This window comes from Microcaecilia unicolor, chromosome 7 (genome assembly GCF_901765095.1).
Source record: "Microcaecilia unicolor chromosome 7, aMicUni1.1, whole genome shotgun sequence".
Classification (NCBI taxonomy): Eukaryota; Metazoa; Chordata; class Amphibia; order Gymnophiona; family Siphonopidae; genus Microcaecilia; species Microcaecilia unicolor.
Window position 1 is genome coordinate 113971646 of NC_044037.1, and position 136242 is coordinate 114107887.

Below are 136242 nucleotides of genomic sequence, written 5' to 3' on the forward strand. Positions count from 1 at the left end.
CAATAAAGAGATTTAAAAAGTCTAAAGTTGGGGAGTATGTATATAGTACCTCCTTTCTTCCCTGCCCCTTTCTCTTGAGGAAAAATATATTGACTGCATAATATGTTACAGTTTACAACAGATGGCATTGTATATTCACCTTAATCAATTTACTACTTTAAAATTACCTCAGAAGTAAATGTCCCTATTGGGTGATGCCTGTCCACTTACCTCACATTTACTGATGTCACTTGCTTTAAACAAACAACAACAAAACCCTTCACTGTACAGGCTTTATTTACTGCAGAATGGCAAGGGAATACAGAGTTCAGGATGCGCTAATGTCAGGAACTGTAAGAATAAATAGCTATGTAAAGTAAGTGAAGACAAATTGGCTTATATTATTGCACTTAAAAAGAAAAGAAAAAATGTAAATACACAAAAAAACAGGGCTGCAGTATGGCCACCAGATGGTGCCAACCATCTACAGAATAAATTCCTGTTATTAATGTTTGCCATTGAAAAGTCAATAAGGTGGGTTTCATTTGTGCTTTTTGACATCAAGAGACAACACACCCCATGTTTTACATGTCATTATCTATATACAGCTGCATGCAACATAAAAATTATAATATGCAAAAACAAGATTTTTGGTTTTGCAGGATAAAATCTTGCATGAAATGGCTGGATTTGCAGAATTTTTTCTTTGTAGACATTAACAGGAAAATTGTGTGCAAAGCACAATGTTAAAAACTAAAACAAATAAAACACAAAACTTACTGAATTATTTCCTGTGGGACTGATGAAATCTGCCAACTCCTGCTCTGAGAAATTATCCCATCAATATCTACAGAACACATTTTTGCAAATACTCTCAGCACAATACTCGTGGAGAGCTGTAAAGAAAACCCCAGTTTGCAGTGACAAGCTTTGTCTCCCTTGCAAAGCTCCATCTAATTCTTGTCTCTTTCTGATATGAGTTAACTGTCTGTCCCCAGTGCTTTAGGCTGCAGGACGGATCTTCATCTCGCTACGACGCAGGGAGTAGTAGAAACCTTTCCATTGTGCCCAGTTGATACCATTGGCATAGGTGAGGTGAGAGCCCTGCAGGTAGAGCCCATTAAGGTTGGCAAGGTGGCAGGTCTTAAACCAGAAGGCACCGGAGGAAAGTGCAGCACAGTTCTGCACATACTGGTCTTGATCACGGTCGAAGGTGGAAAATTTCATACCACTGTGATAGGAGAGTGAATCCCCTGCATGGTGAGGAGAGGCAGAAACAAGTTATATCGGCACAAGCATGAATTTGGCCTCAACACAAATATGGGGGGCGATAATCAGCTGGCAACAATGAGCATTTTTTTTGCCACTGGTGGCATTTTTCCTGGATATTCAATACCTGGCCATGTCTAAGCACTGTTATTGAATATCCAAGTTTATGCGGCCAGCTATCTCATAAGCTGAATATTGCACTTAACTGCATAAAGCTGCATAAGCAACACTGCACAAAGATAGGACTGATTTTATGTGGTCCAATTTAACTGCTAAGCTTTATTTATTTTAATTATTTTATTTACAAATTTATATATATTAAATATATATTACATATACTAAGCTTAGGTGGTTTAGAGGTCATTTTACAAAGGCACACTAGCATTTTTAGCATATGCTAAAAATAATTGCACTCTAACACTAGACACCCATATATTTCTATGGGTGCCTCTAGTGTTTAGTGCGTTTTAATCAGCATGCGCTAACAACACTAGCATCTTTGTAAAAGACCCCCTAAGTGCGGAATATCGGCACTTAAAATACATAAGTGCCAATTCTGCCCCCAGACTGCCCACAATACGGCCGGCTTTGAATTTAGTGGTCTGTAGTGATATTCAGTGGCACTAACCACTAACCAGTTAAGTGCCGCTGACTATCAGCAGATAGCCCTGAACAAGTGATTTAACCGGTCAGGAGCCATTTCTGGCCAGTTACACCACTTTGAATATTGATCTCATGGGGTTTAAGTTTCCACTGACTTGGGAACAAAAGAGAATTTCTCTTAATTTTGCAGTGCTTAACCTGTATAGGTTATCCACATTTTGATGGTACTTTAAAAATATATATATTTTTCTGAGTTTTCAAGATTTTTCTTTGGAATTTTTCATATATGAATTTTATTTTTTCCCAATTGTTCACTACTTGATTATTTGAAATTGTCTTGATTTACATATGATTTTTCATAATTTTGGGCCCTGTTTACTAAGCCGCGCTGTAGGCGCACTAACTTTTTAGTATGCGCTAATGCTAGAGACACCCATATGGGCGTCTTTAGCATTAGCACACGCTAATTTTTGGTGCATGCTAAAAAGTTAGTGTGCCTACAGAGTGGCTTAGTAAACAGGGCCCTTTATTTTATTTGTTTATATTTTTCATTTTATTCCAGCCATTTTCAAAATTTGTTAGGAGTTTACTCAATTTTCAAAATTTTGATGCAAAGTTTTCTTTCATTTATTGAAATAAGTTTTGGTGATATTTGCATACTATTTTGTGATTGTCACTCTCCTCTAGGTTTTTCCTGTAATTGTTCTTTCCATTTTTCATGATTTATTTATAACTAGTAAAAAAGGCCCGTTTCTGACAGAGATGAAACGGGCGCTAGCAAGGTTTTCCTCGGAGTGTGTATGTTTGACAGAGTGTGTTTGACGGTGACTGTGTGAGAGAGAGAGAGAGAGAGAGAGAGAGAGAGTGGATGAGCGAGTGTGTGTGTGTGACAGAGAGAGAGTGAGACTGTCTCCTGTGTCCCCTGCCCCCCCTCCAGCCACTCAGCGATTCTTCTCTTTCCCCTGCTCCCCCTCCAGGCACCCAGTGAGTCTCCTGTCCCCTGCCCCCCCTGTAGCCACCCAGCGATTCTCCTCTCTCCCCTGCCCCCCTCCAGCCACCCACCGATTCTCTCCTCTCCCCTGCCCCCCTCTGCAGCAACCCACTGATTCTCCTCTCTCCCCTGCCCCCCTCCAGCCACCCACCGATTCTCCTCTCTCCCCTGCCCCCCCTCTGCAGCCACGCACTGATTCTCCTCTCTCCCCTGCCCCCCCTCTGCAGCCACCCAGCGAGTCTCCTCTCTCCCCTGCCCCCCCTCTCCAGCCACCCAGCGAGTCTCCTCTGTCCCCTGCCCCCCTCCAGTCACTCAGCGATTGTTCTCTCTCCCCTGCACCCCCTCCAGGCACCCAGCGATTCTCCTCTCTCCCCTGCCCCCCTCCAGCCACCTACCGATTCTCCTCTTTCCCCTGCTCCGCTCTGCAGCCACCCAGCGAGTGTCCTCTCTCCCCTGCTCCCCCTCCTGCCACTTTGCGATTGTCCTCTCTCCCCTGCCCCCCTCTCCAGCCACCCAGCGATTCTCCTATCTCCCCTGCCCCCCCTCCAGCCACCGAACATTCTTCTCTGTCCCCTGCCCCCCCTTGTAGCCACCCTGCGATTCTCCCCTGCCCCCCCTCCAGGCACCCACCGATTCTGATTGTCCTGTCTCCCCTGCCTCCCCTCCAGCCACCCAGCGATCCTTCTATCTCCCCTGCCCCCCCTCTAGGCATCCAGCAATTCTTCTCTGTCCCCTGCCCTCCCCCCTGTAGCCACCCTGTGATTCTCCTATCTCCCCTGCCCCCCCTCCAGACACCCACCGATTCTCCGTTGCTCCTTTGAAAGCCCTGCCCGTCTGTAGCCTTCCCTTCCAGTTCGTTCCCTGTGAGTCCAGCCTTCTGGCATCATTTTATCTTTCCGTGAGGGCAGGACTCTGAGGGAATGAATGAACTGGAAGGGAAGACTACAGACAGGCAGGGCTTTCAAAGGAGTGACGGAGAATTGGTGGGTGCCTGGAGGGGGGGCAGGGGAGAGAGTAGAATCGGTGGGTGGCTACAGGGGGGAGGGCAGGGGACAGAGAAGAATTGCTGGGTGCCTGGAGGGGGGCAGGGGAGATAGGAGAATCGCAGGGTGGCTACAGGGGCGAGGGCAGGGGACAGAGAAGAATCGCTGGGTGGCTACAGAGGGGGGGCAGAGGACAGAGGAGAATTGTGTGGCAATGACAGTCCGGACAGGCGGGTTGGGCTTTTTTTTTTTCAGACCGTTCATTGGCTCCTCTGTCTTGTGACGTTGCGGGACAGTGAGAGTCAATGAAATGGTGAACTACAGACTTACGAACCCTACATTGCCACAGTGCCAGGGAGTCAGCTTCAGAAAGTTGGAGGTACTTTTTATTGTATAGGAAGGGCCTCTTTTTATCAAACCACGCTAGTGGTTCAGGGTGCGGCAATGCCAACACCTATTCACTTTGGGCTTTGTCGGCATTTCCGTGCAGGAACTGCTTGTGCAGTCTGATAAGACCCCCAAAATGTATTGTCACATTTTTCATCTTTTTTCCATGATTTTTAAAATGTGGGATACAAATGCAATAACATTTTAATTGTGTATCACAATTGTACTGTGAATTTTCTTTTCTTTTTTTTTTGTGTACCTGCAGTTTTGAAAGAATGATTTCATATTATCTTTCTCATGAATTCTACTGCTATGTGTAACATTTATGCTACTGGGAAACTTTATATACCCATTTTAGGGGTAATTTTGTAACTGCACACATAGGTAAGTACACACATACGTCCTCTGGGCAGACTTTGCTAGATTTTTAAAGCAAAAGTACAAATGTACTTCCATTTTGAAAATAAGACAATGACAACTGTGCACTTACATGCGTACCTGCTGTTTGGGATGCACACATTTTATAAGTTAATATTTTTAAATCTATGCATGTGCATACAAATCTTCCCCAACCCTGCTCTTGGAAATGCCTCGTTAAACTGCAGATATACTTAAGCATGTAAGTTTACCCACATATAAGGCAGACTGTTTTGTAGCAAACAAGTTCTGTGAATAAAGCACTGCTTTCCCCAGAGGAATCACTTTAAAATTGAAAATTTTGTCTATTTTGCCTTTCTCAGACACTTATGTTTTGTAAATAATTTATCTGTATAGAGTTACATGGATAAAGATTTAGAGGCTGATATTCAGCATACGGGAGGCAGCCCACCTAAGTGCCGTATGCCCCCGCCAATCAAAGCCAGGCCGTTTCCGGTGACCAGCATTGAATATCCCAGTTATTTTTGGCTGGCACAAACTTAACTGGCTATGTCAATATTCACCACTGTCCAGTTAAGTTTATACAACACCAAGGGCTTCTTTTACAAAGTCACGCTACGTGAGAGGAAGCCCATAGGAATTGAATGGGCGTCCTCTCATTTGCCACACCAAGAATCAGCAGCACAGCTTTGTAAAAGAGACCCCAAAAGAGGCTATTCAAGTCCACAGAAGGCAACAAGCTGAACAAACCAGAGTAGACCAGGAGTCCAAAACAAGCTTAGAACAGACCCGATGTGGCCATGTTTCATCAAATAGGCTGCATCTGGGGTTTATGAAACACTCTGTAATATACGTACAAAAATATAAATAAAAAATAGTTAATACAATGTAAGGTATTGCACATGAACATGTATAAACAATTACAAATAAAAACATATAAAAATAAAGCATACTCAAAAGATAAAAATCTGAAAAAAATCAAAAAGTGGTATACTTTAAAAAAAGAAAAAAAGAGGGTTTTCCACCAACAGATGTCATACTTACAAATTTCAACCAAGTGAACCTCAATAGTGTGACACATCAAATCATGTCAACCATATACAACTGGATAAAAGTGAAAAGTGTCAAGACTAACATTGGAGCATAAAGATGAAAATCCATGGATTCAAGCAGAGTACTGACCATAAAGGACAAGAGCCTCCCCTAGCTAGTAATTGCACATCCAAGACTACCTGAAAAAAAAAAAAATAAATAAAAGGGCCGGAACTAAGAGCCAAAAGAATGACATTCTAAAAGAAAGACAATGTGCTTAAAAAGGAAGCAATAAAATAGTACTTACAAATAGCAGCTCCTGAAAGGCAACAAAAGTAGGGACAGAACCACTGCCACAATTGAAAAGTACAGTCAGCCATTTTGAAAACTAGGACTACTTTTTATGCTAACAAAGGGGTCCTTTTACCAAGCTGCGGGAAAAAGAGCCCTGCGGTAGTGGCAGGGGCCATTTTTCCTGCGCACCAGTGCCCTTTTTACAGCATAGGATAAAAAGCCCCAAAAACAAAATGACCATGTGGTAAGAAAACTCTTACAATGTGGCCATGCAGTGAGGAGCCCTTACTGGCACCCACTGAGGTGATGGTAAGGGCTCCTGCAGTAACCCAGCTGTAAACTGGCAGAGCATGACAATGCCTGATTACTGCTGGGTTACCACTGTGATAACCATTTTGGAGGGGTTCCCCCTGGAAATGGTACACACTCAACCTGGAACTACCGCCAGCGGCCGTGTTGGGCCAGCGTTAGTCCCAGAATAGAGAGCGGTAAGCCCGCGTTGGGCTTACCGCTGCTTTGTAAAACGGCCCCAAAAAAAGGTCAAAGGTGACTTGAAAATAAATATATGTAAAAACAGCTCTTAAAACATTACCTGAAGAAACTGTTGTCATAAAAAACTACATAAAAAGCTAAATTAAAGCCACTTAGACCCATTCTTAAAAGCGGAAATGCATAAAAAATAAGTGTTGAACTCAAAATTCAAGAATTGAAAAAGAAGGTGGATGTAGCAACCTTACAGTATGCTGTGCTCTTCCCAGTATGCTAAGTTTTAAGAAAAAAATGCTGCTAAAATTACTAGAAAAAGTCATGCATTGTAAAAAAAAAAAATGCTATGCATTCCAGCAGCCATCTTGAATGCATTTCAATAGTGTCATTGACATCACTAGAACATGAAGGGTCCAAAACAGAGCATGCTCTGAACAATACATACTTAAAACTCATAAATACATCCTAAAAGTGCAATATAAACCCAAAAATAAATCACAAGGACTGACACATAAATCAGTACTGTGTACAGTAACATTTTTTGTATGATCTTAGTTCATGGTATGATCACTGCACATGTTTTTTTCAGTACCATAAAGGACATGTTTCCATTTTAATTTGATCTATTTATTTTCCATGTAGCTATAGGATCCAGCACAGCATTAATTTGGCAGTTTTGCACTTATTTGCATTTATTTTGATTCTTATATTTATGTATAGATTTTTATATAATTTTATTATATCAGTTTAGCAATACTAAAATGTATAACTGTTTGTAATTGTACTGATTTATTTTACTGCATGAGCAGCATATGAGCCCTTACTGCTAGGTCATGGGTGGTAGTAAGGGCTCAGGCCGTAAATAGGTGCATGCTAGTTTTAATATTAGCCCAGATCCGGTGGAGATCACGTGATGACTTGAGGGAAGAAGACGCAAGGAAGCTCTCCTACGGGTAAATCTCCCCCGCTTAGCCCGAACAAAGTCCAAAATCGCCGTAATCGGTGAAGAAACTTGAACAGCAAGGCAGGCACTGCATGGATGACTTTGTAGTGAGAGGCGCAGTGGGGATGCCAGCAAAAGCAGCAAAAAAAGAACAAGACAAAACGTGAGGGAATGCGGAGCCTAAGATGGCTGCGAGCCTGACCACGGCCGCACCTCCGATGTTGTTTTCCGCGCCCCAGATGAAGCAACTGACCGAGGCTGTAAAAATAGCAATAGAGCCGCAGCTCAAACAATTAACTGATCAGATAGCAAGCCTGGAAGGTCTGATGGAGGATACCGTGAGGAGAACAGGAGACCTAGAGCACTGGCTGTCGGAAGTTGCAGACAGGGGAAAAGAAATGGCGGATCAGATAGCCAAATTGCAACAGCAGGTGAAGGAACAAGAACACCTCCTAGACGACCTGGAGAACAGATCCAGAAGATTGAACCTAAGATTAGTGGGCATACCCGAGAAAATACCAGACTCTGCACTGGCGGCACTGCTGGAAAAGTGGCTCAAAGAAGAATTTGTGCTGTCTGACAACTCTGGGCCTTTCTGCTTAGAGCGAGCTCACAGAATAGGGAGAAAGCAGGAAGGTGGGGCAAGGCCACGAGTGGTGATGGTAAAAGTGCACAATTACATCCATAAATCATAAATCTTTTAGCGGAGCTCGAGCAAAATGGAACAGTTTATTATATGATTTTCCAGTTTATTTTATGATTTCCAGTAAAGATTTTCCAGGACTATTCACTGCAGCTACAAGAAAGGCGCAAGTTGTTTGGCCCGGTCTGCAAGCGGTTGACAGAGACACAGAGCAAGTTCCGTCTCTTATACCCAGCGATTCTGAAAATCCAGCATGAGGGAACTTGGAAGATTTTTAAAACACCAGGAGAGGCACAATCTTAGTTGAGAGAACATAGACTAGTTCCGGAAGGCCCACTATGAGAGACTTGGATGCAAGCCTGCAGGAGCGGGACCCGCCTCAAGAAACTTTCAGAAGAGACGCTCAGAGCCTGATGGTAACAATGAACAGATTAAGATGGACACACAGACTGCTAAGCACAAGCAGTTGCCTATACCAGAGGGTGAAGTAACAAAAGGTACAGGGGAAGGAGAGAATGGGGGGCAAGTGGGTATGAATGGGACTGTTTGGATAAGGGACCATGGGAAAAGTGGAAGTGGAAGTGGGGGGTATGGAAGCGAACATTAGTAAGATAGGGTAGGGCGGGGGAGGAACCTGTAATCACATGATCTCTGAATACCTACTAAGGGTAGTAGGAACACCAGGGGAGAATAAATAGGGAGGGGAAGAAGAGGGACAGGCGGGTAAGGGGGGGGGGGAGAAGACAGGGGAGGAGAGGGAGGGAGTGAAGGGAGGGGCAGAAAGGGATAGGGGAGGTTTTCAAAGAGGGATTCATGGTGGACAAGGAGACTGGTATTGGAAAAAGGCCAAAAAGGGAATTAAGAAACAGGTGCATATGTATAGATATAAAAGAGCACATGGGGGACCAGGCGGAGCTGGGCGCCTGGGACCCAATCAGAGTAAACTAAGGAATGGGATTGTAAATGCCTGGAAGACAAGGGAATGGCCAAGGTAACTAGAGTTGTGTCCTGGAATGTGGGGGACATTGCCACACCAATAAAATGAGCAAAAATATTGAAAGTGCTGCAGAGACATAAAGCGGATGTGGCCTGCTTACAAGAGACTAGACTGACAGAGGGAAAGCACTTAAAACTAAAAAGAACATGGGTCAGGGAAGTGTTCTCGGCGTCCGCAGAGGGCAGGAAACGGGGAGTAGCAATATTAATTAGAAAAGGCCTAGCAGCGAAGGCAGAGATGATTACTAAAGATCCTGAGGGAAGATTTGTGCTGATACATTTATGGTTACAAAATAGAGAATTCTTAGTGGTGTCTCTTTATGGACCAAATACTTACACACCAACCTTCTTCCAATCAATTATAGAACACTGCGCACCATATCAGTCACTCAAGTTAATAGTGGTGGGGGACTTCAACCTAATAGCAGATCCAGACGCAGATACAACCAACCCAAGGATAGCACCATAGGGAGGGACTAGGAAGAGGGCGCTACCCACGTTTATGCGGGCAATGAACTTGATATATCCATGGAGGGCTCTAAACTCAGAAGAGTGGGACTACACGCACCTATCCAGAGCACACAGGACATTGTCTCGAATCGATTACATGCTAGTGAGCAGAGAGATGTTCCCATGGATACGGGATGCTGGGATAGGGCCTACAGAAGTTTCGGACCATGCGATGATCTGGGTAGAGGTTGAAGAGCCGAAATACTATCAAGCCAGGGGGGGATGGAGATATCCAGGATATCTACACGGAGATAAGGAATTCACAGTATACTTAGCTAACAGATGGGCAGAATATGAGAGGTTTAACGAGCAGCATGTGAGCAACCCCAAGCTTTACTGGATGGCAGCGAAGGCAGTACTGAGTGGAGACATAATAGCATTCGTACAAACCTGTAAGAAAAAGCAAGCTAAAGCTATCTTGCACTTGGAGACATGATTGAAAAAGGCTAAGAAGTATATTGTGTCTCCGAGCGCAATGAACAAAGAACAGTATCAGGTGCTGCAAGTGACCCTAAACATACTAATTCACAAGCAAACCATGCATTCCTCGATATTTTACAAATACAAACTACAGAGATATGGAAACAGAGTAGGGACGATATTAGCTAGATTGGTGAAAACAGGGAGAGCAAGTAGAGTGATAACGACACTAAAAGATCAAACGGGAACCCTAAAATACAAAAGCGAAGAGATAGCGCGGGTGTTCCATGCTTACTTTAGCTCACTATATGAATGTAGAGCAGAGGAGGTCTCGGGGGACTTAGAGACATACCTCCGGGAAATGGGATTCCCCCGGTTACAAAAGCAAGATATAGAACATCTAAACCAAGCTATAACGAGCATGGAAATACAAGATGCAATAGGGACATTGGCTCTAAACTCAGCACCGGGCCCTGATGGATATACGTGGGAATATTATAAGGCATTGCCTAAGGTGGGAGCAGGGGCGTTGGGTAAATATCTGGACCAGGTGATAGAAGACAGTAAATTCCCCCCGCATGCAAATGAGGCCTTGATCACCTTAATACACAAACCAGGAAAGCCAGACACACAACCAGAATCATATAGACCCATCTCATTGATTAACGTAGATGTAAAACTTGTATTACTACTACTACTACTACTTATCATTTCTATAGCGTTACTAGACGTATGCAGCGCTGTACACTTGAACATGAAGAGACAGAGCTTACAATCTAATTAGGACAGACAAACAGGACAAACAAGAGATAAGGGAATATTAAGGTGAGGATGATAAAATAAGGGTTCTGAACAAGTGAATAAGGGTTAGGAGTTAAAAGCAGTATCAAAAAGGTGGGCTTTTAGCTTAGATTTGAAGACTGCCAGAGATGGAGCTTGATGTACTGGTTCAGGAAGTCTATTCCAGGCATATGGTGCAGCAAGATAAAAGGAACGGAGTCTGGAGTATCATGGCTAAAAGGTTGGGGGAGATCCTGCCAAAACTTATAGGAGAGGAACAAGTGGGGTTTGTGCGGAACAGGCAAGCGGGGAGCAATGTTAGACGACTACTGCTAGCAATGGCAAAATGTAGGCAAGAACAGATATCAGCGCTGATCCTGAGCCTGGACGCCGAAAAGGTGTTTGACAAAGTGAATTGGAGATACCTGTTTGGTGTACTTAGGTACATGGGGTTCCAGGGATGGTTCTTTGAGGCACTAAAAGCCCTATATAACAAGCCAGAAGCATCCATATTGATTAATGGGGTATGAGGGGTCAATTCCAGATTCAGAGTGGGACCTGACAGGGGTGCCCACTGTCACCGCTCTTATTCGTACTGTCAATGGAGCCCCTACTGCGAGCGCTAAAGCGAGAAGAAGGTGTAAAAGGAATAGAATTGGAAGGAGGCATAGTCAAAGCGTTGGCATTTGCAGACAATTTACTAGTAATAGTGAAAGAGCCTGGCCAGTCGCTCCCCAAAATTATGGAGATGGTATAGGAATATAGCGGCTACTCGGGATACACTTTGAATATTCAGAAATCAAGAGCGATGCAGGTTTTAAAGGAAGATAATGTACAACACAGTTTACCAATGAATATAGGGTGGGAACCTGACGTTCTTAAGTATTTGGGAGTTAGAATACCCCATGAGTTAACAGACCTGTATGCATGGAATGTAAAGAAGTTGTTGAATGAGACTAGAATAAGATTGCAAATGTGGCAGGGCTTTCCTTTAACACTCCTGGGAAGAATAGCCTTGTATAATATGATGATAGTGCCTAAGTGGCTATATGTGTTCCAGACACTGCCCCTGTACCTGACCAAATATGATGAGCAGAAATTGAAAAAGATCCTTCAAAAATTTCTGTGGCAAGGGAAGAAACCTAGAATTCCAATGGCCCTGCTACAGGTGTTTGTGGAATATGGAGGCTTGGGACTTTTGAATATGAGACACATGACGATTGCAAGTGGGATGAGACATTTGAATGATTGGCTCCGATCGACCCAGTATTTTATGCCTACTGACCTCGAAATGAGAGAGCTAAAAGACAATCATATAAGCTATCTGCTACATAAACGAACAGGAGAGGAGAACGGCCTGCTGAATATAACTCAGATTTTGCCGACTGCCAGAGCAATGTGGTGCTGGTTGTGCAGATACCATAGATTCTCGACACAAACAACCCCATATCTGCCCATTTGTGGAAACCAGGACTTCCCTCCGGGAAAGATATGCAAAGCATTTTAACGGTGGAGCAGAGGGGGACTGGTGTACATTATGCACGTGTTGGATACAGATGGAAAGATCAAGTCGTGGGAGGAGCTACAGGCCCAGTTTTCTCTACGACCAACTGACTGGTTCTATAACTATCAATTAAAACACTATATAAGTAACTTACCACCGGGCTCACTAACGGAAGATGTCCAGGAGGAGTTGGGCTCTGCTCTATCCTTGGGAGTGCAACAAAAGGTCCCGTTAACCACAGGCATCTCAGAGATATGGCAGAAGAGCCGAACTTTGCTGCACTGGTGAATGCGTTGCGCGCAGAGTTAAGGACTACAATTGCAGCGGCAGTAGTGAAAGAGCAGCTCCTTGGATCTAGAAAGACTACAGGCTTAAAATCCTATTGGGAAGAACAGTACAAGTTCATTATGACAGCGCACATCCCCCCCAGGAGGGCGTTCCATACGGGACTCTCCCCGGATGGTGCATGTCTGAAATTTAAAGAGGAGGGTGCAACGTTAGGCCACATATTCTGGATCTGCCCCCAGGTCACTGCTTTTTGGAAAAAACTGATCAAGCAGGTCTCAGGCCTCTGGACTATAAGTTGGCGATATGAAGTGCGACTCCTGTTTGGGCGCCCAGACCTGGTCCAGCCGCTCCCCAAGGGATGCAGAGCATTCGTGCAGCGCGTAATTATGGTAGCGATAAAGACTATCTTGACAGCCTGGCTCTCCAGTGAAGGTCCTTCCACACAGCACTGGAGAGGACAGATGATACGTCTGATGAGAACTTAAAGAATGGACCAAAGCTTCCAAAAGCCGACAAAAGCAAGAGCCTTTCAGAATTGTTGGAGCCCGTTTTGGCTAACCCTAACACCTGCAGCTAGAGGCCATTTAATGAACATTTAAAAAGAGGACAAAAGTAGGAGACTGTAGGCAGCATGAATCCCAGGGGGAGGGAAGAGGGGTGGGAGGGGGTTGAAAATGTAAAATGTTCATGAAGAGAAAATGTTGTTCTTTAAAGGTTGCAGTTCAAAAAGATTAGATTGTAAAGCAGAAGTTATATCTTCAATAAAAAAATATTTAAACATATTAGCCCAGACCCATTCCCGGTCCATTAAAAATGGCCCAGTATGCGCCTAAAAGATGCACCCACACTACTGCAGGCCACGTTTTACAGTGGCTTTGTAAAAGGACCTCAATGTTTTAAGAGTTGTTTTTACATATTTATTATCAAGTCACCTTTGACCTTTGTTAGGATAAAAAGTAGTTCTGGTTTTCAAAATGGCTGATTGCACAGTTCAATTGTGGAAGTAAGGTGAGGAGCAGTGGCTCTGTCCCTACATTTGTTGTACTATTTTATTGCTTCCTTTTTAAGCAAATTGTCTTTCTTTTAGAATGTCATTCTTTTGGCTTTTAGTTCCAGCCCTTTTTTTTTTTTTCAGGTAGTTTGGGATGTGCAATTACTAGCTAGTGGAGACTTTGTTTTACCACTTTTTAGGTATGTGTCCTTTATGGTCAGTGCTGTGCTTGAATCCACGGATTTTCATCTTTATGCTCCAATGTTAGTCTTCTCACAAATGGTGTTTCCCAGACCTTGTTTGGGAAACACCATTTGTGAGAGGAATTTTTTGGATCCACTGGTTGTACATTTGACTTTCCGTTCTCCTGTGGAGAGATCACCTTCTGTGGGTGTTGGCCAATGTTAGTCTTGACACTTCTCATTTTTATCTAGTGTATGGTTGACATGATTTGATGTGTCACTATTGACTTCTGTCTTTCTTTTTTAAAAGTATGTCACTATTTGACTTTTCAGATTTTTGTCTTTTGAGTATGTTTTATTTTCCCATGTTTTTATTTTTAATTATTTATGCATGTTCATGTGCAATAGGTTAGATTGTCTTTTAACTATTTTTTATTTATGGCCACGTCGGGTCTATTCTAATAAAGATTCTTTTGGACTCCTGGATTACTCTAGTTTGTTCAGTTAAGTTTATAGCTGCCAAAGATAGGACTGCCCTTTAGGGGGTCTGATTTGGCTGCTAAGCTGGTCAGGGCTGAATATTGCCGGTTTTTGAGTGATATAACTGGTTGTCTTTTCGGTGCTAGCTGGTAATATTCAGTGGAGATGACCAGTTATCTCATGCTGAATAATAGTAGTTAGGTGCCAAAATGCTATTTAACTGGTCAGCGGCCATTTCTAGATGGTTAACTAGCATTCAATATCTGGGGGAAAGTCAGATAACAGGCATATATACCAGCTCTATGACTGGCATAGCTACTCAACCTTAACAAATATGCACATGTATATCCGGATATGCTAATATTCTATAAGAGAAAGTAGGCATCTATAGGCACACTGTTATAGAACTGACCCTATAGTGTCTCAGTAGTTAGAGTGATTTTTGTTGGCACTCTCTATATAGTGCCTTTGAAAATCAGCAGCTTGAGAAGTTATACATATACCAGCCACCAGTAAACATATACCAGTCAATATTCAGCTGACGTTGGTCAATGTTTTTTTAAGACTGACCGTGATCAGCTAAATTAGCCACGGATATTCAATGTCAGGCCATGACCAGGCACTGGCATTGAATATCTGGGTCTGACTGGACATATGCTAGCCTGTGGGTCTTGGCTGATATTCAGTCAGAAACTGAATAAGACATTAATGTGAGTCCCAGCTGAATATCCACCACAACCAATATAAGGGGATATCAAGTCATGCCCCAATACAACCTTATCTCTCCTCCCTCCCCCCGAGCCACACAAACTCTCCCCCAACAGCATCTGACCCACCACGTGTCCCTCCTCCCATGTCCTGATGAGCTGACCCTAGTGGTAGTACTGCGAGACTACTACTAGAGATTGCGGCAGACAGTTTGCTGCTGGAGCCACAAGGGGCAGAAGCAAAGGGTGTTCATTTCTGTCTCAATATCTACTGGACCACCAGGTGTGGACAGGGTAGGCCTACTGAGATGTAGGATAGGGCGACTCAGGTTGGGGAGGTGATGGATGTATCACTGAGGAGGGGGATTAGGAGATGAGATAGGATGATTTTTGGGGGGTGTGGGCTTATCTGGTTGGAAGGGTCTGGGAGGGGTATTATTTTTATTTTATTTTTGTTACATTTGTACCCCACACTTTCCCACTCATGGCAGGCTCAATGCGGCTTACATGGGGCAATGGAGGGTTAAGTGACTTGCCCAGAGTCACAAGGAGCTGCCTGTGCCTGAAGTGGGAATCGAACTCAGTTCCTCAGTTCTCCAGGACCAGGTCCTATGGGAGGGTCAGGAGGGAGTAATGGGGAAAACAATGAAAGGTAGAGGTTGGTATCCAGAAGCTATTTGGGTGCTGGCCAATATTCAATGCTGGCACCTGCATAGCTAAGCGGGCATAATTAGGACTGCACAAAAAGCAGTCTTATCTGCACGCTTAACTGTGTGGGCACCAGCACTGAATAATGCTGGCACCCACATAACTGCCAGCCTCTCCCCAACTCTGTCCCCATAACACCCCTCTCCTACCTGGTTTTAAGATGGCCAGTTAGTGCCAATATTCAGTTGCGCTGCCTGGTTAAGTGCCACTGAATATTGGTGGATGGCCCACTGAGCATAATTTAAGTGGGCAGAAGCTTCTCCTGCCCACTTTAATTGCTTTTGATATCAGCCCCATAACTTCTTTTGAAAATTGACCCATACGTAAATACATATATATTAATAACAAAATAAATATAATAGATATGATGCTTGTTTAATGTGGTAATATGTTGTAGTGTGTTTTTATGATGTGTGCCTAGTATTGTATTTTATGTATTGTGCCACTTTCTATTTTTATGTGGTTGTGATCCATTGTGTTATGCTGTGTTTTACTGTATATAATGTTATATCCTTTAATAATAATAAATATAAATGTACTGCTCTTAAAAGCCTCTCACCGGCGCTTCCATTACTGTACTCATTCACATGTAGGGTATACCCATCCTCCTCAGCATTGATGGCGTTGGGAGAGATTGAGAACTCGCCATATTTTGCAAAGGCTGTGCCATTCTCAAAGTCCTCAAGATCCACACGCAGCTCATATTGTTTCTTCAGAGTCAGGAGATGGATATGCTGCAGGCCTGAAAGAGAGAAATGGGGGCATGCTGCTACCATGGAACACTGTACAACTGGAATCCTATGGGAGATGCAGCTCACAGAGACACAACAAGAAACCAGAAAGGTGGCACCTACCAAGCCAGTACTCGCCATCGGCCCGCCCAAACCCCAACTTGTAGTCACTCCAGCCTCGGAAAAAGTTTACTGAGCCATTAAATCTTTTCTGGATCACCTGCATGAGACAGCAAGCATGGGGTACATGTAAGACACAGTAAAAATGGCATGATGATCTGAGGAGCACAAACCCAGAAAGAGAGTGAACAGAGAGGTATTGAAGCAGATAGAGATGGGAAGAAAAATAGCATAGTTTCAAAGATATTTTCATGGAATTCAATGAATAATCATTTGAACAGACAGATTTGGGGATGATTTTAGAAGGGTTGGACACCAATTATATGTGCAAAGAGATGATTTAAACTTGTGCTCTGGATTGGCCACCATTGGAAACAGGATGCAGGACTTGATGGACTTTGGGTCTGTCCCAGGATGGCAGGTCATATGCTCTTATGTTTAGAAGATCAACATAAACAGGAGAGAGGGAATCCAAAGCAGGGGAAACCAAGCAATGTAACAAGAGCATAATGGACCTCCAAGAATGGGTTGGTATCCAAAGATTATTGAAAGACCCAACACGGGCTCTGTTTTGACATAGCACCTGAATCAAGGGTCATCAATATCGGTAATACAATCAGGATAACATACTTTGTTCTTTCAAATATCAGTGAGCAATGTTAACACATATAAAGATAACAACAACATAGGCAATTCACACAACTTAAGGAAAAAGCTCTGCCAGTGCTAAAGCACAAAATGAATAGTCTGTCTCACTAGGCAGGGAAAAACTATTCTGTAAATATCTACTTTACTTACATAGTGCATATTTGCAAGGGGGGAGGTGTACACATGGCAAGAGCATAGGCAGGGCTCCCACTTACATGAGTAACTAACAGGCCTTTGATATTCAGCCTGAAAATAATGTGAGCCCTAAGATGCCTTGTTCAGTGTCTGAATTTGAGTACATGATTTATAACTGTTGTTTCATTCTAGTGTGACAGTTTTCCTCCTCTATAATCTCTCTTTCCTATCAAATGACATACCTTTCATTTTTAATATTTAGAGTCCGATATTCAGCCCACAGCAGTATATGGCTTGTAAGCTGCTCACAGCTATGTGAGCTGAATTAACCCCACATAATCAAAGCCAGGCCTCGTTTAGCCTCTAGTAATGAACATGCAGGTTAGTGTGGTAACTCAGAAGATAACCAGGCACCGGCCAATATTCACACCAGTGCCCAGATAACTCGGTAGATAAAGTGTCAGGCTCATGAGTCTTTATACCGAGTAGCACCTGGAGAAATCTTGGTCCTGACTCGGCGGTCGGGCAACCCTGAAACTTCACCTGCGATGACTGCCGTTCCCCAGAGGTTGAGCCCCTAGGTGCGGGAGGCTGACAGGACTTCAGAGAACAGGGGCTGAGAGGCAGAGAAGGACTGGGGTATGGATCTGTCAGGCGCCCAGAGGGCAAGCAGCAGGCACAGAGAGTAGTCAGGAACACGCTGGGTCAAAAGGCAGGCAGCAGGCACAGAGAGTAGTCAGGAACATGCTGGGTCAAAAGGAAGGCACATGGGACCAGAACACACAGTGGAGTAAGCAAAACCTACCAGAGTAGAAGCCGAAGCATGGAGTCCAGGAAGAGCTCAGCTGATAAAGTGCTGGCGTCTGACATCAGCAGGAACCAGCAGGGAGAAGGGGCACAGCCATAGGATAAAGAGTAGGAGGAGGAGGAGGAAAACGGGAGACCAATAGGAGAGAAGCAAGGGAAGACAAAGGGAAAAACAAACAAAGAATGTTCCTACCAGAACTCAGCCAGCACACACAGCTGACAGGGAAAAGGAAGCCAGGCAGAGAGACTGAGAGCAAACACAGGTGCACGGAAACAAAGCAATCAATGACAGAAGATTGCAACCACCGTCTGTCTGAACAAACCCAGAGAAGAACTACACACAAACAGAGCTCAGGGCTATGCTGGTCAAGTGTGTGTGTCGAAGGGATCACGCGCAGCCTGAGCATGCCGCTTGCATTGAGGTAGGGGCCATGACATAAAATTAGGACAGCCGTTTTGCTGTCCTAACATCCGCACACTTAGCAAGTCAAGGGATTAAATACCAACACTAACCAATGGCTGTATTTTGAAAAGCTCTGAAAACTTATTTGTATGCTAGGCATCATGGGTTATGAATTTTATTCAGTTATGCTTTTTTCATTCTATATGTAATTCCTCATAATCTGTATAAGCTTCTTATATAGTACTAGGAAAAAAGGCCCGTTTCTGACACAAATGAAATGGGCGCTAGCAAGGTTTTCCTCGGAGTATGTGTGTTTTACAGAGTGTGTGTGAGAGTGAGTGTGTGATAGAGAGAGAGTGAATGTGTGAGTGTGTGTGACAGAGAGAGAGAGTGAATGTGTGTGTGTGACAGAGAGAGTGAGACTGTGTGTGAGAGCGTGTGTATGTGTGAGAATGAGAGTGTGTGCCAGGGGCCCCCTCCCTCCCAGTTTCAGGGTCCGCCTGCCCCCCCTCCAAGTTCCAGGGTCATTGCCCCCCCCTCCCTCTCCCTCCCAGTTTCAGTGTCCGCCTGGCCCCCCTCCAAGTTCCAGGGTCTGTCCTCCCTCTCACCCATCAAGTTCCAGGGTCATTGCCCCCCTCTCTCCCTCCCTCCCAGTTCCAGAGTTTAAACTTTAATTATGTGTTGGAAAAAATATTTTCTCTGATTCGTTTTAAATTTACTACATTGTAGCTTCATCGCATGCCCCCTAGTTCTAGTATTTTTGGAAAGCGTAAACAGACGAGCATCAGCTCCCTGGACCATTCAACCTTTTGACCTTATTTTTCCCTCCATGTCAAAGAGGGTGCTGAGAGGCTTTTTAAAAAAATGTATTCTGTGCAATAGGACTATCTCAGTAACAGACCCCCCCCCCCCCCCTCCATAACTGGTGTGTTTTCTGCTTGGGTCTGGAGCACCAGGACATAACAGTGTAATCTCTGCCTTCGCATGCAAGTGAGGACACTTAAAGCCCACAGAGTCCAACATGGAAAACATTTTGGTTCTACATCAAGCATGGCAGGGGGATTTGGCACTAGACCCAGAACCTGCATCGACGTCGACATCAACACTGGGTGCACTGATGCTATATCGGGAATGCTCAGCATCGGACTCGGTACCGTGGCCACTTCAGGACTCCATGTTCTCATCATCACATGCATCAAGGAACCTGTACCATAAAATATCTAAGAAGCATCACCATTGTTCTCCCTCCAGGCATGGTGCCGAGACCTCCCCTGCATCGACATCTTTAAAGCATGGGAAACGTTCATGCCGCAGTGACCACTCTTCTTCTGTTCGACTGGGGTCCTTCTCTTCAGGGTCCTCAAAGTCTCCCATGCCTAGACAGACTACAGCTTGGGTTGCCTCCACACCCCTTTCCAAGCCGGTACCGACACCTTCTCTGCAGGAAGAAATCCGGACTATATTCAAGGAAGAGCTTTCATGGCTACTGCTTACACAGTCTATTCAGGTTTACAGGGTCATTGCGCCAGCTTGCTTATTTATTTATTTATTTATTCATTTGTTGCATTTGTATCCCACATTTTCCCACCTTTTTGCAGGCTTAATGTGGCTTACATTATGTCGTAATGGCGATCGGCATTTCCGGAATGAGAAATACAAAGTAGTGTTACAATAAAGTTCATAAATGTTAAAGTACAATATAAAGTAAGTTAGATAAACAGTTCCAGCTGAGCCCATGGATACATCAGAGAAGCAGTCATGAGAGAGGTCATGCATACCGGCTCGATGTTGACTGTTGAGGACAGCACAAACCCCACCAACGCATATGTCAATATTGGCAGAGTAACTCTTATCTGCTTCAGAGACACACCTGCTTTGATGTTATTCCACACAGAGTCGACGCTCTAGTTGACACACTCTTCCATGTACTTCCCAAGATGAGTGCTTTGAAGAGTCAGATTCAGACCTCTCTTGGGAGTCAGAACAAGAGCCACATAACTCTCAGCTGAAGAGTTCTATGGCATTCTATCTGAACCTTATCTGCCACCTGAAAGGCGTAAGTCTCCTCCAGAAAGTATATCTTTTCCTGATTTTGTCCATGAAATGGCCCAGGCCATATCTTTCAAATTAGAGACTGAAGAGGAACCTCATTCAGAGCTCCTTGAGGTTCTAGATGGATGAGGTGAGGGTAGGGGAGAGAGGAGAATTGCATTGCACATGGATGGAGGGGAGAGGAGAATTGCTGGACATGGATGGATGGAGAAGAGAGCAGGGGAGAGAGAAGAATCGTGCAGGACATGGATGGAGGGAAGAGAGGAGAATTCCTGGACATAGATGGATGGAGGGGCGAGCAGGGGAGAGAGGAGAATTGCGCAGGACATGGATGGAGGGGAGAGAGGAGAATTTCTGGACATGGATGGATGGAGGGGAGGGAAGGGGAGAGAGGAGAATTACTGGACATGAATGGATGGAGGGGAGGGCAGGGGAGAGAGGAGAATTGCTGGACATGGATGGATGGAGAGGAGGGAAGGGGAGAGAGGAGAATTACTGGACATGGATGGATGGAGGGGAGGGCAGGGGAGAGAGGAGAATTGCTGGACATGGATGGATGCAGGGGAAAGAAGAGAATTGCTGGACATGGATGAATGGAGGGGAGGACAGGGGTGAGAGGAGACTCGCTGGACATGGATGGAGGGGAAGGCAGGGGACAGAGGAGAATTGCTAGATACTGAGCATATTTAAACTACATTTACGTATTTAGAGGTTTATTTAATATTTATTTAGGTTTAGTTTTATTTATTATTTTTGATTTATATAAATTCAATCTCTTCATTTCTTAATATCAGTATTGTTAATTAGAAGAAACAATATTATTATCATTCCTCATGTAACGTATAATTTTGGACATTGGAAATTAGAGCATATGGGAAACCAACTGAGGAGAAATAACCATAGGTTTTCAAATTTTTCAAAGTTCTCGCAGGTTTCTCCTTTGGACATTGTCCAGAAATTTTTTTAAAGCTGTATTGGGGATGGCTGAAGAAAGAATATCACCTATTGTGAGAGTACAATACTTGTCCTTATCTAGAAAATTAGTGTACACCATCCAGGGGAAGAAAAAGCTCATTGGAGTTAACTAACTTTTTAGATTTGTATTAGTTTTTGAATTTTATTTCTTTTGTTTTAATTAACTATAATTTTATTTTACTGGATATGGTATTATAAGCCACTTTGACTTTTTATTTTGAAGAGTGGTATATCAAGCAATATAAATAAATAAATAAAGAGATCTCCACTTTCTTACCTTTCTTCCAAAATATACATATTTAGGGGCCCTTTTACTAAGGTGCACTGAGTCCTAATAATGGGCTTAGCACATTAAAAATATTTGTCCTGTGATAATTTACCTGCTTGCGCACAGTAATCACACTCTATTTTTAGAAGGAAGCATGGCATGGATGAGGAATCAGTGGAGAGTGGGCATGGAAGCATTATCCATCTAGTGCATTTATATTACCATGCACTAAATGGTTAATTCAGACAACGTGGGAGCACAAGGAGGCAGTAAGTGTTCTAGTGTTAATTGTTTTAAATAGCCATGTGCTAATGCTAACATTAGTGCATGGCTACAAATGCAACAAATGGAAAAAAAAGTCCTTTATGGTGGTCGTGCTGTAAATGGGTTTAGTCTGTTCTCATATGCTTTATGATGACGACTACTGACCATTTTAATAGCCACCCTGTCAACCAACTTAATCCCATTTATATCCTTTTGAAGCTGTGATCTCTACAATTCTGCACCATAATCTAAATGAGGTTGTTCCAAAGGCACTATCATCTCCTTTTTCCTCCTGGCCATTCCTCTCCCTAAACGCTCAATCATTCTTCTAACTTTGCATTACCTTTCCTAATTGTTGGCCACCATAAGAATTTTAGATACAATCTCCCACAGATCTTGCTCTTCTTTCATGCACCAAAGTATTTTACCCTACTACCTTGGGGTTTTACAGCCCAAATGCATGATACTGCATTTTTAAACATTTAATCTTAACTACCACACTACAGACCAAACTTCACTATATTCTTCTTCATGTTATCCACCCCTTCCAGGGTGTCCACTCTGTTGCTAATATTGATATCATCCACAAAGAGGAAAACCTTTCCTGATAGCTCTTCTGCAATATTTACAAAATACCATTATCTTCAGAGTGAACTCCATTTACCACTTAACTTTTGTTGCCTTCTGCTCATCAGTCAGTCATGTTAGGGTCCATGGTTAGGGCACTCAGTTTGTTTATGAGTATTTTGCGTGGAACTGTATTAAAACCTTGCTGACATCTAAGTACACCATCCTGCTTATAATCGAACGAGAATAACGCCCAAGTTCCGACCTAAATCGGGAGATGGGCGTTCTTCTCACAAAAACAAATAAAGCGGCATAATCGAAAGCCGAACTTTGGACGCTTTCAACTGCACTCCGTCGCGGATGCGGACAAAGTTGACGGGGGAGTGTCGGAGGCGTGGTGAAGGCGGAACTGGGGCGTGGTTATCACCCGAACAGAGATGGGCGCCCTTCGCCGATAATGGATGCGTTTGTAGCTAGAATTTAGGGCACTTTCCTGGACCTGTTTTTTGACGAATAAGGCCCCAAAAGTGCCCCTAAATGACCCAGATGACCCCCAGAGGAGTCGGGGATGACCTCCCCTGACTCCCCCAGTGGTCACTAACCCCCTCCCACCACAACAAATGATGTTTCACAACTTTTTACTTTCACCCTCAAATGTCATACCCTCCTCCCAAGCAGCAGTATGCAAGGTCCCTGGAACAGTTGTTAGGGGGTGCAGTGGACGTCAGGCAGGTGGACCCAGGCCCATCCCCCCCCCTACCTGTTACAATTGTGCTGCTTAATGCTACTAGTCGTCCAACCCCCCCCAAACCCCCTGTACCCACATGTAGGTGCCCCCCTTCACCGCTTAGGGCTATAGTACTGGTGTAGACTTGTGGGCAGTGGGTTTTGAGGGGGATTTGGGGGGCTCAACACCCAAGGGAAGGGTGCTATGCACCTGGGAGCTCTTTTACCTTTTTTTTTGTTTTTGTAAAAGTGCCCCCTAGGGTGCCCGGTTGGTGTCCTGGCATGTGAGGGGGACCAGTGCACTATGAATCCTGGCCCCTCCCACGAACAAATGCCTTGCATTTATTCGTTTTTGAGCTGGGCGATTTCATTTTCCATTATCGGTGAAAAGCAAAAAACGCCCAGCTCACACCTTGGCGAATAAAGCATGGGCGTCTATTTTTTTTTAAAAATACGGTTCACTCCGCCCCTTCACGGACCCGTTCTCGGAGATTAACGCCCATGGAGATAGGCGTTTCTGGTCGATTATGCCCCTCCATATCTAGCGTTCTCCTTCATACTACTCTCTGGTCACCTAGTCAAAGAAATAGAGCAGACTTGTTTGACAAAGACCTACCTCTATTAAAGCCACGCTGCCTTAGATTCCATAATCCATTGGGTTCTAGAAACTGCACTATCTTCCAGTTTTTAGAAGTGTTTCCATATGTATGCTACCATAGAAAGCAGACTAATTGGCCTTAGTCCCAACCTCCTTATTTTCACTTTTGTTGAGAGGAACTACATCTGCTCCTCTCCAATCCTCTGGGACCACTCTTGATGCTAAAGAACTATTGAAAATGTCATACAGTGGAACTGCTAGAACTAATTTCCTTCAATATCCATCTAGCCTCATAGCTATGTCTAAACCTAGTTTACCTAGCTCCTCATTAACACAGTCTTCTGAAGATCATTTAAGGTCTGCCCCACTTCCATTTCTATTTGTGTGTGTTCTCTGTGGTCCTACTCCTCGTCAGAGGCGTAGCTAGGTGGGTCGCCAAGGAAGACTTTTGACGGCACCAGCGCCTATTTTTCACATGATCTGTTGTGTTTAAAATATGCACTGGCAACATCAGCAGTCTGCTCTCCACTCCCCCTGCGACCTCAACCTGGCTACGCTTCTGCTTCTGGTCTTTGATTTGTGAGTGCAGAACAGAAATTTTTTCTAAATAATTTTGCTTTATCCTTCATCTGTCTCTATTGCTTCCCTTCACTCTTGAGAATCACAATGCCATTTTTGCACTGCCTCCTGTCACTAATATATTTTTAAAAAGCCTTATCCTCCTCCCAGTTTTACTGTATAGGCTTTTTTTCCCAATTGCATCTTTGCTTTCCTGACTACTTTCCCAACTTTTCTTAGCTTTTCCACATATCGTTGCTTAGTTTCTTCTTTCTGTGATTTCTTATAGTTATGAAGGCTAACCTCATTTCCCTTATCTATTCAGCTACTTCTTTTGAACACTATAGAGGCTTCCTTTTCCTCTTACTTTTATTTCCTTTCTAATCCTTTATGACTTAAGAGCTAGTTATACCCCAGATTTCATATACAAAGCAATCAGTTACATTCAGTATGGCATTTTTTATTGCCGACCCTTTATTATGGAATTCTCTTCTGGATGCCTTAAAGATAGAAAGTAATTATTTAACCTTTAGGAAACAGCTGAAGGCTGCCTCTTTTTGCATAAGTATATGATCGAATGGGTTTGTTGTTGTTGGGTATCATATGTTCCATGTAGATCAGCATAACAATTTTACTATCTTTAAAGGGTAATTTTGTAAAGCAATTTTTGTTTGTAAAGAACTTTTCAATCACAATAAAGAACTTTTATAAAATAGCCGAATTTATTATGCAGTTATGAGAGTTTCCAAGAAGGCATGCACTTATGCTTGATCTGATTGTGGGTATGTTCAGAAGTAGAGTTTGGGCAGATCTCAGAGTCACAATTTATATGCATTATGGCAAGGTGGAAGGAGATAAAAGAAATGGAAAAACTGGGAGCTAAACTGAAAGTGGCACTAAAAAGGACAACAGATTAGTATGTAAGAAAAGTTTAAAAAAGCAGGAGGAAAAGACAACCAATACTATTCTTCAAAGAAATGGCTGCAAAATTAAAGGCAAAAAAATAAGGTAGCACTCACAAAAATAAAAAAGCAAAACAGAGAAGAATACCAGGTAAAGCTGAAAGAGATAGAGAGAAATAGGAATGGCAAAAGCAAACACAAAAGAATATGTAAAGTGAGGGATGAAACTTTCATCAATTATTCTGGAGAGAGAAGAAAGTCCAGAGCTGAAATTTCAATCCTCAAATATAATGAGGACCAATGTGTGGAATACAGAATTTCTGTTTTTCCTTCTCAAACAAATACTTCTATGTTCACAGAAGAAAATTCTGGAGAAGGACCACAGATGATTGACAAAGGTGCCTATGGAAATGGAGTAGATGCCACACCGTTCACAGAAGAAAGTGTTTATGAACAATTTGCAAAAGTAAAAGTGGACAAAGCCATGGAGCCAAATGAGACACATTCTAGGATGCAGAGAGAGCTCTGAGATGTTCTGGTGGGTCCTCTAAAGGATGTATTTAATAGATCCTTGGAGTTGAAAGAGGTTCCATGGGATTAGAGAAGAGCTGATGTGATCCTTCTTCACAAAAGTGGTAACAGAGAAGAGGTGGGAAACCACAAGCCAGGAAAGTAATTTAGATGTTGATGAAGGAAAGGATACTGAACTTTCTAGAATCCAATGAATTGTATGATACAAGTCAACATGGTTTTACAAAGGGGATATAGTGCCAAACTAATCTGATTGATTTTGTCAACTGGGTGACCAGAGAGCTAGATCAAGGATATGCTGGATATGGTCTACTTGGATTTCAGCAAATTCTTTGATACTGTTCCTCATAGAAGGCTTATTTTTCCAAGTTTCCACCTTTATTTAGGATTTGATATATCACCCAATTAACAATCTAGGCAGTTTACAACAATAACAAATGTACAGAAATGAAAGAAACAACAATCATAATGAACAGGAAAGTAGAAAAAGAAAAGAAAAGGGAAACCATTCATTAGTGTATAGCAAGGGAAAAAAAGGGGTGGGTGGGTCCACAGATTCTAGGAGGTCAACACCAAAGCCCATGTGGGCTCAGCAGAGCACGGGGCGCAGGGAAGATGCCAAAGGCAGCCGTAAATAAAAATGCTTTCAATGCTTCTTATAGAGTAGTAGAGATGACTACAACTGAACAGTTAGAGACAGTCAAGCTTATTTTCGAAAGAGATGGGCGCCCATCTTCCGACACAAATTGGGAGATGGGTGTCCTCCTCTCAGGGTCGCCCAAATCGGCATAATCGAAAGCCAATTTTGGGCGTCCTCAACTGCTTCCCTTAGCGGGGACAACCAAAGTTCATGGGGGCGTGTCGGCACCATAGCGAAGGCAGGGCTGGGGCATGATTAAGAGATGGGCTTTCTCTGTCGATAATGGAAAAAAGAAGGGCGTCCCTGACGAGCACTTGGCCGACTTTACTTGGTCCATTTTTTCTTGCGACCAAGCCATGAAAAGGTGCCCGAACTGACCAGATGACCACCGGAGGGAATTGGAGATGACCTCCCCTTACTCCCCCAGTGGTCACCAACCCCCTCCCACCCTAAAAAAAACTTAAATTTTTTTTGCCAGCCTCAAATGTCATACCCAGCTCCCTGACAGCAGTATGCAGGTCCCTGGAGCAGTTTTAGTGGGTGCAGTGCACTTCAGCCAGGCGGACCCAGGCCCACCCCCCCATACACCTGTTACACTTGTGGTGGTAAATGTGAGCCCTCCAAAACCCACCCAAAACCCACTGTACACACATGTAGGTGCCCCCCTTCACCCCTTAGGGCTATGGTAGTGGTGTACAGTTGTGGGGAGTGGGTTTCGGGGGGGGGGTTGTGGGGCTTAGCACCCAAGGTAAGGGAGCTATGCACCTGGGAGCAATTTGTGAAGTCCACTGCAGTGCCCCCTAGGGTGCCCGATAGGTGTCCTGGCATGTCAGGGGGACCAGTGCACTACGAATTCTGGATCCTCCCACGACCAAAGGGTTTGGATTTGGTCGTTTTTGAGATGGGTGTCCTCGATTTCCATTATGGCCGAAAACTGGGGACGACCATCTCAGACAGCCCAGAACACAGCAGCCAGACTAATATTCGGCACATCAAAATACGAAAGCGCAAAACCCCTACGAGAAAAACTACACTGGCTCCCACTAAAAGAATGCATCACGTTCAAACTTTGCACCCTAGTCCATAAAATCATCCATGATAACGCCCCAGCCTACATGTCAGACCTAATAGATCTACCACCCAGGAACGCAAAAAAATCTTCTCGCACATTCCTTAATCTTCATCCTCCCAAGTGTAATGGTCTGAAATACAAATTAATGCACGCATCTACCTTTTCCTATACGAGCACGCAACTCTGGAACGCGTTGCCACGTAACCTGAAAACGGTCTATGAACTGACCAATTTCCGCAAACAACTGAAAACCTATCTCTTCGACAAGATATATCACAAAGATCAACATGTGTAACTGTATAATCTTTATAACTTCTAGAATTGTCTTATAATGTCTTTTGTTTTAACACTATCATGTATTTCACCACCATATAACAAATAACCCTCTGTAAAACCAAATGTATATTCTCTTCTATTTCCAGTACCCATGTTGAATTGTAAGCCACATTGAGCCTGCAAAGAGGTGGGATAATGTGGGATACAAATGCAATAAATAAATAAATAAATAAACATTTAGGTCGACCATCTCTAAGGTCGACCTAAATGTTGAGATTTGGGCGTCCCCAACCGTATTATCAAAACGAAAGATAGACGCCCATCTTATTTCGATAATACGGGGTTCCATGTCCCTTCGCGGGGACGCCCTCATGAAAACTTGGGTGCCCCATTCGATTATACCCCTCTGCGTATTCCACAAATTGGGACCAGATACTGTAAACAACCTAGCACCTAGTGAACGGCGTGCAGTCACCTGAAATGAAGGAACCACAAGCTGATTCTGTGAGGACAAACTAAGTGTTCTTGATGGGGCATAAGGGACTAAGAGATTCGAGAGATAACACAGAATGCCAGAAGTTAGTGTCTTATAGATAAAATTAAAGGATCATCAGGAAGTCAATGTTCTTCAAATAGCAGAGGTGAAACATGATCAAATTTTCTAGAATTAGCAGTTTAATGGTTTTGGACTATCTGAAAATGTCTAATATCAGATTGATGCAAGCTGTGGTATAGAGCATTGTCATAATCCAGTTGACTAATCACAAATGAATGAGTCAGGATGCGAAGAGCTGAGACACAGAAGATACCACAAATGGAGTAGACCACCTTGTTTATAAAAACCTCACTTATGAATAAACTGAGCAGCTTGGGGATGGATCCCAAGGTGGTAAACTGGGTCAGAAATTGGTTGATTGACAGATGACAGAAGGTGGTGGTAAATGGCATTCATTTGGAAGAAAACAAGGTGAGTGGTGAAGATCCTCAGGGGTTGGTCCTTGGACCAGTTTTGTTCAGTATCTTTGTGACCAATATTGCCAAACAGTTAGAAGGAAAGGTTTACCTTTTTTTTTTTGGGGGGGGGGGCACAAAGATTTTCAACAGAGTCGACATCCTAGAGGGAAGAGACAACATGAGAAGTAATCTACAAACATTAGAATCATGGGCTAATGCTTGACAGTTATGTTTTACTGTGAAAAAATGCAGTGATGAATTTTGGGTGCAGAAATCCAAAGGAGCTATAGATAGGAGGAGATAGGATGATGCGCACAGACCAGGAGAGGAACTTCAGGATGATAGTGTCAGAGGATCTTAAGGTTGTGATACAATGTGAAAAAATGGTGGCCAAAACTAGAAGGATGCTAGGCTGCACAGAGAGATACATAAACAGCAGAAGGGAGGAGGTGATAATACCCCTGTACAAGTCATTGGTGAGGCTCCATTTAGAGTACAGTGTTCAGTTCTGGAGTCCATATCTTAGTACGGATATAAAAAGACTTGAAGTGGTTCAGAGGAAGGACTAAAATTGCATGAGATCTGTGCCAGAAGACATATGAGAAGAGAATTGAAGACTTGAATATGTATACTTTAGAGGGGAGGAGGGGCAAAGGAGATATGCTTTAGATATTTAAATACTTGAAAGGTATTGATAAAACAATTGTTTTACAAACATAGGAAGCTATAAAACTAGAGGACATGCAATGAAACTGCAACAAAGTAAACTTAAAAGTAACATTAGAAAATACTTTTTCAGAGAAAGGGTGGTAGATGCCGGGAATGCTGTCCTGGTGGATGTGGTGGGGACAAAAACTATGGCAGAATATAGCAAGATATAGCATATAGGATACAGCAAGAGGATGGAGCAAAGGCGATAGTGGCTGCATATTATCTCAAGAACTGGAAGCTCCACATTCACTGGATCTAAACCTCTTGGACTACCATGTCTAGGGAGCAATGTTGGAGGCCTATCACAAGCTCCATCCAAAACCGCAAACAATCGCCAAACGCAAGGGAGCACTTCAGATGATCTGGGACAGCCTGCCACAGGGACCGACTGACAAGGCTGTTAAGAACTTCCCAAAAGCAACTGGAGGCCTGCGTTAGAGCTGAGGGTAGACACTTTGAGCATTCACAGTGACTGCAAAACTCTGACAGTTATTTATATCATTTGAATGACATTATTTTACTGGTTTTAACTTGAACATTTTTAACACATAAAAATCACTAGGTAGTAACACAAAAATGTCAGTAATATCAACATAGCTTCTTATATATTACTATTAAACAACATTTAATTATGTCAAATTTCTCACTGAAATTCAAAGCCTGTTTTTGAGAAAACTGCAAAACAAAATGTAGGGGGTTACTTTTTTATGCCTCACCCTGTTTATGCGTATACATGCACATCACAACTCCACCTCTGCTCCACCCAAACTACCCCCAGGAATGCCTATGTTTAGATTGCATAACAGTAGGTGAACCCTTTCCATGTGTGTACTTTGTATGCATGTGTGTGGTTGTGCAATTATATAAAATTCCTTTCCATGTGTAAAACAGAATCAACACATAGAAAAAGCTTTACAAAATTTTCTTCATTGTGTCCTGTTCACCCACCAAAAGGTCTTGAAGACAATCTCTTTCTCCTGCCCTCCCCTCAGTTGTGAAAGAACCTCTGTGGCCATCTCATGCTTCAGAGTAAACCAGGTTTATACATAATAACTATTCTTCAGTTTCTTCTGCTTTCACGCCACCTCAGGTGCTCCATGGACCTCTTGTGCCTCTCTGCTCCAGGAGTCACATTTAAGAGTGATAACATTTATTTGATATCACAACTGGTGGACCAATCAGATCTCAGCTAATATTTGAGGATATATGCAAACTTCCTGACCACTTCTAAGGGTTCAGGGAGAAGTTCAGCGAGCAAGGAGAAGCTTAAAGAGCATAGTGGAAAAATCCCTGGAATTAAAAAAAAATGTATTTCACACTGTCACAAGCACTCACCGTCCACTTTCCACCATCTGTGGTCATGTCACAGTAAACAGGGATAGGATTGTGAGGCCCTCCAGGGTAGATCAGGTAAACACCATTTGACTCCGCCCCCTGCTTGTATATCTCATCGCAGTCCAGAGGGGGAGGGGAAATTCCCTCTCCTAGCCCTGTAAGAAGCACAGTATGAGTGGGGGTGGATAGCTCTGGCACCAGAACAGTGGGACTCTGGTGTAAGTACTATGAAGTAACCCCCATGCTCTTGGCTTTACATTTACAAGAAGACTACTGTAAATATATTGATTATTGTACATCATTTACATTAATGCAGTACAGTCAAAGTACCCAAATCAGTCATCTTTGTTTTAGCTTGGGCAGACTGGATGGACCATGCAGGTCTTTTTCTGCTGTCATCTACTATGTTACTATCCAGCTTATAATCGAAAGTGATTGCCGGCCATTTCTCGACACAAATCGGGAGATGGCCGGCGATCTCGGAAAAGCAGCGAAATCGGTATAATCAAAAGCTGCGTTTTTGACAGCATCACCGCTTTCCCGCCGCCTCGCCGGCGAAAATTCAAAGGGGCGTGATGCCGGATGGCCGGCTTTTGCCGATAATGGGAAAAAAAACCCGGCGATAAGCAGTATTTCGCCGGGTTTACTTGGTCCTTTTATTTTCACGAACAAGCCTCAAAAAGGTGCCCAAACTGACCAGATGACCACCGGAGGGAATGGGGGATGACCTCCCCATACTCCCCCAGTGGTCACCAACCCCCCTCCCACACTAAAAAAATAAAATTAAAAACCTTTTTTGCCAGCCTCTATGCCAGCCTCAAATGCTGTACCCACCTCCATCACAGCAGAATGTGTTCTATCCTCCAACAGCCTTTCCCTGGTTGTGATGTGGCTCTTGGGTGAGTGTGACACCTTTTCTGTTAGGTTCACTGCAGAGTCACATCAGCAATGCATTGTGGTGGGTGTAGGGTACTGGGCTGTACTCCCATGGTGCTTTTCTCCCTGCTAACTGGGTCAGAGTGTGCCCTGTTTTACTTCCGTTAGTCCATGAGGTAGTGGCCATGTTTGTAAGCCAGTTTTAGATCCCTTTCATGTGTTAGCCACGATAGAGAACTTAGTTCTTACCTTGAATGTGGCTGAAAGAGGGCATTGTACACCATTCTGCCAGCTCTGACCTACTGCTAATCTCAGTACCAGGAAGATTCTTTGCCAGTGGGGCACAACCTCTGATCTGTAGTTAACTGTGAGTAAACATGCTTATTCAAATAAAGGACTTTTTCAAAGAGATTAGTGTTCAGGTGTCAACTGTTGTGGCAAGCTTATACAGCAGCAACAAGTCCTGTCCCTGGAGCACTTTTAGTGAGTACCGGAGTGCACTAAAGGCAGGCAGACCCAGACCCATCCCCCCCTACCTGTAACACTTGTGCTGGTAATGGGAGCCCTCCAAAACCCACTGTACCCACATGTCTAGGGTGCCCAGTTGGTGTCCTGGCATGTCAGGGGGACCAGTGCGCTACAAATGCTGGCTCCTCCCACGACCAAATGGCTTGGATTTCGCCAGGTTGGAGATGGCCGACATTTTTTTCCACTATCGCTGAAAAACAAAACCAGCCATCTCAAACCCAGCGACATCCAAGGCATTTGGCCGGTCTAAACCGTATTATCGAAAAAAAAGATGGCCGGCCATCTTTTTGATAATACGGTTCCGGCCAGCTGTTGCGCCACCGCCAAAATAGATTGCCGGCGATTTATTTCGCTGGTGCCGTTCGATTATTCCCCTCTATGTATGTTTAGCTCAAAACAAATGCATAAAAGTAGCCAGTTCAATTGAACAGCACTGTTGTGGCATAGAAGTATTCTACACATAGCACAATGGGGATGTAGGTGCCTAGATCCCAAGTTTACAAAAAAAACCCTTATATGGCAACTGACCACATATGGTGCATCACAGGATGAACGCATGGCACAGGAGCTGATTCTGTGGGTGCTGTGGGTGCTTGAGCACCCACAATATTGAGAAAATTCCATGTTTGTGTCCAAGGAAGAGTTATTTGCACTGGGCTTAGCACCCCCAATAATTTTGAGAAGTTGTCTCCTATGAGGCATGGTGGTTCAGATGTAAAAGTAAGTGAGCATCACTCCTGTCTTTTCTTGAAGGTACAGCGGAGTGTGGGGGGGGGGGGGGGGGAGTTGCAGAAGGTTGGAGGTACCACTAGATACCAGGGCTGTTTTTGGGGGAGGATCGGAGTAGAAATCCACTAGACATTAGGACAATTTGTTTGAGGGAGGGGTCAAGGGTCTACTATACACCAGTGCAATTTGTTTGGGGGTGTTGGGGAAGTTGGGAGATTGAAGAACATCTCGGGGAGGTGTGGGAGGTTGGATGATTAGGGGGCTAACTTGGGGGGATCGGGGATTGGGAGATTTTTTGGAGGGGATGAGGAGATGGCCACTTGCACAGTAGCAGGTTGTTTTCGTAAATGTCTCCCCTCCTGTCAGTGTATGAGCTGAACATCATTCATGCACAAGAAGTGGGAACATTTTAGCAATGAGCTGTATATTACTTCCATAGTGTGCACTGTTTTTTTCTTATGCGGCACTAATTGGAATACACATTGATTACTGCCTTCTGGTGGTAAACTTTTGGTTTAGAAACTGTGTGCTTAGACATTGGTATGTAGTTCTAATATGATTTCTGCATTGACCCTACAATTACTTTCTCTTTAGTTCCCTTGATCACCCTTTTTCTCTTCCGTCCCAGTCATAACGCACCTACCTTTCTCATCTCCTCTCTTAACTTTATTACAGCAGCATGTAGCAGCCAAGAGAGTGGGATAAAGTGCTTCTCAGCATGCAATCAATTCTCCTAGCTCCTGGACTGATTTGCTCAATCTAGTTTGGACCAACCAAACAGCCTCGGGAAGAAGGAATGCAGCGAAAGGTTCAGAAATAGAGAGTTGCACCAGGACAGAAATTTCACCCATCCTCACCCTTCCCCACTAGAATTTAATCCATCACCACCCACACCTGCTAAGATCCATTCTATCCTTATCCATCCCTACAAATTAATCTCCTCCATCCCTATCCATACCCTCAAGAATGAACGTTATTACTTACTCTTTCATACGTCCATTTCATCCTCACCCCAACAGCCTCTCACAGTTTTTTGGGTAGTGTTCATTATTTAACCAATGAGTATTCCAAGCCTCAGTCTGGTGTTCCAGCTGTCTTTCTGGGCATTCCAAGTTTCATTCTGTTGCTCCAGTTGCCTCTGTCATGCCTCTGTCAGTGCATTGCAAGCTTCATTCTGGCATCACTAGAGATTTTGACTACACTCCCATGAGAATCTTGTGGCAACTGCTTTCACCCCCATGGAATCCCATGATCCCCATTCCTGTGCAGCTCTCTGCTCAGAAGTACTTTCTTCTGGTTCTCACTGCAGGTTTAGTATTTGCAGACTGTTGGCTTGTGTCTAACACATAGGCAATGCTGATCCAGGGTGAAAGAAGCAGCTTTACTGAGTTCATAGAGATAAAGTCTATTTTTTTTACCCTCCTCCTCCTTCCAGCTGGTCCTGCACTGAACTTGATCTGCTCCCACCCTCACTGGCCTATGTTTTGGTCTGTGCAGGTTTGCTCCCCCAAACTGGGGCAGATTCATATACCTGGGAAAGCTCTGTATTTCACATAGAGTCTTCAGATTTAGAAACTTGATTCTAGGTCTCTAGGTGAGCACCCAGGAAATTTGGGTCCTAATACTCATCTTGCTTCTACAATGGCAGCACAGCTACTTTTTTCTGCTGGCATTAGAATGCAGTGAAAGCAAGAGTTGGGAGGAACAGAGATGCCAAGGGTGAACCATCCCAAAGAGTGACCATCATATTGTTGTCATATCTTGATTATTGCAACTCAATATATCTGGGCTGCATGAAGGGGCTACTAAGGGGTCTCCAGACTGTGCAAAATATGGTGATACGATTAATCTTTGGTCTATCTAAATTTGATGGTGTCTCACCACTCTATGCTAAATTTCTTTGGCTACCAATTGAAGCTAGAGTGCTTTTTAAATTAGTTTGTTTCTTCTTAAAATATTACAAGGCTTGGTTCCTAGCTACTTTCTTGCCCACTTTTGCAATAGTGCTAATGTTTTCACTTTCCCTTCAGTCAAGGGCAAAAGAAGACTCCTGCTTTTTGAGAAATCTCTGGCTGTTCAAGCCGCTAGACTGTGGAAAGATATTGCCGGAATGTTTTCTTTTTCACAATCATATTTTCTATTTAGAAGGAAGATTAAAACTTTTCTATTTATAAGCTGGCTCTGTTAATTTTTAAGTGGTTTATGTAATTGCCAGAGATCAGCTCTTGTCTATTTTGGCATTTGTAAACCGCTTAAAAGGTGGTAGCGAGATACAAGCCTAGATGTTAATGTTAATGAGATTTACCATGCCAAGGAGTGAGATTTTTCAGATGGTGCATCAAGGGTATATATCTAGAATGATTTAAGTGTCATATTGCTTTGCAAATGAATCAAAGCAACATTAAATGATATTGGATTTTCTTTTTAGTCTCTGGAAGAATACAAAGTGGGGAATGATATTGATTATTTTGAGCAGAAAATTGTCTTCCACCCTGTAGTTCAAAGTATGTACATAGGTTTCAGAGCACATGTACAGGGAAAACAGTCAGGACAAGGGGAAGCAGCAGGAAGGAAGATGTGCTCAGATTTCTTCCTAGTGGTTGGAACAAAAACAGCGGAGACGGCAGAATGCGTCAATATCTTTAAACGTAAACTTTCAATCGACTTAACATGGGCTGCATCAGGAGTCTAAAAATCTAAATCAAATGTACACTGCAGTCAAATAAATGAACAATACATAATAATAAGAACAATAAGAACAGAGGAGTCCCACAGGCAAGTGAAATAATATTAGGAATGACATTACCCATAAAAACACAAAAGAAATGACAAAAATTAAAATGTTCAAATATTTCTAAAACAAATCTCCCATCTGTAAAACATTTACACATAAAGGACTAGATTCTGTATATCACACTTAAAAAAATCAGTGCCAAAATGAAATTCGCTTAAGAGTATTCTATAAAGTGCACCTTAGTTTAGGCATATTTTATAGAATAAGCCTAAGGTTCCACATAGTTTATAGAATACATCGTGCTGGTCCATGTGACTTAATTTAGTCATAGCCAATTATGCCAAATAAAACGTGGCATAAATACCGATGTCCAAATTATGCACAGACTGGATGTATTCTATAATAATGCACATAAATTTTAGAACTGTCTATGACCCGCCCATGGCCATTCCCACTTTTCAACTATCAGGTTTATTTTGGAAAGGGATTGCCGGCGATCTTCCGACACAAATTGGGAGATCGCCGGCGATCTCTCAATCCCGGCCAAATAGGTATTATCGAAAGCCGATTTTGGCCGGCCCCAATTGCTTTTTCATTGCAGCGCCGGCTAACCTTCAAGGGGGCGTGTTGGTAGGGTAGCGAAGGCAGGAAGGGGGCGGAGCGGGCGGGGTTACGAGATGGCCGGCTTCACCTTATTATGAAAAAAAAACTCCGGCTCGAACGAGTATTTCGCCGGGCGGACTTGGTCCATGGTTTTTTAGGACCAAGTCCCAAAAAAGAACCCCAACTGACCAGATGACCACTGGAGGGAAGCGGGGATCACGTCCCCTTACTCCCCAAGTAGTCACCAACCCCCTCCCACACAAAAAATTTTTTTTAACATTTTTTGCCAGCCTATATGCCAGCCTCAAATGTCATACCCAGCTCCCTGACAGCAGTATGCAGGTCCCTGGAGCAGTTTTTAGTGGGTGCACTGCACTTCAGGCAGGTGGACCCAGGCCCACCCCCCCCCCCCACCTGTTAAACTTGTGGTGGTTAATGTTGAGCCCTCCAAAAAAACCCCAAAACCCACTGTACCCATATGTAGGTGCCCCCCTTCACCCCTTAGGGCTATGGTAATGGTGTAGACTTGTGGGCAGTGGGTTTTGGGGGGATTTGGGGGGGCTCAGCACACAAGGGAAGGATGCTATACACCTGGAAGCTAAGTGCCCCCTAGGGTGCCCGGTTGGTGTCCTGGCATGTCACGGGGGCCAGTGCACTACAAATGCTGGCTCCTCCCAAGGCCAAATGCCTTGCATTTCGCCGGGTTTGAGATGCTTGGGTCTGGTTTCCATTATGGCTGAAAATCAGACCCAGCCATCTCATCTAAACCCGGCGATCCTATTCTAAACCCGGTCAGCGATTTAGCTGGCGCCAAGCGTATTTCGAAAATACACTTGGCTCCGCCCGCTTACGGCGCCAGGCCCGAAGATGGCCGGCCATCAATTTCGCTGGCGCCGTTCGATTATTCTCCTCTATGTGACTTACAATTTATGCATTCCATGTTACAGAATATGTTTAGCAAGTTTACGTGTAAATTCTAATTAATGCCAATTAATGATGATAATTGGTTAACATCGAATTATCAGCATTGATTAGCTTGTTAACCAATTAAGTTATGTGCATTGCTAAATCTCAGCATGATATATAGAATCCAGGGGAAAATGTTCAGAGACACATGATAATAAGTCACACAATGAATTGAACTACAGTGGACTGTTAAACAGTTAATAATATTAATTTAAACTAACATTTTTTGACTTTTCCAAGCATTAAAATCTTAGTAAACCAACCTCTAAAATGCTAATGTCATGGTGCAACATTACCAATATAGGGCTAGATGCTATATATGGTGCCGTAAAAATCCACACTGAAAAAAATACACCTAGGCGTATTCTATAAACTACTAAATCTAGTCACGGGAATTTATGCCAAGTAGAACTTGGTGTAATTGCCAGCAACTATAACACTGTGCATAATTTTTTTTAGATACACCCATGATCTGCCCATTCCACGCTTAGCAAGTTGTGCATGTAAATTCTAATTAAAGCCAATTAGTGTAAATAATTCTTGTTAACTGGCAATTCTCAGCGCTGATTGGCTTGTGAAGATAATTAAGTTGTGCACGCAATACAGAATACGTTCTGAATTGCGCATACAACTCAAATCACATTATATAGAATCTGGGGATTAGCGCCTATCTATTAAAATTGAAAACAATAAAAGCTCAATCAACATTAGATGCAAAACCTGAAAATGTAATTTGTCAAAGCAAAAAATATCTGATAAATATCTTGTAATATTGAATAATTTTTGTAGGGTGCTAATGCGCTCCACCAGCAAACAACCAGAACCTATCAAACATGGATAATGTTGAGCACGTGACGTGAGCAGTCCAGGAGCAGGAAAGGAAAGAGAATAGCAAAAGGAGATAAGGAGAAAAAAGATAGAGAGGAAAGAAAAACAGAAAGGGAAAGAAAGGAGGAAGGAAATAGACGGGGAAAAAAGGGAAGGAAGGGAGAGAGGAAGTGGGAAGGGAGAGGGGAAAGGGTGAAGGAAGGGAAGGGGAGAAAAAGGAGGGGGTGGTAAGGTGTGGAAGGAAGGGGGGAGGAAGGAAGGAGAAAAAGAGGGGGGAAAAGTCCCATAAGTGAACCATACTGAAAAAAGGTCTCAAATATCAAAAATCTTTTCAATTTGCAAAAAGGAGAAGGTAAACCATAGTGAACCATAATGAAAAAAGATCCTTTCAATCTGCAAAGGGCAGAAAAGACACCCATTGCTGAGATATTACAGATCACAAAAAAACCCCCAAGAAACCCTAAACACACAATTTCCCAGGAGAATACTCATGCATGGGAAGATGCAAAAAAACACAATCAAAATTACATACTTTACACTGCACTTTTAATCTCCCCGGCAAAGGGAGCTATCTTAGCATATAAAGAAGTAATTAGCAAAGGAAATATTAAACTAAGAACAAGTCTTACTAATAGTGTATCAAAAATAGCGAGTCCTGTTCTGTCCTCCGACAGCCTTCCACTAGTCTATAGTGTGACCCTAAAATGTGTTTAATGCCTTTACTGTTATCCTCACTGCAAAGATATGTGAGCAATGCATTGAGTGTAATGTAGTTTCACAGGTAATGCAGCCACACCTGCCTGTCTTTATAAGAACTGTTACTATTGGTCTAAGCTGCTGCCTAGACCTCTTCTCTTTCTCAGTCAAGCTTGGCTCCTTTGTCTACCTGCTCTCCAGTGCCGTAGCGAGGGCAGCTGACACCCGGGGCGGGTCGCCGCTGTGCACCCCCACCCCGGGTGCAGCACGGCGCACCCCCCCCCTCCAGAGCGCATTGTTACTGCCATATGAAAGCGGGAGGCGGGCGGGAGGGCCGATCTGCCCCGAGTGCACGTCGCTGGGAGCTGCGTCGGCTCCGCTGGTTCCCTGCTCTCTCTGCCCCGTAACAGGAAGTAACCTGTTCCGGGGCAGAGGGAGCAGGGAACCAGCGGAGCTGACACCCCCCCAGCGGCGTGCACCCGGGGCGGACCGCCCCACCATCCCCCCTTCCTACGCCACTGCTGCTATCATTTCCTGGTCATTCTTACTATCTCTGTCCTGAAAGGTCAGCCAGGTATGACCTTTCCTTCCAATCGAGGATTGTCCTCTAGGACCACCCTTGCTACCTGATGGCAGGCTCTGTCCCCATTGGTCTCTTTACCCCCTCCTCCCTGGGCCTTCTTGGCCTCTCTCTCCCTCTCTTCATGAGGCATTCTCCATTTTGCTTCAGACAGCATTTGTCCTGCTAAACTCCCTGGAAAGAACTTGTTTTTTTACCTTGAATATATCTTCTTAATGAGATATTGCACTTTCCAGTCACCCAACTCTGAGCTACTTCTACCTATTCAACTATTTTCCCACCTCTGCAATACAGCTGCCTTTCTTCAGATTTCTACGTCCAACCGCTGATACAGCTCTCAAAATTACGGAGTCTCTGTGCCCTGGGGCAACACTTCTGAACATCTGACTGTGAGTAAATTATCTATATGTATGCAATAAAGGAAACTTCAGAAAATAAAGAGACTTCAGGTCTCTGCTGGTGCGCCAAGGTTATACTTCAATATATTGAGACTTTACAGTTAACAAGTCTTAAGAGGCTTGACAAGTCCTTACCCCCAAAGCACTTTCCCTCCAATAGTTTCAGATTATGGCAAAAAGACTCCACGCATGCTCAAAAGAATCTATAAATGCATTTCACAATGCACCATGCTGTGCGTGATTGATAACTTGAATAAATATCAAGAACCAGATTCCCAATCTGCTGTTCTCAAGCGCTGCCCAAATCAAATCTCTTTTCAAAGTGATAGTCACTTATTCCCATAACAAAAATTTTAAGGAAAAACTTGTGCCTCAGCTTTACCGGAACTGCTGCACAGAAGAATTGTTCATCATGGATATTCCCATTTGGGTCATGTTTTATGAATTGCATGGCCTTCAAAATGGACCTGACATGGGCCATGTTTCGGTGATAGTGCCTGCTTCAGGAGTCCAATATACAAGATCTGAGCCAGAAAAATAGAAACATACAAGAGTAAAAACATATGGATGATGAAATAAGAGAATCACATAAATATAAAAGTATAAAAACTCATATAAATTCAGACAGGACCATGCAATGTGTACACATGGTAAACCAACTCTCAAAAAACAAAAAATTCCTAACTTCACTGGTAGAAATCCTGACTGGAATAAATCAAAACCAGGAAAATGTACTAATACAATCAGAAACTTTAATATATTAAGAGGAGCACCCTCACAGATTTAGACACCCTTGTGGTAGTCCGTCAAGACCACTATTGGATGAAACAGCACTTCATTCATTGCAGTCTTTCTTCATGATTATGAAGCGATTACATCAACAGAGCCCTTAGCGTCAGGTCGCACCAACGCAGGGCTCATAAGATAAGTGATGAGTTCTTAAAGTTTTTTGAACTGTATCTTCTTTGTTATGAAAGCTGCCTAATATGGTTAAAATTGTAATGCATTTGATTGATCAGTGTTCAGGGTGCACAATTGCACAATCGCACTAAGCACAAAATAGCACATTATTGCACAATACCACAACAAGAGTGAGCGACCCAATGAATGAAGTGCTATGTTTCACCCAATAGTGGTCTTGATGGACTACCACGTGGGTATCTAAATCTCTGAGGTTGTTCCTTTTAACATATTAAAGTTTCTGATTGTATTAGTACATTTTCCTGGTTTTGATTTATTCCAGTCAGAATTTTTACCAGTGAAGTTAGGGATTTTTTGTTTTTTGAGAGTTGCTTTACCATGTGTAGACATTGCATGGTCCTGTCTGAATTTATATGAGTTTTTATAATTTTATATTTATGTGATTCTCTTATTTCATCATCCATATGTTTTTACTCATGTATGTTTCTATTTTTTTGGCTCAGATCTTGTATATTGGACTCCTGAAGCAGGCACTATCACCGAAACATGGCCCATGTCAGGTTCATTTTGAAGGTCATACAATTTATTGCATGATTGCATGTCAACTCATTTATTAAAGGTTTTTAAAAAATAACTTTGGCTACACCCAGGTCCTTGGTCATCTCCACTGTTCAGCTGCTGCTTGTAAATCCATACTGCATGTTCTAATGTGCAATCTGTTTCAGGCAGGAAATTCTTTTATTGAATTACTCAGATTCATTGCCAATTTAGGGCTCCTTTAACAAAGCTGCAGTAGTGATTACTGCATGCTGAATGTGACGAAGCCCATATGAACCGAATGGGCTTTGTTGCATTGGGGCTTTGTTGCATTTGGCGCACCGCTAGCGTGGCTTTGTAAAAGTAGCCCTTTGTTGGCACCACTGAATATGCACAGTAAGTTGAAACATCCAAATTAGACATTCCAAGTTATACCAGCTATTTGTGGGGCCCTTTTACTAGGTTGCATAGGCACCTACGCATGCCCAACATGTGTCAATTTTGAGTTACTACCTGGCTACCATGTGGCCCTTGTGGTAATTTCACTTTTGACACGTCCACTATGCGCACCGGAAAATAATTTTTATTTTTTGGCATGCAGCAGAAACCAGGCAGTAATCGTCATTCTACGTGCATAGATGATTACCATATGGTTACTGCGTGAGACCTTACTGCTAAGTCAATGGCTGGCGGTAAGGTCTCAGATCCAAAATGGACACACACCAATTTTTATTTTGCCGCATGTCCATTTTTGGCAAAAATTTTAAAAAGGCCTTTTTTACTGGCGCGCTGAAAAATGGATCTGCGTGCGCCTACACTAGCGTAGCCCATTATTCAGCGCACCTAAGTAAAAAGGCCCCTGTGTGTTTCACCTAGATGTTTAGTTGAGATGCTTAGTAGTTGAATATTGGGCCACTTAGATATATAGATTAGACATCTAAATGGAGTCATGCTCGAAACATCCCAAACCACATCCCCTTTTAGGATGGTTAACATTAGCCATATACAAGCTTTCGAAGGGGTAGCCGTGTTAGTCTGATATAACAAAAATTGCAGAGGCAGATGGCACCTGACAGGCTAACCAACTTATTGATTAGCCTGTAAGCAGCAACCTCTTGTCAGTTTTGAACACCAAAATATAGAAGATAAAACTGTGTATCACTCAATATTCTATCTTCAAAAAAATCTTGCAAAATGTAATTCAATATAAAAATTTAAATATAAGGTGAAGTTGCTCAGTAACAAAATGTTCTACTTCAATCAAAAGAACTAGTGATACTTTGCAACCACCATAGCACCTGAATTCACCAGATGCAGATAAATACAAAACTGAATAGAGAGTCAAAGTCAAGATCAAAATAAAAATAAATAATTTCACAAACTACAGTACTTTTCTTGTTCTTAATTCTGTGTAAAACTCTGAACACTGAAGTCTGAAGATACTGCTTCTGTGAAATTGAAACTACAAAGCAATAAGGGCTAGATACCTCATATAAATATCACAAAATTATATCCATCCAGTATGCTTCAAAATAAAGAGATGTTAAACCTCTCTCCTCTTGTCAAATGATTTATTTGTATTTATCTGCATTTGGTGAATACAGGTGCTATAAAGTGGAATGGAGGAGTGGCCTAGTGGTTAGGGTGGTGGACTTTGGTCCTGAGGAACTGAGTTCAATTCCCACTTCAGGCACAGGCAGCTCCTTGTGACTCTGGGCAAGTCACTTAACCCTCCATTGCCCCAGGTACAAATAAGTACCTGTATACAATATGTAAGCCACATTGAGCCCACCATGAGTGGGAAAGTGCAGGGTACAAATGTAACAAAAAAAATAAAGGTTGCAAAGTTCTTTTGATTGAACTAGAGCACTTTTTACTGAGCACCTTCACAGTAGTAACCGCCATCTTGGGGAATGGGGTGTGGCTATGACATCACTTCCTATAACATCACCAAAAGGGGCACAGTTTAGGGTGGGGTTATGGAAAAAGAGGGCAGGGTTTGGAACAGAGTTATGCAAATGAGGTGGGGCAAGAGGTGTGTTTATGCAAAAGAAGCAGAGCTTGGATGGGGCTATGACATCACATCTGATGGTGTTATCAAAGGGGGCAGGGTATCGGCATGAGGAGTGGGTAGAGCATGGGTGGGGCTTGGGCATATTTTCACTTCAGACTGATAACCCAGAAGTAGACATGTCACCTGTGAAAATCAATTAGTTTGACAAATGCCAATGAGATACACTACTGTGGAACAGCTGTAGATTGCGTATTAGCACTTTCAAGTTAAGTGTTTGTTTTCTAATTTTTAAAAGTTTGAATTGAAACGTTTTACACTAAGAGGCCCTTTTTCAAAGTGGCGGTAAGCCCAATGCAGGCTTACTGCAAGCTAATCTGGAGCAACCGCCAGCCCAATGCGGGTGCTGGCGGTACCTCCAGCCCCAGCATGCACCATTTCCCATGCTGGGGAAAATAGGGTTGTCATTTTTAGCACAGTGCAACCCAGCGGTAATTGGGCAGCACCACGCGCTACCCAGTTACCACCGGGTTAGCATGGGAGCCTTTTTTGCCACCTCAATGGGTGGTGATAAGTGCTCCCTCCTGTATAGCCATGCGGTAAGAGCAATCTTACCGCATGGCCATGGCTATTTTCAGCCCTTTTTACCTGCTGCAGTAAAAAGGGCCACAGCATGTAGCAAAAACAGCCCCTGGCCCCCCGCTGCTAGTGCAGGGCCCTTTTTACCGCAGCTTGGTAAAAGGACCCCTAATGGAGGCTTTTTTTTTAGCCTAGGATGACAGTGAGAACTCCATTACTCCTGAAGCAGTATTGTTTATTTGGAGTCTGTTGAGGCTTTATCCTCCTATAAAAATGTTTTGCTGCATAAGAGCTTATTTATATTACTTAACCACATTGAGAGGGGGATTACTATTATATTTGTTTTTTGGTGCAGGACGTCAGCATGCAACAGAACGAAGACATTTTTGCACTGACTGCAGGACGAAGAGGACGTCGGCTGGCGGGGATTGGGGTCCCCCACCAGCAAAAGCAAAGGTAGGGGGCTGCGGGGGAGGGTTTGCGGTGGGAGGGGGGTCGAGAGGGCGAGAGGTTGTGAAAGGTGGCAGCGGGTCAGCAATGGGAGGGTCGGCAATGGCGGGGGGGGGTCAGCGGCGCCAGGGGAGAGGCAAAATGTGCCCCCTCCCCTCGGGCTCTGGACTCCCCTCCCACCGAAGTCTGGCTACGCCCCTGGGTACAGCTAATACAAATATACAACAATAAACAAAAGGAAGTACATCTGAACCTTGGTGATCATTTGGCAATCTACCAAAAAACATTGTTAGGCAAGTCATTTTACGGTTGCCATTAAACACAGGATTTCTGATACAGTATTTTTAGGCACATAATTCCATGGAGTATGTTCAGTGTTCATTTTAGCATCAGTAACAGAGGTTTGGGGAGGGGAATGACAGCTGGTGCAGTTGCACCAGAGCAACATAATGAAGGGATCCTTCCCTGCTGTGTTCAAAAGCGCCGCCTCCAACTGTTCCTTTATTGCTGACACAGTTGTCACCAGTGCTTTTTTTGTAGGAAAAAAGGTGCCGGTACTCATTATTGGCGAAGTCACCACATATGACTCCACCCCTATTATAGCCACACCCACATTAGCCATACCCCTTATACCAGCCATGGCGCATATAAACAGACATCATTGAAAATATTATACTAGTATAAGAGAAAAAAATAACGTGATTTTTTTTCATTATAAATAAATTCTGGAAGCTGTTTCAGCTCCAGTATACCCCTCTCATCCATGTGCAGCGATTCTCCTCTGCCCCCTATCCTCCCCTGCCATCCATGTCTAGCGATTCTCCTCTCCCCTGCCCTCCCATCCATGTCCAGCTATTATTCTCTCTCCCCTGCCCTCCCCTCCCATCCATGTCCAGTGATTCTTCTCTGCCCCCTGTCCTCTCCTGCCATCCATGTCCAGCGATTCTCCTCTCCTCTCCCCTCCATGTCCATTGATTCTCCTCTCTCCCCTGCCCTCCCCTCCCATCCATGTCCAGCATGTCTCCTCTCTCCCCTGCCCTCCCCTCTCATCCATGTCCAGAGATTCTCCTCTGCCCCCTGTCCTCCCCTGCCATCCATGTCCAGCATATCTCTCTCCTGACCTCCCCTCTCATCCATGTCCAGCGATTCTCTTCTGCCTCCTGTCCTCCCTGCCATCCATGTCCAGCGATTCTCCTCTCCCCTGCCCTCCCCTCCCATTCATGTCCAGCAATTCTCTCTTCCCTGCCCTCCCCTCCCATCCATGTCCAGCATGTTTCCTCTCTCCTCTGTCCTCTCCTCCTATCCATGTCCAGCAATTCTCTCTTCCCTGCCTTCCCCTCAAATCCATGTCCAGCTATTCTCCTTTCTCCCCTGCCTTCCCCTCCATGTCCAGCAATTCTCCTCTCTCCGCTGCCCTCCGTCCCCTCCATGTCCAGCGATTCATTCAAACCCCAGCCCCACCACCCTCCCTCAGCTCCCCCCCTTCCTCAGCTTTCCTTGAAATCTTTAATATACCTGAAGTCGCAGCGAACCGGCAGTAAAAACAGCTGGCAGGCAGGCAGGCTTGCCTCATTGTTGCTTCCCTTCCTTCTCAGTGTATCCCGCCCTCGCGGAAAGGAAATTACATCAGAGGAAGGCGGGACACACTGAGAGGGAAGGGAAGCGATGAGGAGGCAAGCCTGCCTGCCTGCCAGCTGTTTTTACTGCCGGTTCGCTGCGACTTCGGGTAAATTAAAGATTTCAAGGAAAGTCAGGGAGCTGAGGGAGGGCGGGGGGAGCACGGGTGCACGAACGGAAGGGAGCGGGCAGGTGAGCCGGACCTCACAAAAAAGGTGCCGGTATGCCGTACCGGTGTGTACCGGCACAAAAAAAACACTGGTTGTCACCACCCTAAGGATTTAAACAACACTGCCACATCCGGTCCACCCCACCCCACCCCAGCTACGTCCCACTTTAGCCTCCTCAAAAATCTGGGTCACCAACTGCCTATGCGGATTTTAACTCTCTCCTCTCCTCTCAACCCTTCTGCCTTGCACTGATGCCTATTTTTAAAAAGTGTGCTCCCCCTGGCTATGCCTCTGTTGCATACACTTTCCTTTTGAAAAATTACCAAAACCTATATAAGGAAAAATATGCAGGCACTTCTCATGCATGTGCAGTTATAAAATTATCCTCTTAACTTCTGGGCATTAGTACAGCAGTCTTTCTCCTTGTGGTCACTGAGCATTGGCAGTAAAAATCAAGAGACTAAAAAGGGATGGTAGGTAGGGTTTTCCACCTGTGCTATTGCTTCTGCCTCTCGCTTTCTTGATCAAGCCAAATCTGTGCTTCTACTATTCCTAGATCTGTCTGCTGCTTTTGATTTTGTTGATCATCGCATCCCTTTTCTCTGACTTCAGTCTATCAGCATCTCAGGTACAGTTTTAAATTGTTTTATTTTCATATCTAGATAACCAACAGTATGCAGTATTTCATGATAATAATCATCTCTCTTCTCCATACAGTCCAGCCTGTGGCATTCATTCCACATGGATCGATCTTGTCTCCAACACTTTTCAACATATTCTTGGCTCCTCTGTTAGCCTTAGTACAATTGCTAGGCTTACTGCATACGTTTATGTTGATGACATCCAAGTACTTATCCTGTTAGATACGTGCACATCCCTTGAAATTGCTACAGTTAATCAAAATCCTAGCTTTCAGGTTGGCTCAAGGATAACAAACTGGTTCTAAATCCTACAAAGTCAAAAGTAGTATTCTTCCAACATAGAATGAGCTCTCTTTTACCTATAATTTCTCTTACTAATACATTAGTCCACCAAATTGAGACTGTCTGAATTCTCTGGATACTTGTTGACTCAAACCTTTCGTTTATTCCACAGATTTCTCAGGTTGTCAAATGCTCTTTCTACAAATTACGACTTATATGCTCAGTTCGCTCTTTACTTTTGCCAAATGCGCTTAATATATGAGTTCACTGCTTGGTTATTTTGCATTTAGACTATTGTAATTCATTGTATAAAGGTCTTTGAGTCAAAGATATATGCCGCTTACAGATTATTCAGAACCCTACTATTTGTCTCCTCACTAATTCACATAAATATGACAATGTTACCCCATATCTCAAAGAAGCTCATTGGTTCCCTATTAATCATCATATCACCTACAAACTTGCATTACTTGTCTTCAAAATACTACAGGCTGAACCTCTTCATCTCTTCTGCCATCTTATTCCTTATAGCCCTGCATGCACACTTCATTCAGCACAACAAAATCAATTAGTGGTGCCATGTCATTGAGAAATAACCCATGATCACACTAAAGATGTCATATTTACTGTGCAAGGGCCATATATTTGGAATTCACTCCCAGCTTCTATTTGTCTTCAGACATCATTGAATCAATTTAAAAATTGACCCCAAAACGTACCTTTTCAAAGATGCATATAGTACTACTACTACTTAACATTTCTAGAGCGCTACTAGGGTTACGCAGCGCTGTACAAATGAACAAAGAAGGACAGTCCCTGCTCAAAGGAGCTTGCAATCTAAAGGACGAAATGTCAAGTTGGGGCAGTCTAGATTTCCTGAGTAGAGGTGTAGTGGTTAGGTGCCGAAGGTGACATTGAAGAGGTGGGCTTTGAACAAGGATTTGAAGATGGGCAGGGAGGGGGCCTGGCGTATGGGCTCAGGGAGTTTGTTCCATATATATAGACGAGTGTCTATCGGCAGTAAATGGTCCAGAAGGAACTTTGGAAGATACTTGTAGCTCTCCCTCTCATTCTTTCCTCCCCTTTCTGTCCTATTTATTATTATAGCTCTCCCCTTGCCCTAATAGATGTGTCTGACTTTCTTCTTTCATTACTTTGTCTCCTTTTGATCATAATTTAGATTGTAAGCCATCCCAAAGGCTGTCCAAAGGGTGGGATAGTAAACTTATAAGAAACTTAATAAACTTGAAACTTATCACTTAGTTTGTACTGCCTGCAGTGCTGGCAGAAAATACAGGGAACCTAGAGAAGCTGGAAACATGGTTGGTGAGTTTCTAACTGTGTCTATGGTGCTTAAGGTTCTTCTTTTCACCAGGCCCCCTTAAGATATTAGCCCCCCCCCCCCCCCCAGAAATGAGGGAGGTGTGAAGATGTCTCTACTGTTATGTGGTATTGTCTTTGGTGGTAGTGAGATCAGCTTTACGACTGCCACAGTAGCAATGCAGCAGGTCTGAGGATGTGTGTGGATGTGCTGCAACAGGGCCCCTTTTAGTCAGGGGTCCTGGTATATTGTACTGTCTGCACCAGTGTTGTTGACAGCCCTGGTGGCAACAGGAAGGGAAAATACATGTTTGATGAGAGGTACAAAATTTGACTATCAACCCCTAAATTGAAAGGGATAAAGTGTTACCTTTCTGATGTGCCTTAGGTGCCTGCAAGGTTGCTATGTCCACAGTTATCAAGATGAGGAGGAGCCAGAAGAAATGGACAATGGAGATCTGAGAATGCACAAAACTCAGGTTAGCAATTATACCTTTAAAATATTAAATAGATGGATTTTATGTAAAAGCCTGTCATACAATGGCCTAGAGAATTTTTAGGGATAATTTCCTGTCCTAGACTGCAGTTCAAAGGTTGAGGTAAAAGAAAAGCAGACAAAGGGTGGAAGTAAAACCAAATCCAAATGACCAGCCCAAACAGGAGAGTAAGAGCTTCAAAATAAGTTTATTAGGACCCAATATAGTCCATGTTTCGGCAACAAGCCTTCTTCAGGGGTCTAAGAACATAAAATTTAATATAAGAATTTTATGATTTTATGAATTAATTTTTGTATTCTTATATTAAATTTTATGTTCTTAGACCCCTGAAGAAGGCTTATTGCCGAAAAATGGACCGTGTTGGGTCCTAATAAACTTGTTTTGAAGCTCTTACTCTCCTGTTTGGGCTGGTCATTTGGATTTGGTTTTACTTCCACCCTTTGTCTGCTTTGCTTGCGTTTCTGTGGAAGATGTGGACCCCCACCCTCTTCTTCCTGTTTCCATGAGGTAAAAGAAAACCACACAGGGATTTGCACTAGAAATAAATGAAACCCCTTCCGCCATATTAAAACATAAATCACTTTTAATAATCCACATCCACATTCCAATTCCCAGTGTGCTTAAAAAGTCAGGAGAAATATGTATGCAAAAGCTACTATCATTATATATTGTCTTGAAATATGCAAAATGCCACTGATTTGTGTTGGATTATTTGTAGTAAATAATTAGCAGATTTTAGTACACACAGCTTCAGCTTTAGAAATGTTAATTTCTTTCTTCATCTCTCTCTCATTCACCCCAGAATAATTCACTGCTGAGTCACTTTAAAGTTGAAGTAACAAAACATCTGTTTACTCACAGTTTGTAGTTAGATTATAATCAGACAGGCTTATATATACATATTACTATACATTTGTCTTATCAGCTCCTTCCATGTGCTTAGATGGTAATGGATGCTCACACCACCATAGATCCTCTCAGGTTAGGAGAGATCATGAGCTCCATGTGCTCCATGTGCTGCATGTGCTGCATCTATCCCCCACAGGAAGTTGCATAGGTGTGTGACCTCTCTAAGTAATTCACATCAGAGGTCACAGAGTAATCACAGAGAAATAATAGGTGACAGGCAATGCATGTAAAATACAATTACATTCCAACAAACCCCTTCTCATGCATAACTGTCATGCAATTATTTATTCATACAAAGTCCAAGCTTTATACGCAGATTCACAAAATGTTCTCTGGGTAACGGTTTGGTCATGATGTCAGCTGTCATCTCACTGGTGTGACAATAGTGTAGACTGATGACCCCTTCTTTCACCAACTCTCGCACGTTGTGGTATTTCGTTGCGATGTGCTTGGTGCGTGACTGAACCTTGTCATTCTGTGACAGTCGGATGCAGCTCTGATTATCTTCCATTATCTGGATTGGTCTCTGTTCAGCTATTCCGAAATCCAGCAAAAGTTTTTCAATCCACATCAGTTCTCTGCACGCTTCCGATACGGCCACGTATTCAGCTTCTGTAGAAGACAGACTCACAATACTTTGTTTATGACTGGCCCATGAAATTTGTACATTTCCATACATAAACACATATCCACTTGTGGATTTATAATCAGAATGATCCCCTGCCCAATCTGAATCACAGTAACATATTAGTTTTGGATTACTATTGGCTGAAATCTTTAATTTACAATCAATGGTACCCTTTAAATACCTTACCATCCTTTTAACTGCAGTCCAATCTGATTTGGTAGGTGAGCTGACCCTTCTGCTCAAAATTCCTACTGCATTTGCTATATCAGCCCTGTATGTGGTAGCTAGATATAAAAGCTTACCTATGGCTGATCTATATTGGATGTTATCTGGTAAAGGTTCTCTTACTGTTTCATCCTTCAGAAAATCAGTGATCATGGGAGTGCTTACAACTTGGGCATCTTGCATACCTAAACTTTCAATAAGCTCATTTATTTTCTGCTTCTGGCTTAGAAGATAAGAACCATCATTTTGTTTCTCAATTTCTATACCAAGATAGTATGACACATTACCCAGTTCTTTTATCTCAACATTGAGGTTTAAACACTTTACAATGTCCTTGTACTCTTGCTCACTTTTGCTTGCAATGAGCAGATCATCAACAAAAGCTAAAATGTATGCATATTGTCCATTTCTGCACCTAGTGTACAAACATTTATCTGCTTCACCTTGCTTAAATCCTAAATTTGTCAATATTTCATGCAATTTATCATTCCAACATTTTGCACTTTGCTTTAATCCATAAAGACCTTTGTTTAATTTACACACTAGCTGTCTTTGTTTTGTATTTATGAAACCTGTTGGTTGTTCCATGTACAAGTCTTCAGTTATTTCTCCATGAAGAAACGCTGTTTTCACATCAATGTGTTTGACTTGCATGCCTTTTGAGACTGCAATGCTCAGAAGTGTTCTTATTGTCGTGTGTTTCACTACAGGTGCAAACACTTCATCAAAATCTTCTCCATATTTTTGAAGATATCCCTTTGCCACTAATCTGGCTTTATACCTTTCCACTTTTCCTTGTGCATTCCTTTTTAACTTGAATACCCATTTGCATCCTATAGCTTTCTTGCCAGGAGGTAATTTTGTAAGAATCCAAGTATTATTTTTATCCAATGCATCAATTTCTTCTTGTGCAGCTTTATGCCATTCAGCAGCTTCTTCTGCTGGCATTTTCTCAATCTCATCCCATGTTAAGGGCTCTTGAGCTTCTGCTGACTTTGTTAGGTAAGACAGTCTTGGGGGTGGAACACCTTTGTTTTCCCTGGATGAGCGTCTGACTACAGGTTGGTCTGACCTTTCCGCATCCTCTAAATCTGAGAGTACTTCTCCAATTGATTCCCCTTCTCCAACTGTACTGTCTTCTTCAATGATCCTTTCTGTGTCTGCTTCCTCTGCCTGTTCCTCGTTAGATACAGGTGAGTTGCTTTCAGACATCTGCCTTGGTATGGCATTTATATACACTGGCATGTCTATTATGGTTCTAGTTTCATATTCTGGATGATAAGGCTCATCTGGGATAATCCAGCCTTTATCAACCCTTTTGTTTTCATCAAAATATGTAACATGTCTTATGCCAACAATGCCAGTTTTCAGATTCAAAATTCTATATCCTTTGTGTCCTGGAGCATAGCCAACTAAAATGCCCCTTTCTGTTGTGGAATCCAGCTTATGCCTTCTTTGCTTTGGTACATGAGCATATGCTGTACTTCCAAATGTTCTTATGTGTGACAGGTTTGGCTTCCTACCATGCCATGTCTCATGTGGTGTGCGCTCAGCGCCTTTAGTTGGCATTCTGTTTTGTAGGTACACTGCTGTGAGAATGGCTTCCCCCCATAGTCTTTTAGGGAGATTGCTATCTGACAGCATACATCTGGTCATTTCCACAAGTGACCTAAATTTTCTCTCTGCAACAGAATTTTGCTCTGGTGTATAAGCTACTGTTGTGATATGCTGAATGCCTTCTTGTTCTAGAAATGTGCGCATGCTTTGTGAAGTGAACTCACCACCATTGTCGGTCTGAAGAACCTTTGGTTTTCTTTCAAATTTATTGCTCACCATGGCTACGTATTTCTTCAGCATGTCTGTGACTTGACTTTTCTCTTTCAGCAAATAGGCCACACAGTATCTAGAGAAATCATCCAAGAATATTAGCACAAATCTGTTATTTCCCAATGATGGGATATTAAACGGTCCACATAAGTCACTGTGTATTAAGTCCAGCACTTTATTACTCCTATTTCCTGTGTATGCAGGAAATGAGGGTCTCACACCTTTTTGAGTAACACAATCTATGCATTTCTCCATTTTACCAGCATCTGCACTTATCTGAATGCCAGTGGCCAGTTGCTTACTGTGAAGATCCTGGATCACCTTAAAATCACGATGTCCCAGGCGGCGGTGCCAGATTTCCAGACTACATTTTCCATCATTCTTCCTTACTTGCGCCAGATGTGAGGCTTCACCTGAAATGTTCAGCTTATAAACATCATTATGCATAAAAGCTTCAGCATACACTTCATCATTTTTAGAGATTGTGCACTTACTGTTTTCAAAATGAATCACAAATCCCTTCTTATCTAATGTAGATACACTAAGCATATTGCAAACTGCTTGGGGAATATACAAGACATCACTTACAGGAATTTCTTTAACTTCATTAGACACTTTGCATTTTAAGAATCCAATACCTTTTGCTTGGATCTTAGCAGTCCCTGCGTTTGCAGTTTTAAGAATACCTTCCTCTGGACACATTTCCTGAAAGAAATCTTTACAATTGGTTAAATGGCATGTGCTCCCTGAATCCAAAATCCAAGTACTTTCATTTGAATTATTATTTACCATAGTCAAAGATTTTTCTGCCATTAGAAAGCCCTTGTGTTTATCTTTGTCCTTCATACATTTCCTGGTTTGAAAATTCTTTAGTTCCATTGGCTTAGGTGAGCTAGAGGGAGTGTTTTGTGTTTCCTTACACCATTTAGATACATGTCCCTCCTTTCCACATGAGTAGCAAATCAGCTTGCCCTTGGGTGGAGTTTCCCATAGCTCCGCCTTCCTCTGTTCTTTGCCAATAAATTTGTTTCATTTCTCTCTGACTTGCTTTGAGAACACATCTCCTCAGAATCATTTATTATGCATTCCTGCCTTAGTTTTGATGTTGCCTGTTCAAAAGATTGCCCTTCAATGGCCTCATTTACAGACCTAAAAACATCAAACTTCTTTGATAGTGAGGTAAAAAGAAATGCTCTTTTCAATGCATCACACATGGGAATTCCAGAAAGTTCTAGCTTTTGAAATGAAGACATAAGATGCATAATGTGATCATTACATTTACTTTTATCCCTTAATTTGGTTTCATTCAACTCTGCCAACCAAATTGGTTGCTGCTTTGCATATGTAGTTGCATACATAGTTCTCAGTTTATATAAAATGTCCTTTGGTGTATCTTTTCCCTCCACTAATATGGCTTGTTTCTCTGAGAGAGCTTCCAAAAGCATGCACTTCACATAATAGTTTGCATTGTCCCATTCAGCCATATTTTCAGCTGTTCTGTCTTGGTCTAAGCATATATCTAATCTTTTTGCTCGAAGGAAACATATGAATCTTAATTCCCACTGCTGATAATTAAACTCAGTTAATCTAGGCACCTTGAGAGAATAGAACAATGGTGAATTTCTTCCCTCAGCCATTTTCTTAGCCTTCTGTCTGCTGTGTGGGGGGAGAGAGAGAGACAGACTGAATCTTTCCTTTAAAACTTAAGAGAAAAATGTGGCCTTTTTTTCTGCCTGGTAATATTTCTCTTCTTTTTCAATTCCTGGACCCTGGGCCCATAACCCTTTTGTTGGATTATTTGTAGTAAATAATTAGCAGATTTTAGTACACACAGCTTCAGCTTTAGAAATGTTAATTTCTTTCTTCATCTCTCTCTCATTCACCCCAGAATAATTCACTGCTGAGTCACTTTAAAGTTGAAGTAACAAAACATCTGTTACTCACAGTTTGTAGTTAGATTATAATCAGACAGGCTTATATATACATATTACTATACATTTGTCTTATCAGCTCCTTCCATGTGCTTAGATGGTAATGGATGCTCACACCACCATAGATCCTCTCAGGTTAGGAGAGATCATGAGCTCCATGTGCTCCATGTGCTGCATGTGCTGCATCTATCCCCCACAGGAAGTTGCATAGGTGTGTGACCTCTCTAAGTAATTCACATCAGAGGTCACAGAGTAATCACAGAGAAATAATAGGTGACAGGCAATGCATGTAAAATACAATTACATTCCAACAATTTGTACTTTGTAATAGTGATATAAGGTAAAGGCTGCAAGGGGGAAAACATGCTTTTGAAAATTCCTGTTAGTGATTCTACAAAATTTAATTGATTACAGCAAATACACCCATCCTCCCTCCTTTTGAGGACCATTAGGGTAATGCATTAGGGTAATGCATTTGATATACCACCTTTCTGTAGTGCGATCAAAAATTGTATATAGGTACTTTCTCTGTTCCTAGTGCTATCCCAATCTATTTTGTACCTGGAGCAATGGAGGGTTAAATGACTTGCCCAAGGTCACAGGGAGCAGCACTGAGAACTGAATCCAGTTCCCCAGATTCTCAGCCTATTGCACTAACAATTAGGCTACTCCTTCACTGTGCCAGTAACCATATCATAAAGAATATGTACTATCTCCTTGCTGTTGTCAAAGTGGAATTAGTAAAAGTGCGTCATACACATTGCCATCATAAACAAAAGATTCACAGCTTGTGCCATGCTTTTAGATCTAGCTAGGGCTTTTGACACTATAAAACTTGAGATACACTTGAATAAATTAATGTTAGTAGGTTTAATGGATAACATAGCATCCTGGGTTACATCATACCCATCAATTAGAAAACAACAACAGGGCGAGCATAAGCATCATGTAGACGAGGTGATTGCCTAGGGTAATAGTTTCCAGGGGCCAGTAAAGAGCAGCTTCAGTCAAAGCACAACACTTGGTCTTCACATCTGCACAAATCCAGAGCCATCAGTAGGTATCTTTAGCTGTATGGGAAGGTTGGTAATAGTAGCATAGTGGTTAGTGCAGTGGACTTTGATCCTGGGGAACTGAGTTCAATTCCCACTGCAGCTCCTTGTGACTCTGGGCAAGTCACTTAATCCTCCATTGCCCCTGGTACAAAACAAGTACCTGAATGTAGTTGCAAAAACCTCAGAAAGGTGGTATATCAAGTCCTGTTTCCCTTTCCCTAAATAGTCCATTTAACTTGGGTAAATGACTTTTGGAAATTGCCCTCAATTTGTATATGTTTATATATTGTGATGTAATTTATATTCCATCTGACAGGACAGCAGGATTCAATCCCTCAGAACAAGGGAATGGATCAGATATGCTGGGATGTAGAGAGCTACATAGAAAACTTCAATTCCCAGGAGGCAATGGGGCTCTGGATGAGGGGACTCAAAGTGCAGGATCCCCAAAGCCTGATTGAAGGAACATAAAAGGAGACTCACGATTCCAGAATGGGTGATAAGTGAGTCAGCTTCCTGACAGCCAGTCCAGCAGGCCATGAAAAGAGAATCAGGCCAGGTAGCACCCTGCCAGGGGCAGGTGGGTGACTGGGTGCTCCTATAAAGAAAAGTGCTGGGGAGAAAGTTAAATAATTGTTGTATGGGGGGGGGGGGGGGGGGGAGGAACTGTTCCTAAGGAAAGGGAGTCCAGGCCACTGAGGAAGAGGACTAAGCAACAATAGCTGTTTGTAAAAGAGAAGGACAATTGTCCTTTGGACATTCTTACAAGATGCAGGCTGCTGGAAAAGCTTTGAGCCACAGTAGGTTAAAGCCAGCTTGGCTATAAAAGAGGTGGACAATTATTTCTGTTCTTTGTTAGACATTTCCAACAGTGTGTAGCTTGTAACCAATCCTGGCACCACAGCAGGTTTAAGCCTAACTAGAATGGAGAGAGAGCCATTTGCTATTGTGGAGTAATCATACCTGTTGTATTTGATGCTGGGCAGAGGGCCGTTGGGACAGCTGAAGTTTACTGATAGGCTTTTCCCTAGCAAGAGACTATGTGGAAATTTCCAAACCAAAGCCTCAGCCCTGTTGGAAAGGACTCGATTTGCTGGGGAACTGCTAGAGGAAGCAATATCTGTGTTCCAGAGAAGTTTAAATATTTAGAAATGTGGAAGGTAAAATTCAGCTAAGCACCAAACAGATAATTTTAAATGGATAAGTTGTCTCTTTATAGTTATGTCTATACTCAGCCAGCCTGTTTACACTGCTGTTCTGGAAGGGTTGGTGTTGGGATGATCTTGATTGAGTTGGGGCAGGGGCTAGAGGCCTGAAAGGTAACTGAGGCAGGGGCAAGGCTGAAGATTCTCCTACAGTGCCTTGCACACCTTACTCAAAATAAACAGGATCCTGGATGCGTAACTATGGGGGTCCTTTAAGAAGAATAAAGGTACTTCTGGTGTGCAGAAGATATACTGCTCAGGAAAAAATACTACCTGAGTTAATGGCTAAATTGCAAACTGAATTTAATAAAGTACTAAAACAGATAAATGCTAGAAGATTTCACTGCTTTATTTTGTTAAGATAGAGAAGAAACAATGTTCTTTGGAAGGCACCTATATACCTTTGAACTGTCAAAGGGTGGCAATAGAACTCAGAATGTGTCCCCATCTTGAAACAGTTATAGTTTACTAATATCCTGGCATCTGGATTAATTAGCAACTCTCTGAATGGGTAGAAAAACTTTCAAGAAATGTAGAGTACTATACAAATTAAATAATACACAGATATAACCCCAAGGAAATGATAGCAGCTATTAGAACGTATCTCATTGCTCTTACGTCTGTTTTTAATATACAGAAGAATCCATAGAATTGTCCATTATATTCCCAAATCCATACATCACAATTTGCTATTTTGGGCTCCCCACTCTCACCTTCAAAACCTTTCTTCTCTGAATATTTACTGATCAGCTGATAAATCGAGAGAAAAGTCCCTTTTCTGTATCAGCCAATATCTTAAACCAAAATCCTACCACACTTGCAGAAAGTGTTTACCCTTGGTAGTATCAAATCTGCAGAGCTAGTAACTAAACATGTTGCAAATGTTTTGATTTGCAATTCACATAAGTGATACAAAGCAAACATTTGACTGTTTTAATACATTTTATGTACTTTACTTTCTACCCTATTGCCCTGAGACCCACTAGTAAACAACCTAATTAAACAAAAACAGGCAAATGCAATTCTTTATTTTCAGAAAAAACACCAAGGGATGAAGTAACCATAAGATGTCGCTGATTTACCTGCATTTTGCTGTTGTTTCTGCCTCTGGCTCGGTGTCTGTGCTCTGGCAATGAAGAAACAGGGAGACTGTCTTTATATAACCCTGGACCCCCTCCTTGCAATCTGATCCGCCTGTGCCTCTCTTAGCCTGATTCGGGTCATTCTGCTTCCTACTGAGCCCCCACCAACTCCAGTCCAGGATGAAGTTGTAATAAGCAAGCACAGCCAAGAACATGTTGTGTACAGTAACAAGGAAAACTGAAAGGAACCCAGACAGCAACAGGGGACCAGCAGAGAGGGCATGATAGAGTCCTGCTACAGATGGAGCTTAGAAGGCTGGATTCTCTCAGCTGAGATATGGCTTCTGTACACAGTGTTACCTGCCCATCCTATAGTGTTTCCTGTCCAACGTTTAGGAACCACAACATTATTCACATCCAACTTTTTTCAGGCTGAACTGTGGCAAAGGTAACATAGGGGGTAATTCTGCTCAAGACACTTAAAGTTAGGTACCTAAAGTGTGTGCACTAAGCACAAATTCTATCATGGCAATTAAGCACTTTATTTCCATTGTAGAACAGTAATGTAAGTCTGCAGTTACGCATATAACTTAGAAACATAGAAACATGACTGCAGATAAGGGCCAAATGGCCCATCCAATCTGCCCATCCTCAGTAACTAATAACTCCCAGGGCTGCTGAGAGACTGAGCCGAATCCAGGGCAGAGCCACTGCCCCCCCCCCCCCCCCCCCGCCAGGATCACAGCCACTGCCGCCACCTGGAACTGCAAATACCTTGGCTGGCGGGAATCCCGAGGCCCCTCTAACAGAAGACGTCTTCCTCCAGCACTGCTCTTTCCTCTGCCACATTGCCTGCCCCTGTGGCTGCTTTTTCTCTCACATTGCGCATGCTTGGTTTCAAAACTGAGCATGCGCGGCCTGAGGGGAAAAGCAGTTGCTTTGGCAGGCAATGTGGCAGAAAAAAGAGCAGTGCTGGAGGAAACCACTTCTGCTGGCGAGGCCTCAGGGTGACCCCTGCCAGCCAAACCAGAAGTCCTGCTGTGTCTTCTCCGGGTCCTCCCCAGCCTCCAAGCGGGGCCAGGTGCCAGAGTTTTTTCTCTCCTGCTCCTTTCGGGACGTGATCACCTGGGTCCCATCAAGAGCAGGAGAGAGAGAGACCCTGGCGCCGGGCCCTCCTTGGAGACGTGGGCCTGAGGAATTTTGCCCCTCCCTGCCTCCCCTCTTGGCAGCCCTGATAACTCCTCCTTTTCCTAAGAGATCCCACGTGCCTGTTCCATGCTTTCTTAAATTCTGACACAGTCCTTGTCTCCACCACCTCCACTGGGAGGCCATTCCACGCATAAACTACTCTTTCCGTGAAAGAGTATTTTCTTAGATTCTTCCTAAGCCTATTTCTTCTTAACTTCATCCTATGCCTTCTCATTCCAGAGTCTTCTTTCATTTGAAAAAGGCTCAACTCCTGTACATTAATACCGCTAAGATATTTAAACATTATCATATCCCCTCTCTCCCGCCTCTCTTTCAGTGTATATATGTTGAGGTTTATAAACCTGTCCCTATATGTTTTACGACAGAGATCGCTTACTAATTTTGTAGCCACCCTCTGGACCGACAGTTATGCTAGCTCTACAACAGGTGTAAATGCACGCAAATGACAATATTCTGAAAGCTTAGCATGTAAGTCCTTGGCATGCACCTGCCCCAAGGAAACACCACAGTGGAGGCAACAAAAAGAACAAAGGAGTCTTTATTAAAAAATCATCTGTTGACTCTACTCGACCACATTTTGGCTATAGGGCCTGTGTCAGGAGTCTGATCATGTATTCTGAAATACGCTCTGGTTAAATACAAACCAAGAAATGTGACAACACTAGGTTGTGGTTTCAAAACATTCTTCAGTGACATTATGGATATAAATGGCAACAATATAAACATACACAAATTAGTGGGAGCTCATCTGCTGACTGACGACAGACAACAAGTCATTGTCTGTGCAGGAGAAAAAAGCCTCAAGAAGCTCACGTGTTAGAAACACTTGGAGCAGGGCTGCTTCATCATTGGCCAGAAAAAAACTCCTATAGTGCAATATGACAGCAAAAATGCCATTTCCTGTTTCCGCGAGGGCGGGACACTGTCTGTGAGGGAAGGAAAAGGCTGGAGGCAAGCCCGCTTGCTGTTCTGTTTTCTTCACTGTCGTTGCTGCTGAAAATAAAAGGTTTAAACGCACAGGGGGTACTGAAAAAGGGGAGCTGGGGAAGTCACTGAACATGGATGGGGGAGGACGGTGGGGGTCAAAGGATAATTGTTGGACATAGGGAGGAGGGCAGAGGAGAATCGATGGGAGGTGAGGGAAGGGGGAGAGAAGAGAAATCGCTGGACATGGAGAGGAGGGGAGGGCAGGGGAGAGAGGATAATTGCTGGACATGGATGGAGGGGGCAGGGGAGAGAGGAAATTTGCTAGATATGGATGGATGTAGGAAAGGGCAGGGGAGAATGAAGAGTTGCTGGACATGGATGGATGGATAGAGCAGAGGGCAGGGGAGAGAGGAGAGTTGCTGGACATGGATGGAGGGGAGGGAAGACAGGAAGGAGATGCACATGGATGGAGGTGAGGGCAGGGGGAGAGAAGAGAAATCACTGGACATGGAGGGGAGGGCAGGGGAGAGAGGATAATTGCTGGACATGGATGGAGGGGGCAGGGGAGAGAGGAAATTTGCTAGATATGGATGGATGTAGGAGAGGGTAGGGGAGAATGAAGAGTTGCTGGACATGGGTGGTTGAATGGATGGAGCGGAGGGCAGGGGAGAAAGGAGAGTTGCGTTATGTCCATTACGTACTTTAGTTTTGTTGTGTTGCAGAGATCAGGCATTTATGTATGTGGGCGCATAGATCCCAGAGTTAGAAAGTCACCCCATGTAGGGTGGCTACATATACAGTGGTGGAAATAAGTATTTGATCCCTTGCTGATTTTGTAAGTTTGCCCACTGACAAAGACATGAGCAGCCCATAATTGAAGGGTAGGTTATTGGTAACAGTGAGAGATAGTACATCACAAATTAAATCCGGAAAATCACATTGTGGAAAGTATATGAATTTATTTGCATTCTGCAGAGGGAAATAAGTATTTGATCCCCCACCAACCAGTAAGAGATCTGGCCCCTACAGACCAGGTAGATGCTCCAAATCAACTCGTTACCTGCATGACAGACAGCTGTCGGCAATGGTCACCTGTATGAAAGACACCTGTCCACAGACTCAGTGAATCAGTCAGACTCTAACCTCTACAAAATGGCCAAGAGCAAGGAGCTGTCTAAGGATGTCAGGGACAAGATCATACACCTGCACAAGGCTGGAATGGGCTACAAAACCATCAGTAAGACGCTGGGCGAGAAGGAGACAACTGTTGGTGCCATAGTAAGAAAATGGAAGAAGTACAAAATGACTGTCAATCGACAAAGATCTGGGGCTCCATGCAAAATCTCATCTCGTGGGGTATCCTTGATCATGAGGAAGGTTAGAAATCAGCCTACAACTACAAGGGGGGGAACTTGTCAATGATCTCAAGGCAGCTGGGACCACTGTCACCACGAAAACCATTGGTAACACATTACGACATAACGGATTGCAATCCTGCAGTGCCCGCAAGGTCCCCCTGCTCCGGAAGGCACATGTGACGGCCCGTCTGAAGTTTGCCAGTGAACACCTGGATGATGCCGAGAATGATTGGGAGAAGGTGCTGTGGTCAGATGAGACAAAAATTGAGCTCTTTGGCATGAACTCAACTCGCCGTGTTTGGAGGAAGAGAAATGCTGCCTATGACCCAAAGAACACCGTCCCCACTGTCAAGCATGGAGGTGGAAATGTTATGTTTTGGGGGTGTTTCTCTGCTAAGGGCACAGGACTACTTCACCGCATCAATGGGAGAATGGATGGGGCCATGTACCGTACAATTCTGAGTGACAACCTCCTTCCCTCCGCCAGGGCCTTAAAAATGGGTCGTGGCTGGGTCTTCCAGCACGACAATGACCCAAAACATACAGCCAAGGCAACAAAGGAGTGGCTCAGGAAGAAGCACATTAGGGTCGTGGAGTGGCCTAGCCAGTCACCAGACCTTAATCCCATTGAAAACTTATGGAGGGAGCTGAAGCTGCGAGTTGCCAAGCGACAGCCCAGAACTCTTAATGATTTAGAGATGATCTGCAAAGAGGAGTGGACCAAAATTCCTCCTGACATGTGTGCAAACCTCATCATCAACTACAGAAGACGTCTGACCGCTGTGCTTGCCAACAAGGGTTTTGCCACCAAGTATTAGGTCTTGTTTGCCAGAGGGATTAAATACTTATTTCCCTCTGCAGAATGCAAATAAATTCATATACTTTCCACAATGTGATTTTCCGGATTTAATTTGTGATGTGCTATCTCTCACTGTTACCAATAACCTACCCTTCAATTATGGGCTGCTCATGTCTTTGTCAGTGGGCAAACTTACAAAATCAGCAAGGGATCAAATACTTATTTCCACCACTGTAGATATGTTGCTGCTGTAAAAGTGTTCCTGACGGTGTTTGTTTTTTGCTTTTTTATTTATTTTTATATAATTTACAATAATTTTTCAAGCATAACATCTTGAAAGATAGTGATATGAACATATAGTTAACCAGTAACATAGATTATAACAGCACAAGTTATCACAGAAATCACTCAAGTCCTCAACAAGGATTCCAAGACTTAGGAATTAGAGGAGACATAAGGAAATAAAAAGGAAAATAGCTATAAGCGAAGGATTATAGTAATAAATATTATGTTGCTCCAGTTGTTTAGAGGCGATTAGTTTGGAAAGCTGAGACGGATCAGTAAAGGTATATTTAACATTATCAAACCTTATAACACATTTACAGGGGTACCTCAAAAAGAAAGTACCCCCAGATTGAATTACCGCCAGCTTCATCATGAGAAATTGTTTCCTTTTCTTTTGCGTCTCTCTTGAGAAATCAGAAAACAAGGATACTCGCAATCCTAAAAATGGCTTCTCCCTATGTTTGAAAAACATCTGGAAGAGCCATTGTTTATCAGGAATTAGAGCCACAGTAGCGACCAAAATCACTGGTGTGGCCTGTAATGTATCTGATGTCTCAAGAAACGCTGTAATGTCCAGAGTCTGTTGTGCACTTTGTTCCATCAATTTTGGAGGAAGATAGAAAGTTCTTGAAAAGGATGGCAGATTTGATTCTGGTATACATAAATTTTCCATGAGGTATCTCTTTAACATGTCCCCTGGTTTTATCATTGAATTATAAGGAAAATTGACAAAACGCAGATTTTGATTCCTAGTATAATTTTCTAAATTCTCAGATTTAATTCTTAAACTGGATACTTCTTTCAAAAGTGAAAATTGTATATTTTCCAGTTTCTTTACAGTTTGTTCCATAGTATCCATTCTAGGAATCATTTTTTCAACCTCTATTTTTTGCTTCTCAATCTTTTGCTCCATCTCATTAATTTGCTGGGAATGTTTAGTTGTAGAAGCAAGAAACATTTGTCCCATTTGGGACATAAGATCCCACAATGAGTCCAGTGTTACCTCCTTAGGTTTGGTAATGAATTCAGCAGGATATACAGTCTCTTGAGCCGCCTTTCTCCCTCCAATCGCCTGTAGTCCTCCCGCTACCTCTGCAGGCTGGCGAGTCTCTCCTGGAGGCATTACCATCCTCTCTCCCTCTGAAGCTAGTTGAACCTGGGTCCCCAGCGTCGGCGCTAACTCACAACTTCGGAGAGGCGCCAACGTTTCAAGCAGTGGGGAACTCGCTGCCATTGGTTGCAGGGGTGGAGCTCTAACCTCGGGACTCAGTATTGTCTCAAGTTCGAGGGATGCCGAAAGCTCCTCAATCACGCCAGCGCCCAATCTCGAACCAGTCCCGGAGACCTCACCAACCCTCTGTTGCACCATGAACCGATCCATCGGTCCAGGTATCTGAGAAGGGATCTGGGGAACTCGGGCAGGCACCCTTCCTCATCATTTAGGCATTGAAATAGAACGATGTAGCAGCAAGTCGCGTCAGCGTGCAGCCATCTTGGAATCCACTACTGCTCTTCCTGACGGTGTTTGTGAGTTGAAAAAGAAAAGTTCATATGTAGCTTTTATTTATTTATTTTTAGTTATTTCCATTTGTAAACTCCCCTTCCATAAAACATATTAGAAGTGGCAGTACAACTTTTATCATATAACACAATATTGTTTAAGCTTATGTTTATTCACACCCGTGATATACTTGCCATATCAGAATTTGGTCATAGTGATTTACAAATATAAAATTCATGACAGACTTGATCGACCTACCAATTAGAAACGCATCAGAATCAACACGAACGTACCTAAATCTGCACTACCCAAGCTGCAAAGGACTCAAATACAAATCAACTTACGCATCCAACTGTGGAACACATTACCAAAAGCCTTGAAAACCACGTTCGACCACCTAAACTTCTGGAAAAAGCTAAAAACTAACCTGTTTAAAAAGGCATACCCTGCCAATCCATCATAAATGCCTGATCTCTGCAACACAACAAAACTAAAGTACGTAATGGACATAACACAACTCTTCCGTTGTACGATTCCCTAATGTGGCTGTGCCACATGAACTTTATCTTACCACAACATCACTTTGTATTTGTTTACACTGGAGTCTGCAAACGCCTCTCCGGTACTATGTAAGCAACATTGAGCCTACAAATAGGTGGGAAAATGTGGGATACAAATGTAACAAATAAATAAATATATGTATACATGGGATTTGATAGCAAAACCAGAAGGATGCTTGAGTGCATTAGAAGAGGAATAGCCAGCCGGAAAATGGAGCCAATATTACTTCTATATAAGTCTCTGGTGAAATCTTATTTGGAGTACTGTGTGCAGTATTGGAGACTACACTTTCAAATGGATATAAATTGGATGGAGCTGGTTCCAAAGGTGGCTACTAAAATGGTCAGCAGTCTTCATCGTAAAGGGGTAGATTCAAGAAAGGGTGCCAAAAGTTTGGCACCAAAAAATTGAGTGCTAAGCAAATATTTTAGAATGGCAAAGTTGGGCACGGAAGCCATTACAGAATATAAGCATAAGTCAATATTTAAGTGCCTAGCTTTAGACACGAGCCACTCTCCTATCGTCACCGGTCTTCATTGATTTTTTTATTTTATTTTTCTTATAATGCTTATCATCTTTGCTTCCTTTTGTAAATATATGTAATATTCCCAATCTATAGCTTTTGGGAAATTTTTAAACGTATTAGATATAATAGTAATCTCAAATTCTTTTACTTATCTTGAATGAGTTGGATCCGGGGAGATTTTAAATCCGACATGAAATCATGTTTCGCCATTCGGCTTTATCAAGGATCCACCCCCAAAATAGTATTTCTGCCATCCATGCCGACAATACACCTTCCTTGTCAGTCAAAGACCGCTTGGCTGAGGTCTTCAAAATATAGAGATGAATTGAATATATAAAAAAGTATCATTATATGTTGTTTTCAGTGTTTATTTTGGCTTATGTTAACATTGGAGCTTACACTACACTTTAGTAACTTTAGGCACAAGCATTTGTGTTATATCAGAGGCTGGTGTAAATGCTCACACCTAAATACTGTCAGTTGTATGTGCACCTAAGTACCTGACACACCCCTAGCCTGCCTATACCCCTCTCATGTTAATGTCATCTTTTCAGTTATGCACTGATAGAACTTAGGCCCCGATACTCAAAGGTCCGGCACTGAAGCCAACAGTGCAGACCTCAAATGCAAGAACAGCGCAGAAATCTAGCTCTCCAATGCTCAAAGGAAATGGTATTCAAATTATATGTGTACCGTGAAAGCAAAAGCAAGGGGGAGGAACATGTGCACAAGATCTGCGCTTACCGCAAAGCCAGTGCGTTTTTTCTAACGAAAAAGGTGCCGGTACTCAAAAGCCAGGCCACCCTTCACGGGTGGGGTGATTACTGAGGGACTCACCCCACAATAGCCAGGCCCCCTGCAACCAGTCACAGAATCTATGACAAGGCAGAATTGGTGTGTAGAGCCTGAGCTCTTTCATTAAAACTTGGGGACCATGGGTCAATTTTGGCAATCGAAAAAGGTGCCAGTACTCAGTACCCCAAGTACCCCCTCAAAAAAAGCCCTGCGCAAAACTCTGCATACATCAGGGCCGTGCTTCTGTGTCTTTGAATATAAGCATTTCCAAAATTGTTTTCACTTCAGAAACTCATATTTAAGTGCAGAAGAACGGCACCGATGTGTTCTTGCACTTTCTGTTTTGCTCGGACTCTCACACATTTGTTTCTCACTATCAGCGTTTATTGGCTGCACGAGCTTCCTTCCACTTCTATAAGAACACAGAACTGGCAGTTTAAAGTGAGAAATTCTGAAGAAATCCTCTCTTCAAAGCCTTCAACGCCAGTCCTGAGCTGGCTGTAAGTCCAGCATTAAGGGCAGTATTTCTTTCTGCGCTGTTCTTTGAGCATTAGGAGAGAATACCAAATGACCTCATTATCATCTGGATGAGTACATTTAAATACAATTTGAGTCCATGTTTGGCATTCACATTGTGTTCTGCACTAAAGCCTTCTGAACATTCTGCACACATTAACATGCTAGGTAGTCCGGCACTAATTGTCTTTAACACCAGTGTTAGGTTTTGAGCATTGGCCCTTTACACACTAACCCCTGGATTCTATATAGCACACCTAGAGTTATGCGTGGATCTGCATATAAGTCTAGGTATATTCTATAACTACACATGTAGATTAATTGTTTTAACAAGCTTTTAAGTGCTGTTAACAGCTCTTAACAAGCAACAATGAACACTAATTGGCAAAAATTAGAATTTACACACGTACATTTCTAAACATATTCTGTAATGTACTGTACCTAAATTCTAACGTGCAGGCAAAAAGGGGTGTGCTTAGGGGCATGGAAATGGGCCTTTTGTGGGCATTCCAAAATCAACGCGCGTTATTAAAAAATATGGGCCAGTGCACGTAAATCTATACGCAGAGATTTACACCAGCTTTTCGTTCACGTAAATGAATGCACATAGATTTAGTTGCATGAATTATGCCTAAGCTTATGCTAAATACTGCATATAGATTTAAGTGTGGTATTTAGCTTATGCTTAGGCGTAACTTCCTAATGCGTGTTAATTTTAGGTGCCATATATATAGAATTGGGTCCTAACCAGCTGCGGAAATTCAATGCGGACTTCGGTATTGGATTTCTAATTTTTTTTCAAAGCAGGCTAGCGCATGACCGGGTAAGTTTAGTATTCAGACTTAACTGGCCATGGGTTAGTGCATAAAGATAGGACAGCTATTTAAGGAGTCCTATTTATGCGATAAACCTGGCTGGTTAGGTCTGAATATCAGGATTAAACCAGACTCTGCCCCTGGACCACCCCCCAACATAGCCAGCTTAAAGTTCAGTGCTAATTGGTCATTTTCAGTGAGGATGACTGGTTAAGTGCCGCTGAAAATGATTGGATAGTCGTGACCAAGCGAGTTAACCAGTCAGCAGTCATTTCCAGCCAGTTCACACACGTAACTGTAAAGTGGTGCCAGTTAGTGCCAATTAAATCCAAGATAAGTAGAGGAGGACACAAATGACAACCAGCCGTGGGGATGAAGCTAAGAAAGTTCTTTATTGTAAGCACCAGCCACCTGCTTCAGGGGTCACAAATAAGCCTTCAAATGCAAAAGTGGAGAATATATCTGGTGCACAAAGCGAAGCCAACACTTTATTCTAGGTTCACAGTGCATATGAGATGCGGACACGAAAAATGCCATCCATCAAAACATGGCCCATGTCAGGTGCTTACAATAAAGAATTTTCTTAGATTCATGCCCACGGCTGGTCGTCATTTGTGTTACCTTCTACTCTTCTAGGACTTTGTTGTACTGACATAGAGGCTTTTTCCTGTTTGTGCTATTGACTTAGTGCCAATTAACAACACATAAGGGTAATTATTGGCAAAGCCAATTAGCACCCACTTAAACAAGTAAGTTAGGCGCTATTCTATAACTTGTTCACACAATTTTGCACAACCAAATTTATGGAATTTTGGGGAAAAGTATATTTGGGACAGATAAAGGAGGTCTGAAATGAGGGGTTGTAGGATGTTGGTAAAAGGAAATACACTTAGGAGTAATCTAAGTAAATATTTTTTTAAACAAAAGGATGGTGAATTCATGGAACATTCCCCCAGTGGAGATAAGGACAGTATCTGAATTCAAGAATGCAGAGAAGATCTTTAAGACAGGGATAGTAGAGCTGAACAGTTTTTTTGGATGGGTAGACTGGAAAGTACATATACCCCTGGATTCTATATACGGCACTCAAATTTGTGTGCCCAAATTTAGGCACAGTGCTGAGTTGTGCACGCAAATTAATTGGCTAATGAGCTCTTAACTGTCAATAATTGGATGCTAACAATCAATTACTCTGATGTTAATTGGCACTCATTAAAATTTGTGCATGCATCTGGCTGATTGCTATTCTATAAGGCATGGTGCCTAACTCTAATAGCACGTATCCCAAAAGGGAGCATGTCAGGGGCATTCTGAAAATGTACATGGGTAGTTATAGAACACTGCCTCAGCACGCCTAATTTGAGCATTAGCATTTACACCAGGTTTCAGCAGGCATACGTCTAGTGCCTAAAAATAGGCAATTGGCATTAAGCTTAAGAGCCGTTCCCCTTATAGAACAGCACTTAGTACCTATTTTTTTCGGTCACCAGTTTTGAGAACCATTTACCAAATCTGGTTCACAGTCTTTTTCTATCACCAGGTTCTCTGTTTCAATATTTTCTAGCCCTTTCACTTAGTTTCCCATTGTGGAAAGTACACATTGTGAAAGTCACAATCAAGCTCATTTTCGAAAGAGAAGGACGCCCATCTTTCGACACAAATCGGAAGATGGGCGTCCTTCTCACAGGGTCGCCCAAATCAGTATAATCGAAAGCTGATTTTGGGTGTCCCCAACTGCTTTCCACCGTGGGGACAACCAAAGTTCACTGGGGCATGTCAGAGGCATAGCGAAGGCGGGACTTGGGCATGCCTAACACATTGGCGTCCTCGACCCATAATGGAAAAAAAAAAGGGCGTCCCTGATGAGCATTTGGATGACTTTACCTGGTCCTGTTTTTTCTTACGGCCAAGGCACAAAAAGGTGTCCGAACTGACCAGATGACCACCAGAGAGAATCGGGGATGACCTCCCCTTACTCCCCTAGTGGTCACCAACCCCCTCCCACCCTCAAAAAACATCTTTAAAAATCTTTTGTGCCAGGCTCTATGCCAGCCTCAAATGTCATACTCAGGTCCATCACAGCAGCATGCAGGTCCTTGGAGCAGTTTTAGTGGGTGCAGTGCACTTCAGGCAGGCAGACCCAGGCCCATGCCCCTATCTGTTACACTTGTGGTCGTAAATGTGAGCCCTCCAAAACCCACCAGAAACCCACTGTACCCACATGTAGGTGCCCCCCTTCGCCCGTAAGGGCTATGGTAGTGGTGTACAGTTGTGGGTAGTGGGTTTTTTGGGGGGGGGGGGTTGGCGGGTTCAGCACACAAGGTAAGGGAGCTATGCACCTGGGAGCAATTTCTGAAGTCCACTGCAGTGCCCCCTAGGGTGCCCGGTTGGTGTCCTGGCATGTCAGGGGGACCAGTGCACTATGAATGCTGGCTCCTCCCATGACCAAAGGGCTTGGATTTGGTCGTTTGTGAGATGGGCGTCCTTGGTTTCCATTATCGCCGAAAATCAGAAACAACCAAGTCTTGGGACGACCATCTCTAAGGGCGACCTAAATGTCAAGATTTGGGCATCCCTGACCGTATTATCAAAACGAAAGATGGATGTCCATCTTGTTTCGATAATATGGGTTTCCCCGCCCCTCCACCGGGATGTTTTGCGAGGACATCCTCGGCAAAACTTGGGCGTCCCTTTCGATTATGCCCCTCAATTTGTACTTTGCAACCAAGGCAAGTTCTCACAGAGGGAACCATCAGTTTTCCGCCGCTGTTCCAGCAAGCCTCAGGATGCAAAAGTGGTCTTAGCTGTATATATTGTTTCTTTGACCTTTTCTACATACTTGTTATTATTACTAAATTCTTTGATTTATTATGCCCTTCATCTTCTATTACCCCACTTCTGCCAGAATCCTCCCCAGAGGGTTTCTGCTGATTTACTTCAGGTCTGGCGTCTGGTTATAACCATAATTATTGCTGGATCGGTTCCACAATAACTTAGATTCCTTAACTTTCTATCCCTTCACTCTCCCCACCTCAGACATGATACCTTTCCTTGTTCTTTTCTGACCTATATAGTCCTAGAGATGTGATCTTAATCCATTTCCTTTTTTTTTTTTTACCATTTTATATACCACCTAAAAGCCATCAAAGAAATAGTGTACATTCAGGTATAGTGGTTTTTCTGTACCTGAGGCAATGGATGGTTAAGGACCTCTTTTACTAAACTGCACTAGCAATTCCCAGCACAGCAGATGAGAGGACACCCATAGGAATTGAATAGACTTCTTCTCATTTGTTGCATGGGACTCGCTAGCGTGGTTTAGTAAAAGAAGCCCTAAGTGATTTACCCAGTGGCGTAGCAAGGGCGGCTGCCACCCGGGGTGGTTCGCCGTTGCGCACCCCCCCCCCCCCCCCCCCCGGGTGCACAACAAAGGGAACACCAAGGGAGAGAAAGGTAAACAAACAAACTGAAACACTCAGGCACAAGCTTATCCCAGACAGCACTACGTTAGAGCAGGAGAAAGCAAACCAGGTGTGGGGAGTGAGGCAATCAGGCTCATGCTGGGAATACCCAGCACACACACAGAATAAGCAAGCACAAGCGCCCAAGCACAGGCTGGCTTCAGAAAAGTAATCAGAGCAATCAATGCCAAAGCAATGATTGCAGGGGAAAGGCAGACTTAAATGGATCAGGCTTCTGACATCTGCTGGCTCAGACCCTGACAAGCCAATCAGGAGTGAGTCCCAAACATTCCCCTGCCTATCCAGCAGAATCATAACATCTGGAACCTAAAGGCACTCTTAGTGTATCTCTGCTTTATGTATGCACCAATATAATAGTTCTCTGGTTTACCAATGTTGTTCTATGCCATCTCCTCTTATTGTTTCTTGTTTGTTTGTCTGTAGATATTTCTTGTGGAGGGGCATTTCAATAGGATGTCCAAGTCACAATTGGGACATCCTGCTCATAGCATCCAAAACAATGTCCATCTCAGAGCCATTTTCAAACAGGAAATATGTCAGGGTTTTTACAAAGTGAAATGTCCAAATAATGAATGCTAAAAATCCAGAGACAAGGAAGCCTGGCAATTTTACAGAAATAGCCACACAGACATCCTTTCAGAGCAGAGAGGCAGTCTAGTGGACAGTGCAGTGGACTGTAAAAGGGCACCCAGGTTCATATTCCCCTACAACTCTTTTAAATGTTGAGCAGGGGCGGACTGAGAGTGGTTTGGGCCCCCCGCCTGGCCACTGCCTGATGCCCCCCTACCACTGCAGTCGATGCCCCACCATCCCAGTTCTTTCCTACCCGCTGCTACTCCCCCGCCTGCAGATGCAAATTTCAAAAACTGGCATGTTTCAATCGCTATACTACAGGTTAACAAATACACATAAAACAAAAAATGGAAAATATGATGATACCAATATATTGGATCAAATATATTTTCCAGTTAGCTTTTAAGGCGAAAACCTCTTTCCTCAGGACAGTATACTGCTATTAAGTATTCTGTTCTGACACGAGAAAGGAGGGTTGGGTCTCCAAACATTAGTCAAAAATGTATTAACATTAGTCCAATGAAATATGTCCTTAATTATTACCTTGAAAGGATTGCTTTAATCAGTGGGATTTGAATTAGAGACTTAAGTATATATATTGTTAAATAATTTCTGGTTTATAAAAGAGAGAATGTAATCAGATGTATTATTTCTAACTAAAATCTAGACAATAAGTATGTTCTCAATGAAATGAATTGACTATACACCGTATTTGGTCTTGAAGAAGCCAACCAGATGATCAATGTGGAATAATGAATTAGATGAGTAATATCTGGGGATAATCAGGTTAATACCATGTTTTCTTTTTTTCTGTTTACTGTTTAATTGATCTCCTTGTCTTATCTCACTCTCCCTATTTTTCTTCACTTTGTGGTCTAAGAAAGAGAAAGATTGTATATAATCCATATATCTAGTTGGGATTGTTTTCTTCTTATCTTATATTAATGTGCAGTCATCTCTGTATTACTGTTTGCAAGTGACCCTTGTAAAATGAAAAATTATAAATAAATGATTAAAAAAAAATTAGTCCAATAAAGACCGGAGCGATGGTGGCACCCAGAGATAGGTCCGTGTCCCAAAGTGGTGGACGAGCCCTAGCAACGAATGGAGGCACCCTGTCCCAGTGCATAACAGTAGTGAGGACACGGGGCTGCTTACCACCTCCCGTTAACCACCTCCAGTCGCCGACCTGGCACCCGTGGCCATGGATCACTCAGAGTCACTCTGCCTGCACCCACCTGGTGAGATGTCGCATTCTCCAGCCTCCCAGCCCTGAGCTGCCTCCACCAGAGTGACCATTACCACTGTCTCTCCTAAACTCTACCTCCAACCAGTAGCACAGTGCCCAAAATTACGGAGTTTCTGTGCCCTAGGACAACACTCCCGAACAACTGGCTGTGAGTAATCTACCCATCTCCACTCACCAAAACAAGTCTCCTAGACTCTGCCTCCAACCAGCAGCAAAGTGCCCAGAATTACGAAGTCTCTGCGCCCTAGGACGTCACTCCTGGTCATCTGATTGTGAGTAATCTATTTATCTCCAAACTGACACCAAAATGAATACAGTCAAATTACTCCTAGCAATTTACTCCCTATCACTGATTCACCTAACACTATCCATCCCACTTGCAGAAAACAATATCATACCCATCCTATAGAATCACCAAAGACTGATCAGACACTCCATACCTCACCAAACTGACAATCACCAAAATAAAGGAAGAATACCTACATGTGAACAACATCAATGAAACGGAAAGAAAGGTCATAACAAACACACACTAACTAAGGAATGACAACTAACAAAAATCCACACATCACCAAACATGAAGCCCCATACCAAAGTATTCAAGTGGGCTCATTAACGCCAAATCCGTAGTAAACAAAACAACAATAATAACAGACTACATCACGTCAGAAAACCTCGATCTAATTTTCATCAACGAAATCTGGATCCATGATCAAAAGGATCCCTTAATCCTTGACCTATGCCCTCCAGGATACAAAATCACTTGCTGGACCAGAAAGGAAAAGAGAGGCGGAGGCATAGCACTAATCTACCGCTCCCACTTCACCATCGAAACCACTGCCGAGTCCATAACAACCCAACTTGAAATTGCCTCAATCAGAATCCACAACAAATCCCAGCTTGATCATCTGAACTGCGTCCTGTTTTACAGACCACCCGGTAATTGGAATGAAAGCCAGTCTAACTTCACGGACTTCATCTCAAACACTTGTGTAACCAACTCCAACATACTAATACTAGGTGACATAAACCTTCACCTAGAAGACCCAAACTCTACCAACGCACAAGAATGTAAGGAATTCCTCCACTCATGGGATCTCAAATGGCCACACATACAAGCTACCCACATCAAAGGGCACACACTGGACCTCTTCTCACACAAATTGTCCACAGACCAGAACCTACTAATAACAGATATCAAATGGTCAGAAACACCTTGGACCGATCACTACAAACTAAACCTATCCCTAAACTGGCAGAAGAAGGGATCATACCGTACACAAGAACATACAACCTACAGCACAAGAGGCCAAATAGACCCAAAATCATTCTGGCAACATATATATGACAACGAATGGACAGCACGAGCAGACTCCATACACTACCTCTCTGACTCAGGGGCATAGGCAGACCTGCCATTTTGGGTGGGCCCAGAGTTAATCTGGGTGGGCCCTTCCAACCCCCATCCCTACCCCTGTACATACATACAATATAGTTTTTTTTAATGACCCAGCGTCTGCCCATTTCTCTCTGAACCTGCTCCCCAGTTCTGCCTCAGAACCGTTGGCCATTGCAATTCCTATAGGCAACCTGCACTGCCCTGCAGGCTTTGCTCTACCACGTCCCCGCCAAAGAAACAAAAATTGACATCATTGAGGGCAGGACATGATAGAGAGAAGCCTGCAGGGCTGGCACAGGATGCCTATAGGAATTGCTGCCAGCAATAGCTCTGAGGTAGACCAGGAGGGGGTGGTTCTAGAGAGAGATGGGCAGATGCTAGGCCACGAGTAGAGAAGAGGGAGAGAGAGTAGTGAGGTGCTGCCACTGAAGAGTTTTGGGGGCCTCATAGGCTGCTGACTGGGTGGGCCACAGGCAAGAATGGGCGGGCCTGTGCCCACCCAGGCCCACCCTTGGTTACGCCACTGCTCTGACTGGGACGAAAGATGCAGAAGCATACTAGACGAAATAGCACCCTTAAGAACAAGAATATCAAGAAGACAAAACTCGATCCCATGGTTCAATGACGAATTAAAAAAACTCGAAACACAAACCAGGAAACTCAAACGATCATAGAAACAAACACAAAGAAAATACAAATATGCGCCCCCTCCATAGTACTGAAACTGTGCTAGTCACTCTCCTGGCCAAATTCAAGCATGAAATAGCTACAGGTAAAAGCATACTTCTCTTCCAATTCGACATGTCGAGCACATTCGACATGGTAAACCACAATAAACTACTAACTACTACTACTACTACTACTACTTAGCATTTCTATAGCGCTACTAGGGTTACGCAGCGCTGTACAAGTTAAAACATGGGGAAGGACAGTCCCTGCTCAAGAGAGCTTACAATCTAAAGGTAACAAGCTATGTAGTCAGTGTAGTCGGTGTATCATGAATAGGGAAGGTGGTTAGGCGCCAAAAGCAACTACTAAGACTCCTAGACCACGTCGGGATTGGTGCAAATATACTTAGCTGGATCAAGGATTTTCTAACCACCAGAACATACCAAATAAAATCAAATTCAAACATATCACCACCATGGAAAGCAGACTGCGGAGTACCTCAAGGATCACCATTATCACCAATACTCTTCAACATAATGATGATCCCACTGGCCAGGTCCTTATCCAATCAAGGCCTCAACCCGTTCATCTATGCAGACGATGTCTCAATTTACATTCCCTTCAGACACGATCTGACAGAAATTGCCAATGAAATCAAGCTCAGTTTGAACACCATGGACTCATGGGCAAATTCATTTCAACTGAAACTGAACACTGAAAAAACACACTGCCTCATCCTCTCATCCCAACACAATAAGTACAAACCCACAACCATAAACACCCTAGACCACACTCTCCCTATCTCAGATAGCCTAAAAATACTCGGCGTTACAATTGACTGCAATCTTACACTTGAGAGCCAAGTAAACTCCACTACAAAGAAAATGTTCTACTCAATGTGGAAACTTAAACGTGTAAAACCTTTCTTCCCGAGGGAAATATTTCGTAACCTAATACAATCAATGGTACTAAGCCATGCAGACTACTGCAATGGAATCTATGCGGGATGTAAAGAACAACTCACAAAGAAACTCCAGACCGCCCAAAACTCAGTAGCCAGGCTGATATTTGGTAAAACACGATTCGAAAGTGCCAAACCCCTCCGAGAAAAACTGCATTGGCTCCCAATCAAAGAATGTATTACCTTCAAAATTTGTACCCTGGTCCACAAGATTATCTACGGCGAAGTCCCAGGATACATGACAGACCTCATAGATCTACCAACCAGAAACATACCTAAACCTCCACTTCCCAAACTGCAAAGGATTCAAATACAAAGCAACCTAGCGAAGGGCGACGAAAATAATAGCGGGGATGGGATAACTTCCCTATGAAGAAAGACTAAGGAGGCTAGGGCTTTTCAGCTTGGAGAAGAGACGGCTGAGGGGAGACATGATAGAGGTATATAAAATAATGAGTGGAGTGGAACAGGTGGATGTGAAGCGTCTGTTCACGCTTTCCAAAAATACTAGGACTAGGGGGCATGCGATGAAACTACAGTGTAGTAAATTTAAAACAAATCGGAGAAAAGTTTTCTTCACCCAATGCATAATTAAACTCTGGAATTCATTGCTGAAGAACGTGGTGAAGGCGGTTAGCTTGGCAGAGTTTAAAAAGGGGTTAGACGGTTTCCTTAAGGACAAGTCCATAAACCACTACTAAATGGACGGGAAAAATCCACAATTCCAGGAATAACATGTATAGAATGTTTGTACGTTTGGGAAGCTTACCAGGTGCCCTTGGCCTGGATTGGCCGCTGTCGTGGACAGGATGCTGGGCTCGATGGACCCTTGGTCTTTTCCCAGTGTGGCACTACTTATGTACTTATGTACTTATGTATGCATCCAGCTTCTCCTATATAAGCACACAACTATGGAATGCACTGCCAAAAGCTGTGAAAACAATCTACGACCATCTAAACTTCAGGAAATCACTAAAAACCAACGTGTTCAAAAAGACATACCCTACCGACCCAACATAAATGCCTACTCTCTGCAACACAGCAAAACCAAAGATCGTATTAGACACTATATAACCTTCCCTCTCTTCGACCCCCATTGTGCCTGAAACACACATACCTTATCCGACCACAACTTCACCTTGTATTTGTTCCTCTACTAGACTTGGCGAACGCCTTTACGGTACTATGTAAGCCACATTGAGCCTGCAATAGGTGGGAAAATGTGGGATACAAATGTAATAAATAAGTATCATCTTAGTTCCATTTACTTTATTAACACAGCTACCACACTACTTTCTACTAAACAAAAAATAAAATTAATTTTTCCTACCTTTGATGTCTGGCCGTTTACTTTTTTCTAATTGTGTTGGTCCCAGCCTCTTGTTTCTTCTTTCCTCGATTTCTTCTTAACTCTCGCCAGCATCTATCCCTCTCTCTCCCCCCCTTTCCATCCAGCATCTGCTCCCTCCCCTCCCTCCTTTCCATCCAACATCTGCCTCCTCTCTTCCCCGTTTCCATCCAGCATCTGCCCCCTCTCTCCCCCTTTCCATCCAGCATCTGACCCTTCTCACTTCCATCCAGAGTCTCTCATCTTTTCCTCCCTCCTCCATCCAGCATCTGGCCCCTCTCTCTCCTCACTTCCATCCACTCAGGCCCCTCTCTCTTCCCAGTTCCATCCAATATCTGCATCCTCTCTCCCCCTTCCATCCAGCTTCTATCCCCTCTCTCCCCTTCATCTAGTGTCTGTCCCTCCTCTCCCTCTTTCCATCTGACATCTGTCCCCTCTCTCCTTCTCATCCGGCATCTGTCCTCCCTTCCCCCTCCATCCAACATCTGGCCCATCTCTTCTCCCTTCCATCCGGCATCTGTTCTCCCTCCCCACTCCATTCTCCAGCCATCGTCTGTTCTTCCCCATCACCCAGTCACCCTGTACCTGAGGTCCTCCTTATCCCTGCTCAATTTATATGTCCCCACCATCACCCCACCTAATCCCCATGTCCCCACTCTTCCACCTTACTCTCACTTACAATCACATCCTCCCCCTCCATCCAGTGCTGCAGTCTATTTTTTAGTCCCCCCAACACCCATACCCTCTCCCCCCCCCCCACCGGACACCCCCACTACAACTGGCACACCAAGACCAGGGCTATCCCCACTCCCCCCCCCAATACCCCCCTGCTGCGGACACCACTGCTGCTGCCCTGCTGCTGTTTCAGCAGTGGTGGCAAAAATAGAAAAAAATGATCACGGGGCTGCACCGTTCCCTTCCCGCTTGCAGTTGACCGGCTCTGCCCCGGAACAGGAAATTGTTAAAGGAAGGCGGGACCATCAGCCGCAAACAGGAGGAACAGTGCATCTCCACGATCTTTATTTCTGTTTTTGCCGCCACTGCTGTAACAGCAGCAGCAGTGGTGGCCGTGGCAGGCGGGTAGTGTGTGGGAATGGGGAGAATGGCGGGCATCCGGGCAGAGCCTCTGGGCCCTCGGGCACTGTCCGGTTGCCCGAACGGTCAGTCCGCCCCTGATGTTGAGCCCCCAGGAACTGAGAAATACATATTGTACCTGACTGTACGCCACATCAATAGCCTTCAGGCTTGCAAGTGTCTTAAATATTTAGGTACAGTAAGCATATGTCTGTTTCTGGAGGCCTCACAATTTAAAGGAAAAAAAAAAAGGAGAGCAGAAGTGGGAATTACTGCAGGAGTTGCTGCAGTGGGGTTTGCAATGGGCTTCCCTGGTTCTCAGCATGCTGCTCTAACTACATGCATTGCTGGTATTAAAATGACTCTTAGGATTCTTTTGAAATAGTGAGTGGAACAAAATGGGGTGGGAAAGCTATGCTTAGGAAAAGGAATGGACATGTGTGTTCTATAAAGCTTTTTTTAGCAGAACATCTGCAGCTCTTTGGCCGGTTCCAGTTCGCTGGGCATCATCTCTGCTCTGCCTTCCCACACCTGCAGCCCAGCAGGAAATGCCTGGGTACTGGGAGATATTCCAATTGTTATTCAGAACATCTGGAACTCTAGTTTCAGCTATTCCCCCTTTCCCCTTCATTGGTGCACGTTGGGGCTGGTCAGCGCTGTAAGAGACAAGAAAGCTTGGTAAAAAGCTGAATGTTTGTTTTGGACACTCCTACAGACTAGTTTCATAGACATTATAACAACAAAGGAGACAGGCAGAGAGAGAGACAGAGACAGTGTCAATTGGGAAAGAGAGAAAGTGCTTCTTTCAAAATGTGCATTTTCTCTGCGGGCTGCATGGGTCTTCTCACACCACAGCAGCAAGAGGCTCTGAAGACAGTTCTGATGTACAAGGTGGGAACTCTGGCAGCTGATGTCTGGCTGGAGAGGATCCAGCTCTAAGTAGACTCAACACAAGAAAAAAGTTTAAGCTGTGAGCAGCACGTTCAGTATAAAATATGCAGAGGAGAAAAAGAGGGGTTCTGGCAGGCATCTGAGAATAATCTGGGAAAACAACAGCAATCTGTATTACTTCATTATAACAGTATGTGACAAAAGACAGCCTGCCAGCCACTCGCATACTGCACTGCAATAACAAAAATATTAATAATTCTGGTAAGTCTCTCTTCTTCCATCTGGTTCTCATCAGGGAACCATTTGCATGCCATATTCTCTTTCCAGTCCGGTACTCAATAGAAAATTCTAATTCATGTCCCTTCCTTTGATATGAATCTCATGATGGAGATATCACATATTGCTGCTCTTCCTTCTGCTTCTCATTGGTTCTCATCAGGGAGGTTCTCATCAGGGAGCTATTACACATAGGCCTTTCACAGCTAGCTCTCAATAGAACTATCATATTCTCTCAACTTTACATGTCCCATCATACCTGTCTTTCATCAGGGATCCATCCTGCAAATCCTCTGGTATTTTCCATTTCTTCCTATATATAGCAACCTAATGTGACTGAGAGGGCAGGTGACATTTCCCTCCAAGATTTTCTTCCAACATGTCACTGTAGCCACCAGATGTCACTGCAAAAGCAACTCACATAGCCACTAGAACCTATCTTCTCAGACAGTGACACTTTATTTCATGCACAGTGTTTTGATGAAAATTGCTTCCAAGTCTGTTTATATCTCTGCAGCCTGTGGCTCCTTCTTCCTATATTGGGATGTCTGTCATATTATAACACCTAAGCGCTACCACTACTCCATTCAGGATTAACCCCATGGAGGTAGGAAGGATTAACTCTTTTGAGGTCTTCTAGGCAAACAAGCTTGTTGTCCCCACCACCATAATATACTGTAAAAAGACACCACAAACATGAACATCATTTATGTTAGTCCATACAGATAGTCATTGACCCTTCATGCCCCCCACCTATTTTAACATAATCACCTTTATCATTTCTTCCCCACTCCCCCTCACATCAGGAAGGAGACAGTGAGCAGCATTTCTGACCTGCTGTTGCCGCCTCCGCAGCCAGTTTCTTCTGCAGTTGAAACTGCATGGGATTGGGAGCTCCACACAAGACTACAGGTCCCCATGCTGAGCAAAATTTGATGAGGAGTAACTAGTGAGGTAATTACATTTGCTGATGACACAAAGTTATTCAAAGTCGTTAAATCACGGGAGGATTGTGAAAAATTACAAGAGGACCTCACGAGACTGGGAGACTGGGCATCAAAATGGCAGATGACGTTTAATGTGAGCAAGTTGTCCCGTTCCGGGCCCTTACCTGGCGCCCCGCGGGCCGGAGCGGGAGGTTGGGGCGCCCGGGGAATGCGGGCCGACGGGGGAGGTCTGCCACGGGGATCGCCGCGACTGCGAGTTGCTCCGAGGCCGGCGATCCAGAAGAACTAACGCCGGCCTCGGAGAAGGAGATCCGCCGGCCAAGATGGCGGCGCCGGCGTCGGCGTTCCCCTCGCTGCAGCAGGACCAGCGAGGAAGCTCCGACCACTCGCGCCGGATTGGCGCATCCTCATAGGAACTCCGCCCATCGGACGGAGGGACCAATCCGGGCCCCGCTGCCGGCCGGGACGGAGAGGATTGGTCCAGCTGTTCTCCAGCCAGGACGAGCGGGGGATTTAAAGGGAAGCACGGAGGGGACCCAGTGCTTCCGTTTTCTTGTTTGAAGCCATCCTGCTTAGCGATTTCCAAGTCTGTGTTTGTTCCTCGTGACTGCTAGCCGTCCGGCTAGCTCTTTCCAAGTCTGTGTTTGTTCCCCGTGACTACTAGCCGTCCTGCTAGCTATTTCCAAGTCTGTGTTTGTTCCTCGGGACAGCTAGCCGTCCTGCTAGCTATTTCCAAGACTGTGTTTGTTCCTCATGCCAGCTAGCCGTCCTGCTAGCTATTTCCAAGACTGTGTTTGTTCCTCATGCCAGCTAGCCGTCCTGCTAGCTATTTCCAAGACTGTGTTTGTTCCTCATGCCAGCTAGCCATCCTGCTAGCTATTTCCAAGACTGTGTTTGTTCCTCATGCCAGCTAGCCGTCATGCTAGCTATTTCCAAGACTGTGTTTGTTCCTCATGCCAGCTAGCCGTCCTGCTAGCTATTTCCAAGACTGTGTTTGTTCCTCATGCCAGCTAGCCGTCCTGCTAGCTATTTCCAAGACTGTGTTTGTTCCTCATGCCAGCTAGCCGTCCTGCTAGCTATTTCCAAGACTGTGTTTGTTCCTCACGCCAGCTAGCCGTCCTGCTAGCCATTTCCTAGACTGAGCCTGTTCCTCAGAACAACTAGCCGTCCTGCTAGTAATTGCCAAGTCAGCGTACGTCCCTGTTGTCAGCTAGCCGCCCGGCTAAGCCACGTTACCAAGGACTCTGTACCCACATCCAGCCAGGCCAGCCGTCACCCCGTGGTTCCAGCAGTCCTGCTGGCCGCCCGCAGCTGAGGGCTCAACCCTCGGTGAACGGCGGTCGCCGCGGGTGAAGATTCGGGGTGCTCGGTTATTTCCTGGGCCTAGTGGAGCTCGGGAAAACTCAAGAGCTCACCTACACCAGAGTGACATCAGAGCCGCGACAGAAAACGGAAGCCATGAGCTCGCCGACGCAACCTGATCTACGGGACCTGGCCAAGGTTCTCCAGCAGCAACAGGAACAGCTTAATGCCCTGTCTGGGGCTCTCCAGAATGTATGTTCTCAACTTTCCACGCTTCAGGTACAGAACCAGGCCGCTGCGGTCCAAGGGGCCGCAGCAGCTCCCCGTATGGGAGGGTTCCGCGTGGGACCTCGGTTCCCTGAGCCGGCACGATACGATGGGAACCCGGCAGGTTGTCGAGGGTTCCTCCACCAGTGTAATCTGGCCTTCCGGATGCAACCGGAGGCCTTTGCTTCGGATCAAAGTAAGGTAGGCTACATTATGGGCCTTTGTGAAGGAAAGGCCCGGGACTGGGTGGTCCCTCTGGACGAACAACATGATCCCATTTTGGAGGATTATAGCGAATTTCAGCGCCGGTTCCGGATGGTGTTTGACATTCCGGGAAGACCCTCCTCCGTGGCATCGGAGCTGCTCCGGATTCATCAGGGAGAGGGTACAGTGGCCGACTATGCCATCCGGTTTCGTACCTTAGCCGCGGAGCTGCGTTGGAATCCGGAGTCCTTGATGGCCATTTTTATGGAGGGATTACAAGAACGAATCAAGGATGAATTAGCGGGACGGGAGATTCCCGGACCATTGGATGCCCTCATCTCACTCTGTATCCGGGTGGACACCCGATTCCAGGAGCGAGCCAGAGCCCGGATGGAGCGGCAGAAGTGGGTACGAGGGGCCTCCAAGACGAGCAAAGGGCCGTCTTCTCGCCAGGCGAGCCGGGACACTACGGAGCTCGGGGAGGAGCCCATGGTAATGGGCCGGCAACGGTTGACTCCCGCCGAAAGACAGCAACGACAGTCTAATGGACTGTGCTTCTATTGTGGGCAAGCTGGGCATTTCCTCCGGACTTGTTCCATCCGGCCGGGAAATGCGCTCCCCAAGGCACCCTGAGGGGAGGGTTCTTGGGGCACTCCGCTCCCCTACCGGACACCTTGCTCATCCTACCAGTGACCTTGCGGTGGCAGGAGGCCACGGTTCAGACCCGAGCCCTGGTGGACTCGGGGTCTGGGGGTAATTTTATTGGGCTCGAACTGCTGTAGCAAATGGGCTGGCCCACGCTCCCCCGGAGACCAATGCTGCGGATAACCTCCATCCAGGGAACTACCCTTCCCCAGCCGGTCACGGAGATTACGCCTATGTTGGGACTGCAAGTGGGGGAGGACCATCGGGAGGAAGCCGAATTCTTAGTATTATCCCGGACCATCCACCCGGTGGTTCTGGGATTGCCATGGCTACGATACCACAACCCGGTTATCGACTGGACCGGGGGAAGGATTCAAGCTTGGGGCCATTCCTGTCAAGAGACCTGTTGTAAAGGTCGGGCTGGCAGCTGTCCGGCTTTAAATACGTTGCCCGGGGAAGGACCAAGTGAACTGGGCTCCCTGCCTATGGATTATAGAGACTTTGCTGATGTGTTTAGTCCCAAGGAGGCGGAGGTATTACCGCCGCATAGGTCCTTTGACTGTGCTATTAATCTGAAGACAGATACGGTACCCCCACGGGGCCGACTGTACAAACTGTCCCGAGGAGAGGTCAAGGCTATGCGAGAGTATATCCATGAGAATCTACGGAAAGGGTTCATTCAGCCGTCTACATCCCCAGCCGGGGCGGGGTTTTTTTTTGTTGCCAAGAAGGATGGAACCCTGAGACCTTGTATTGACTATCGGGGATTAAATGCCATCACCGTGAAGGATCGGTTCCCGCTGCCACTCATTCCCGAGCTCTTGGACAGACTGCAAGGAGCTCAGATCTTCACGAAGCTAGATTTGCGGGGAGCCTACAATCTAGTACGAATCCGGTCAGGGGATGAATGGAAAACGGCCTTCAATACCCATGAGGGACATTTTGAATATCGGGTAATGCCATTCGGTCTCTGTAATGCCCCTGCGGTGTTTCAACGTCTTATCAATTGTGTACTAGAAGAATTCCTCAATTCCACGGTGATTGTATATCTGGACGACATCCTAGTTTACTCTAAGGACCCCAGGGAGCATCCGGGCCATGTACGCGCGGTGCTGTACCGCCTACGTCAAGCCCATCTATTTGCTAAGCTGAGTAAATGCGCCTTCCATCAGCGATCCTTACCATTTTTGGGGCATATCCTGCTTCCAGGGGGGTTACAGATGGAACCAGACAAGCTCCAAGCCATTCGAGAGTGGCCCCAACCGAAGGGCCTGAAGGCCTTACAACGATTCTTGGGCTTCGCCAATTATTATCGCCAATTTATTCCCCAGTATTCCAGGTTGACAACCCCGCTGACGGCACTCACCCATAAGAACGCAAGGGTCAGGGATTGGCCGCCAGAGGCGCAAGCGGCTTTCCATCAAGTCAAAGAGGCTTTTGAGTCCGCGTCTATTCTGCTGACACCCGACCCTGAGAAGCCCTTCACGGTAGAGGTGGACGCATCCGCTCTAGGGGCCGGGGCGGTCATTTCTCAAATCAACCCCGAAGGCCGGCGTCAACCGTGCTCCTTCTTTTCACGTAAATTCTCTCCAGCCGAGCGGAATTATACGGTTGGGGATAGAGAACTCTTGGCCCTGAAACTAGCACTGCAAGAGTGGAGATACTTACTGGAAGGAGCGGAACACCGGTTCACGGTCATCACTGATCATAAGAACCTCCTATACCTCCAAGAGGCCCAGCGGCTGAATCCCCGACAGGCCCGGTGGTCATTATTCTTTGCTAGGTTTCATTTTCAACTAGTGTTCCGGGCGGCCTCCCAGAATACCCCGGCAGATGCGCTCTCCCGGGCCTTTGAGGTACCAGAAGAGACTAAGGAGACTCACCCTATGTTAGACCCCGCTTGTCTCAGTGCGGCCACAGGGGAGGTTGCCCAAGTCCAGAAATTCGTGGCGGCCGCGGATCGGAAGAGGGTTCTGCAATGGGGACACTCGTCTAGATGGGCCGGGCACTTCGGGTACCACAAGACACTCCGATTCATCACGAGACAGTATCGATGGCCACAGATGAGACGAGATATCCTCCAGTTTGTTACCTCGTGCCCGGTATGTGCCCGAACCAAGCCAGTAGGAGGACCCCCCGTGGGAGACCTACAACCTTTGCCCATACCGACCAACCCCTGGTCGGAGATATCCATGGACTTTATCACGGACTTACCGCGTTCCCAGGGTCATACGGTGATCTGGGTGGTGATAGATCGGTTCTCTAAAATGGCTCACTTTGTTCCCTTCACAAACATTCCGACGGCCGCCGCTCTAGCTCAAGCGTTCATTCACCACATCTTTCGACTACATGGACTGCCCACTCGGATCATCAGTGACCGAGGGCCCCAATTTACCTCCCGCTTCTGGAGAACGTTGTGCAAGGCCTTGGGAGTGGAGAACCATTTTTCATCTGCTTACCATCCTCAAACCAATGGCATGGTTGAGAGGATAAACCAAACCCTGAAAGGATTCTTAAGAGCCTTTGTCAACCAACGACAAGATAACTGGGCTTCTCTACTTTCATGGGCCGAGTTCGCCTATAACCAAAGTGCCCACTCATCCTCAGGACAGTCCCCGTTCTTCCTGGTATATGGACGACATCCGCGGCTTCCAGGGCCGTTCCCGGCTACCGCCATGACCCCGGCTGGGGACCAAGCTGTAGCCGACCTACAAAAGGTCTGGAGGATGGCTAGGGAACAATTACAGAAAACCGCGACCAAGGACAAGCTCTTTGCTGACCGCCATCGGCGGCCTGCCCCCGTGCTCCAACCAGGACAGAAAGTATGGTTAAGCACGAAACACCTGAGACTCCGAGGATCTTCCCGAAGGCTGGGACAGCGGTACGCGGGACCATATGCAATCCAAGAACGAATTGGGCCAGTAACATATCGATTGCGGTTACCCGCCACCCTACGAGTACATAACGCCTTCCATATCTCGCTATTGAAGAGGTTCCGGGAATCCAGGTGGCACCCGCCTCCAGCCCAGGAAAAGGATCTCCAGGTGGCTCCGGACCCGGAGTACGAGGTAGGAGAGATTCTCGACTCAAAGTGGCGGCGGGGAAGACTGTATTATTTGTTATCCTGGAAATCTTTTGGCCCCGAAGATAATTCCTGGGAACCCGTGGCTAATGTTCATGCTCCAGAACTGGTCAAAGCCTTCCACGCCCAATATCCGTCCAAACCCGGGCCCCGGAGGAAGGGGTCTTCCGGGGAGGATACTGTCCCGTTCCGGGCCCTTACCTGGCGCCCCGCGGGCCGGAGCGGGAGGTTGGGGCGCCCGGGGAATGCGGGCCGACGGGGGAGGTCTGCCACGGGGATCGCCGCGACTGCGAGTTGCTCCGAGGCCGGCGATCCAGAAGAACTAACGCCGGCCTCGGAGAAGGAGATCTGCCGGCCAAGATGGCGGCGCCGGCGTCGGCGTTCCCCTCGCTGCAGCAGGACCAGCGAGGAGGCTCCGACCACTCGCGCCGGATTGGCGCATCCTCATAGGAACTCCACCCATCGGACGGAGGGACCAATCCGGGCCCCGCTGCCGGCCGGGACGGAGAGGATTGGTCCAGCTGTTCTCCAGCCAGGACGAGCGGGGGATTTAAAGGGAAGCACGGAGGGGACCCAGTGCTTCCGTTTTCTTGTTTGAAGCCATCCTGCTAAGCGATTTCCAAGTCTGTGTTTGTTCCTCGTGACTGCTAGCCGTCCGGCTAGCTCTTTCCAAGTCTGTGTTTGTTCCCCGTGACTGCTAGCCGTCCTGCTAGCTATTTCCAAGTCTGTGTTTGTTCCTCGGGACAGCTAGCCGTCCTGCTAGCTATTTCCAAGACTGTGTTTGTTCCTCATGCCAGCTAGCCGTCCTGCTAGCTATTTCCAAGACTGTGTTTGTTCCTCATGCCAGCTAGCCGTCCTGCTAGCTATTTCCAAGACTGTGTTTGTTCCTCATGCCAGCTAGCCGTCCTGCTAGCTATTTCCAAGACTGTGTTTGTTCCTCATGCCAGCTAGCCGTCCTGCTAGCTATTTCCAAGACTGTGTTTGTTCCTCATGCCAGCTAGCCGTCCTGCTAGCTATTTCCAAGACTGTGTTTGTTCCTCATGCCAGCTAGCCGTCCTGCTAGCTAGTTCCAAGACTGTGTTTGTTCCTCATGCCAGCTAGCCGTCCTGCTAGCTATTTCCAAGACTGTGTTTGTTCCTCACGCCAGCTAGCCGTCCTGCTAGCCATTTCCTAGACTGAGCCTGTTCCTCAGAACAACTAGCCATCCTGCTAGTAATTGCCAAGTCAGCGTACGTCCCTGTTGTCAGCTAGCCGCCCGGCTAAGCCACGTTACCAAGGACTCTGTACCCACATCCAGCCAGGCCAGCCGTCACCCCGTGGTTCCAGCAGTCCTGCTGGCCGCCCGCAGCTGAGGGCTCAACCCTCGGTGAACGGCGGTCGCCGCGGGTGAAGATTCGGGGTGCTCGGTTATTTCCTGGGCCTAGTGGAGCTCGGGAAAACTCGAGAGCTCACCTACACCAGAGTGACATCAGAGCCGCGACACAAGTGCAAAGTGATGCATGTGGGAAAGAGGAACCCAAATTATAGATACGTCATGCAAGGTTTCACAATGGACTGTTCCTTATCCTCTGATTCTAAATTTTATTGTTTTTCATAGATGTAAACTATTTTGAATTATTATGATCAATAAGCTAGTTTATAAAATTCTATAAATAAAAAAAATTGCTCTTTATGGATTGTAGGGTAGGAGGAGGTGGTGGCGGCGGCCAAAAAACCAAACAGGGTGCTAGAAATTATTAGGAAAGGGATGATGAATAAGACCAAAAATACTATAATGCCTCTGTGTCGTTCCATAGTGCTACCTCACCCTGAGTACTGCATTCAGTTCTGGTCATCGTATCTCAAAAAAGATATAGTGGAATTAGAAAAGGTTCAAAGAAGAGCGACCAAAATGAAAAAGGATGAACATAAGATTGAGATCCTAAGTGGTGTAGAATGAGTAGAAGTGTATCGATTTTTTCTCGTTCCAAAAGTACAGAGACTAGGGGACACTCGAGGAAGTTACATGGAAGGACTTTTAAAACAAATAGGTGGAAATATTTTTTCACTCAACAAAGAGTTAAGCTCTGGAACTCTTTGCCAGAGGATGTAGTAACAGCGGTTAATGTATCTGGGTTTAAAAACGGTTTAGACAAGTTCCTGAAGGAAAAGTCCATGGTCTGCTGTTGAGACAGACATGAGGAAGCAACTGGGATTGGTAGCATGGAGTGTTGCCATGATTTGAGTTTCTGCCAGGTACTTGTGACCTGACTTGGCCACTGTTGGAAACAGGATACTGGGCTACATGGACCGTTGCTCTGACCCAGTATGGCTACGCTTATTTTCTGATGGTGGGAGTGGGTTGGTGGAATTCTGATAATATTGGCAGCTGGTAAAAGAAATGGAAGGGATGAGTTTTGGATTGTTATATATATTTTTGAAAATTAATGGATGATTTGATATAATGTGTTCTGAATTTTAGGGACTTAGGTGAAGTTTAGTTAAGATTTTATTGATAGGAATGTTGGGGTTTGTTTTGTTTTATGGGGCATGGGGGATGGTGGGAGGTTGATTTTTAAAATTCTGGGAATAATATGGTTGGGAAATGAAGGTTTATATATTTATTGCTCTATTACATTGTTTCACATTTTGGACTTTTTGTAGAGATGTGTAAATCTAATTTTATACAATAAAAAAATATAATAAACAATATCGCAGGCAGCCCTTTCCTGCACCCAGACCATAGTGGAAGACAATCCTTTCTTTTATAAAATAAAGATTCCCTTTCTCTGTCTCTCTCTATCTATCCTTTGCCCTAAACCCTACCATAGAAGCCAACTTTTCAGAATGATTGGGGGTGCTAAATCCATCTCAAATGACCCTTCCTTGCATAAAGCGAAGGCATTTGCTCAATATTGGGGTGCTCATGCACCCACAGCACTCACAGAGCTGGCACCTATGAACCCTACAATATTTCCCTTTCAGTAATTTTATAACAGGATGCTTATGTGGAAAGTTCAAGAAAGTACCTATTTTATAAAGGCAATATAGGTTGCTATCAGGCTTATTTTCGTAAAAGAGAAGGGCACCCATCTTTCAACACAAATCGGGAGATGGGCGTCCTTCTCCCAGGGTCACCCAAATCGGCATAATTGAAAGCCGATTTTGGGCATCCTCAACAGCTTTCTGTCATGGGAACGACGAAAGTTCACGGGGACGTGTCGGAAGCATAGCAAAGGCGGAACTTGGGCGTGCCTAACACATGGGCATCCTCAACTGATAATGGAAAAAAGAAGGGCATCCCTGACGAGCACTTGGGTGACTTTACTTGGTCCATTTTTTTGTTACGACCAAGCCTCAAAAAGGTGCCCGAACTGACCAGATGACCACCGGAGGGAATCGGAGATGACCTCCCCTTACTCCCCCAGTGGTCACCAACCCTCTCCCACCCTAAAAAAAACTTTTTAAATATTTTTTGTCAGCCTCTATGCCAGCCTCAAATGTCATACCCAGCTCCATGACAGCAGTTTGCAGGTCCCTGGAGCAGTTTTAGTGGGTGCAGTGCACTTCAGGCAGGCGGACCCAGGCCCATCCCCCCCTTACTTGTTACACTTGTGGTGGTAAATGTGAGCCCTTCAAAACCCACCAGAAACCCACTGTACCCACATGTAGGTGCGCCCCTTCACACCCATCTTGTTTCAATAATACAGGTTTCCCTGCCCCTTCTCCAGGATGTCCTGCAAGGACGTCCTCAGGAAAACGTGGGCGCCCCTTTAAATTATGCCCCTCCACGTGTCTTTATCAAATAGGCAGGACCTGTCCAGCCATTAGGCAACAGTCGCCTAGGGCAGCAGCTTTGGTACTGCTAAGGTGAGGAGGATACCATACAGCAGTTGAAATCAGATCAAAACAACCACAGAAAACTCAATGAAACATCAGTACCTGCATTGAGGGCGGGCAGCTGTCAAATAATCCATTTACCCAGATAATTCTGGGAAGGGTCGTGTTGCCCCCCCCCCAACAATAATAGGGTCTAAAGGTTAAATAGGGGGGCATAATGCTAAAAGTTTGCCTAGGACACGTGGAGGGGCATAATCGAAAGGGACGTCCAAGTTTTGTTGAGGACGTCCTCGCAAAACGTCCCGATGGAGGGGCGGGGAAACCCGTATTATCGAAACAAGATGGACATCCATCTTTCATTTCGATAATACGGTCAGGGACGTCCAAATCTCGAAATTTAGGTTGTCCCTAGAGATGGTCGTCCCTAGACTTAGTCGTTTCTGATTTTTAGCAATAATGGAAACCAAGGACATCCATCTCAGAAACGACCAAATGCAAGCCCTTTGGTCATGGGAGGAGCCAGTATTTGTAGTGCACTGGTCCCCCTGACATGCCAGGACACCAACCGGGCACCCTAGGGGGCACTGCAGTGGACTTCATAAATTGCTCCCAGGTACACAGCTTTCTTACCTTGTGTGCTGAGCCCCCTAACCCTCCCCCCCCAAAACCCACTACCCACAACTGTACACCACTACCATAGCCCTTACAGGTGAAGGGGGGCACCTAGATGTGGGTACAGTGGGTTTGTGGTGAGTTTTGGAGGGCTCGCTGTTTCCTCCACAAACGTAACAGGTAAGGGGGAGCTGGGCCTGGGTCTGCCTGTCTGAAGTGCACTGCACCAACTAAAATTGCTCCAGGGACCTGCATACTGCTGTCACGGACCTGAGTATGACATCTGAGGCTGGCAAAAAATATTTTGAAAGATATTTTTTGAGGGTGGGAGGGGGTTAGTGACCATTGAGGTAGTAAGGGGAGATCATCCCTGATTCTTTCTGGTGGTCATCTGGTCATTTCGGGCACCTTTTTGTGCCTTGGTCGTAAGAAAAAAAGGGCCAGGTAAAGTCATCCAAGTGTTCATCAGGGATGCCCTTTTTTTTCCATTATGGGTCGAGGACGTCCATGTGTTAGGCACGCTATCCAGCTTATAATCGAACGAGAAAAACGCCCAAGTTCCGACCTAAATCGGGAGATGGGCGTTTATCTCACAAAAACGATTAAAGCGGTATAATCGAAAGCCGATTTTGGACGTTTTCAACTGCACTCCGTCGCGGATGCGGACAATGTTGATGGGGGCGTGTCAGAGGTGTGGCGAAGGCGGAACTGGGGCGTGGTTATCTGCCGAACAGAGATGGGCGCATTTCACAGATAATGGGACAAAAGTATGCGTTTTTAGCTAGAATTTAGGGCACTTTTCCTGGACCCTGTTTTTTCACGAATAAGGCCCCAAAAAGTGCCCTAAATGACCAGATGACCACTGGAGGGAATCGGGGATGACCTCCCCTGACTCCCCCAGTGGTCATAAACCCCCTCCCACCACAAAAAATGATGTTTCACAACTTTTTATTTTGACCCTCAAATGTCATACCCACCTCCCTGGCAGCAGTATGCAGGTCCCTGGAGCAGTTGTTAGGGGGTGCAGTGGACTTCAGGCAGGTGGACCCAGGCCCATCCCCCCACTACCTGTTACAATTGTGCTGCTTAATGCTTAGTCGTCCAACCCCCCCCGAACCCACTGTACCCACATGTAGGTGCCCCCCTTCACTCCTTAGGGCTATAGTAATGGTGTAGACTTGTGGGCATTGGGTTTTGAGGGGGATTTGGGGGGCTCTACACACAAGGGAAGGGTGCTATGCACCTGGGAGCTCTTTTACCTTTTGTTCTGTTTTTGTAAAAGTGCCCCCTAGGGTGCCTGGTTGGTGTCCTGGCATGTTAGGGGGACCAGTGCACTACGACTCCTGGCCCCTCCCACGAACAAATGCCTTGGATTTATTCGTTTTTGAGCTGGGCGATTTCATTGTCCATTATCGCTGAAAAGCAAAAACGCCCAGCTCACAACTTGGCGAATAAAACATGGACGTCTAATTTTTTCGAAAATACGCTTGGGTCCGCCCCTTCACAGACCCGTTCTCGGAGATAAACGCCCATGGAGATAGGCGTTTCTGTTCGATTATGCCCCTCTATGCCTCCGATATGCCCCCTTGAACTTTGGCCGTCCCTGCGACGGAAAGCAGTTGGGGATGTCCAAAATCAGCTTTCAATTATACCGATTTGGACGCCTCTGTGAGAAGGAAGCCCATCTTTTGATTTGTGTCAAAAGATGGGCGTCCTCTTTTGAAAATGAGCCCGCTACTATCTTTGCACTGACCCTAAAAATAGGCTAGTATAATAGCCCCCGATAGTGTGCTATTCTCACACACAAATTTACACATACTCTGAAGAAAATGTAAATGTGTACATATATATTTTATTATATACATTTTTTCATTGTAACTCTGCCTTTGCTATGCTCAAACCATGCCCTGAGAATTTGTACGAGTGGCACAAATATAAATGCACGCCACCATCTTGTTGGAATATGTATTTATACTCATGTGTATCTCTGTGCAATTTTCCAAAATGTCTTTGATGCATGTACAATTATGCATGCACATGGAGAGTGCACCTACTTTTGGGGTCCTTTTACTAAGCTGCTGTAAAATACTACTTCATAATTATCTTTGGTTTTGCACTTTTCTAGGCCTTAACACAACTTGCGAGTGTATCACCGCAACATGAGCGTAGTTTGACTGTTTCATTTGGGGGGGCAAAGGATGGGGCAGAGCATATTAGCATATTCATTTGCATATATATATATATATATATATATATATATATTCAAATAAATATGCTAATATGGAGGAAGGAAGGAAGGGAAAAAGAGCTGGCTTGAATATGTATGAGATATCAAGCCAGCTCTTTCTCCCTTCCTTCCTTCCTTCCTTCTTTCCTCCTTACCCAGCACTCCCTCTTCCTCTCCAGTAGTATTTCCCCACCCCATTTCCCATACTATGCCAGTGTTGACCTTAGAAATGCATAGGCTCTATATGTAGATCCTTCAAGAGGTAGTGTGTCATGATTTAGGCTCTACACCCTTTCTGATGTTTTGGTGCCAACTTAGTAAGGCCAACACACAATCTCTCCACTGCAAAACGCTATACACAAACTTGTGCAAAAACACACTCATAACTTTACTAAACCATAACAGCACTAATTCCAAGGACAGGATGAGCTACAACCTTATGCGTGAAAAGGCAGAACTGTAAGTACACCAGGCTCTAAAACACCAATACACTACCTCGTGAAAAAAAAGCAAAACAAAAAGGGCTGCAAATACTACACGCTAGCAGAATACTGCATCTTGATCACACATGAAAAACACATGACACAACAGACATGACACAAGGAACTAGAAATCAAAAAATATGAAGGCAAAATACTGAACTGGAAAGTTAACTCAAGAAGTTAGACTCAGCATGCAGCAATACCAGAAAAATTGAAACTTACATGCAAAATATCACAGATGCACATGTCAAAAAGCTGACATATTTCAATTAATAAATTCTGAATAAAATACTTTTTTCTACCTTTTTGTCTGATCATTTAGTTTTTCTATTCGCTTTGTTCCCAGTGTCTTCTGTTTTATGCAGTGTCTTCTTTCCATTTGTTATTTTTTTCTCCCTCCTGTGTCCTTATGCGTCATGTCTACCATCTGTAGCCCTGTCCCTATCCTTCCTCGAGTTTCAGTATCTGCCCTCAACGTGTTCCAAACCAGCCCTTAAACTCAGCAATTTCCCCTCCATCCATATCCAGCATTTCTCCTCAGTCCCCTCTATCCAAGTGCATCTACTTCCTGTCTTCCCTCCCCTCCATCTATGTCCACCATATCTCCTCTCTCCCTTCCCCTCCATCCATGTGGATCTCCTTCCTTTGTCTTTCCTTCCCTCCATCCTTGTCCAACATTTCTCCTCTCTTCCCTGCCCTCCATCCATGTGCATCTCCTTCCTGACTTCTCTCCCCTCCATCCATCCATGTCTAGCAACTCTCCATTCTCCCCTGCCCTCTCCACCATCCATCCATATCCAGCAAATTTCCTTTCTCCCCTTTCCCCTCCATCCATCCATGTCCAGCAATTCTCCTCCTTCCCCTGCCCTCCGCTCCATGTCCAGCAATTTCTATTCTCTCCATCCATCCATCCATGTCCAGCAACTCTCCATTCTCCCCTGCCTTCTCCTCCATCCATCTCCAGCAAATTTCCTCTCACCCGTCCCCTCCATCAATCCCTGTTGTCCAGCAATTCTCCTCTCTCCCCTGCCCATCCTGTTTCTTTCCATCCCCTTCCCCATTCTATCCAGCGTCTCCCCCCTCTCTCCCCCTCCCCCATCTCTCCCCTCCCCCTCCCCCCTCTCCCCCTTCGCAGCATCTCCCATCTCTCTCCTACTGGCAGCCAACTACTACTGCTACAATAAAGAATGAAAACGTGGATGCAGGCAGCAGCTCACAGGTTTGCTTGCTATGTTTTGAGTGAATGTCGACGGCTGAGCGGGGGAGTGGACTAGATAGGCTGCCTGGCTCACTTCCAAGCGGCGAACAGGCAGGCAGCAGCAGTAATAGCAGCAATGAGGCAGGCTCGACTCCGTCCTTTGCTTCCTGACCCTGCCCTCTCTGCGTCCCGCCTTCCTCTGATGTCATTTCCTTTTGGGCGGGACACTGAGAGGGCTGGGTCAGGAAGCGAAGGACGGAGTCGGTCGAGCCTGCCTCATTGCTGCTATTGCGCCCCGCCCACCGCCAGTTCACTGTTGCGACTTCGAGTAAGACTAAGTCGTCGTCGTCGTCATCATCGTCATCATTTGGGGGGGGCAATGCCCCCCTTGCCCCCCCAATCTACCCCAACCGCAAGTCACATTAGGTTTTTGCATAGTAATAAGATGCAAAACATGCATTTGCATAATTTGAATCTCATTACTACCCAACCTGCAGTAACTTAAATGACCCTAACGTTGCATGACCAAAAATACCACAATGATATTTAAGAAACACTAAGGCCCAAATAATGCAACTTAAGGCCTTAATGCTGCTTGATGAATTCCCCCTTTACCTGTACTCAGGCATTTGCCAGGAACCAATGGAGCATCCATTGCAGCAGAAGGGCAGAGGTCCATTCTAAAGTACCCATCATCAGCCAGTATTTTGAACTCTCCGTAAATGTACCAGCCTCCCTGACAAACTAAGATAAATTCCATTTCTGTAATATAAATGAGGGATCACCAATGCCAAAACCACAGGACGAAAGGAAACCATATCCAAAAAAAGACCACAACTTCTATGCCAGTATAAACTTTAAAAATACAGTACAAATAACTTGCAATTCCAAAGTCATCCCCTTATCACAAAGCACACCCAGATCCCTTACTATTTTTAACAATAGAAAGAGACCCAAAACAAAATGTATATGGGTCAAGGGCGTCTCCAGATTCTGACACCCAACCCATGCCGCCTCAGTTTTTTTGATGGCTCAACAACAGTTTACTATCAAATAACCATTGGTCAATATTATTCTTCAGTTCCTTATTTGCTCTTTCCAATGTTTTAACACAATCCTTCCCTAATGGGATCAGCAACTGGATGTCCTGTTATTTTTTTTTGTTTTGTTTTTTTCTTGTTTTAGCTCAATTATATTTGTAAGAGAACATTCTCACCATATTCAGGAGCGTGGAGGGAGAAGTTTATATATCTTGGAGTTTGGCTGTGCTGGTGGAGTGGGGAGCAGAAGGGATTTAACATAAAACTTCTATAAAGTAAGGTTAAACTGAACTTTGTTTTGTAAGACTACACTGTTTTGCTGTGTTACAAGTGTGCTGTATTTCTTGGATCTTTGTAACCATATGTTCATAATTACATATTTGTTTGCTGGTTCCTAGTATTGTAATATTCATGCTGCATTTGGTTCAATAAAAGACCTTAATAAATTGAAAAAATCCAACGAAACCTCAATTTCACTACAGCTGACCCAAAGAACATTAAAAACAATATTAAAAAGCAAAGGGAACAAACATGACCCCTGGGGAACTCCACAACATAGAATAAAAAGTATAGCCTTCTGTGTGGACTAATCAAGCCTGCAAATTATTTTGATTATTTCCATAGATGGACTCTATTTCCTGACTTTTAATTATGGTTTGAATGTAATAAATGTTATAAAATAAAAATAAAAAAAGAAGTATAGCCTGCACAGTATTCACTTCTACCAGTGAGAACCAGCCTTCCACAAAAGACTTCACCCTGTCAAAAATCTCTTCAGCTATCACAACTTTCATATACTTCTGCAACAATATCTCTCAGTCTACCAAATCAAAAGTGACAAACAAATCAAGCATAACTAGAAAAGCTTGTACATCCTTATCCATAACATCCAGACTCTCATTTGAATCACCACTAACACTGTTTCTGTATTATGTTCAGGCTGAAACCTGGCGTGAGTATAGTCCAAAGTTCCAGTGTCTACAAAATATTGTGACGTTGATAAAAAGCTGCACATTCCACTACCTTAGCCAAAATCTGCAAACTGGAAACCGATCTGCAACTGGATAACTGCACAGGATCTAACTCTGGCTCCTTTAATAAAGAAGTAATAAGACTGATGTAGTCTGTTTGGAAAGGCTCCATCAGTGATAATGTTACTATCTTCCAAATAGGCTCTAGGGCCTTCTCTGATAAGGTCCTCAAAAACTGTGAGTGATAAACAAAAGTATCACTTAAATCCTTCATGATATCTTCAAGAATTGTTCCAATTGGAAATTCAAAAACTACCTGTAACCCCCTGGTTAAGGTGTTCTAGGCAGCTCCTTAGATTATTATTACCCAGGTTAGGTGGACAACAGGGTGCACATTATTATTTACTAGTAAAAAAAGCCCATTTCTCATTGAAATGAAACGGGCACTAGCAAAGTAATGACCTTCTGCCATTAATGTTTTTAAGGGAAGATTCTTCTCCCCTTCCGTTCTCTCCACTTGCCTCCTCCTTTGATGTCTGTACCTTGGAGTTCATTTTCAGAGAGTGGAAGAGAGAGATACACGTGGAGAGGCATAATCGAACGGCGCCAGTCATCCATATGGGTGGCCATCTATATGGCCGGCGCCACAAAGAGCAGTCCCGAACCATATTATCGAAAAAGATGGCCGGCCATCTTTTGCTTCTATAATACGGTTGGGGCCGGCCAAATGTCAGAGATGGCTGGCATCGGTTTTTGCCGATAATGGAAACCAATGCCGGCCGTCTCAAATCCGGCCAAATCCAAGGCATTTGGTCGTGATAGGGGCCAGCATTTGTAGTGCACTGTCCGTACTTCGGAGTTCAACTTTCTTGAAAGTAAGAGTCCTGTCAAGCGGTTTGTGTGCTTCCCGCCACCGTGGTCCTCTGTTCTCTGGTCGTGGCGTTCCTATGCAGCCTTCCCTTCCCTCCGAGGGCGGGGCAGTGAGAGTGAGTGCGATTGCCTGTGGTTGGTCCCTTCTCCTTCTGACGTCACGTTTCTTTCCCTGGCAACTATACAGAGTTCCCTCGAGGGCGGGGCAGTGATTGGGAGTGCAATTACGAACCCTATGAACACTGCACGGTTTCACTGCCACACTGACACAGAGTCAGCTTCAGAACGTTGGAGGTGCGAATTATTATATTAGATTGGTTGGGACCAGGATATATCTAGGAGGCCAAGCAAGCTCTGCACCAAACTACTACTACTACTAATACTACTACTACTACTTAACATTTCTAGAGCGCTACTAGGGTTACGCAGCACTGTACAGTTAACAAAGAAGGACAGTCCCTGCTCAAGGAGCTTACAATTTAAAGGACGAAATGTCAAGTTGGGCAGTCTAGATTTCCTGAGTAGAGGTATAGTGGTTAGGTGCCGAAGGCGACATTGAAGAGGTGGGCTTTGAGCAAGGATTTGTAGATGGGCAGGGAGGGGGCCTGGCGTATGGACTCAGGGAGTTTATTCCAAGCATGGGGTGAGGCGAGGCAGAAAGGGCGGAGCCTGGAGTTGGCGGTGGTGAAGAAGGGTACTGAAAGGAGGGATTTGTCTTGAGAGTAGAGGTTGCGGGTAGGAACATAAGGGGAGATGAGGGTGGAGAGGTAGGAAGGGGCTGCAGATCGAGTGCATTTGAAGGTCAGTAGGAGAAGCTTGAACTGTATGCGGTACCTGATCGGAAGCCAGTGAAGTGACTTGAGTAGAGGGGTGATATCAGTATATCGGTCCAGGCGGAAGATAAGACGTGCAGCAGAGTTCTACTACTACCAATAGCATTTATATAGCGCTACCAGATGCACGCAGCGCTGAACATTTGACATAGAGAGACAGTCCCTGCTCAAAGAGCTTACAATCTAGGTAAAACAGACAACCTCACACAATGATGGAGACCACACTAATTCTTTTTGCTGAAACCAGAACTTTCACTGTCCTTCAACTGATGAGGGTGCAGCTTCAAGCTTCTCAGAACACATGGCCAATTATATAATAGCTTCCTCCTCTCCTCTAATCAAGCACAGAAATTACAAACAGCTTCTCCTTATTCTCCTTGTTACTCAAAACACACACACTGGTTTGGTGAGGGCATGGCTTGGATTGGCTTTGCACCGTTCACTTTCTGGTACACTTAAGCAGATGTTAACTGTGATCTAGATTTAATTAGTTGGTAAACACAGGCTCCTTGGTGGCTAGGTAATAGACACTTTGGCTCTGCAGTGATGAAATTATCAGATAGTAAATAGTTTTTTTCTCCTCCTGCTTGCTATGGATTAAATGGCCGGAAAGGGATAGAAAATAAGACAAAGAATATTATAATGCCTCTGTATCACTCCATGGCAACCACACCATGAGTATTGTGTGCAATTCTGGTGGTCGTACCTTAAAAAAGATATAGCAGAATTAGAAAAGGCTCAAAGAACAACTACCAAAATGATTAAGGGAATGGAACTCCTCTCATATGAGGAAAGGCTTAAGAGGTTAGGACTCATCAGCTTGGAAAATATACAGCTGAGGAAGGATATGATAGAGGTCTAGAAAATACTTAGTGGTGTAGAACAGGTAAACGTAAATCAAATTTTTTTCATTTTTAAAAAGTAGAAAGACTAGGGGACACTCAGGAAAGTTACCTGGTCCTACTTTTAAAATGAACAGGAGGAAATATATTTTCACTCAATGAATAGTTAAGCTCTGGAACTAATTACCAGAAGATGTGATATCAGCGGTTAGTGTATCTGGGTTTTAAAAAGGTTTGGCAAGCTCCTGGAGGAAAAGTCCATAGTCATAGGCGCCCGGTATAAGAGGCTTGGACAGGCTAAGCCTCCCCTGCTGTGCTCTGAGGGGTTTAAATTGTTGATTTACCTCCATCCTCACAGCAGGAGCTGCAGTAAAAGCCCTCTAGCCTTGTGAATCAGTTGTAGAAATTGGTTTATGATTTGTTTACCTTACTGCTGGGAGAGCAGGGGAAGGAGGGGGGGGGGGGGGTTGGCTGTAGGTGTCCTGGGTTGCCAGGGAGATATTTAATGAGGAGGACTTCCTGACCTGCACTGAGGACAGATAGCAGCAGAATCATACTGGGCCAGCAAGATCAGAAAAACTCACCAGACAAAAAGGTAGAAAAGATCATTTTATTTTCATCATAGTGTTTGGAATATGTCCACTTTGAGAATCAGGTGCTCAACATTAAAAGTTTATATTTATTTACTTATTTATGGCATTTTATCCCACATTAAACATGAATTAGGGTGTTTTGTGGCTCTACATGAGAATTGTGATGATATGATCCCTTGTTTCATATTGTTGATGGTCTGCATTTTCCGTATGGGTGGTATATTGGTGTATTAGGTTCTGCCCAGTGTAATATTTATGGTACAGTAAGGTTCTGAGTGTGTTTTTGCACAAAGTTGTACATAGTGTTTTGCAGTTGAGCGATTGTGCTTAGAATATGCTTTGAGCAACCTCTTTATTCTTTGACATATGATAGATATCTAATATCTAAATTTAATAAAAGGTATTAATTGTGATTATTTTATTTATTTTTTTTTTTCTCTGTGTTATTAGACAATTATGTATATAAGCTCTGCCCCTGGCTCCATCCCCTAACCCCGCCCCCTTTAGCCTCCCCAAACAGTTGGGCCACCGACCGCCTATGTCCATAGTCTTCTATTGAGATAAAAATGGAGAAAGCCACTGCTTGTCCCTGGGATCAGTAGCATGAATCTTGCTACTATTTGGGATTCTGTCAGGTACTGAATTGGCCACTGCTAAAAGCAGAATAATAGGCTAGATGGACCTTTGGTCTGATCCAGTATGCCTGTTCTTATGTTTGAATATCTTTGAGAACTGATATTAGAACATTAAGGGGCTCATTTTCAAAACATAAAAACTGAAAAAAAAGTTCATAAGGTGGCAGAAAAACATTTTTCTCTCAAAAATGTCCAAGTTGCAATTTTCAACACCCTGATTTTAGACATTTTGCTCCACAGTTCATCCACCAGAATGCAGGCATTGCAAGTTGACCAAAATGCTGCCTACTTATTGGTATTTCTAGATTTGAGCATGTCACATCTATTTTAAAGAAGTTACATTGGCTATCAGTAAAATTTTGAATTTTGTTCAAAGTGCTTGTTTTGATCCAGATTGGGAGAGGGGATATGCTGGACACTGAGGAGAAGGGAATAAGGAAAAAGAGCAGGTTTGAGGGGAGGAGGCAGACACAGGGGAGGGGGGGACAAGAAGGAATAATGTTGAATGGGGAAGGAAGAGAGAAAAAGAGAGAGTGGGAGGAAATGCAGGAACACACAGGGAAGGGGAGGGAGATGAAAAATGGCAGACCATTTTGGGTTGGGAGAGGGGACATGCTGGATAGCAGGAAGAAGGGATTAGGGAGACAAAAATCATGTTTGAGGGGAGGAGGTAGACTGCTGTTTGGGGGGGGGGGGGAGAAGAAGCAATGTTGGATGGGGAAGAAAGAGAAAGATAGAGAGGGAGAAAATGCAGGAAAACGTGAGGAAGGGGAGGGAGAATAAAAATGGCAGACCATTTTGGGTTGGGAGATGGGACACATTGGACACTGTGAAGAAGACAAAGAGCAGGTTTTAAGGGAGGGGAGGGGCAAGAAGGGACAATGTTGGACAGGGAAGGAAAGGAAAGAGAGAGAGGGGGGAGGAAATGCAGGAACACATGGGGAAGGGTAGGGAGAAGAAAAATGACAGACCATTTTGAGTTGGGAGAGGGGATATGCTGGATACCGGGAAAAAGGGAATAGGGAGACAAAGGGCAGGTTTGAGGGGAGAAGGCAGACTGGGGGAGGAGGCAAGAAAGGGACAATGTTGGATGGGGAATGAAGAGAGAGGGGGAGAGATACAGGAATACATGGGGAAGGGGAGGGAGAAGAAAAATGGCAGACCATTTGGGGTTGGGAGAGGGAATATGCTGGACACTGGGGAGAAAAGAATTGGGAAACCAGGGCCAGCTTAAGGGGCCAGCGAGCACCCAACTGTAGGGGCACCAAAAGCTTGTCTCACTGGATTGCCCTTCATAGTTGCTACCATGTTCCTCCCCCAACCCCAGCATCTGGGACACAAGCAGCTAACACTTCTTCCCTCCCCCATCCCATCCTTTACCCAAACGGGATAGCAGTGGCATAAAGAAAATGGCAGCATGGGCCTCGGGACTCAGGTCCCTCCTGAGTGTTCTTCTGATGCCACCCTCTCTGACTTCAGAAGTTGCATCAGAGGGGGATGGGAACAAAAGAACCTGAGCATGCATTGGAGCTCCCAGGCCTCGAGCTACAATTTTTTATTCTACCAAGGACTGTGGAGAGGAGGGCATGTGAAAGGAGAGATCAAGGAAAGATGCTGGAGAGGAGGCAGGTGGAAGGAGAGATCAGGGAAGACACTAGAGAGGAGGTGGGTGGAAGGAGAGATCGGCAGAAGACACTGGAAAGGAGGCAATGTAAAAGGAGAGATCAGGAGAATATGCTGGAGAGGAGGCTGGGTGGAAGGGGAGATCAGGGGGAGACACTGGACATGGTGAAATAGTAGCTTGGAGGATGAACTAGACATAGTGGAAGGTGGCAGAGAAGATTGGGGGGACATGCTGGAAATGGAGGAAGATGGTAAATCAGGGCAAGAAGGAAGGTAGAAAGGAAGATCTGGGGTGCATGCTGGACATAGTGGAAAGGGAGATGAGAGGACATACTGAACATGGAGATAGCAGCAGGGACGATTAGGGAGAGATAACGACATGAGAGAAGGGAAGACAGGAGAGATGCCTGATATGGATGTAGAAGAAGGGAAGAGAGGAGAGATGTTTGACAAAGGTAGGGGAGAGATGGCGAGCTAGACAGAAACAGTAAAAAGAAGGCGCTTGAAGACCAGCGGATGAGAAAGAGACATGAAATTTGAGAGGCAGAAAATATATTGGAGAAAGCTGAGTATGAAAAATCAATGAGGAAATGAAGTAGATAGGAAGAGAGAAAAGAAATGGCAAATAAACAGGAGGCTCTGGATAGCATGCTAAGAGGATAGAAGAAGCAGAAAATAGGATCAATACGATTAGAAAAATAAAATCACCAGACTAAAAACAGGTAGAAAAAAATAATGATATTGGTTTTCTTTGGAGCCTCTAAAAAGAATACAGACAAACTGGGGAGCAATTTGGATAAATATTTTGAGCTGAAAATTGTCCCCATCCACTGGTTAAAAGTATGTACATTGGTTTCAGAGTGCTTGTACTTGAAGTAAAGGAAAATGGGACACAGGCAAGGTGAAGCAGCTGGAAGGAAAGCGTACTCGGATTTCTTCCTACTGGTTGGACCACTTGGTTTACTTTGCTAAGGCTTCCCTTTCATGACAGCAGAGACAGTGATCAAGATCAGTGCACTGGTACTGAAGCTCTGTTGACTGAGAGTGTGAGAGTGAGAAAGCTTTCAAATGAGTGTGACACACGCCTAATGAGTGAGGCTTGACATCTCTGTGATTAGTATAATCAAATAAAGGGGAGAAATGAGGACATCTACCCAAGTGGTGCTCAGAAATCACCTCACCATCTTGGTTAAAACTAAACAAATAAATAATAACAATAACAACTAACAGCACAGTTCAGAAACCCCTCATATATCTCCATGTAACATAATGAAACACATACTCTTTACCAACTCACTCCAGAAGATGGCAGCCTCACAAAGCATTCCAACAATCCTAATTGTGACAGCAATGCTGTGTGTGTACTTACAAAGCAAGAAGGTTTAATAGATTGTTAAAAACAAGGAGGTTTAATAGACAAGAGATGAAGTGACGTCAGAACGCTGAAACCAATTAGGTCAGTCTAAATTTCCCCTTCCCAGCGCAGCTGTCATCCCCATTCACTCAAAACAAAGCAAGCAAACCTATGAGCAGCTGCATTCACCTTGTCGTTCTTTATTGTTGATGGCATTTTTATTTAATCTCATTTATATTTTCAAACATGCCATCTTGTGCAGCATACGGATGTACACAGAGGAAGTATAATAACGGAATAACTTTTCATAGGTAGAGTAGTAATTTGTTATAGATCTTAATCAGTGGTCAGTTGGAGGGGCTGGTTATAGGGACATCCTAGCATGGGTTATATTCGTGCAGAGATTTTTTTTCTTCTGCTAATGAGCCACTAAAACCGACATCATGTTATGAGAATCAGGTGCTCAACATTCAGAGTTTCTATCTATTTATTTATTTATGACATTCATATCCTACATTTAACATGTATTAGATTGAAACCAGGGAGCATTTGTAAGCTTTTTATTTTCCTGTGCCCAGATCAAAAGAGAAAGATGGTTTGTGGGAACTTGCTCCTTCTGTTTTGAAGAATGCAGTGGTATATTATAAAAATGCACTTAATATTGTTTATTGCTATTATTTACTACTGGTTGATATACAGCAGACGTTAACCAAGTCAACTTCATGCTTTGTAATATAATTTTTAATAACATTTTCTCATTATTACCAAATAGAAATAAAATTATAATGTTAATTATACAACCATGTCTGCCTCTTATGGTAGTTAGGATAACCTGGTCTTGGAGTTACCTAAGGCAGTCAGGTTTGTCAGGATATTGATAATGAATATTCAAGAGAGAGATTTGCATACAGTGGAGACAGTACTTGTTATGAAATGCTTTGAGTCCTACTGATCTGAACAACTGTTGAGTTATTTTGGCAGGTGGAAACAGTCTGTATGAAGCTTGTCAACCAACATCTTTTGCTTTTAATAAAGATGATTAAAACATAAAAAATAAGTTTTGGATGTTACTGAATTCTATTATTCTGTCTCACTGTATTTCCAGTTTTGGCACAGTATAAGCCATCACAAGAACAAAATATAAGAAAACCAATGGACTGCATTAGGGGCTTACAGACCATTTAGTTAGGTTTCAACAAATGAGAGATCTGTTTGACAGAAAATATTTTTATTATTTTGACTTATAAACCACTTTTCCCTGAAACATGCTGAAAGAACAGAATAATCCATTTGTGTATCTAAAAGGTAAACAGATGAAGATGTGATTCCATGTGCCCCAATGAAAGGAGAGTTTAATTCTACTTCCATTTAATTTCAATATATCCCATCATCTTTATAACACCAGGCTTCCCAAGGCAGATTACAACAACATTTAAGATGAACCCATCAGGAAACAGGATATCCTTACTGAAATTTGGCCATCTGTATTGTATAGAGTGTATTTATTTAGTTTTTATTGTAGAAAAATGAGCACAAAATACAGAGTTTAAAATTGCTGTTTCTACCAGCTATAATCCTTTTTTAAGCTGCTTTAGTGATATTCAATTGTTATTTTATGATATTTATATCTACATATGGGAAGCTTTCAAATAAATTAAAAAGTTGTCCAATAAGTAAAAAAAGACCAAAAAATCTTTTGTCCTCCACCTTTTAAGCACTGCCTATCCAATTGAAACAGCTTTAGACTTGTTACAGATGGACCAAAAATTTAAAAAACGACAATGTGGATGCAGCAGTTCATAGGTTTGCTTGCTTTGTGTTGAATGAATGGGGATGACGGCTGTGCTGGGAAGCGGAAACGTAGATTGTCCTAATTGGCTTCCTTGCTTACAGTGGACTAGATAGGCTCACTTCCACTCCTGTTTATTAAACCTCCTTGGTTACAAAGATGGTTATATATACTTCCTGCTGGGGTCAGAGGTCATTTGAACAAAAAAAATCCCTTTAAAAAGCCAAGCGCGCAAAAAACTGTGTCAGGCTTATTTGGTTTAAATTTTACACTTTCCAAAAAATAAAAGTTTGAAGTAAATACTTCTGATTCTGATCGTTTGTTTGTTTTTTTACCACCATCTTGGAGTTTGTAGATCATCTGCCCTGTTGTTTCCTTGGACCTTTGCTTCACTGCTGAGCATTCTAGGACCTTCTCTAGCAGGTATAATGCAGAGCTGCCAAGGGGTCCCAATTTTTGAGAGGGAGATTTTAGAACACGCCCATAGCCCCGCCCACTTTGCATTGGCTCCACCGACTCCACTTGGCCCTGCCCCCTGGCACACCTCAAACCCATGACCATTTCAGAAAATAATTTATTTAACAGCCTAACACCCTTTTCAATTAGCTTTCAGAGGCTAAAATCTCCTGCCTCAGGTCAGCATAATGCTGTTATGTTATGGTATCCTCTCCTGACCTGAGGAAGGAAGTATTGGTCTCTGAAACTTTATTAACACAGCTACCATATTACTTTATCTTAAATTAAAAATAAAATTATTTTCTTTATCTTTGTTGTATGGCCATTTACTTTTTCTAATTGTGTTGCTCCTGGTCTCTTGATTCTGCTTTCCTTCATCTTCTCTTAACTCTTTTGCCAGGGTTTCCTGGCCATTTGTCATTTTTCTCTCCTTTTTCTTTGTTTTCTTCAATATTTTTCTGCCCCTCTCTCTCTCTGTCCAGATTTAATTCACTCTTACTATCCATTCTTTAATTTCCTTCATTTTACTTCATCTACCTATGGCTTTCCATCTTTTCCTCACCCTTGTTCTCCCCGTGCCCCTTCCTCTTATTCTCCAGTCTTTCACCACTCCCCTTTTCCATCCAGCAGCTCTCCTCTTTCTCTCCCCATCCTACCAGTGTCTCCCCTCTTTCTTTCTGCATCCTTCCATCCAGCGTCTCCTCTTTCTCCCTACCCTTCCATCCAGCGTCTTCCCTCTTTCTCTCCCCATCCTTCCACCCATCTACCTTCTCTCCTGATCCTTCCACCTAATGTATCTCTCTCCCGATCCTTCCATCTAATGTCTCTTTCTCCACCCTCCTTCTATCCAGTGTCTCTCTATCTCTCTACCCTTTTCTGTTCAGTGTCCCTTCTCTCTCCACATCCTTCCAGTCTCTCCCCTTTCTCTCTGCATCCTTTCATCCATCTCCTCTCTTTCTCTCCCTATCCTTCCAATCAGCATCTCTCTCCCCATCCTTCCATCTGTTTTCCCTCTTTCTCTCCCCATCCTTCCATCCGTCTTCCCTCTTTCTCTCACCATCCTTCCATCCCTCTACTCTCTCTCCCGATCCTTCCATCCAGTGTCTCTCTACCCTTTTACATTCATCATTTCCCCCCTCTTTCTCCCCATCCTTCAATGTCTCTTGTTTCTCTCCCTACCCTTCCTTCCAGTGTCTTCCCTCTTTCTGATCTCAGCCAGGATCCCCCCCTTTCTCCCCATCCTTATCATCAGCAGCTTCTCTTTTTCTCCAGCCCTTCTCCATCTCCCTTCCTTCTCTCCCCACTCTATTTTATCTCCTGCCTCCTGCTCCATCTCCCCTCCTTTTCTCTCCACTCTACTTTACCTCCTGCCTCCTGCTCCATCTCCCCTCTTTCTCTCCCCACTCTACTTTACCTCCTGCCTCTCGCTCCTCCTTCCACCAGATCTTCGTTTCTTGGCCACTGCTGCTTCCCCTGTTGAGCAGCAGTGGCTGCACCAAAAAAAAAAAGAGCTAACAAAAAATATTTTTAAAAAGCAAGCGTGGCACCGCAGGCAGCCTTCAGGTATTGGCTGTCTGCTCTGCAGCTGCTCCTCTCTCCTCTCTCTGTCCCCAGAGAAGTGCAGCATAGCAGGAAGTCGATCTCAACTTCCTGCTCCAGCGCTCTAGGGGCAGTGACGTGAGAGGAGAGAGGAGCGGCTGCAGAGCAGACAGCCAATGCCTGAAGGCTGCCTGCAGTGCCGCGCTTGCTTTTTTACATTTTTGTTTGTTGGTTAGCTCCTTTTCTTTTGTTGCGGCCACTGCTGCTCAACAGGAGAAGCAGCAGTGGCAGGAAATGGAGGGAGCTTAGCGCTGCCATGTGTTTCAACAGGAGACTTTCCCGCTTTGGCGGGAGTGCGGGAGATGACCCGCCAAAGCGGGAGTCTGCCGCTGAATGGAGGAGACTTGGCAGGTCTGTATAATGTCATTTTCACCATGAAAGAATGTTTTGAGTTCTTAATAATTTGGATCGTCTTAATAATTTGCTCTCCCCTGGCCCATTTTATAAAAGAAACTAAAGTCCTGAAAGATTATTTAACACACTGGGAGTTGGCGATAAAATTAAGCAAATAGCATAAGAGATTAGAACTGCATGGCTCCATCCTTCTGGACTACTGTAGATATGGAAGGGGAAAGGGACTTCATATACTGCCTTTCTGTGGTATTTTGCAACTACATTCAAAGCAGTTTACATATATATAGGTACTTATTTTGTACCTGGGGCAATGGACGATTAAGTGACTTGCCCACAGTCACAAGGAGCTGCAGTGGGAATTGAACCCAATTCCCCAGGATCAAAGTCCACTGCACTAACCACTAGGTTACTCCTCCAGAGGGTTACATATAAATAAACCATGTGCTATCTTTACTGATGACAATATTTTAATGGTGCAGTGGTACACTATTCTTAATAGATCTGAGTTTAGGGCCCCTTTTATGAAGCTGTGGCAAAAGGAGGGCCTGCACTGGCATCGGTATGTGTTGTTGATGTGTGCCGAGGCCCCTTTTACTGAAGTGGGTAAAAGGCCAGGTCTTGGCTTCCATGCTACCCGGTGGTAACTAGGCAGCGTGCAGCACTGTCCGATTACCGCCGGGTACACACTGGTGCTACAAAATAAAAATATTTTTGTAAGCACTGGATATGACATGCACTGGGGGGTGAAAATTACTGTTGGGCTGCTGCAGTAAGCCTGGTAGTACTAGGGCCGGTCTTAGCAATTGCAGGGCCCTGTGCAGACCAGGAAAACTTAATATGTAATACTTAGTGCAATAATGAAACAGTGATTGATATTCACATAGCAGCAGCCTGAGCCAAATAGATTTATTTTCCACTGAATATAATTAACATTTTATGAACTTGGTGGCTAATAGTGTGGCTGAACTGGACAATGTTGGCACATTTAGACTGCCTCTAGACAGTTCTGCATGAAAAGAAAACCCTTTTCTCATTATTCAATACCTTCTCTGTGAAATAGGTAGTATAAAAAAAAAAAGGCAAAGTACATTTTTATAATGTACCACTGAATATAATTAACATTTTATGAACTTGGTGGCTAATAGTGTGCTGAACTGGACAATGTTGGCACATTTAGACTGACTCTAGACAGTTCTGCATGAAAGAAACCCTTTTCTCATTATTCAATACCTTCTCTGTGAAATAGTAGTAATAAAAAAAAAAGGCAAGTACATTTTTATAATGTACCACTGCATTCCACAATGCAAAATGATCAAGTTCCCACATGCCATCTTTTTCTTTGATGTAGGCACAGGAAAAAAAGATGTTAATGCTCCCAAGTCTCAACCTAATTAATGATTTTTTAAAACTGTACTTATAAATAGTAAGTCTGATTGCTAAGCACCTGATACTCGTGTCTGTTTTGGTGGCCCTTTACTAGCAGAGTTTAAAAAAAGGTTTGGACTGCTTCCTAAAGGAAAAGTACAATTGACCATTAATTAAAATGGACTAGGGGAAAAATCCACTGCTTATTTCTGGGATCAGCAGCATAAAATGTTTTGTACCTTTCTGGGATCTTGCCAGGTATTTGTGACCTGGATTGGCCACTGTTGGAAACCAGATGCTGGCTTGATGGACCTTCAGTCTGTCCCAGTATGACAATACTTATGTACTTATGTAACTCACAGTGGAGGCAGCACAAACTCTGGGCTAGCAATCAGTACCCTCTTCCATTTGCCTTTCCTTCTTCTTTCACCTGGCCTCTCTCAGCCCGCTCCTCAAGTGTTTGCTTATACTCTAGCACCATAGCCTTTGCTCAAAACTCCTTTTTGAGCTGGGCCCTCATTGTAATGGTTTTGGGTGAAACTCCAGCATGAACTCATAGGTTTCCCACTCTCTGAGAACGTCACCGTAATGTTCTTTAGCTGCTTCAAGGTGGCTTCCTCATAGGCCTGCAGCAATTCACTTAATACACCCGCATTCTTGGTGACTGTTCTCCAGAACTTGGGGACACTGGACTGGCCCTCCTTCTCAGTAGTGGTCAGGCCAGTCTCTTTCAAGTGGCCCTGCTAATCTTGGTTGCCCATTTGCCACACACCTGGTTCACCACTGAACCACTTCTGAAACTGCTTGGACTAGCACCCCTCAAGCTTTTAGCTGGCCATCTGTAAGGCATTTGCTATGCCCTTCACAATTCCTGATTCTTCCTCCAATTGCCTCTTTAAGTCTTCCATTTGGAGAAACATCTTTCTGGTGTGAGATCTTTGTATCCACTGCTTTTCTTTTTCCCTCTTCCTGATGTCTCTCAGTGGTTATCCTGCCGAACCTTTGTCTGAGCAATGAATTCCAGAGTTTAATTACATGTTGAGAGAAGAAATATTTTCTCCAATTCATTTAAAATATACTATTTTGTAGCTTCATTGTGTGCCCCCTAGTCCTAGTATTTTTGGAAAGAGTAAACAAGAGATTCACGTCTGCCGGTTCAACTCCAGGCACAGTTTTAAAACTATGGGAGAAAGGGTAAAGAGCCTAGTTAATAAATGGATTTTTTAAAAATCTGTCTTTATCAATTACATACAATTCCTCTTTTAAACTCCAATCTTTAAGTTACTAAAGCACAGAGTAAAACAATGTTCACTTACCCAGAGAAATGTCCTCTACTTTCAGAACTTCTCAGAAAACAAAAAAAGAACAGCCCTTCAATGTGGCTGCGCTTAGAGCACTGTTACATGATAGACTGCACACTGCATATCCTCTACAGTCTTTTACCCTGGAATCTTCATTCATCTATTGCATCAGGTCCAAATATTGCTACATAAACATAGAATTCTTCTTGTGACACCTGAAGCAGGCGACTGTGTCCGCCAAAACACAGATCTGTGTTGGGTCATTCTTCTGGTGCTATCTAATAAAGAACATTTGAACATTATCTCCCAGGCTGGAAGTCAGATTGTCGCCCTCTGCTTCTGTGTTTTTCTTTTTTTACTTCAGAGTGTGAAGAATTTGTGGTTGATTTTTCTCCTGCTATCTTTATTGCCTGCTGCAATCAAGGAATTCTTCTGAAAATATGAATATACACAGACCGGGTGATCTTCAGCCCAAAGTGGTCAGCTCAATTAGATCTGGATATTCAATGCTAGGCCACGTTTGGTGGGCCTGAAGTTATGCGAGTAAAGTCTATTATTCAGTGCCACTACCCACATATCTATCTGGGCAAAGATAAGAACTGCATTATATGTCATAATGTTAAATATACTTTAATGTTAGGAATTATTCGAAAAGAAAAGAGAATAAAATAGAGACTGTCCTAATGACGCTATACTATCCATGGTGTGATCATATCTTGAATACTGTGTGCAGTTCTGCTCAACTCTTCTCAAAATTAGATATAGCAGAACTAGATCTAGATGCTCCCAAGTTGATTGTCCCGCCTTTGTGAAAGACTTACCCAGAGACTTAAACTCACTGACCCTTGGCTGGATTTGGGGACTTGCTAAAAGGGGGGGGGGGGGGTAGGGAGGAGGGAGGGGAAACCCTGTTCATTGTTATACACTCATTGCATAGATGTTGAATGTCTGATGCACACAATTTGTATGAGTATACTTGTTTAAAAACTTTAATAAAATATATTAAAAAAAAAAAAGAAAAGGTAGAGAGAAGAGCATCAAGATAATAAATGGATGGAGAGAGTGCCCTGTAAAGAAAGGCTGAAAGAGTCTCTTTAGCTTAGAAAAGCAATGTCTCCTTTAGTAATAACTGTTTGATTATATTGACATGTGAACCTTGTTATTCATAATATCTATGTAACACCAATTGTTTTTTGTACCCTGAAATGGCAATGCCATTACAGGTATTTGTAAGCCACATTGAGCCTGCAAACAGGTGGGAAAATGTGGGATACAAGTGCAATAATAAATAATAAATGACTGAAAGGGGATATTTTAGAGGTTTATAAAAATCCAAGTTAGAAGGAACTCTATGAAACCAATCATAGGAGCCAACTTTTTAACAATGCTAAGCACAATTCAAAATTGCCCCTTCCCAGACATAGTGAAAGAGCTTGCATAACACTGGGGGGGTGCTCAAGTACCCACTGCATCTACAGGAGCTAGCACCTATGGAACTAGGAGGTAACAAACTTTAAATTAATTGGAGACAATATTTTCACTCAATGCACAATTAAGCTGTGGAATAGTTTGCCAAAAGATGTGGTCATGGCAGTTAGCATATTTAGACATGTTCCTGAAAAGCATTCACAAACCATGATTAGCCAGGAACATTTGAGAAAGCCGCCACTTATTCCAGAAAATAAGCAACCAAGGAACCAAACTTGCCATGAAATTGGTGACCTAGATTGGCTCTGTCAGAGACAATGGGTTTGGTTGACCTTTGTTCTGTTCCAGCATTCACGTCTTATATTAATCAGTAAAGCAAAATGGATTCATCAGTTCCTGATGGCAAGGAGCCAGGTAGCAACCCTATGGCAAACAGCTCCACACACTCCCAGAACTAGCACTGGTGCAGAACTAGGTGTGATGTATCAAAGAATGCAACCTCACAGTGCCAGCAGAGAAAGTATAACATCCACTTCCTCAGATGAGGAATCACTGCTCCCTGTGCTTCTTTTTTCCCATTTACAGAATAACAGCATGTCTCTCCTCTTTTGCCAAGGGACAAGCAGGAAGACAGTATCTACTATCTACACTGCATTCCTCGCTATTCGCACAATCATATTCGCTATTTTGCACATCCATGAAGGTGCGATTAGAGATCATAATTTGCTATTTGTGCTGCTTTGTTCATATGTTCGTGGACATGGCTAAGACTCCAAAAATTGTGCCTTTTGCATCGGCAAAAATAGCAGGATGGGCATCAAAGTTGGAAAAAATGTCATTGACATGGAGGAATGTGATCCCTTGATGGGAGTGCAGACTAAAATTTAAGTGTCACACAAGCTCTGTGTTTGCCCCTTACACTCAGAATGTGCGTAGTTTCAAAGCACTATACTACTTATCATTTCTAAAGTGCTACTAGACGTACGCAGCGCTGTACACTTGAACAGGAACAGACCATCCTGCTCGACAGAGCTTACAATCTAATTAGGACAGACAAACAGGACAAGCACTTACACTTGCAAAGTTCCAAGTGCTTTAAAAATTAGCCCGGAAAGAAAGTCAAGCAGAAAAGCTAACACGGTTTTTTAATGTCAAAGAAATGCGAGACCCAGGCACCTGAGGTCAACCCCCCAGCATAGACATCTTCATAATCTATTATTATTCTGGAAGTGCAAGGGTGTCCCTCTCCAGAGGCTGATCTGACAGAAGTCGACCTGCCAGAATTGACGCCTTCATCATCTCCATCTAAGCAGCAGGAGCAAACCTCTCTGTCTTCCTCGCAAGTAGATCTGTAGCATTCTAGTTCTTTAGGTGTTATTTTTAAACACTGTTTTCATAATTTTGGTGGTTTAATGTTGCTGCAAATAAGAAACATAAACATTTGGTGACAAAGCCATGATACAGTATACAGTACAGCATTTGTTAATCTGTAATTGATTACTGTTGTGCAAAGCTGATTTTTCTTCAAGCAATGTTTTCATAATGGTACCATTTCTTTATATATGTCTGTTTCCCAGTCTGCACTGTAGCATCCTAGTTCTGCTGCTGTGTTCTGTTATAAACATATAAAATATGGTGACAAAACCATGGTACAGTACTCAGCATTGGTTGATAAGTACACTAATTGCTTACTGTTGTGCAATACTGTACAGTAGTTATTTTCCAGCACTGTTCTGTGCAGTTTATTTAAGAAAATTACTACTGTAAGTGGTACAGGAAATTTTAAAAAATGTATGCAACATACTGTTCCCCTGTTTACAAAATCGTGCAGAAATGCCGACACAGCCTATTCAAGTGAATGGGCTGTGTCGGCATTACCATACTGGCAGCTGCTAGTGTGGCTTTGTAAACAGGGAGGATGTATGTTCTAACTGATTTCTCAGGAAGCATAGTAAAAAAATGAGTTCCAGTACAGGTTTTTGTTGTCCTGTCCCATGCAGGAACCTAACCCTGTATTTCCTATATGAATAATTATTCATTTTCCATGGTTTTGTGGAAATATAGGTATAGCTGGAACCTAACCCCTATTTTCCCATATGGACATTGTTTCAGTATTCACAAATTCACAATTCGCAATGTTTGAACCATACCATCGCAAAGAGCGAGAACGCACTGTATATATTACTGATGCAAAAAGAATAAAGAGAACTCAGGACTCTCCTGATGCTCCCTTCTCTCCTTTCCTCCCTTGGAAGACAGTATATTTTCTTGTTGCAAAAAAATATCCAAGCCCTGCTGCTTATGGTACCGTGGAATCTTAGCGAAGATTGGGTGGTGACGCTGGTAATTGGGAAACAAAACAGGAGCTGGGCAGACTTCTACGGTCTATGCCCTGATTGTAACTGAATTGATAGGGATGGGCTGGAGTGTAAATTTTAAGGGGCTTCGACGTTAGCTTCAGAACTTAGTACAAGAACAGTGCTGGGCAGACTTCTACGGTATGTGCCCTGAGAAAGGCAAGGACAAATCAAACTCGGGTATACATATAAAGTAACACATACCATGTAAAATGAGTTTATCTTGTTGGGCAGACTGGATGGACTGTACAGGTCTTTATCTGCCATCATTTACTATGCACAATGTTACTATTTCTGGTACATAGTATGTTTGCAGCACAAGCCACATTGCATCACACTATTGCATACTACAATGAAGACCCGTGAGCTGGTCTATTCTACACCCTCATAATATGGTTCCACATTAGCTGTCTAATGCCCTTCTCCCTTAACCCATTTGTGTAGTCACTCTGATGCCATACTCATCACAACACCGATGTTACATTTACCCCGATATTGACTGGGTAAATGTAACATCGGGACACGCTAGGGAGGTAAAATTTCTTGATGAAATCAAGGACAGCTTTATGGAGCAGCTGGTACAGGAACCAACGAGAGAAGGAAAAATTCTAGACCTAGTTCTTAGTGGAGCGCATGATCTGGTGCGGGAGGTAATGGTGATGAGGCCGCTTGATAACAGTGATCATAATATGATCGGATTTGATATTAGCTTTGAAGTATACATAGGAAATCAAATATGTTAGCGTTTAACTTTAAAAAAGGAGACTATGATAAAATGAGAAGAATGGTGAAAAGAAAACTTAGAGGAGCGACTGCGAGGGTCAAAAATTTACATCAGGTGTGGATGCTGTTCAAAAACACCATCCTGGAAGCCCAGGCCAAATATATTCCACGTATTAAAAAAGGAGGACGGAAGACCAAACGACAGCCGGCGTGGTTTAATAGTGAGGTGAAGGAAGCTATCAGAGCTAAAAGAAAATCATTCAGAAAATGGAAGAAGGAACCGACTGAAAATAATAAGAAACGGCATAAGGAATGTCAAGTCAAATGCAAAGCGCTGATAAGGAAAGCTAAGAGGAACTTTGAAAAAATGATTGCACTGGAAGCAAAAACGCATAGTAAAAGTTTTTTTTAGATATATTAAAAGCAGGAAGCTGGCAAAAGAATCAGTTGGACCACTAGATGACCGAGGAGTAAAAGGGGCGATCAGGGAAAACAAAGCTGTAGCGGAGAGATTAAATGAATTCTTTGCTTCAGTCTTCACCGAGGAAGATTTGGGTGGGATACCGGTGCCAGAAATGGTATTCGAAGCTGACGAGTCGGAGAAACTTAATGAATTCTCTGTAAACCTGGAGGATGTAATGGGGCAGTTCTACAAACTGAAGAGTAGCAAATCTCCTGGACCGGATGGTATTCATCCCAGAGTACTGATAGAACTGAAAAATGAGCTTGCAGAGTTATTGTTAGAAATATGTAATTTATCCTTAAAATCGAGCGTGGTACCGGAAGATTGGAGGATGACCAATGTAACGCCAATTATTTAAAAAGGTTCCAGAGGAGACCCGGGAAATTATAGACTGGTGAGTCTGACGTCGGTGCTGGGCAAAATGGTAGAGACTATTATTAAGAACAAAATTACAGAGCATATTCAAAAGCATGGATTTGGTGAAGGGAAATCTTGCCTCACCAATCTACTACATTTCTTTGAAGGGGTGAACAAACATGTTGATAAAGGGGAGCAGGTTGAAATTGTGTATCTTCAGATGGCGTTTGACAAAGTACCTCATGAAAGACTCCAGAGGAAATTGGAGAGTCATGGGATAGGAGGTAGTGTTCTATTGTGGATTAAAAACTGGTTAAAAGATAGAAAACAGAGAGTAGGGTTAAATGGTCAGTATTCTCAATGGAGAAGGGTAGTTAGTGGGATTCCCCAGGGCTCTGTGCTGGGACCTCTGCTTTTTAACATATTTATAAATGACCTAGAGATGGGAGTAACTAGTGAGGTAATTAAATTTGCTGATGACACAAAGTTATTCAAAGTCGTTAAATCGCAGGAGGATTGTGAAAAATTACAAGAGGACCTTATGAGACTGAAAGACTGGGCGTCTAAATGGCAGCTGACGTTTAATGTGAGCAAGTGCAAAATGATGCATGTGGGAAAGAGGAACCCGAATTATAGCTACGTCATACAAGGTTCCACGTTAGGAGTCACAGACCAAGAAAGGGATCTAGGTGTTGTCGTTGATGATACGTTGAAACCTTCTGCTCAGTGTGCTGCTGCGGCTAAGCAAGCAAATAAAATGTTAGGTATTATTAGGAAAGGAATGGAAAACAAAAATGAGGATGTTATAATGCCTTTGTATCGCTCCATGGTGCGACTGCACCTCGAATATTATGTTCAATTCTGGTCGCCGCATCTCAAAAAAGATATAGTGGAATTAGAAAAGGTGCAGAGAAGGGCGACGAAAATGATAAAGGGGATGGGATGACTTCCCTATGAGGAAAGGCTAAAGTGGCTAGGGCTCTTCAGCTTGGAGAAAAGGTGGCTGAGGGGAGATATGATAGAGGTCTATAAAATAACGAGTGGAGTTGAACGGGTAGATGTGAAGCATCTGTTCACGCTTTCCAAAAATACTAAAACTAGGAGGCATGCGATGAAGCTACAATGTAGTAAATTTAAAACAAATCAGAGAAAATATTTCTTCACTCAACATGTGATTAAACTCTGGAATTCGTTGCCAGAGAATGTGGTAAAGGCGGTTAGCTTAGCGGAGTTTAAAAAAGGTTTGGACGCCTTCCTAAAGGAAAAGTCCATAGACCGTTATTAAATGCACTTGGGGAAAATCCACTATTTCTGGGATAAGCAGTATAAATTGTTTTGTACATTTTGGGATCTTGCCGGGTATTTGTGACCTGGATTGGCCACTGTTGGAAACAGGATGCTGGGCTCAATGGACCTTTGGTCTTTCCCAGTATGGCAATACTAATGTACTTATGAGCCTTCTTTGTAAGTTGGACATTGACTATCATTTTCTACCACCTACACAGGCTGGTGCTGCATATCCAGTTATATCAATACAATCCCAAGGAAGGTTTGTGGGCTATGAGGCAGGTATGCAGCCTGTTTATTGGGACACATTCAACATGCCAAATAATTCCTGCCCTCACCTGCCAATGCCTTGTACTCCCTCGAGCCTCCTCCATCAGCTGAGGCCTCATGCGCCAGATCTCCTGTACCTTTATTTTTAATGTCTTCAAGCTGCCATTGGAAAAACACACACTGTAGTACACTACATCCCTCAAACATGTGCCTCATGTCTTCATTACCTAACTATCCTCCTCATTACTGAATGATCTGTTCTGGATTCCTCTTTCTGATCACTATCTATAGAATGGACATCAACCATTAGAGCTGGTTGTTGAACATGTACACACTAGTAGACAGATGGCAGCTACCACCTACGGCCAAGCATATCTTTGTGCTGTGCATGGTCAATTCAGTCATGAATTCCACACTAGTGGTCTCTATCCAACAAAGGCACAGTGGTACAGTGAAGTACAGCTGTAGGGGGCTGGTCATGATCTTTGCATATTTTGTAAATTATGTACATTATTATCCATCTGGTATTTGAGTGAAATGGTGGCTAGCAGCGTGATATTATATTGACAGTGCAAGGATATGTAAATGTATATTTTCCACATGTAACCTGAGGAACAGCATGCCTCTTGCAGTGGAAGATACCAGTAGTAGGTGCACTGTAGGAACCACCAGCCCACTTCCGTGATAGATGTCTGCATATCTTTGGTGTCATAAGCTCAGCCCTAAACTAGGTTTGTCGGTCATTGTATAGCTGGTCCAACATAGGGAGTTCCCACTTCAGGAGGCCTATGATCTCAGGGTGTCAGTCACTGCAGCAATGTGGTTATCATGGAGTTGGGGGAACTGTAGAACAGTAGCATTGAGATTCTGAGTATAGGTTAACATGTGGACCCCAGTGAGTTGCAGGTAATCTCAACAGGTCTGGCGCTGCATACATGAAACAGCTGTATGAGATAGCAGACCACATCAGAATGACATTGGCCACATTTGACCAGTGCCACATTGGATATAATGTTTACCTGAGGTGCATGAAAGGGTCACAGGATGCCAACTATCCCACCCAGTGGGTGAGACTTAGCAGTCCCTTCCCTGAGTTTCATTGCGCACAACATGAGCCTACTATGTGATAAAAGAGCCTGAGTTCAGGACACACTGTTACATCCTGCAGTATTTTTCCTCGCAGCACATGGAACTCTCACCTTGAGATATGTATTTGGGAAATAAAACTGAGGCGGTGTCTGGGGGATCAGAGTAGGTATAATAGTCACCTAACTGGGGTACACCAGCCACAGTACCTATCACTAACCAAGGACATCAGCACACAGGAAGCACTGTTGCCCTTCCCACATCATTGATATGTGGCAGTAAGGACTTCCCCCATTAATAGCCACTCACAAATGTGCAAATAGGCACACTGGTAGACAAATTTGCCACACACAGCCATTTGCCTGCCTTGCAACAGAATGATATGGGGCCATACATTCATTCAAGCAACAGCCAGTCTGTAGTCTACCTTATGGAAAGAAATTATGTTTAGTGCCTCTGCCATCTGGTGATCATTATAAGTTATGATGATGGCAATTTCTTACTTTAATGATGTCCTATGTGATTTCTGTGAACACCATAACAAGGACTGTGTTATCAGGCTGGGGCTGTGTAACACACAACTGAGAGTCTATCCTCAGTGCGAATTTTGGAACACCACAGACCCATCCTTTACCTCACTCATGGTGCATTCTAAATGTGTACGTATTATACATTCCATCACTGTTATGCTTATATTGTATTATTATCTTTATTATTTGAATTTCCCTGCTATTAAATTGGTATACATTGGATCAAGTTTTATGGTAGTCCTATTCTTAGGTTTCAATTTGCTCTTTTAAAGCTTTACGCTTTCATAGTATTTATGTTTCTACTTGGTCATTTAAATTTTGTTATGCTGGTAACAAGATTGTACCTTTGGGGATCCAAGATGGCGATTAGAGCAGTGTGAGCATCTCTCTGCTCCTGAGATTCCACGAGGGAAAGACACCAGGAACTTTCCCGAATAACAACATGAGGAAAAGAAAGGGAAAGCTAAGGTTCTTACCTCCTCGAACCTAGCTACAGGCCCCCCTGTACGACAGACTACCTTAGAAAGTTTCAGGGTGAGAGCGCTCGGAGAGCAGACTCCTGCTTCGACGGGTTGCACATCTTTTGACATGGACCATAGCATAGATGAGTGTCGTTCAGTCCTCCATCCAACACAGCCCCCCCCCCCCCCCCGCAACCTGGAAATGATTTGGCGCTAGCGGAGATGCAACAGATGAAGGCGATTGATGGAATACAGCCCTCGTTTGTTGAGAGAGGGGGACCTGCTAGTGCCTCAACTCCGAGCAGAATAACAATGGAGCGGACACAGTGCTCCTCGTCTTCAGCCCAAAGTGATACTTCCAGTGGAAATGGAGGTGTGTTAAGACCGGCTGTGGTTACGTTGGAATCGCTTTGGGACGCTATCCAAGGTTTTAACACTACTTTTCTGTCTCTAACTCCCTTTGGGGCGATATAACAGAACTTAAACAATCTTCTCAGAATCTATCTGAAAATCTTCAGGAACAATCAAATAAGATAGGAGTGTTAGAAGGGGAGGTTACCAAGCTACAAAATCTTACCTCTATTTAATTAAGGAGAGGGATATTCAATCACGTAAGCTTGAATACCTTGAGAATCAGAGTCGCAGAAACAATTTGTGGTTTCTAAACTTTCCCAAATCACCATTAATTCCTGCTTTACAGATGCTAAAAAAATATTTGGGGGAAGTGCTGGGAATACCAGCAGAGGGCTTTCCGCCTATAGCTAGAGCCCAGTACATAACAGAAGCTTCAAGAATATCAAACAAACAATCTCAAACTGTTTTGGAATTAAATCTGACTGAATTCTTGGAAATTTCATTAGAGATGGTGACAGAGCGGACCACACTACTGGTTACTTTTGCTTTAGAGATGGACAGAAATAATATTTTTTGGACTTATTTTCATCATGTCAATGCTGGTTTTTTGGGGAGCAAGATTCAGATTTTTCCTGATTTGGCAAGGGATACACAGACGAGAAGGAGAGAATTCTTGGTATATAAACCAAGGGTTCTCAACTTAGGAACATTGTTTAAGTTGAAATTTCCCTGTAGATGCCTTGTATCTCTACACACTAATAATTATGTTTTCTTTGATCCCCAAAAACTGCTACAATTTATTAATTCCAAAGAAAGTGTTAGTGTACCTTTAGCTGCATCCCATTGTTAATATGCTAGTAAGTCGATTAGCAGGATTAGTAATGCTCTCCAAGCTCCAATGATATAATAACCTTTTTCTTATTTCATATTGCTTTTGCTTAGTATCTGGATCCATGTATTTGAGGACAGAGTTAAAGGGGAAGGATTTCCTTGATTGCAATTGCAGTTATTTTCTTTAGTTTTTCGAATATTGCCAATGCATTTATGTTGGAAATGTAAATGTAAAAATATATAAATAAAAGTTTTTAAAAAAAGATTGTACCTTTGATGTTATACCACCCTGAGTGAATCTGTTCCTAAAGGGGGTAGATAATTGTCTCCCCAACACAAAACCTATGCTCAAAATTGACACTCAGTGTAACCACTCAATTCCTCATGGGTGTATGCACCTTCTAATGTAGTGCAATGATACAAAAGAGCTACAATGCCACTTGTAGGACACAACCTACCTCACAACACATGGAAGCCATCCTGTTGAAATGGATGCAAACCTTCTGCCACCATCGATAATATTGGTCCGCATCATAACCCATGGAGGAGCCAGGGAACAGTGAGTCTTCATGTTTAATCATGAGCTGGGCCAGCAGATGCAGGTCAGCTGGTGAAAACCGCCCTTTCCTGTTCTTGGGAGGCATTTTGACAGTGGAATACAAAGATGAAACTGAAAGTAACCTTGCGGCGCATGCACGATTGGTGTATGTTCATACTTGTATGTGCCACAATATCTATATATGTGTGTACCAATAGTTCCTGCCAGGCTGCACACTCACATGCATACTTAAAGATAGCTCCCTTTGCCCTCATTGCACTCACAGAGTGTAAATAATTGTCACAAATTGAATGCAGTGAAAAACAGGTTCAGGCTTCCTACAGCAAACTAGGCCTGTAAACTCATAGCATCTCTCACTCCTGATACTTCACTGAAGAAATGTGACAGCCTGATTAACCTTGGCAGAGTTACAAAGTTGGCATGGGTTGTGTACAGCTGGACATAGGCATGCTGAGAAACTATAAAAAATAATTGGGCCAGGTGCAGAAAAGTTCGATTTAAGGATGAGCGAAGCTTGGAGATAAGAAAACTTACAAAGGTTGAAACTTGGTCCTAATTGGATAAAAGATAAGCAAACTCTCTGAAGTTGAGACTTGGTCATAATTGGATGTATGTGCCAAATATGACGAAAGTGCAGGTGGGAAAGTAAAATGCTCATAGAGATCTATGGTAGTAAAAAGGTATAAAAGCAGCTGTTAGCTGGGGTAGGGGAGCAGAGAGGGAGCAGAAGACTCCGGAAGGCAGAAGGGTGCAGAAGGCCGAAGGGAGAGATTAGACTGTACCTGCTGTGTGGAGCGTTCCATCATGATCCAGAGATGAATGTCTGATTGCCTGTACTGCCTTTGGGTGAGATGCTGTTCCTAATAAACTATCTTATCATATCTACTGATTACTGGGTTTCTTTCTAATTAGGGAACCTGCTACTGCTCAGGCTGTGTAAAACTGTCATGAGCAGACACAAGGTTGGGGTAATTAAGTATTATGAGGGAACATGCAATCCTTTTCAGGATAGTAGAAAGCCCATGGCTTCCGCTGCCCAAGCAGAGGTGGCAGACCTAATTATTAATCAAGAGTCAACAGTTTCAAGGTAGAGAACACTCATACTGTGGAAATAAGTACTTTGTTCCTGGGGCCATCACAGTAGTATTTCCCTGAGCTGATACAAAAGGGGGGACGTACCTGTATTAAGGTTCTGAGGAGATGCAGTGGAAATTGAACCCAGGATGCTGATCTTAGAGACCAGTACACTAACTATTAGGCCACTGATGCACTAGAAAGTATGGCTCTCCGGAGATATGTCCACCACTGATGAATGTTGGCCAAACACACACTAGAGGATAAGGGCACTGGCCACAATGTTTCTGACATTAGTGCATTTTCAGACCTAGGCTGGGTGCATCTCAGTAGATAAGTACATAAGGACCGCCATACTGGGAAAAGACCAGGGTCCATCAAGCCCAGCATCCTGTCTCAGTAGCTACAGGGTGAGATACACTGATTATTCTGTCTTGAGTATAAAACAGGTCTATGGAGTAAGTGCATGGTGCTTGAGTTCATTTTGGTTCAAGACTGCTATGTCTGGGTCTTGAGGTATCACACAAGGGTTGTGTTGTCATTGTCATGTGGATTTCCATGACATTTTGATTCTGGCACGTAGCACCTCACCTACTCTGAAGTGTGAGAGTTAATCAGCTGGGTGTTTGTGCCCCAACCTGATGGACTATGCACAAACCTGTGTGTTGTGTACAGCAGCTACATATGTGAGAGCTGTCATGTTTTAAGAAACGCACGTTACTCCAAAGTTACACTTCAACTGTACACACTCACAATATTGATGTGCTGTAATAATGATTCAAGTGAGGGTAACGGTTCAGATGGTAATGATTTGGTAGCAGTGGAAGTGGTGTGAGAATATATAGCTAGCATTATAATACAATTTATGACATGGAGATGATAGTCATTGTACATTACTGGATGTATGTAACTGATGGGCTAGTCTTTTTACTACCACCCCAAACAAATTATGCACCAGCCACTCACAATTTGGAGTGACAAAGGACCAAGGCCACATATGAGAAAAGCAATTTTTATTACTTACCAAAGTATAGATACAATCAATAGTTTCTCATGGGAAGACAGCGCTGCTATACATAGGTGTTCTCTGCCACTGTCTCTCCAAAGTATTGTTCTAATTCAACTGCTTATATACCTTTATTTTAAACAACACTTCACATAGGTTTAGCAACTTATCTTCCTCAGAAATCATCCTGTTTTCTTCCAACACCATCTGTTTCCCCTCAGTTGCTAAACCACATTTTCTTGTCTTTTCATAATTACTCCTTTCCCATGCCTGCTTGCACGCAGGAATGTCTTATCAGATCATGAATTTCTGGTTCATATGCTTATCAGTTTTTGCCCTTTGGCCCTGTTCCATGGTGCATGACCTGTGCTCATTATTTACAGAGAATACATGGCTAGCATTATAATACAATTTATGACTTGGAGATGAGAGTCATTGTACATTACTGGATGTATGTAACTGATGGGCCTCCTTGTCTGGTGTCAGCCTAGGTTACACCATTAACACATTTCAGATGTCAGGGGAGCACAAAGGTGTTAATGTTCTGCTCCTTTTATGGGATACTATATGGAACTGTTCTATCCTTTCACTATGTACAGACTTCCTACAGTACACCCAGGCCCTGATGTCAGCTGGCTTCCCCATTGACATACCATTTCCATTCTCCCTCTCTTCTGTGGCTGATGTGTGCCCTGCAGCTGTTCTCTGTGGTGGCCGCTGCGTTTCACCCACTCGAAGAAGAAATATTAAGAAAAGCCAACAGGGGTACTGGAGGGGGATATGCCACCAAAGCTGCACTACTGCCAGGTGCAGACATGCACCATGCGGTAGGCCTGCTCTTGCCATGTGCCATTACATGCAAGCACTGAAACATTAGCACATGTTAATTAAGACTATTGGCATGCACTGCTGAGACACACGCATACTGCTTAACACATCAGTCAATAATGCACCCATAACACGTCTCAACCATAGTAACGCATATCTACCCACCACACGCTACTGCCACAACACATTAATTTTGGCACAAGCGTGCATTAATACCGCGCCATGCATGCCTGCACTTATTTTCCTAGTGCACCTTAGTAAACATGCCCCTAAGGCCCCCTTTTACAAAGCTGCGCAGCAATGCTGGCACAGCCCATTCAAAATGAATGGGCTATATCGGCATTACTGCACCAACATCCGCTAGCACAGCTTTGTAAAAGGGGTCCTAAGCCTGACATGGCCACATTTCACCTTAGGCTATGTCGGGGCAAACTATGAATTTAGACATATAAATAACATTTAAAACAAATCAATAAATCATTTATATGAAAACATTACTACATACATTTCTCATTCATTGTCACCCACTGAGGAGGGACTGTCTTTTCGTGTATGGTGTACAGCGCTGCGTATGCCTTGTGGCGCTATAGAAGTGATAAGTAGTAGTAGTAGATTTTAGATTGTGTGGAATATACGTATTGTAAATAAATTAAATAATAGAAAAATAATAATGAAATCAATAAAACACATTAAAAAATGCTATTCACATAAATAATGAAAGAGAAATCAAGGAACTATGAAAGGTGCAGACAGTCTGTGGTGTAGTCAATATTACACTTAACTCCACTAGCTTACACTTATTTCTTTCTGTGAATTGTAGTGAAACGTGCTCAAAGTCTAAAGGATCATGCACAACTGTATGTAATACAAGTGAATGAGTATAAAACAGACTAAAAAGGAAACACACCTACGGGAGATTCAGAACACTCCTTCCCCTATTAATATAAAATGTAGGCAAATCTAAAAGCAGCAGAAAATGTCCTATGAGCATAGTGCAAGCCAGGGCCACCAAGAGACAGAGCTGGGCTCAGGGCAGGACTGCTGCCACCCCACCCCCCCTACTGGAGTTGTCCCTAACCACACCACCACACCTTCCTACATCTGCTCCTCCCTCAGTCTGTCACCCTCCTGCTCCTGTGTTCTGGGACCTGGGTTATTATCCTGTTAACACAATCACCCGGGGGCCCTGACACACAGGAGAAGGAGCGAGACAGACTGAGGGAGCAGAACCTTCTGCCTTGCCAGCGTCAGGCCCCTTTGGAGGCTGGCTCGGGAATCTTGCCCCCCCCCCCCCCTCGGCGGCCCTGGTGCAAGCATAATTTTATTAAACAAAGCTTAAAGCAGGAATCTGAAAATCATTTACTCATAGTTACAGTACTCTGGAAGAGTAGCCTACTGGGTAGTTCAATGACCCTGGAAATTGGTTTGATTCCCTCTAAAGCTCCTTGTGACTCTGAGTAAGTCATTTAACCCTCTATTGCCCCAGGTAAAAATATGTAAACCACTTTGATTATAACCAGAGAAAGGTGGTATAGCAAATCCCATCCCCTTTTCCTTTCCCTCTTTCTGGAGCAGTACTCCTACTCTGAGCAGTTGAGAACCAACCTTGCTTATTGTGTTTCAGGCATTGCACTCTACTGACAGTCAAAGGTTCTATTCTTAAGAAAGAACAGATCTTTTTTAAAAAACAAAACGGCTTGTAAACGTTTGAGCACTAAACAGTACATTATTATGATCAGTAAAGTTTTTTATATGTAAGCTTTACAATTTCATTATGGTTTTAGTGAAAATTCTATAACGGTAGTTTAAGTGCATAATTGCCATTATAGAATACTAACATAAATTTGCATTTACACGCCAATATTTAGGTGTGACCTCTTATGCCATGTCTACAGCAGTTATTAATGTGTACATAAATGTGGCATTTTGCATGCATAACTGATAATATTCTATAAAGTGTGCAGTAAGAACATCCATGACCTACCCATGCTCCTCACCCCCACCCCCACCTGAACTCCCCCTGTGCAGTTCTGCTCTAGACAATTTACAAGCGCATTTTATAGAATAGGTCATAACCAGTGTTCTCTCTAGGGTGAGCACATGAGCAACAGCTCATACATAATGGGAGCATCGTTCACTTTGTTTAAATGGTCGCTTACGTAGACAAGGCTTCCTTTCGGATCCCATGACATTCCTCGGACCACCGCCTCTGTGTCTCTGCAGCTCTTACAGTTGTATTAACTCTTAGCCATATATATTTATATTATCATCTGAAGTAGCCCAGCTACTTTGCCATGGTCTTATTTTCTCCCTCTTTTCCTCTCTGTGTACAGTATTTACATCTCGTGCAATAGGAACACCTGTAGATAGAAATAATTTTCCTCGGACCGCTGTCTCCGTGTCTCTGCAGCTCCTACAGTACCGACCACTTCTGGGTAAGTGTGTGCCTGCTTCTGTTTATGTACATGCATGAGACAAAGGAACTTGTATTAAGGAAGCACTGGAATCAAGAGGACGCCTGCACTGAGGGGTTGAACTTGGGACCTATTTAAGGAAGGCCCTGCCTGACTGCAGCATTGTCTGCCATCCTTGCCTGCTGTGGGACCTGTTAGCCTTGCCTGCCTGGCTTGCCAGCTTCCAGCCCGAGCCTGCCTTGATGCCTTGCCCTGCCTGATTTCAGTATTGCCTGCTTTGAACCCTGTCATCATTGTCTGTTAATTTTTCAATAATTAACATTAAATATGCATTAAATAAGCATATGTGTGTTGGTTTCTTTGTTCTATACAAGGAAATGCATTACTAATACAAATGCTCAAAAAGTATCAGTTTTAAAATGTGTGCACACACGGAAAAAAAAAATTGCACTCATAAAAGGCCGCTCCTTAGAGGAAACATTGGTCATAACTCACGGGCATAACTGTAAATTAGTGCCAATTAAGGGCTAAGTACAATTGTTGTTCATTTGGAGCTCTGCTAGACAAGACATGGAAGCAAGCTTTTCTACTCAGCAAAGGATCACTGATGTGAGTGTCCAGTGGTAAAAATCTAAAACTGGCAGACATCAGTATGGAACAATTGAGAACGTTGGATCTCATGGCCTCAATAGTGTATGTAATATGCCTGGCACATCTCAAATGAGACAAGCTCAATGGACCTTATGCACACAGTGGAATCAGGCCATTCACAGGTTGCCAGATGTAATATCTGTCATAAGGCCCCTTTGGAGCTCTCTGGCCCAGTGGTCAGATATGCAAAAAGGTGTTCCCTTCTAATTAAGCTTCAGTAGTTGGAGACCAAGGCCAGTGCTGGGCAGACTTCTATGGTCTGTGCTCTGAAATGGCAAGGACAAATCAAGATCCAAGTATCACATCATACCTTATGTTATGAGTTTATCTTGTTGGGCAGACTGGATCGATCATACAGGTCTTTATCTGCCGTCATCTACTATGTCATATTACTATGTAAGTAATTAAGGGCCTCTTTTACTAAGGTGCGCTCACGATTTTTAGCATGTACTAAAATTTTGGGTGTGGTAAACATTAGAGATGCCCGTAGGAATGCATTGGCGTCTCTAACGTTTAGTGCGCTCACAATTTTATCGCGCGCTAAAAATGTGAGCATGCCTTAGTAAAAGACCTTCATAGTTATGTACAAAGTGGTACTGTTCTATAACTTTGTGTGCAATTGTACCCATAACTGTGTGCACATTTATAGAATTAAAGGGATAATGCGCATATTTAAGATCCAATGAAGAAAATAGGAACAAGAACCCCTGCGTATAATCCAACAAACACAAGAAAGTAAGCGTGGACCAGAGACTTCCAGGAGCCAGTTGTGGGTATATAAATATTTATTAACCGAAGCACCTCACAGAGTAGGACCCGACACAGGACCGTGTTTCAGCAGGTCAACCACCTTTTTCAGGGGTCACATACAGTGGCTTCATGCTGGTCAGTCCTCTGCTGTGAATTTATATGGTGAGGACTTGATATTTCAATAAACTTCTACACATATAGCATCTTGCCCCTACATACCTGATCGGGTTTCACAGTGCATGTGACCCCTGAAGCAGGTGGTTGTCATGCCGAAACATGGTTCTTTATCCAGCGCAATGTGGGCACAAATCTAGGCACCAGGGTTATAGAGTTGCCCTCACATGGGTAATGCTTGCTGAAAATCCTTCCAGACTGCCTTGGAACTATGCATAGACTGCCAGGGTGGAGCAGGACAAGTGCACAACTGACCTGGAGAGCTGTTACTCACAAGTAATTTTGAGGAACAGATGTTCTTCGGTTAACCGAAGGTGCTTAGTCTTCTCTCCTTCATGTGCTGTTGCTCTCTGCCATGAAAGTTCAGGGATGGGAGGGAGTTAGACATTAAGGCCCAGATGCATCAACCAAATGTTAAAAAATAAGAATCGTAAAAGTGCTTAACGATTTTTAAAAAAACGAGGCATGCACTACAAACACACTCCAGAAATGTTCGGATCGGTATTGCAAAGTAGGTTGTATCACAGAATCGTTAAACCCGTCGTTAATCAGCGCCTAAAGCATGCGCAGAGCAGCCCAAGCGTTATGCTGGCTGCTCTGCGCATGCCACAAAGGCCCAGCTGTCAAAACAAAAAAAAACCCCCACAAACACGTGTGTTTCGGGAGGGGGCAAAGGCACTAATCATGGGCGTCCTGTATGGACGCCTTGCCCCCCCCCCCCCCCGCTGCTCCCCGCTCCCCCCCCCCCCCCCCCCGCACGAAAATCTCCAATTTTAGCAGCCCCGGGCCGGCCCTCCTCCCTTCCTGTATTCTCCCACACTAGCTCCGCCTCCTGCCATGCTCCGGTCCCGTGCCCCGCCCCCGCCGCCAACCCCCTTTGGTCGTGGCTGCCGCTCCCCCCGTCCAACGACCCCCCCTTTGCCTTACCGGCCCGTGCAGCGCCTGTCACCTCTGCTGCACGGGCAAGAACAGCTGATCGGCGAGTCAGAGAGCCTCCTCAGATGTCCCTTCTTTCTTCCTGGGCCCGCCCTCCCTGACGTAGGTAAACTAGGTAAACTCAGAGGAGGGCGGGCCCAGGAAGAAAGAAGGGATGTCTGAGGAGGCCTTCTGACTCGCCGATCAGCTGTTCTTGCCCGTGCAGCAGAGGTGACAGGCGCTGCCGGGCCGGTAAGGCAAAGGGGGGGGTCGTTGGACAGGGTAGCGGCAGCCACGACCAAAGGGGGGGGCGGCGGGGCGGGGCACGGGACCGAAGCATGGCAGTGAGGCGGAGCTAGTTTGGGAGAATACAGGAAGGGAGGAGGGCCGGCCCGGGGCTGCTAAAATTGGAGATTTTTCATGTGGGGGGGGGGGGGAAGCGGGAGCAGCGGGGGGGGGCAAGGCGTCCATACGGGGCGCTCATGATTAGTGCCTTTGCCCCCTCCCGATCCTTTTTTTTTTTTATTTTCTTTTTTGGTGCTGAGGGAGAGGGGAGCAGCGTCGACCTGGGGCGTCAATAAAGGACGCCCCAGACGCGTTTTCGCCCCCCCCCCCCCCAGTTATTTTTTTTATTGGATTTTGTTAACTTCTAGCAGACAGACAGCCCTAACGAGAGGTACAGACTCTCGTTAGATTTCACGGTGTTCTCCTGCGTTAAACGAATCGGAAAAGGTTTGTGCATTTCATTTCAATGGGATTTGTAGAAGAATTGCTCATCTGCATTCAGTTTTCGTTAGCTGCTACTGTGGTCGGAAAATAGGCTTTAGTGCATGGAAGGATAGGAAATTCTTCCTTGAGGGCTCATTTAATGATGAAAAACGTTAGTGCATCTAGGCCTAAGTAGCAATCTTTTCCTTCAGGAAAAGCAAAGGTTCTGTTCTCACTTTTATATGTCACCTTTGTCATCCTTTATTGCCCTCGTGCTGTTTCCATACTTAACAGGAACTGATAGAAAGGATAGGCAAACGAGGACAGACAAAGGTTAAGAGAAAACAAAAAGAGAGAGAGAAATAGAAATTCAAAGCTAGCTGTTATGATTCAAGTGTGAGAAAATAATGTGAGAAAATAATGTGAATATACAGTATAAGCCTCTTCAACCATCAGGGTTATCAGCCTGAAGCTTACTAATCATGATAGGTGACCTGGAAAAGTAATATGCTAAAGTGATTTCATTTTCCCAAAGCACAGCAGATGCTCCTGTAGCTGGGCAGGTACTTTGATGAGGAAAACTCTCACAATTGAAGCAGTTGACAGTGATGGATACCTGGTTAACTGGTTCAAATACCACTGTGCCTCCTTGTGATCCTGGGTTAAGTCACTTAACCCTCCATTGTCCCATGTACAAAACCCAGTAGGGACATAAAGTACCTGCATATAATACATGTAAATTGCTTGGCTGTAACACAGAAAGTTGATAATATAAAATCCATGACTCATGACCCTGACCCTTATCTGAAATGTGGTAAAAGATGGAAGACAAGGAGAAGTGTACATATCTGAAGCATTTTCAATTTGTCGTATAAACCTTTTTACTCAGTTTTGTGAACGTGATCTTTAATTCTTCCATTTTGCTTTTGCAGTGTGCAAGATTTTGTGATTTTGATTAAGATACCTCACTATCAGGCTTATTTTCGAAAGAGAAGGGCGCCCATCTTTCGACACAACATAGGGAGATAGGCATCCTCTCTCAGGGTCACCCAAATTGGCATAACGAAAGCCGATTTGGGGCGTCCCACAGCTGCTTTCCGTCGCGGGAATGACCAAAGTTCCCGGGGGCGTGTCAGAAGCATAGCGAAGGCGGGACTGGGGCGTGCTTAACACATGGGCATCCTCGGCCGATAATGGAAAAAAGAAGGGCATCTCTGATGAGCACTTGGCTGACTTACTTGGTCCATTTTTTCTTGCGACCAAGCCTCAAAAAGGTGCCCGAACTGACCAGATGACCACCGGAGGGAATAGGGGATGACCTCCCCTTACTCCCCCAATGGTCACTAACTGCCTCCCACCCTAAATAAAAAACTTTAACAATATTTTTTGCCAGCCTCAAATGTCATACCCAGCTCCCTGACAGCAGTATGCAGGTCCCTGGAGCAGTTTTAGTTGGTGCAATGCACTTCAGCCAGGCGGACCCAGGCCCATTCCCCCCCCCCCCCCCACTTTACACTTGTGGTGGTAATGGAGCCCTTCAAAACCCACCAGAAACCCACTGTACCCATATGTAGGTGCCCCCTTCACCTGTAAGGGCTGTGGTAGTGTTGTACAGTTGTGGGGAGTGTGTTTTGGGGGGGCTTAGCACCCAAGGTAAGGGAGCTATGCACCTGGGAGCAATTTTGTGAAGTCCACTGCAGTGCCCCCTAGGGTGCCTGGTTGGTGTCCTGGCATGTGAGGGGACCAGTGCACTATGAATGCTGGCTCCTCCCACGATCAAAGGGCTTGCATTTGGTCGTCTCTGAGATGGGTGTCCTTGGTTTCCATTATCGCCGAACACCGGAGACGACCATCTCTAAGGTCGACCTAAATGTTTGAGATTTGGGTGTCCACAACCGTATTATCGAAACAAAAGATGGACGCCCCACCTTGCTTCAATACTACGGGTGTCCCTGCCCCTTCACCAGGACGTCCTGCAAGGACGTCCTCAGGAAAACTGGGCGCGCCATTCGATTATGCCCCTCAATGTGTCCATCTCAGTTTAGCAGATACACAACTTTGAATGATGTGCCCCCTTGTTTCCCTGTTCTGTATTTGCAAAATTGGAGGCAAGATCCAACATGGCACAAGAGGGAATGAATCACATCCATGTTTCCATTTTCTGTTGAGGAGCTGAAAGAATATGTCTTGCTCAAAATGTTAATTCTGAAGGATTTAACTGTCTTTGTGACAGATGCCATGATTTTCTCTAATCCACATTGAGGGCATAATCGAACGGGGCGCCCAAGTTATCGAAACAAGATGGGCGTCCATCTTTGTTTTGATAATACAGTCAGGGACTCTCAATCTCAACATTTAGGTTGACCTTAGAGATGGTCGTCCTTAGAGATGGTCGTCCCCGATCTTCGGCGATAATGGAAACCGAGGACGCCCATCTCAGATCATGACCAAATCCAAGCCCAATTGGTGTGGGAGGAGCCAGCATTCGTAGTGCACTGGTTCGCCTCACATGCCAGGACACCAACTGGGCACCTTAGGGGACCACTGCAGTGGACTTCAGAAAAAGCTCCCAGATGCATAGCTCCCTTACCTTGTGTGCTGAGCCCCCAACCCCCACCCCCAAACCCCCCCCCCCCACTCTCACAACTGTACAGCACTACCATAGCCCTTAGGGATGAAGGAGGATGTGGGTACAGTGGGTTTGTGGTGGGTTTTGGAGGGTCCACATTTACCACCACAAGGTAACAGTAGTTGAGGATGGGCCTGGGTCTGCCTGCCTGAAGTGCACTGCAGTACCCACTAAAACTGCTCCAGAGACCTGCATACTGCCGTCATGGAGCTGGGTATGATATTTGAGGCTGGCATAGAGGTTGGAAAAAATATATTTTTTTAAATTGTTTAGGGAGGGAGGATGTTAGTGATCAATGGGGAGTAAGGGGAGGTCATCCCCGATTCCCTCCAGTGGTCATCTGGTATTTAGGGCACATTTTTGTGGCTTGGTCTTAAAAAAAAAAGGACCAAGTAAAGTCGTCCAGTGTTCGTCAGGGACACCCTTCTTTTTCCAATTATCGGCCGAGGACCGCCCATGTGTTAAGCACGCCCCAGTCCCGACTTCACTATGCTTCCAACACGTCCCCGGGAACTTTGGTCGTCCCCATGATGGAAAGCAGCTGGGGACACCCAAAATCGGCTTTCGGTTATTCCTATTGGGCGACCCTGTGAGAAGGACGCCCATCTTGCGATTTGTGTCGAAAGAATGGGCACCCTTCTCTTTCGAAACTAAGCCTGACAGTCTACTATATCTAGTAAAGTCTTCAGAGGCTGATGTACATTGAAGGGCATTTTCAAAAAAACATCCCTGTCAAAATGGAGACGTTTAGGCTCATTACAGCCAAAAAAAAACCCCATTCATCTTAGAGCCATTTTCAGACAGGAAAAACACCTGGGTTTCCCCTTCAAAAATGGCTCTAGATGGATATAATTTACACAGAAAACATCTAAAAAGAAGAGTCATTTTCCAAAGTGACATGTCAACTTATAAATGCCAAAAAAAAACAGGCACTTGAATGTCTGTCTGGCATCACTTTGAGAGGAAATGGCCATACAGATGTCTCTGCAGATCAGTGGGATAGCCTAGTGGTCAATGCAGTGGACTTTAAACAATAGCAACCCAGGTTACAATTGACTCCATAACTCCTTTATTTTGTATTGTGAGCCCCTCAAGAAGAGAATAAAACATACTGTACCTAACTGTAAACCATTACAATCACTTCTCCCCTGCAGGTGTCTCCTATTTTTAGGTACAGAGGTAATTTGGTGGCTTTGCAGGATTCACAATTTCCACACAAATGTACTAGGGGGAGTGGGATTTGATCTGAATCCTCTTCCTGTCACAGCCCAATGCCCTGACCACTAGGCTACTCCTGGAAGCTGCTGGCTGCTCTGTTAGATATGCCCATAATATCTGATGCTGTCATAGTGCCTGGTATCACCTTTCAGTTTCAATTCTTAAGGGGGTGGGAGGGAAAAAGCATCCACTGGGGGATTAAGGAGAAATCAAGCCTTAATCTATCCAGTGGTTAGCTAGTCATTTAGAGCACCTTTATTTTAACGTGGAAGTGATTGTAAAAGATCTAGGTAAAAACAATTCTTTTTAGACTTGGACTGCCTTCCTGTTCCATTTTCACTGACTGACGTCCTAATTTTGGGCTCGTCCTAGTCCCACCCAAAACACACCCATAATATACCCCCTTGTTATTTGGACAAACTCAGTTGAAAACATCCAAATTCTGCTTTTTCAAAAACTGTAGTTTAGATGTTTTTGGCAGATGTACATGTTTTGGCCATTTTGAGATGTCTACCTGCTTCAAAAAATGACCTCCATTGTCTCCCTGCAAAGTAAAAGAGCATAACCCTTTTTTTTTCTTGTAGTATTACCTTCTCCAATTGCTACAAACTGATTTTCTAGCCACGCTGCCCCTAGCATTCCCAATGAGTTAAGATCATAGAAAAAGAATCATGGAATTGGGAAGACTAAAAATCATTCACATTGCGCAATGGTGAATGGAAGGAAGCTTTGGAAGGGAATGCAGTGAGTAAAAATTGAATCCGTGTATTCTGTCTTCACAGCATGTAATGTGTTGTATACAGGTAAACAGAATGCTAAACCCAAATTCTGCTGTCTGTTTTAACTCACTTTTAACATGTTACAACATTATTGAAAAAGTAAAAGGAACCAGAAAATATACAACTTAACTGAAAAAAAAATAATAATAACAGTCTTAGCATCCTCAAGTTGTCAGAAGCTGTATGAGCTCTCAGACTATGTTTGTTGAATTGCTGGATAAATGCAATGGGTTCTGCTTGATTAAATTATGCTGGCCAGCTCAATCGCTACTATTCAGCAGCACTTAAGGGGATGGTGCCACTTATTTTAGCACTGACCACTGGGGCCCTATCTGGTTAGTGCCTTGGTGGTCTGTAGGTGGAGTTAGGATGGACTCAAAGGTTATCCGGGTACCATAGATATTCAATGTTGATACTTGGATATCTAACTAGACCATGTTGGACCACATAGGATGCTGTCCTAACTATGCTTGGTTGGCTCTCCAGGTATGGCACTACTCAAGTGCACTCAGAGCAACACTTGTAAATCAAGCAAAGTCTGTTTCCCATACTATTCTCTCTCTCCATAGTTCATGTCCTCATTTTCATTCAACCATACTCATTCTCCTAACCTATCCTCTAGCCATCTTTCCACACACACATCTTCCCATCTCGTCTCCTCAAAAACACTCTCCCCCTAACAGTGGTCTCCTCTCCCCAATCCCATCCAGTTCTCCTACCAATAGCCATCACCCTTATTCCCTCCAAGCCTTGTTTTCTCCAAGTTTGTTAGTCTCTTCACCCTCTCCCCTCCCCCAACCCCCCCCCCCCCCCCCCCCCCACACACACACACACACACACATTTCTGGCAGGCTTGCTGCTATGCACCTCCTCCAGAAGAGCTGTTTCTATTTTCTTGTGATACCACATGATTCTGGAATTCCTACACTGTCCTCATAGTCTCATCAGAATTTTGTGGGAGTTTGGACACAAAGTGGTTCAAACTCACAGAACCACACAGTGACCAAGGAAAACAACGGATTGGGGGAGAGACATAGTCAGGGTGCCTCGCTTAGGATAGGTGGGAACCTCCATGGCTCTCAGACCTTACAATGAAGAAGGCTGATAGAATGGGATTACCATACCACCTCGCCATTTCAGGTTTTATTCAGCAGGAATGTAAAAATGTTTTTCACAAACGAATCTGATATTGCCAGCTGTATAAATCTGGCAATTGCCTCTTCTTATTTCCAGATATTGAACATTTGGCGAGGACATGCCCTTCTGAATAGATAGCCACTAGGTTAAAAAACTGAACTTTCAACATTCATCAGATATGAGAAAAAAAAGGCTTCTCCAACTCCAGTTACTTCTGTCCTCCTGAAGATTTCCATGCTAATAGCCTAATGTTTTCTACCATTCTGCCATTGTATTTCTCCAATAGGGAAGCAGTGGGAAAATCTTTAATCTAATTAGGAAGAACACTTTATAATTAATGCTTCTTCACCCTGCCTACCTACACAAAATACAGATTAGAACTGGGTGGAACCAATAGCTGGTAGCTAACTCTTGGCACTGGAAGGGAAGTGCTGTAGCTACAGCAACAGACACCAGATATGTAGTTGCAATGGCAAAGGGGGAACAAGAATTTCTGAGTTTCTGGATTGCAATATTTGAGTTATTTGTGACAGTGATAATTGATTTGGTTGTGGCAATTATAGCTGACTTGTACTTGGTGGTATTGACTGTATTTGGTTTGGTTACAGTGGTGAGAGCAGTAGTAGTTGACTTGAAATTGGCTTTATTGGCTAAGCTAAGGGTGGTTTCTGTTGCAATGGTGGTGGAGACTGACTTAAAGTTAATTGTATTGACTGAGTGTGGTGGGGTTACAGCAGTGGTGACTGACTTAATTGTATTGACTGAGTGTGGTGGGGTTACAGCAGTGATGACTGACTTGATGGAAGCAATAGTAGCTGATATATTGGTAGCTCTTGTGGTAGGTAGCTTAGTTGAAGTCACATTCACTACATTGAGTGTGTTGGTGATTGTGGCTACCTCGCTGAATTCCAATCCTGGAACATGTTTCTTTAGCCAATCTTTGTAAGCGGTGACTTGAGTGTAGACGCCGGGCCGATTACGCACGGCACAGCCATACCCCCAACTCACAACTCCAGCCAGCAACCAGATGTCCTTTATCTTGCACACCAGAGGCCCTCCAGAGTCAACCCTGAAAAGGAAATGAAAAACAACTTCCTATTGCAGAATAATCAGACTCTATCCTCTTCAAAGTAGGGTAATACAGTGCACTCTGGTTAAGAGCAAGAACTGAAGTGTAACTTGCAGATAACTGGAGTTTGTACATAACCATGTAACCCTTTCTGAACTGTGTCTCAGTTACCACACATGTTAATACTTACACAGCCCATGTAGTACCATTATGCATTAATAGTAGAACAGACAATTTTGTAAAAACATCAGTTCGTATTCACATATAAATGTGCCAAGACAGTACATGAAGGACATCATGTGGGGCTGGGCAGTTGAATGACCTGAGTGTGCACATAAGTGAAGTGCCAGTCAAGTAGACATATATAAATGGGAAGAGTCAAGTGTGTGCATATAAGTAGAGCATGCACTTAAAGCTGATATGCCTAACCAAAGTGATTACTCATTAATGTTTATGGTAGAAAAACAGGACTGCAGTGCAGATAACCTGAGTATGCACTTATCTGATGTGCACATAAGTGGAGTGCACTGTATAGAGGCACTGTGTCCATTTTTGGGACCAAAACTTCTAAGAAGCATATGATTAAGGTCTAGAGAAAAGCAATAGAAAGAATTAGAGGTATAACTAATAGGAATGTAACATGTAGGGATATATTCCAACTAATATTGGAAGGCAACAACCTTTGCTTGAATCCATACCAGTGTTAGTTACTGAGGTTAAAGTAGGCATGCAGCCAGTACAGGTTGTGGCTGGCTATCACCATGTGAAAGCACTGTTTCAACAGGGATGTGCTTAAGAAAACTGGGCTGCTGCTGAGGAGTCAGAATGAACACAGAGCTCCAGAACTGTCCCAGATACTCTCAGTTAAAGACCTTCATACATTGTAGAGATCTTGGGAATTCAGTGGT

At 43.9% G+C, this 136242-nt stretch overlaps 1 protein-coding gene across 1 annotated transcript; it reads right to left on the reverse strand.

Annotated features, from left to right (window-relative positions):
* Positions 1 to 258: 258 nt before the first annotated feature.
* On the reverse strand, positions 259 to 57804 carry LOC115474718 (microfibril-associated glycoprotein 4-like). Its single transcript, XM_030210343.1, has 6 exons — positions 57653 to 57804; positions 48664 to 48751; positions 30828 to 30982; positions 16409 to 16505; positions 16114 to 16296; positions 259 to 1232 (listed from the first exon to the last, which is right to left on the reverse strand). Exons 1-6 carry the CDS (start codon positions 57656 to 57658, stop codon positions 982 to 984), a joined length of 780 nt encoding a protein of 259 aa, XP_030066203.1. The 5' UTR covers positions 57659 to 57804; the 3' UTR covers positions 259 to 981.
* Positions 57805 to 136242: the final 78438 nt, after the last annotated feature.

What these genes read in the sequence shown, in the direction of transcription:
- LOC115474718 (XM_030210343.1), bottom strand. An exon ending in ACCTAAGGCACATCAGAAAG is followed by an intron (nt 30,983 to 48,663) that starts GTAACACTTTAT and finishes TGCTTCTTACAG; the next exon opens with GGCTAGGAGAGGGAATTTCC. An exon ending in GTACAGTAATGGAAGCGCCG is followed by an intron (nt 1,233 to 16,113) that starts GTGAGAGGCTTT and finishes CTCACCATGCAG; the next exon opens with GGGATTCACTCTCCTATCAC.